The 124730-nt window shown below is 42.7% G+C and overlaps 6 protein-coding genes, 2 long non-coding RNA genes, 1 other non-coding gene and 9 pseudogenes across 10 annotated transcripts; 9 read left to right on the forward strand and 9 right to left on the reverse strand.

Moving 5' to 3' along the window:
* The first annotated feature begins 14195 nt into the window (after positions 1-14195).
* LOC115688022 (5.8S ribosomal RNA) lies at positions 14196-14351 on the forward strand. Its single transcript, XR_004006534.1, has one exon. It is a non-coding gene; the product is annotated as a 5.8S ribosomal RNA (ribosomal RNA).
* Positions 14352-22334: 7983 nt separating this feature from the next.
* On the reverse strand, positions 22335-27369 carry LOC115687991 (protein argonaute 2-like; annotated as a pseudogene).
* Positions 27370-28182: 813 nt separating this feature from the next.
* Positions 28183-30086, reverse strand: LOC130136621 (probable aspartyl protease At4g16563; annotated as a pseudogene).
* A 2013-nt stretch (positions 30087-32099) lies between these two features.
* On the forward strand, positions 32100-34336 carry LOC130136622 (protein NUCLEAR FUSION DEFECTIVE 4-like). The gene is made up of 2 exons (XM_056306725.1): positions 32100-32930; positions 33776-34336. The coding sequence occupies exons 1-2, from the start codon at positions 32379-32381 to the stop codon at positions 34334-34336; spliced, it is 1113 nt and encodes a 370-aa protein (XP_056162700.1). The 5' UTR covers positions 32100-32378.
* A 7856-nt stretch (positions 34337-42192) lies between these two features.
* LOC130136623 (probable aspartyl protease At4g16563) lies at positions 42193-44737 on the reverse strand (annotated as a pseudogene).
* A 2991-nt stretch (positions 44738-47728) lies between these two features.
* On the forward strand, positions 47729-48376 carry LOC130136624 (protein NUCLEAR FUSION DEFECTIVE 4-like). Its single transcript, XM_056306726.1, has one exon. The coding sequence runs from the start codon at positions 47735-47737 to the stop codon at positions 48374-48376; it is 642 nt and encodes a 213-aa protein (XP_056162701.1). The 5' UTR covers positions 47729-47734.
* Positions 48377-52944: 4568 nt separating this feature from the next.
* Positions 52945-53940, reverse strand: LOC130136664 (uncharacterized). Its single transcript, XR_008815451.1, has 2 exons — positions 53676-53940; positions 52945-53296 (listed from the first exon to the last, which is right to left on the reverse strand). It is a non-coding gene; the product is annotated as an uncharacterized LOC130136664 (long non-coding RNA).
* Positions 53941-57548: 3608 nt separating this feature from the next.
* On the reverse strand, positions 57549-60086 carry LOC130136625 (probable aspartyl protease At4g16563; annotated as a pseudogene).
* Positions 60087-62803: 2717 nt separating this feature from the next.
* On the forward strand, positions 62804-63741 carry LOC130136626 (protein NUCLEAR FUSION DEFECTIVE 4-like; annotated as a pseudogene).
* A 736-nt stretch (positions 63742-64477) lies between these two features.
* On the forward strand, positions 64478-65038 carry LOC130136627 (protein NUCLEAR FUSION DEFECTIVE 4-like). Its single transcript, XM_056306728.1, has one exon. The coding sequence runs from the start codon at positions 64508-64510 to the stop codon at positions 65036-65038; it is 531 nt and encodes a 176-aa protein (XP_056162703.1). The 5' UTR covers positions 64478-64507.
* Positions 65039-68656: 3618 nt separating this feature from the next.
* Positions 68657-72794, reverse strand: LOC130136628 (probable aspartyl protease At4g16563; annotated as a pseudogene).
* A 1281-nt stretch (positions 72795-74075) lies between these two features.
* Positions 74076-74626, forward strand: LOC130136669 (protein NUCLEAR FUSION DEFECTIVE 4-like). The gene has a single exon (XM_056306771.1). The coding sequence runs from the start codon at positions 74199-74201 to the stop codon at positions 74466-74468; it is 270 nt and encodes an 89-aa protein (XP_056162746.1). The 5' UTR covers positions 74076-74198; the 3' UTR covers positions 74469-74626.
* Positions 74627-78861: 4235 nt separating this feature from the next.
* Positions 78862-80921, reverse strand: LOC130136629 (probable aspartyl protease At4g16563; annotated as a pseudogene).
* A 2015-nt stretch (positions 80922-82936) lies between these two features.
* On the forward strand, positions 82937-85087 carry LOC115666627 (protein NUCLEAR FUSION DEFECTIVE 4-like). The gene is made up of 2 exons (XM_056306729.1): positions 82937-83763; positions 84527-85087. Exons 1-2 carry the CDS (start codon positions 83137-83139, stop codon positions 85085-85087), a joined length of 1188 nt encoding a protein of 395 aa, XP_056162704.1. The 5' UTR covers positions 82937-83136.
* Positions 85088-88338: 3251 nt separating this feature from the next.
* Positions 88339-90594, reverse strand: LOC130136661 (uncharacterized). Of its 2 annotated transcripts, XR_008815448.1 has the most exons (3): positions 90341-90594; positions 88954-89261; positions 88339-88694 (listed from the first exon to the last, which is right to left on the reverse strand). It is a non-coding gene; the product is annotated as an uncharacterized LOC130136661 (long non-coding RNA). The 2 variants fall into 2 exon arrangements; XR_008815447.1 differs by lacking the exon at positions 90341-90594 and having other exon boundaries at positions 88954-89333.
* A 2180-nt stretch (positions 90595-92774) lies between these two features.
* On the reverse strand, positions 92775-94127 carry LOC130136630 (probable aspartyl protease At4g16563; annotated as a pseudogene).
* Positions 94128-96710: 2583 nt separating this feature from the next.
* On the forward strand, positions 96711-98838 carry LOC130136631 (protein NUCLEAR FUSION DEFECTIVE 4-like; annotated as a pseudogene).
* Positions 98839-110667: 11829 nt separating this feature from the next.
* Positions 110668-116105, forward strand: LOC115666475 (disease resistance protein RPS2-like). The gene is made up of 4 exons (XM_030588193.2): positions 110668-110807; positions 112029-112125; positions 112635-115621; positions 115824-116105. Exon 3 carries the CDS (start codon positions 112636-112638, stop codon positions 115585-115587), a length of 2952 nt encoding a protein of 983 aa, XP_030444053.1. The 5' UTR covers positions 110668-110807; positions 112029-112125; position 112635; the 3' UTR covers positions 115588-115621; positions 115824-116105.
* Positions 116106-124730: the final 8625 nt, after the last annotated feature.

A 124730-nucleotide genomic window follows, 5' to 3' on the forward strand; every position in this document is an offset into this window, starting at 1 on the left:
CTCATCTCTGCATCTTGATAAAAGAGCGGTTCTTCCATCAGAATCCCCAAGTTTTTGCATGGTTGCTTTTGGATGAATGACTTACCGTTGGTCCGATGTGCTAAAATCGACAATGACCCATCTTTCGATCGGCTTCCTATCCATGACCTATTTCTCCAATAGACTCCAATTGCATTTGTCTTCATCAAATTCTATCTTGATCACCTTGCAATTTGGAGTTGCCAACTACTACTTGACACATCGGGCTTCTTGCCAACAACTTTCCTATCACCTTCAATCGCGAAACCATCATAAACAATTGCGATGTGGACATTAAGCCTAAGGCACTTGTGAGGTACCCGCCATCTCGTGAGGCTATCAAAATCCACTCTATTTCAGATTAAGGAAAGTTATGCTCTAACGATCACATGCAGTTTCTTCCATTCTTGATCACATATGGCGAGAAGAACATCTTTAGTGCGGTCCCGTTGCCTTGCGGGACGCACAACGTGAAGATATATTTCGGGAAAGATAGCGAGAACTCCTCCTTTGGATGCACCGTCATACTCGTGAATGAGCTCAAGCTCCATAAGTTGAAGGACTACTTGGCGTGGAACTTGTCGTTAGTCCCATTTGACGTTATTGCAAGGTATGGATTTGGTGATGAAGGAGAACCCCATGAGACACATGATCTTGGTCGGCTGACATTCTATCTTTTCGAGTATCCCAAGGCAAATGACCTAAAGTGCATGACGTTCAAGGGTTCCAACAAAACTTGAAGCTGCCCTCCTAGGATGTTGCGTTATCTTCGGATTACTTGGTTATGACCTTTTGGAAGAGGACGTTGATCATCGATTTCCTCAAGGAGCATATACATGGATTCAACATCAGCAAGTTTGCATAGTATAAGAGGGAAGTCGCATAGGGGTTAAAGGGGTAAAGGTCACAATGACCTACCTCAGGACCAAACTAAGTATATGGTTGTGAGGCTCACCGACGAGACTACTCACCCGATATCTTTCAGCTACAAGAGCTCCGATGGCAAGATGAAAAAGATCAACCTAGTGAATACTTCTAAGAGAAATACAAAATAAAGATAAAGTACAAGGACATTCCTTGCCTAATTTCTCCTTCCGGTACCTCTGCCCCTCGACCAACATGCAAAACTCCATCGGCATGTAATGCCTCTTGTTTGTTCTTGTTGAAATCCAAGTAAGGAATGTCATTGTACTTGATTTCGATTTTGTATTTTGTTCAAGTAGTTCACTCGTGGATCTTCTTCACCCGTTTTGAGAGGTACTTTCATTCGATCTGAGTTGGGTCATTATGACCTTCGCCCCCTTCAATGCCTGTTCGAATTCCTTCATGTTCCTCGCAAATTGGCTGATTCTGAATCCACGTATGTGCTCCTTGAGAAAATTGATGATTGACATCCTTTTCCGAAAGTCCATGATCGAGTAATTCGGAAATAGCACGAGGCCTTGGGTGGTTAGCTTCAAGCTGTGTTGGAACCCTTTCACTATCGCATAGTTCAAGTTGTCCACCTCATGATACTCAAAAGTATAGAATGTGACTGAGTGATATTATGTGCCTTGTGGGGTTCTCCTTCGTCACCAGATCCATGCCCCATGATATGTCGGGTGGGATTGATAGCAAGTTCCTCGCCAAGTAGTCCTTCAACTTACGGAGCTTGAGCTCGTTCATGAACGTGATGGTGCATTAGAATGAGGAGTCCTGCCATCTTCCTAAAAAATATCATCATGTTGTACATGTTGCAACTCAGCGGGATCGCACGAAAGATGTTCTTCTTGCCATATACGGTGATGGATAGAGGAAATTGCATGTGGTCATCAAAGAATAACTTCCCCTTGATCTGAGATAAAGTGACATTTCATAGCCTCACGGAATGACGAGTGTCTCACAGGTGCCTCGGGCTTGATGTCCACATAGCAATGCCTTTGATGGTTTCAAGATTGAAGGTGATGGGGAAGTTATTAACAAGAGGAAGCTTGACATGCTGAGTAGCAACTGGCGACTCCTAATGGCAAGTTGATCAAGATAGAAGTTGATGAAAACAAATATAATTGGAGTCTAATGGTGATCAGTCATGGATAAAAATTTGATTGAAAGTAGGTCATAGTCGATTTCAGCACGTTCGATTGGGATCGGCTCAATTGTAAACCGTTTATCCAAAAGTAGCAATGCTGAAAATTGGAGATTCGGATGGAAGAATCGCTCTTTTATCAAGATTTCACGATCAACATATGTTCTCTAATGTGGCTAGATTGATTGAGCTGCTAGAAGATGTAGCGATAGTCCTTATAGAGTCGAGAGATGGTGTACTCAATTTCTTCTTTGCATCATATCTAGGAGGGACATTGGTTACTAGCATCTCAAATGGATATGCGAGACTTAAGTCGAGTTAGTCACTCAATGTTGCCTTACCATGCATGTTAGCCAATGAAGTGAATGATCACCCTCATGATTAATGCCAAGCTTGGGGTAGCAATGTGGATCTATTCAATCGATTCTAGCACATCAATGGCGTGGGGCATGTGATGTTCCTTTGTACCGATGTCAACCATCCCGCATCCCGCACATGATCAGTTCGTCAATTGCTGTAGTTATTGGTACTATCAACTAACCTGCTGCTAATCGCTATGCTGCAAGGGTGTGACCTCAACTCCACTGGAAAGAGAAAATTGTCAATATCGAGGAGATGTGTTTGTAGCTCGTCGAGACATACGCCCATTCCAACATACACACCCAAGTCTCACCCGCCCAATTCAAGGCGAGGGGTTAGGGGCAACGCCATGTGTGATACCCAGGCAAACATGCCCTCGACCTAATGGCTTCGGGCGCAACTTGCATTCAAAACTAAAATTGGTTTCTAGTCGACCCCAATAGGCGAGTGGGGACAATCCTTGCACCATTGTGGTATGAGCTGATGTATATTCTCATACCTCACTTGGTTTATAGTCGATCCCAATAGATTAGTGGGGACTCCTCATTTAGAATTTTCATTGGGTTAATTGAAACTAAAATTGAATATCCTAATGTCACGCGAGGTAAGGTGTCATAGTAAGCACCTCAAATGGATCTGTGAGACTTGAGTCGAGTTAGTTACTCAGTGTTGCCTTTCCATCCAGGCCAATAAAGCGAACGATCAATATTCAGCAAATCTAGCCCTCAAGATCGATGCCAAGCTTGGGGGCAGCAATATGGAGCTATTAAATCCATTCCCGCACATCAACGACAGGGGCATGTGATATTCCTTGGTGTTGATGTCAACCGTCCGCATCCCGTAGCACAATTAGTTCATGATTTACTACCGTCATCAGTACCATCAACTAGCCTACTACCAATCGCTATGCTGCAAGGGTGCGACCTAAACTCCACCAACATGAGAAAATTATCAACATTAGGGAGATGTGTCTGGAGCTCATATGCCCATCTGAATCGAGTTAGGCCCTGGAAACTGGTATTGTTCCGCGATGGACAAAAGCCAATTTGATATGATTATGAATGAAGAATTGCAGGATTTGAAGAAGGTTTTTGTTGAGAAATATTACAAGCCAACCATCTGATCATCATGGCGCAAAAGCGCCACCAATCTCGTCTTTTACAAGCCCGGGACTTTGATACGTTCGTGCACAGGGACTTGATGCACGGGCCGGTGCATGGCACAGGGACTCGATGCATGGGCATGACGCAAGGAAGCATGGGGTGACTGAATGCACACGGGCATGACGCACGGCACGGAGGCCCGATGCACGGCACAGGGACTCGATGCACGAGCACGACGCAAGGCACAGGGACACAATTCAAGCACACGACCGGGCCATGTGACTCGTGGGCACTTGGTATTATAGTTACAAGTTCCTCTTATGCCTTGTTATAAGATGACTTTTTCTTATGTACACAAGTCATGGCATAATGTTGGAACTTAGAAGTTAGCATATCATGAGCTACCAAGAAGGGCAGGGATTTCCATAATTAGTACAAGGACTACGAAAATTTCCATTTACAACGGATACAGGGGTCGCTTATCAAAACAAGACTTTTTCTTACGCACTCAAGTCATGTTAAAGAGTTGGCATGTTGGCCGAAACAAGTTACTCAGAGCATTTCCGCTTTATCAAAAACAATTAACTTCTTAGGCACACAGTCCATTGACACGATCCACATTCGCTAGGCACACGATCCACATTCGCTAGGCACACGACCAAGTGCATGATCCACATTCCATAGGCACATTGCCGGTCAAACCAATCAAGTTCCTTGCCTCTTGTGTCTTGTTACAACATATTCACTAGGCACAACGGATACAAGGGGTTGCTTATCAAAATAAGACTTTTTCTTATGCATTCAAGTCATGTTAAAGAGTTGGCATGTTGGCCGAAACAAGTTACTCAGAGCATTTTCGCTTTGTAAAAAACAATTTATTTCTTAGGCACACAGTCCATGGACACGATCCACATTCACTAGGCTTACGGTCCACATTCACTAAGCACACAACCAAGTACATGATCTACATTCCATAGGCACATTGTTGGTCGAACCAACCAGGTTCCTCGCCTCTTGTGCCTTGTTACGACATATTCACTAGGCACATGGTCCATGGACATGATCCACATTCACCAGTCACACAAGCAAACGCACCATCTACATTCCATAGTCACATTGCATACCGAACCAACCAAGTTCCTCACCACTTATGCCTTGGTATACAACATATGACTTATGATGCACCCTCTTGAGTCATAGGCATGACGATGGCACGATCAATGCATATGCTCGAAACTTAGTAGTTAGTGTCACGTTATGGACGGTGACCCTTGATATTAGTTTGGGAAGAGAAATTGGTTGGTTTATTTGTGGAGTTAGGATTTGGGGGATGGACGAATCAAAGCGATAAGAGCTGAATCTCAGTGGATCGTGGCAGCAATGCTACTCTGCGACTTACAATACCCGTTGCGTATTTAAGTTGTCTGCGAAAGATTCTACTTGTCGCTCAATAGTAACCGTGCTTCAAGGCGGCTCACATGGTTCATCCATTGTGAGGGCGTCACCAACGACACGTGCCCTTGGGGGAACAACTCCCCTATTGCAAGTCGGCAATCGATCGACGAGCGCATGCATCACTTCTAGCCTGGATTCTGACTTAGAGGCGTTTAGTCATAATCTAACACACGGTAGTTTCGCGTCACTGGCTTTTCAACCAAGCGCGATGACCAATTGTGCAAATCAACGGTTTCTTTTCATACTAGGTTGAATTACTATTGTGATATTATCATCAGTAGAGTAAAACTGACATGTCCTACGACGGTCTAAACCTAGCTCACGCTCCATATTGGTGGGTAAACAATCCAACTCTTGGAGAATTCTGCTTCACAATGATAGGAAGAGTCGACATTGAAGGATAAAAAAGCAACGACGCTATGAACGCTTAGCTACCACATGCCAATTATCCCTGTGGTAACTTTTTGGACACCTCTAGCTTCAAATTTCGAAGATCTAAAGGATCGATAGGCCACACTTTCACGGTTCGTATTTGTACTTAAAATCATAATCAAACGAGCTTTTATCCTTTTGTTATCTTTGAGATTTCTGTTCTCATTGAGCTCATCTTAAGACACTTGTGTTAACTTTTAACAGATGTGCCGCCCCAACCAAACTCCCCACTTGACAATGTCTTCCGCCCGGATTGGCTGGCATGCGCGGACCTTAGTTCTAAAAGAAGGGGGCATTGCCCCGCCTCCGTTTTATGGAATGAGTAAAATAACGTTAAAAGTAGTGGTATTTTGGCTCCCACTTATCCTACATCTCTCAAGTCATTTCACAAAGTCGGACTAGAGTCAAGCTCAACATGGTCTTCTTTCCCCGCTGATTCTGCCAAGCTTGTTCCCTTTCTGTGGTTTCGCTGGATAGTAGACAGGGACAGTGGAATCTCGTTAATCTATTCATGCGCGTCACTAATTAGATGACGAGGCATTTGGCTACCTTAAGAGAGTCGTGCATTGAGTCCCTGTGCCATGCATCATGTCCCTGCGCCTTGCGTCGTGTCCATGCATCATGCCGAGTGCATGGGATGTGATCGATGATCGTGCCCGTGCATCGTGCCAAAGCTCATTAGTTCATGGCCGAGTGTTGCATTGTGCGCCTTGTGTTGTGCCTTCGCATCCTGTCCCCGTGCCTTGCCTCGTGCCCATGCATTGCGTGCCTAGTGCCTTGCATCGTGCCCGTGCATCGAGTCCCACTATCATGGCCGAGTGCATGGGACGTGGCCGATGATCGTGGCCGAGTGCATCGGTCCTAGTTGAGTGCATCAATCTTGCACAAGGCTCATGGCTGAGCGCTTGGTTCACATGGTCTGATCAATACTTTACCGATCATTTCTTGTCCAATTGAATTCATTATTCTTTCTAAATTTTGTTTGAGTCATGAAATAGCTCCCCCATTTGTTTTCCCACCACCCAACTATTTTTTCTAATTTTAAATTTATTTCAATTTTATAAATACCAAAAATAAAAATAATATTTTCCGACCGTCAAATTTTTTTTTTCTGATGTATCCATAATTTAGTTCACATTTTTCTAAGCATCCCTGTAAAAAATCTCATCAAAATTTAATTTCTACTTTTTTTTAAAGACGTCACATCTCAAGCATGTTGAATGTCTCCTCCTGCTGAGAGCAAAATTGCTCATAAGGATCTTTAGGGTGGTAGAGGTGCTCGAAGGCCATGACTGGCCTATGGGCAATTGTTGGGTGATGCATGAAATTGTGTTATGCGCACAAGATTGAGTCATAATATGGATCAATAACCGATGAAATAGACCATGACCAATCAAATAAAGTACATCTAGACAAAGATGGATGGACTGATGACCCATGCATCGCGTGGGTCCCCTCATGCAGGCATTATGGCCAAGTGCATGGGTCATCGACAAGCCAAGCAGCCATACAGGATGAATCGATGATCGAGTTCCTTGGGAATCGATGAATTCATGAGTCCTTTCGGTAAGAAGAGACTATGCCTCGCGGCATAATAAATGAGCTATGATGGTGCAATGATCGTCCTACAATCAGGTGAACGATCGAGTCCCGATTTGAGCCAAGATCAAACCATGATCGAGGCCTTAGTGGCCAAGGGGAGGCGAGATAGAGACGGAGATTAAAGCCATGATTAGGGACAAGATCTTGCTGTTGTCGCGTCTAGTGGTGCAGATGTGGCCTCATTTGATGAGTCTATGTACTCCTCGAGTTCTCATGCTCGAAGAGCTATAGATTAGTCGGCTTGGTTTACTTCCAGTGTATGCGATGGCATGTGGGAGATGACAAGAATGTGTGTGTTGGCAGACTCCGTGCTGGTGTATCGAACTGCTTCCCTCACTTTCGATCAATTGTTGCTCCACGAGTAAACGTTTGATGTAAAATGTGAGTTCCTATGTTGCATACCTATTGCGGCTGAAATTTTTGCCTTTCGTTGTCCCTTTCATCACAACATCCTTTTGGATGCTTGGTTGGACTCAATAGTAGGGCTTGCATTCTACGAACATCTCATATGATTGTTCGGATGGATCATGAGTGCTTATTTGTTCTCTCAGATGTGGAACTTTCTTCATGGGTAAAAGGGTTCATTGGCCCTTGTTTCCAAATCTCTAAGTATTTATCGCTTTACTGGAATGACGCTCTTGCCTCGTCTTTGACCATGTGGAGCTCTCGAGCTTCATGATGGATTATACTTGGGGGATGTCGTGAATGAATGCTACCTGGTTGATCCTGCCAGTAGTCATATGCTTGTGACACGGCCTAAGGGAACGAAGGGCTACGAGGCTGTCCATGAACGAGATATGGCCCATGCGTGCATGGGATGTGGCCCATCCGTGACTAGGCGTGAACACCGTCTGCGACCCTTCAGTTGCTTCTAACATACGACCCTGCAGCTTCCCTTGGCAAGCGTCCCTTGAGCTTCCCTACGCCCCTAGGGCCTCTGCAACTTCTTGAGTAGCTATGTAATGATGGTATCGGTTCAAACACCACCATTGGATCATGATGGGATCAACGGATCAGATTAGACCCTCACTTGTATATATAGGGGACCCTCTCCCTTCATTTGTACATGCTTATTCTTGCAAGAAATACAACTACGCAGTTTTCTCTCTATTCTTGTGAGTTCGAATGTGTGTGTGCAAGACTGACTTGGTAGAAATCCTAAGGCCGCACGGGTGTGGGATCGTCGTTAATCGATCGACCCATGACAAGTGGTATCAGAGCCTTCGTTAGCACAATGGCTGACCCACGTTCCAGTGCCGCGAATGTCCAAGGTGAGGATCGCGAGGATCATGGAAGGGCGACTGAGAGAGTCGGCGTCCAAACTAGGAGGAGTCGTGCTGCCTCTAACTCGAGGGATCAAACGGGCGACTTGGAACATCGAATGATGGTGTTAGAGGGAACCGTCACGGACGTCCGAGGGATGGTATATGACCTACAACAGACCGTCGAAGGAGTGGAAGCCGGAAGGGAGGAACTCTTGGCCGAGATGTAAGAGCTCAAAATCGGCATGGGAGAACTCCGCGACGAAGTGTTGGGGCCCGTGACCCACGAGTTGCAGCAGCGGGACGAAACCTGGAAGGCTACGATGGCAGCCATGCGCGCAGAGATGGCCGAGCTCAAGGGGAAGCTCGCGGAAGTAGAAGCAGTATGCGTGAATGTGGTGATCACCGTGCAACCACGTATGGACGCACCCAAGCCAAGAGAGTTCAAAGGCTCGCAAGTGGCCAAAGACGTAGATAACTTCCTGTGGTACATGGAGCGGTACTTCCAAGCCACGGGGATGAACGACGACACGGGCAAGATAAACACAGCAGCAATGTATTTAGCTGATAATGCTTTGTTGTGGTGGCGTTGCAGGTCGGATGATAGGAGTGGCGACCCTATCACGACTTGGGCTAAGTTCGTCGAAGAATTTCGACGAAACTACTATCCTACCTATGCAGAGGAGGAAGCTCGCGATGAGCTGAAGCGCTTTGAACAAAGAGGTACCGTCCGTGAATATGTGAAGCGGTTCTCGGAGTTACTACTCTAGATCCCGTTAATGAATGACACGGAGGCGTACCATCAGCTCATGAGTGGCCTTAAGCCGTGGGCCAAACAAGAGCTCAAGCGGTGCAATGTGAAAGATCTCACGATGGCTACTTCTGTGGCCGAGTCCCTAGAGGAACCTAAAGCTTCGTTCTCAGCCAAGCCCGACTTTCGTCTGAGGGACAGGGCCAATGGTGGGGGAGACCGGAACAAATACAAACGCTTGAATGGAGCCAAGCCAACACCGGCACCACCTAAGGCCCAACCGGAGTCGAGCGGTCGGAGGCAACGAAAGGTACGCACCTTTAAGTGCTTCTTTTGCGTTGGGCCACACATGGCTCGGGAATGTCCTAAGAGGGGCAAGTTGGCAGCCCTATGCAAAGAAGATGAGCCGCGAGAGGAGGCGCGGTTGGGTTCGCTGCGAATCCTTGGTTCCATTAAGGCCAAGAAGGCCAAGGAGTCAAAAAGGATGATGTTCAAAGATCGGGGATACCACGATGAGTACGGTTGTGGATATCGGTGCATCCGACCTCTTCATATCCCAAGAGGCCGCGAAGAAGCTAAATCTTCGGGTCGAGAAAGGAGGAGCCGGATGGCTCAAAATAGTGAACTCCAAAGAAGTCTCGACTAGCGGTGTGGCTAGGGACATGGAGCTTCACCTTGGCCCATGGACCAGCAAGGAAAACATTGAGGTAATCTCCTTTGATGATTACGATCTTGTGTTGGGTTTAGGATTACTTGATCGTATAAATGCGGGCGTAATGCTCTTTGCGGATTGTTTTTGTATTCTGGACACGCGATGCCAATGCATGGTCCCGATCCATCGCGAGTCAGGATGCGATCGGAAGATGCTCTCGGTTATGCAGCTCAAGAAAGGAGCAAGCAAGGGCGAGGTGACCTTCTTAGCAACCACTGAAGGTCGAGGATGAGGAAGGCGAGGGCAAGAAGAGTGAAGTGCCAACTGAAGTGGCCTACGTCCTCGATTCATTCCAAGATGTGATGCCACCTGAGCTGCCCAAAAAGCTGCCGCCTTGAAGAGAGGTGAATCATAGGATCGAGCTGGTGCCCGATGCTCAACCACCGGCCATGGCACCTTATCGCATGTCCCTACCTGAGTTGGAAGAACTACGGAAGCAACTCAAAGAATTACTCGATGTGGGATACATTCGGCCGTCCAAAGCTCCATTCGGTGCCCCGGTTCTATTTCAAAAGAAGCACGATGGGTCTCTCCGTATGTGCATAGATTACCGAGCATTGAACAAGCTGACCATAAAAAACAAGTACCCGATCCTCCTCATTGCAGACTTATTCGACCAGCTTGGGGAAGCCCGGTGGTTTACCAAGCTTGATCTTCAATCGAGTTACTACCAAGTACGAATTGCCAAAGGGGACAAGCTGAAAACCACATGGGTAACACGATACGGGTCTTATGAGTTCCTCGTCATGCCATTTGGCTTGACCAATGCGCCGACCACATTCTGCACCTTAATGAATAAGGTACTTCACCCGTTCCTTGATCGGTTTGTTGTGGTTTACCTTGACGACATTGTTGTCTATAGCCGGACGCTCGAGGAGCATGTCGAGCACCTGAGACGAGTTTTCCAGGTCTTGCGTGAGAACGACCTGTTCGTTAAACGCGAGAAGTGTGCCTTTGCCCAACGCGAGAAGTGTGCCTTTGTCCGACCGAGGAGGCAGCCAAGCCATTCGTCAAGCACGTCGTCAAATACTGGGGAGTCCTACGGACGATCGTGAGCGATCGTGATCCTCGGTTCACTGAGCGGTTTTGGACCGAGCTCTTCAAGTTGCTGGGGTCGAATCTCAACTTCTCCACGAGTTTGCATCTCCAAACTGATGGACAGACGGAGAGGGTGAATGCACTTCTCGAAATATACCTCCGGCACTATGTAAGCACAACACAGGTAAATTGGGCAAGACTGATCGACGTAGCTCAGTTCTCGTACAACTTACAGCGAAGCGAGTCCACAAACTAGAGCCCGTTCGAGATTGTGACGGGGCAACAACCGCTCACTCCGAGCATGGTTGCCTCGGGCTATCGAGGAAATAGCCCATCCACGTACAAGTTCGCCAAAGAATGGCATGAGCAAGCGGACTTGGTGCGGGCTACACAAGGCATCCAAACGCATGAAGAAATGGGTCGACAAGAAGCGACGGCACATGGAATTCCAGGTCGGGAACCTAGTGTTAGCCAAGCTAAACGCAGTCCTCCGATACAGAGACGTGCACAAAGGCTTGATCCGTAGCTACGAAGGGCCCTTCCAAGTTCTCAAACGGGTTGGAAAGGTTGCATACAAGCTGGACTTGCCACCGAAGCTAAAGCTACACCCGGTGTTCCATGTAAGTATGCTTAAGCCTTTCCGTGTAGATGAAGAAGACCTGGACCGAGGAGAATCGCAGCGGGCACCGCTTGGGGCAAAAACCTCGTATGACCGAGACGTCGAGTGCATTATGGCCGATCGGATCATACGGAAGAAGTACCGGGTGCCGAGGCGAGAATACTTGGTCCGCTGGAAAGGGCTTCCGGTGAGTGAAACAAGCTAGGAACCCTTCGAAGCTCTTTGGCAGTTTTGGAAGCGCATTGACGCATTCCATGCCGAAGACGTGACGAGGGCGTCGCCCGATTAGGTGGGGGAGAATGACACGGCCCAAGGGAACGAAGGGCTACGAGGTTATCCATGAACGAGATATGGCCCATGCGTGCATGCGATGTGGCCCATCCGTGACTAGGCGCGAACACCGTCTGCGACCCTTCAGTTGCTTTTGACACACGACCCTGCAGCTTCCGTTGGCAGGCGTCCCTTGAGCTTCCCCACGCCCCTAGGGCCTCTGCAACTTCTTGAGTAGCTATGTAATGATGGTATCGGTTCAAACACCACCATTGGATCATGATGGGATCAACGGATCAGATTAGACCCGCACTTGTATATATAGAGGACCCTCCCCCTTCATTTGTATATGCTTATTCTTGCAAGAAATACAACTACGCAGCTTTCTTTATATTCTTGTGAGTTCGAGTGTGTGTGTGCAAGGCTGACTTGGGAGAAATCCTAAGGCCGCACGGGTGTAGGATCGTCGTTAATCGATCGACCCGTGACACTTGTCTCAAAGATTAAGCCATGCATGCATAAGTATGAGCTAATTCAGACTGTGAAACTGTGAATGGCTCATTAAATCAGTCATAGTATGTTTGATGGTATTTGCTGCTCGGATAACTGTAATAATTCTAGAGCTAATATGTGCAACAAATCTCGACTCTTGGAAGGGATGCATTTATTAGATAAAATGTCAACGTGGGCTTTGCTCGTTGCTCTGATGATACATGATAACTTGACGGATCGCATGACCATCATGCCGACGACGCATCGTTCAAATTTCTGCCCTATCAACTTTCGATGGTAGGATAGTAGCCTACTATGGTGCTGATGGGTGACGGAGAATTAGGGATCAATTCCGAAGAGGGAGCCTAAGAAACGGCTACCATATCCAAGGAAGGTAGCAGGCGCACAAATTACCCAATCCTGACATGGGGAGGTAGCGATTATAAATAAGAATACCAGGCTCTTTGAGTCAGGTAATTAGAATGAGTACAATCTAAATCCCTTAACGATGATCCATTGGAGGGCAAGTCTGTTGCCAGCAACCATGGTAGTTCCAGCTCCAATAGTGTATATTTAAGTTGTTGCAGTAAAAAGCTTGTAATTGGACCTTAGGTTGGGTTGACTGGTCCGCCTCGCGGTGTGCACCGATTGGCTCGTCCCTTCTAATGGTGATACGTTCCTGGCCTTAATTAGCCAGATCGTGCCTCCGGTGCTGTTACTTTGAAGAAATTAGAGCGCTTAAAGCAAGTCTATTCTCTGTATACATTAGCGTGGGATAACATCATAGGATTCCGGTCCTATTGTGTTGGCCTTTGGGATCGGAGCAATGATTAACAGGGATAACCAGGGGCATTCGTATTTTGTAGTTAGATTTGAAATTCATGGATTTATGAAGGACGAACAACTGCGAAAGCATTTACCAATGATATTTTCATTAATCAAGAATGAAAGTTAAGGCTCGAAGACAATCAAATACCGTCCTAGTCTCAATCATAAATGATGCCGACTAAGGTTCGACGGATGTTGCTTTTAGGACTCCGCTGGTACCTTATGAGAAATCAAAATTTTTGGGTCCCGGGGGTAGTATGGTTACACGATTGAAACTTAAAAGAATTGATGGAAGAGCACCACCAGGATTGGAGCCTGCGGCTTAATTTGACTCAACACGGTGAAACTTACCAGATCCAGATATAGTAAGGATTGATAGACTGAGAGCTCTTTCTTGATTATATGGGTGGTGGTGCATGACCGTTCTTAGTTGGTGGAGCAATTTGTTTAGTTAATTCCGACAACGAATGAGACCTCAGCTTACTAACTAGCTATGTGGATGTACATCTCCAGGGCCAGCTTCTTAGAGGGACTATGGCCACTTAGGCCAAGAAAGTTTGAGGGAATAACAGGTTTGTGATGCCCTTAGATGTTCTGGGCTGCACGCGCGCTACACTGATGTATTTTATGAGTCTATAGCTTTAGCTGACAAGCCTGAATAATTTTTGAAATTTCATTGTGATGGGGATAGATCATTGCAATTGTTGGTCTTCAACGAGAAATTCCTTGTAAGCGCGAGTCATCAGCTCGCGTTAACTGCGTCCCTGCCCTTTGTACACACTACGCATCGCTCTTATCGATTGAATGGTCAGGTGAAGTGTTCAAATCGCGGCGACGTGGGCGATTTGCCTCCGATGACGTCGCGAGAAGTCCACTGAACGTTATCATTTAGAGGAAGGAGAAGTCGTAACAAGGTTTCCATAAGTGAACTTGCAAAAGGATCATTGTCGAATCTTATTTAGCAGAATGACCAGAGAACTAGTAACAAACTCAATAGGGACGGCGAGCTTTGCCCAACGTCACCAGACGCTTGGGTGGCACGGGTGCCTATGGCATATGGGCTTTTCTTGGTGGCACAATGAACCTCGACGCGAAATGCGCCAAGAAACTTGAACAAGAGAGTATGGTCCCATCACCCCATACATGGTGCGTGTGTGGGATGCCATGCAATCTTCTATTATTTATAACGACTCTTGGCAACGAATATCTCGGCTCTCGCATCGATGAAGAATGTAGCGAACTGCGATACTTGGTGTGAATTGCAGAATCCCATGAACCATTAAGTCTTTGAACGTAAGTTGCGCTCGAAGCCATTTGATCGAGAGCACGTTTTCCCGGGTGTCGCATATGGTGTTGCCCCTAACCCTTCGCCTTGAATTGGACGGGTGGGACTTGGGTGTGTATGTTGGCCACCCGAGATGACCTTGTCCCAGTTGGCCCAAAATTGAGCGTTAGAGCGATTAGCACCACAACATTTAGTGGTTGATGAGACCCCAATGATTAATGTCATGCGTGGCGCTTGTGCACACTTATGGATGACTACTCGAGAAAGACTTGGGTATTTGTGCTTTGGCACAAGTTTGATACTATTGTCAGTATCATGCAGTTGAGAGTTTTGATAAAAAAGGAGACTGGTAAAATGATCAAGCATGTGTGGATTGATAATAGTGTGGAGTTTTGTTCAGAGCAGTTAAACGGATTTTGCATGAAAGAAGGCATAGTGAGATACCGCACTAGTGCCAATGAATCACAACATGTTGCAAAGTTGATAAGTAGAACATCACTAGAGGCAGCCTATAAAATGCTCTCTAGTGTTGGTATGGCTAGGAGATTCTTAGCGAATGCGCTTAGTACAACGAGCTACCTAGTGAATAGATCCTTATCGACTGCGATCGGATGTTAAACTCCCAAAGAAGTGTGGTCAGGTAACGTTGCTAATTATTATGTTCGAGTTAGTGATGGTAAGCTCGATGGATGGGCAAAAAAGTGCATTTCCTTAGGTTATGCATAATGTGAGCGAGGCTATCGGTTGTGATGCTCGAAATTAAATTCACCTATTGTTAGCAGAAAAGTTATATTTGACGGGTCTCCAGTACTTCTGGTTAGGAATGTTATTAGCAGTGTTCATATGGATTTGGACGGTGTTCAGCTTAAGGTGGAGTTGCAACCAGAAACTCCTGAAGTAGCGGGTACTAGTAGAATAATTGACATAGATGGTGCTTGTAGCGAGGTAGAGCCCATAGAATCAACGGTTATTGTATCTGCTGATATTAATAAGGTACGTGTTCGATCTCTTGATAGATATGGATGCAACGTTGATTTTGCTTTATCTGCGATTGAGGAGGTTGTGTCTGTGGAGCAGTTAAAAGTATATGTGGAGTTGGTGTTTGATGAGATCCATGATAGTGGCGAAATTCAAGCGCGGCTTGGACTTGGACAATGTCTGTGGTGGTTGAGCCCATTGGGGCTATGGGAGAGTAGTAGAAAAGTTCCGACGAAGCGACTGTGACTTGGCTCAAACATCGAGCCAAAGTCAAGATTGTTAAAATTATGTCTCAATTTTGAGCCTGAATATGAAAGTTTCCTAATTCGAATAGATTTCCTATTTTGAATAGGTTTTCAAATTGAATAGTTTCCTAGTTGAAAAAATATTTTCGAATTGGAGAAAGTTTTCTAAAAAGAGGTTTCCATATTTTGGATCCAATTCTTGCCTATATATAAGAAGGGGATGTTATTTGTGAAGATCATCAAAGATAAGCTTCTGCTTGTGAATTACACCTTGAAGATATCCGAGTGTGTTTGAGCGATTAACTCTTTTGGTAAGATTTGTTAATTCCTTCGTGAGATTGAGAGATTATTTCGTGAGAAATTGTGGGCTAAATACTATTAGATTTATTGGGTGTAATTGGGGCTTGGAAAACACCGATAGTGTTTAAGTGACTCGAGTGTGGTTGTAATCTCCATTTGTATCGCTTGATCTATAGTGAAATTAGTTGCTCTCCCCGTGGACGTAGGTAACTACGACCAAACTAAGTAAATCTGGTGTCGGATTTGTTTCCTTGTTCTTTTTGTTTAATTGTTCGATCGCTTGCTTCTGCAATAAATGGTATCAGAGCCGATGATTGATTGGTGGCCTACTCCCAATTTGTTCCGATGTTTGGTGAATATCTCAAGAAAGAAATCTCATGATCAATGCTTATTTCGAGTGGAAATTGCCATCACGGTTGGTTTGGCGAGAAGAGACCATGAACAGTTAGTCTGGTGACGCGAGATAGAGATCACGGGTGATGCAATCCTAAGTTAGCAGTTGATGATAGTTGCTGTGCATAGTTACGGGTTCATTGCAATGACGTGGAGATTCAACTTGAGATATGTTGATGCTGAAGGATACTTGAATCAAGGGAGAGCATACCTAACACTGAGCTTATAAATGAGGAGGAGATTGTTGAAATAGACATGTGAGTTGTGTTATAAAAGTCCCACATCGAAGATTTGGTATGGTGTTGAGCAGTTTATATATTCAAATTGGCCCATAACTCATTGGCTTAAGCTTTTGAGTGAAGGTACGTCCAACTGGATATGTTGACGGGCTCGGACTTCGGCTCCCTATTGGGATCTCCCCCAGTGAAGGTATCGGGCTACTGTTACGTGCTCCTAACAAATGGTATCATTATTAAAATTACGTCTCGATTTTGAGCCCCAATAGGAAAGTTTCCTAATTCAAGTTTTAATAGATTTCCTAATTGAATGGTTTCTTAGTTGAAAAAGGTTTCCTAATTGGAGAAGGTTTCCTGAAAGGAGAGTTGCTGTTTTGGATCTAATTCTCGCCTATATATAAAAAGGGGATGTTATTTGTGAACATCATCAAAGATGAGTTTCTCACACCCTGAAGTTATCCGAGTGTGTTTGAGCGATTAAATCTTGTGGTAAGATTTGTTAATTCATTCGAGAGATTATTTCGTGAGGAATTGTGTACTAAACATTATTTGATTTATTTGGTGTAATTGGGGTTTGGGAGACACCAAGAGTGTTTGAGTGATTCGAATGTGGTTGTAATCTCCATTGTATCACTTGATTTATAGTGGAATTCGTTGCTTCTTTCCCCGTGGACGTAGGTAACTATGACTGAACCAAGTAAATTTGGTGTCGGATTTATTTTCTTGTTCTTTCTGTTTAATTGTTTGATCACTTGTTTCCGCAGCAAATGGTATCGGAGTCGATAGTTGATTGGTGGCTCACTACCAATCTGTTCCGGTGTTTGGTGAATATCTCAAGAAAAAAATCTCATGATCGACACTTGTTTTGAGTGGAAATTGCCATTGCGGTTGGTCTGGCGAGAAGAGATCATGGACAGTTGGTCTCGTGACGCAAGATAGAGACCACGGGTGATGCAACCCTAATTTAGCAGTTGATGATAGTTGCCATGCATAGTTAAGAGTGCATTGCAATGGCGTGGAGATTCAACATGAGATATGTTGGTGTAGAAGGATACTTGAATTAAGGAGGAGCATACCTAACACTAAACTTACAAGTGAGGGGGAGATTGTTGAAATAGACATGTGAGTTGTGTTAGAGAAGTTCCACATCGGAGATTTGGTGTGGTGTTGAGCAGTTAATATATTCAAGTTGGCCCATAACTCATTGATTTAAGCTTTTGAGAGAAGGTGGGTCCAACTGAATATGTTGACGGGCTCGAACTTGGGCTCTCCATTGGGGATCTCCCATGTTGAAGGTATCAGGCTACTACTATGTGCTCCTAACAAATGGTATAATTGTTAAAATTATCCGAATAGGAAAGTTTCCTAATTCAAATTTGAATAGGTTTCCTAATTAAATGGTTTCCTAGTTGAAAAATATTTCCTAATTGGAGAAGGTTTCCAAAAAAAAGGTTTGCTAATTTGGATCCAATTTCTGCCTATATATAAGATGGGGATGTTATTTGTGAATATCATCAAAGAGGAGCTTCTGCTTGTGAATTACACCCTAAAAATATCCGAGTGTGTTTGAGCGATTAAATCTTGTGGTAAGATTTGTTAATTCTTCCGTGAGATTGAGAGATTATTTGGTGAGGAATTGTGGGCTAAACACTGTTTGATTTGTTGGGTGTAATTGGGGCTTGGGAAACACCGAATGTGTTTGAGTGACTCAAATGTGGTTGTAATTTTCAATGTATCGCTTGATCTATAGTGGAATTCGTTGCTGCTCTCTTCGTAAACGTAGGTAACTACGACCGAAGCAAGTAAATCTAGTGTCAGATTTATTTTCTTGTTCTTTCTATTTAATTGTTCGATCACTTGCTTCCTCAATAAATGATATTAGAGTCGATGGTTGATTGGTGGCCCACTCCCAATCTGTTCTGGTGTTTGGTGAATATCTCAAGAAAGAAATCTCATGATCGACGCTTGTTTCGAGTGGAAATTGCCATCACGGTTGGTCTGGCGAAAATAGACCATGGACAGTTGGTCTGGTGACGCGAGATAAAAATCATGGGTGATGTAATTCCAAATTAGCAGTTGATGATAGTTGCTGTGCATAGTTAAAGGTGCATTGCAACGACATGGAGTTTCAACTTGAGATATGTTAGTGTAGAAGGATACTTGAATCAAAGGGGAGCATACTTAACACTGAGCTTACAAGTGATAGGGAGATTGTTGAAATAGACATGTGAGTTGTGTTAGGGAAGTCTCATATCGGAAATTTGGTGTTGTGTTGAGCAGTTAATATATCCAAGTTGGCCCATAACTCATTGTCTTAAGCTTTTGAGTGAAGGTGCGTCCAACTGGATATGTTGACGGGCTCGGACTTCGGCTCCCTATTGGAGATCTCCCCCGGTGAAAGTATTGGGCTACTGCTACGTGCTCCCAATAAATGGTATCATTGTTAAAATTATTCTCTTGTAACATCCGTGTGCAACCTCTATTTGTAACCTTCGTTGATAACCGTCAATTATAGGCTTTACATAGCCACATTGTACTCTTCGGAGACCCCCCGACAAATCAATCAAAATTTTATCTTTTCATTATCTTTAAGTTTTCTATATTGTACTTTCAATTTCCCTTAGTTGTAGATCCTTATGATTCAGGTAGATGTTAGTGCGCACCCATCTATCACGTCATCGATGAGACTCGGATGTGATATTTTGGCGTAAATTAGTACCGCCATTGACTAGTGTCTCGCAGAGTTGGTTCATATCAATTGTACTGCTTGGGTTTGTCGTTGATCAAATACCGGTATGGTTCAAGTTTGTAATATCTTTGTTGAAATATGTGGATTCCTTTTCTCGCCTAGATATCTCCTGTCCGGAATCATCACAGAACCTGATCTCCTCTCATTAAAAGTCAAAAACCGACTTTCGGTGAAAGGTATTTCGTCGTGGGAGCAATTCCGGCGAAACAAAAACCTATGACTTTTTTATTCTTATTTTTTATCGTAGGAGATCTCTCTATTTAACCAATAGAACAGGGCTAAAAATTAAATGTAGCAGTCGTGCACTTGCTCAGGAGAAAACATTCAAGTTATCATCGAATGTGTTGAAAGATTATCATTATATTTGTGAATTGAATGGAAAATTGACATGATTCACATGCAAAGATCTTCCGAGTAAAACCAAATTGAATAACAAATGGAAAAAGAAAGTGTTTCTAATATCACTCTAAAATTTGACAAAAAAAAAATTTCATTCCAAAAATGCAGTCGAAAGAACTGAGTGTCAGGCAATTTAGACTACTTTCTTATTGCAAAGCAAGTCGATCAATAATATCTCATCAATTATACCACCGTAGGGCAACGTCAATGAGACAAGCTTATACGTACCAGCTATAGGCTCAGGCTCGGGATACAGTGATGCATCATATCCAGGACGACAAGCATCAATCTCGGTACACGACCGACTCCCATCTCTCCGGTGAGATTCTCAAAAAGTGGTTCTCTCCTCTCCATGACCACCCCTTGCGCACCGGTGGCCTCGTTCATAGCCGTGGTGCTGACAATCCCTATTGTGGTATGTCGCATCCCTCTCGTGATACCTATCATGTTCACTCCAGCGGTTTCCACGTCTGTCCATGACGTCTCTCTTTAAGGACGAAATGCTTTCATGACCAGAGCCACACGACTGTATAAAGAGAGATGCAGAAAGGTGAGTGATGCACGACGAGAAAGGTTAAACCAGAGCGAAAGAGAGGGAGGTCTTGGATGCTAAGTATTGTTGAAAATTTTCAAAAGAAAACGGGGGTGGTTTTTTGATAAATTTAGTTTACCTTCTTTTGAGAAAACCGCCCACGTCTTACCCCCTCTCTCCCACGCCTCTTAGCCGTTCTCTTTTTCCATTTCTTTTGAAAAAATTACATTAAATCCCCTAAATACGAATCTACCCTTAACTTTTACCGATCGCTGGCCCTCCACTCTGTCAAAATGTGCAATAAACATGATTTTCAAGAGTAAGAAATGGACTGACCAAAAAAGAGAGAGTAAGAAATGGATATTTTATTCTGTTTTTTTCAGAAATAATTAATCACGAAGTCCTCTGAAATTTGGGAGTAGCACAAATTGGCTCGCTAATCTTTTTAATATGACGCATCTTCCTAAACTCTTTTTTTTTTCCAATTTTTGTAAAAGCAAGTAAAGAAAAACCAGAGTTAAAGAATAGGGTTATCTCTGCCACATGAGTTATAAATAATAGGATTAAAATTGGATTTCTAACCTGGGCATATAATTATAATTGATATTTCAAATTGTATGATGGGTCTGAAAATCATACTTCTTCTACAACCTACAATATCATTTGAGTACCTATCCGACTCATCTATGAATTAATGTATTTAGTAATTAAAACTAAACAGAAATATATGAACCCGATATGTTTTCGGCGGGTTGAAAAGGGTCAAACGGAAACATATAAATTCCTAACTATTTTTATTTAAGTAAGTATATTTAATATGTTCACAACTTTGACCTAGTTCGACTTTCATTCTGCACTAATTGAGTTTGAGTTTATGGCCATGTCAGCAATATCTTAAACTAGTTCCATTGCCATCCTTACTCCACCCATTCACCAATATCACCATTTTCTTAAAAGTAAATTTTTTGTACTCGAAATTCATAAACACACTCTTGTCATTGAAACCAACGAATCCAAGTATCAACTATGAAGAATTGAAGAAACATAAAATTGGGTAGATTAGTTTATAACACTTCTAAAGCGCAAAAGGATTTTGTGAAATTTATCATTTCCGATGAAAATAATGAAAAAAAATAGCTTTCCCTTTGACAAGTCATGGGCATCACACATGTCAATTGAGGTCCAAAGTGGACAAAGTGTGTTAAATAAGGGCATGAAGTACCTAATTAGTCTCAAATAGGGGCCCGAAGTGCCTAATTAGTCTCAAGTAAGGGCCTGGGTTCGCCGGCTGGTCAAATGCTCATCGGCCGGCAAGCACGTCACTGTTCCAATGATCGGAACAGGGGTAATTTCGTCTTTTACTCTTTTTTTTTTCTCTTTTCCTTTTCCTTTTCTTCTTCTTTTTTTTTCTCTTTTCCCTCCGCCTGCCATAACCGGGGTCGGCGGAGGTGGCCGGCCTCAGGCGGAGGCCGCCCTCGCCGGCGTCGGGCAAGGGAAACCCAGGGTCGGCTCTCGCTGTCGTCGGGCAAGGGCCGCCCTCGCCTAGGCTGGGCGAGCAAGGGTCGGCCCTCGCCTGGGCTGGGCAGGCGAAGGCGACCCTCGCCAAATCCGGCGAGGGTGAGGGTTGCCCTTGCCAGCGTCGGGCGACCCTCGCCGGCGTTGGGTGGCCTCCGCCTGAGGCTGGCCACCTCCGCCAGCCCCGGCTATGGTCAGCGGAGGGAAAAGAGAAAAAAAAAGAAGAAGAAGAAAAGGAAAAGGAAAAGAGAAAAAAAAAAAAGAAAAAAAAAGCAGAAATTGTCCATGTTCCGATCCCCGGAACAGTGACGTGCTTGTCGGCCGGTGAGCATTTGACCGGCCGGCGAATCCAGGCCCTTACTTGAGACTAATTGGGCACTTTGGACCCCTATTTAAGATTGATTGGGCATTTCAGGCCCTTATCTGACACTTTGTCCACTTTGGACCCCTTTTTGAGAAAATGATCCCACTTTGGGTACCAAATTGAAATTTTCCCATAGAAAAATGGACGAAGGGTAAATAACTGTAGGAAAATGAAAGTTGATCGAGAGAGCGTGGCGTAACAATTAAAAATTCAGAAGTAAGCATGCACTACCACTAAAGCTCATGGGAATTTTGTACAATTTGCACTGTTTTTTTCTTATTCCGTCAAAGCTAACAAAACAGCTTGACTTCTCTACATAAATTCCCGAGTATCATCCTCCAGAAAAGAAGCAAACCGATGAGAGTGATGTGGACGCCACTGAGGAGAATGAAGAGGCCATCGAATTGGGAGTATGCTCCATCACCGCTTCGTGATACAACCTTCCTCTTTAGGCGGCGAGATCGGCATGACCAGAGTTACTGATTTGGTGCATCGAGCAAAGGTAAAACCATAAGCTGTAAATCAACTTCTGCAAGTGGTTAGAGCTAAACCGGTGCTCATCCTAGAGGATATGGTAATGGGTTGGGTTGCTCGTCCCAGGGCCACCATAATGGATGCACAGATAGAAGTAGAATTCAAAAGGATGCACAACCGTTGTGCCCACGACCGTCCCTGGCGGCATGTTGCCTATTGGACCCCCATCGACATCTCTCTCCAAGAAAAGACGAGTTTGGCGGCGCAGATGCTGTTGGTGTTTGTTTGTAAAACAAACAAAAAAGGCTATTTTTTTGTCCCACGTAGGAAAGAAAGGAAAGTTTTAGTCTATTTATAAGTTAAATTATTATCCTTTATCGTAAATGGAGAAAAATGGATGAATGTGCTAGACATCACAATACCCGTGTACGGGTGCGCGATTTTAACATGCACTTAGCACATTGCTCGCTGCGGACCAAAATAAGCCTTAATCAATAATCTATTTTTATTTATTTATTTATTTTTAATGACTATTCGGACAAAACCGTCCATTTTAGGACACGAAAAGGTATATCCAAAATCGACAGTTTTCATGCTCGAAGAGTTGTGTCCGAATTGCAACTTTTCAGACATGAACGGTTGTGTCCAAATGGCGGTTTTCAGACACAAAGGGTTATGTCCGAATTGCAATTTTTCAGACATGAATGGGAATGTTCGTATTGGCAGTTAGACACGAAGAGGTGTGTTCTATTTGCTTATATATATTGGACAATTCTGTTCAATTGACAAAAGATTCAGAACTCCCTTCATTTTCGTCATCCTTAAAAGAAAAACAAGACATCAATTTTCTCAATTGTTTTGCAGAGAGTTTTAGGAGAAATACTAGAATTGATATCTAGTATTCTCACAGTGACTTCGTTGTACCTTGAAGGGAATTTGCCAGTAACCTATAGCAACTTCGTGGGGCAAGTTAATCCTAAAAAGAGTGATTACACTCCTCAAAGTCTAACTACATTCCGATTGTATTTCCTACAACACATTTTTTTTCCCAACAGATGCGCCACCGATGATCGTGATGGTTGGCTTGTAATCTTTCTCGGAGAAAGCCGGCTTGTAATCATTCTCAGAGAATGCCAGCCATCTTCAAATCATGCAATTCTTCATTAAGGACCATATTGAACTGGCTTTTGCTCACCCCATCACGGAATAATACGAGTTTCTTGGGCCTAACTCCATTCAGATGGGCATATGTCTTGACGAGCTCCAGACAGATCTTCCCGATGTTGACAATTTTCTCTTGCCGGTGGAGTTCAGGTCACACCCTTGCAGCATAGTGATTGTCAGCAGGCCAGTTGACGGTACCGACGACTGCAACAAATGACAGACCGATTGTGTTGTGCGATGCGGGATGGTTGACATCATCACCAACGAACATCACATGCCCCTTGTCGTTGATGTCCGGGAATGGATTGAATAGCTCCATAATGCTGCCCCCAAGCTTGGCATTGATCTTGAGGGCCAGAGTTGCTAGATACTGATTGTTCGCTTTAATGGCCTGCATGGAAAGGCAATACGTCTCAGAGCATGCATATGAAGAACAAATCAGCCACATTTGTTTCACACGATTGCATGGAACACAATAAATATCTCAGTATGACAAACATACAACAAACGTCCATCACTAATCAATTACAGGAAGTACGTGCAACATCCCCGGAACATTCCCATGGTGAACTCACCAGCATCTCGCCACATACATATATATATGTACATTCAATTTTCAGTCCCATATAAGAAGCATATACAGAGAACAATGTGCAAGGAACAATTCAATTTCAGGCAAGTGACTCTCGAATAATTTCTAAAATAGATCGAATCAGATTGATCTCTTATGAACACTAATCGCACATCTAAATCAAAACATTGAGAAGTGAAACCTAAGTGTATAATCACCGGACTCATACTCGATGAAAAAAAAACAAAACTCAAGTAAAGCTTTATACGACAGAGACGACAATCAATCAAACAAACACACTATTCTCAATCAAAATCTAACAGTAAATGCTCCCTGATCTATTTCAGGAAATATAATCAAACATTCGTTAAGCACTTCAGTCAAAGGATCTAGATGCAGCTAGGAACATCCGAACCATCACAACATCATCAGGGCAGGCTCAAGTCACCAGCAGATCCTCAATTGGAGGCTATTTTCAAATAAACCACAACAAAATTTCTCAGCCTCAGCTTTACCCAAAGACGATCCGAAGATAGAACATGAGTCGATGCTCATCATTACCTTAGAGTTTCAGCTTCGGAAGATGAAAACGATATATGAAATCAAAAAGATCGGTGAAATCTGAGTTCGATGCTCTTCTCTCGATTCTCTGTTTAGAATGGCCCCTCTTCGTACCCCCGAGTCTGCTCCTTCGATTACGGACTAATATGTGCCAGCCTTGCCCACGTGGGAGATCCTCCTCTACCATCGGTTCTGCTTCGTTGATTTTCTTCTCCACTCGCGCATTCCTCGTTGACCAATTCTGTAGACAACGTGAGAGAACTGAAATTCGCGTATTCCACGGGGGAGAGGGGACCGGGTCTTCCTTTTCATAACTCGTATGGGCTCCCCCCTTTTGGGCTCGTGCCAATTAAAATTCTTGAGCAATAATGGGCTTGGGATCCGAGTCAGCGATTGGTTAAGCTTTACTAAAAACTCGGGTCGGTTCCATTTTCTATGTTATTTATTATTCATTTCTACATTGGCCGCGAAAGAAGGGAAGGCTCTGAAGCATTGCGGCCAAAGGAAAAGTGGACGAGTCTTGTGTTGCAGCATCGGAATCGACGGCTACTTTTAATTGTGTCATATATGTATCGGCAATATCGGCATTCCTCCTTTATAAGTCAAGAATGCTTCACTATCTGGTCAAGTTATCAAGTTCTCGTCGGCCAGACGATTCACTGGCGAAGATTATCCGCGGTCATGTTCAAAACTGCCCCTTGGGACAATCATCTTTGACATCCCCATGCCTTGCATCTATTCCACGATAAGACCATCGTACAATACTTTCTTGATCACACTAAATATTGGCTATAGTCTATAAACTTGAAAAATAGATGGAAAATAGGCTATAACTTCCAAAGGTGTATTTGAGCGAAGATCAATTCAAACTAGCCAAGAATCGACACGACGCACTCCTTGGTCGAAAATTGATTGCGATAGAGTATCGTCAAACCAAAGTTGGTCCAGAAAGAATAACGTGGTCCGATCACTTGGTTCAAAAAAATCCCCATTCCAGATGTTTGAGGACTTGGGATAGTCATAAATGACGTTTACGACGATTCTTGGCTCTACGGAGATTATTTTGAATCATAAGATCGATTAATGAGAGAAATCTGGTCAGTTATTCAATTATAAGATTGATTAATGATTATCCTCACCAGCGGCACTGCAGGGCTCCTGATTCATTGTTCGCGCCGCTAATGCTTCCTCAAATCGAACCACCAAGGTCTCACCGGACATGCCAAAAAAGTCGGAAAATAAGGAGTGGCTTTGTTTCCACTAGGCAGCGGTAACTTGGTATCCGAAAATATTGAAGGAATGTAAAGCTTAATCCAGGCCTGAAGAATCCAGGAAGGGCCGTAAAAAATGCCAGAAGTATTCTCGTACATATGCAGAGAAGCATGGGTCAATCCCCCTATAAAGGACAGCCAAGAGTAGTCGTAGAGTAGATTTTTTTTTAATTTTTTTTCCTTTTTTTTTCATTTTCTCTATGGACGACGAGCGGTCCGAAAACATTTGTTAAGTATATTTAATAAAAAATCATGTCCTATGATGTTGAATGCATTAAAACTGAAAAAAAATTATATATATATATGGAACAATTTTTAGTAAAATCCTCTTATTTATATTCTCCAAGATTTAGAGGACCATGCTGAGCTGATCGAACTCCCCCCTTCAATAAACTCTTTTACATTAACATCATAAAAAAATGGAAAGAAGTACGTACCACTGAATGGATGCGTAAGAATTGGCAGAAGTTTTTCTTAATAGCCTTCATCATCTTGCAGACCGAATGCACAATCATGCAAAAATCGTGCATGACGACAAAGGAATTTTCTCGACCACCGAAAGAACTAAGAAATTATTCATTTTCTTTTCCTTTGATATGCATATAAGTGCTTCCAAAATTGAATTTTTTCTCAAATATTTTTGATTGATACGCAGGAAATTTGTAATTTCGAACAACCCACTTATCCAGATAAATCAAACGAAATGAATCCAACATAGAGCTTGTTCAATTGATTGCTCTGACCGGCCATGCATCCTCTTAGATGGTTGGGCAAGAAAAGAGGTGACAGAGTAATAATCATTCACGAAATACTTCAATCTTTCGCCAGCGAGTGCGTCGGCACATTTGTTAAACATATTTTAGTACAAAAAAACTTGACCATTCAAAGTATCGCCAGCAAAAAAGAGAAACAGCCAATGTGTTGGCATTTCTTGATTAGTTATTCAACGGGAAATATACAAAAAAAAATCTTAAGCTTATTGCAATAATGAAAATTCAGTCATAAACCTTTTGCTTTATGCCAATTCATTCCATCCTATCAATTTTGGCTTACCGAATCTGACGTGGATAATTTTTAATAATATTTTATTTTTGGAATTTTTATTTATTTATTTATTCTTTTTTTTTTCCTTTTCTTTTTTCTTTTCTTCCTTCTTTTTTTTTTTCCCATAGTAGGCAAGGGCCATGGGCGAAGGTGGCCTTGCCCACGGCTGGCCAGGCCATGTTCGCCTTTGCCCCTTGGCCGGCGAGGTTGGGTGAGATTGTCTTGCGCCCAAATCGCGAGGCGCGGCCATGGGGGAAGGCAGCCATGGCCTCGTTGGCCATTGTGGGGGAAAAAAAAAAGTAAAAGAAGGAAGGAAAGAAAAAATAAAAAATAAAAAAATTTGAAAAAATAAAATATTATTAAAAATGATTTCATTAGCATTGGCCGTGCACGTAGGACGGTTGGTGTTCACGTTAGTGTCCTCGGCCAAAATTGGCTGGATGACTGGACTGACACAAATGCAATAGATTTAGGACTGAATTAGCATAATTACAATAGGTTTAGGAATATTTTGGTAATTTTCCTGCTCCTCTATAGGAGTAAAGACAGGCCTTATAAAAGAACCTTGGCCTTCATTGTGTGGAAAATGTTAGAAAGTGCCTCTTAAGATCTTTTTAAGTGGTCACCCATTGTGCTATGAAAACATAACGATTTTTTTATCGAAGTAAGCGAAACATGCATTACTCAATTTTCAAGGTGTATTGATACGCGATATTATCGTGTTCAGTGATCATGACTATTGTCTTTAAGATATTCATGAATAACACCCTTATTATTATTTTTCTTTTTCTTTTTGCACCTCTGTGTTGCTCTTAGGTCCTATAATCAAAACTCTTCATCCGATCCGATTTATTTCACTTCTCCGATTGATTACAATATGAACACTATCAACAATACTTTCCCCTGAAAATATTCACTAATTTGATCAACTATTCCTTCACTGCTGTACCAAAAGGAAGGTGTACAGTAACAGGAACTTTACACCAACTTCACATTTCCCCTCCACCGGTTTGGAACGCTCAAAACGAGTAAATTATCTTATTCACCCGGGATCAAATGACCCTGACCAGTGACCGTCGACCGTCGACCGAACGTCAATGCAGCCGTGTGCCTAGTGTTGGTTGAGGCTGTTCCACAGGGACTCGCAGCGCCGTCGGGCAAACCCGACCCTTCGCTTCTCCAGGTCGTAAACCACCTCAAAACCACGTTGCCGATAATTCCCCATGGTTGCCACGGGCTCGCCTTCCGCCTTGGCCTCATCCCCTCCGTTCATCAGCATCAAGCGCCCAACTCGCGACCGCCTCCTGCTGCCATTGCCGCCGTCCATGAAGTCGTAGAAATAATTCCCCCTGGGAAGCACCACCACTGGACCCCTGCCCCACGAAATGCAATGTAACAGTAGGCACGCTCGTCATTGCGTCGTTGTGGTAGTAGCAGCACGGGCTCAGCCCGGTCTTGTCTTCTATTTCTCTCGCTTGCTTATGGACTCGGCCAAGCCGTCGCTCAAACTTGGCGACCACCAAGCCGTACAGGCCCGCAGGCAGCACGGTGAACGTCGTCCCCAAGTCGACCACCATTCTGCCATTCCCGTGGCCGTCCACAGCCCTCAATTTCTCTGCCGCCGGAATATGCTTCCGGTCCACGGATATCCCCTGCAGCCCGACGCAGTAGAAGTACGGATGCTTCGGGTTGTCGAGCATCTCAGCTGCACGAACTCCCCGCCTCGTCGTTGCTAAACGCTTTCTCCTTCCGCCCTAGGATGAGAGGGCTCGGCCGGCAAACTCGGTATGGAAATGGAGTGGCGATACAGGGTGGCAGTGAAGCTGCCGTCTCCGTCGGCATAGTAAAAGGATGGGCAAGAGAAGGAGGCAGAGTCTGGAGATTTTGTTGGACTCAAGGGGGCAGCAAGCAGCAGCGCAGAGGTCGAGGAGGAGAGAGAGGAGTGAGCGGCCGCGCATGCAGGTGGAGGAAAGGTTGAGGGTAACGACGGGGTTGTGGCGGTTGGGGTTGGGGTTGGGCTTGCCCTCGCAGAGGATGCAGTTGAAAGGAGCGCAAGGGAACCAGACGAGGTCGCTGCTAACTGTCCATGAAGATGTAGTTCAAAGCTACGTTGTCTTCTCGCTGTAGCCGAAAGCTTGAACGATTTGAATATTGATTGAAGCATTCATTGCCGCGGCTCCTCAGCGTTCCTCAGACGTGCATTTCTTGCTCTGCTTCTCTTTGTTCTCCGTCGGTGAGAACTGAAGATCTGAGATCTCGTCTAAAAATTTCCATCGCCAGTTGTGGTTCTGTTCGTAGACGGTGGTGAGGGTTCCCGTCACCAAATCGAGCGTCACTGATAAACCAGGTACTCCCGATTATACTCTGTTTTGATGAATGGAAAAGAACCGAATAATATACTCTGAATCAATCTGGAATCGACTCCATCTATTCGAGTGTATTTTTTTTAGCAATTACAGACATCGTTGGCTGATTTTGTTTTGGATTTGGACTCTAATCAAGGGTCATTGTGCTTTTCTGTCATTCCTTCACTGATTGCATATAACGTGCTTGATAAAATGCCTCTGAGAATATAAATCCAAATTGGTCCGATATTTTGCCTGACTTGAAAATGTGCTCAACATGTTGATATAGATAGCTTGTTAGTGATTGATTTGTTATCTTCCCAACTTATTCTCACTCATATTCATCATCACCGAAGACGAATCTGATCATTTCATTTTTGATCCTTTGGTGCTCGGTGTGCTCTCGCGGTGATTGAATGGCCGCCGTCGGAGAGGAGAACAAGCCAAAGTTATTAATGTGCACCATGGCCGATCTCTGATTGTTCCATATTATATTAGTCGGCTCGCCGCCGACGATGGCTATGGCGTCGGTCTGGTGGTCGAAGGTGATTGCTACTTGGACTTGCAAAGTCCATCCTCGATTGTGATACGCGGACCGGGCTCAAAGGCCTGGCCTGCGCCCTTATGGAATCCTTGTTAGGCATTATCCGCATTTCTGAATAAATAAAAATAAAAATAAATCCGAAAATAGAAGAAAAATTAGAAAATTGGTTAGAAAAATAAATCTTTTTAGGTTGTTAGATTTTAGCATTACAATTAATTTATTTTCATTTATATAATACGTACGAAAATTCATGACTTTCTCTAGTTTGTTTTTTGATCAGATACTTTCTCTAGTTTAGATATAAGAAATTTAGTTTCTTTAGAAAATTGAATTTGATTTGAACTAAGCTCATGGAGGTTGCTGTCCCGGGCTTAATAACGAGGCTGTGTCATATTATGTGCCCGACTCTTATTAGGTTACCTTACTGCACTTTACCTTTTTACTCGCTCTTCATTACTTTCTTATACCAATTGATTGTGATTCTTTTATATTGTTTTCCTATGTTGTGATTTGCTTTCTTTAGCCGAATGGTTAGGTTACCATTTCTAGGATCATAATAAACACCAATAAAAAACCTCATGGACACCTAGCAGGCGAGATCTTAGGATTCATAATTTTGTAAAAAGACTCCTTGGACTAACAAATAATCAAGTTTAGGTATTGAAGAGCATTGGTTAGATAACTAGCGTAATCAAGTCCTCGACCCTACATTTCTGGTCGTGTAGGAAGTGAGGTATGCTCCTATAACTCATTTGGTTTCTAGCCCACCCCACTAGGCTAGTAGCGACTCCTCATTTATAATTCTTGTAGGATTAATTGAAACTAAAATTGACTATTCAAATGTCGCGCAAGGTAAGGGTTTAGGAGAACGCGTGCCGATTGAGGACCGTTGGTCCACCTTTGGCATTACTTCTAAACCCGTCCTTTCACCGACGGAAAGAGGGTGATGACGATTAGGTCCTTTGCTCTTCTTTGCATAAATAGGATAGACCATCAAGCCATTGTTCAAGTGAGACCCATCATTAACTCAAATAAGCAAAAAATCGCAGCTTCACCGCCAAGTTACCACCAGTCCAATGCAATTTGTACATAGTGGAAAAAATCCGGATCCATCTACAGTTTGCTGCACGAGATATTGATAAAACAATGTTGACACCTAAATTTTGGCTTACTATTTGAAAATATTTGCACAAAAATTACGGATTAATTTTTAACTCCTAAATAAAAAATAATATATTTAGATGGCATAGCATATAGATAGTAGAAGCATTTTCATCGGCTCATATGGTTGCATTTAAATTGGACCGGCAACGAATGGATTCAAGTGAGGGAAATCCCGAGTTAATTTGGGCTAAGTCCACAAGAATGTGGAATTCAGCCAAGCCCGTTGAATATTCACCATAATCTCAAAAATTGCATGGGCGTTGCACCTGTCAAGCAAATTGAGAAATCTTTATTCTTTATGGAAGTTAATTGATCCATCAAAATTTTGATGAATAAAGAAAGCGAGCGAGAGACGAGATCAGCAAGATATTAAACACTGAGCTGGAGGTGGGTGCAAAAGGCAACGAGTGGAGATAATATCTTACGGAGAGTTTGGGAAGAATTTTCGCAAGCTGGACTCCATTGAATATTATTATTTGCACGATACGAAGAATATATTTTGATGATCAAGTGGAGCCCGGGATACTGGCTATTTAAGGAGCGTACACGGACATGAAGAGGAGGCCACAAAAATTGACATACACGGCCACCATTGAGAGAAAAAGAAAATCGTGAAGAGAAAAACAGGGAGAGAATTCACGGCCAGAAGAGAAAAATCGAGAAAAGTTGTTGAGAGCTGGGAGCATGAAGGCATGAGCGAGCCCCAATCGTCCAGGTAATTCTTGCAGGTTCCTCGGTCACGCATTGCAGCCTTCTCGACTCCCCCAGCCTTGTCACGCCCGGCACTGCTTCACAATAGCCGCGTCGGACACGAGCTGCATCTAAAGAATGTGTTCCCCTTTTTCCGCGATTTCTGGGAATCCGTTTCAGTCATGCCCCAACCGCACAGGACCCGAAGAGAGATCACTATATAAGCCCTTGTTGGACTTGGCACACACCCACCTCAGGGAACCATTAATGGGGGCTCAAAGGTGATGGCCTTCGCGTGATCACATTGTCTTCGGCAGAGCCATATGTCCATCGAAAAGACACATCGTCGATCTCTCGCTGCATCCCTCTCTGCTTGTCCCTCCCCAACCTCCATCTCCCACCTTAGAAACCTTGTACGGGATCCTCGCCGTCGTCCATCTTTCCTCTGTCCTTTTGTTTTGTCAGTCTGTTTCTGTTCTCGTCGCTGCCCGATGTTATAAAAGGAGGACCTGCGCGCAACACTTGGAGCAAATATTAACCGAGAACGATGCCTTCATCACTGGCCCAGTGGCTCTGCCTCGTGGCCGTGATCTGGCTCCAGACCATCGCTGGGACGAACACCAACTTCCCGGCATACTCCTCGCAGCTCAAGCAAGTCCTCTCCATCTCCCAGGTCCAGCTCAACAACCTCGCCTTCGCCTCCGACGCGGGCAAGCTGTTGGTGTGGTTCTCGGGGATCGCTGCGGTGTACCTCCCGCTCTGGCTCGTCCTCCTGGTGGGCGCGTTGCTTGGGCTTGCCGGGAACGGCATCCAGTACCTCTTCGTGGCTGGCAAGGTCGCCTCGGTCTCGTACCCCGGGATGTTTCTCCTTGCCGTCCTCGCCGGGAAAAGCATCTGCTGGATCAACACGGTGTGCTACGTGGTCGCGATCGACAACTTCCCACTTCACCGCCAGCTCGCTGTCGGGCTCACCACCATCTACCAAGGGCTGAGCACCAGTGTCTACACGGATATAGTTGACGCCGCACTCAACAAGCGCGGCGGGACTGGGGCTAGAGCTAAAGCATATCTGCTTCTCAACTCAGTCCTGCCAATGGCCGTGCGCATGCCACCGCGCCTTTAGTTCGGGTTGTCAATGCAGACGGTCCAGGGGCGGGCAAAAATGCGCACGTCCATTGGCAGGACTGAATTGAGAAGCAGATATGCTTTAGCTCTAGCCTCAGTCACGCCGCGCTTGTTGAGTGCGGCGTCAACTATATCCGTGTAGACACTGGCGCTCAAAATTTGGTAGATGGTGGTGAGCCCGACGGCGAGCTGGCGGTGGAGCGGGAAGTTGTCGATCGCGACCACGTAGCTCAGCCCTTGGTAGATGGTGGAGTTCATCAACTAGTCCATAGTTTGAAGTGGACGGACAACCATAGCATTTGCACGTAAATGTCTTGCTTGATCGGGTCTGGACTTTAAGTCTAGACTTCATGGCATTCAGCATTAATTGTCCTTATTTCCTAGCTAGTGAAAACACATGCGAGCCAGGCCGCTCGAAGGCGGGAGGGACCTGAAGCCCGATAAGAGAAGAGATTTCTACAAGAGATGTTAGGCACGTTCTCCATAAGAGATTTCTATGCATACGAAGATAAGATATTGTTCAGTGCATGTCGATTATAAGAAACTGTTTTCACGTATGTGCTTGCATCGGATGACATAATATTACATTACTCGAAGAAATTCGCCGTATGAATTATCGCTGTCTTGCATTTTTGTCCGTCCACTTATAGGTGAAAAGTTGGCTCTTTTGTTCCAATGTTGGAGCGAGGATCAATGTCTGTTACATTTGAACGGACACTAAAGCTTTTGGGACAACGTTCTTTAACGTCCTGAGACTTTAAGTCATGGTCCAAAAGCTAAATCATAAAGTGAACATTTTTCTTTTTCTTCCTGTTTCAGCAGAAAGTACGTGGTGTCGAGACCGGCATCAATGGCGGTACTGATGGCACCGATGGTCGGTGCCTACTTCCTGCTCCTCAGCCCTGCCATGGCGGCGCTCTACGTGAGCACCGCCGTCATCGGCATCTGCACTGGGCCATCACGTCCATCTCCGTGGCGACCACCACCGAGCTCTTCGGGACCAAGAACTTCGGCGTGAACCACAACATCCTTGTCACCAACATCCCGATTGGGTCCTTCGTCTTTGGATACGCCGCGGCGTTGCTCTACCGCAGCCAGCGAGGCGGCGACGGGAAGTGCATGGGGATGGAGTGTTATAGCACGACGTTTGTCATCTTGGTTCACGCCGAAGTTCTTGGTCCCGAAGAGCTCGGTGGTGGTTGCCACGGAGATGGACGTGATGGCCCCAGTGCAGATGCCGATGATGGCGGTGCTCTAGTACCACAACATCCTTGTCACCAACATCCCGATTGGGTCCTTTGTCTTCGGATACGCCGCGACGTTGCTCTACCGCAGCCGGCGAGGCGGCGACGGGAAGTGCATGGGGATGGAGTGTTATAGCACGACGTTTGTCATCTGGGGATGTCTGTGCTTACTTGGGACTGTCCTAGCTTTAGTCATGTACGCACGTACGCGCAAGTTTTATTCAAGAAGTATAGAGAAGTAGTAGCTCACTAAACGAATGCACTCTTCAATACGAGTTAGGATATACACCTTTTCTTTTATTTTGCCAAATATCTTCGCTCAAGGAAAAAAAAATTCCTGGACATGTATGTATGTGTTATTGATCGAGAAATCGGCATTATATAATTCACCTAATCTAAGATACAAGTGTTTTTTTTGGTCGGAATCTAAAGTGCAAGTTCAATGTGTGGTTTTTGAACATTGGGGTATTAATCAGACTGTTACCATGTCACTAAAAGAAAAACGTATTGCATTGACACGACTTATGATACTCGACTCGATAATTCGATACGATGGCCAAATAATCTTACGGGCCCACATGATAATGCACATGACTACTAAGATACTTTAGCGTGGACGCAATTTCTCTTTAAATCTTACGTAATGAATTATGAGTAATATGATATATTATTCATTGCTTTTCAACCATACTAATTTGTCGAGTGATAATTCTTTGTGTTCGTACCTCACAGCATTATCCTAAAAAAAACTGATCTTTTGACTCATTGACTATTGTTTTTATGCTTGCTCGCTTGAACAGGACAATAAAACGTGCCGCGATTCCAACCACAACATACAATCCCAACTAGAAAATCGAATTAGCACTAACAAATACCATATATAAGTCTCGATGAGATGCATTCGCCACAATTTTATTTCTCCCTAGTAAGCTCGAAATGATTCATGAGAAAGTAATAATGATAGCAAAACTCATCTAACCTTACGAGACATTATGCGTGCTCGATTTGGATGTACTAGGTTTTGAGATTCAAATCACGGGATATCTTCCGGCTATAATCGAGTCGGGGATCATGTTCCTTAAATGTGCATGCATATCCACGAGATCAATCGAGACGAAGAGCTCGGTTATCATTTGATCGCGATCTTGAGAGAGAGAGAGAGAGTGAGAGTGAGAATTTTTGGACTCTGACTTATGTGCATGAGGCTGAGATTGAACCGTGGACCCGTCGGATATCTCCGACCCCAGCTCACGGGACCGCAAGCAGCCCCCCTCTCGTCCAAAGCATCTCATCCGTGACATCTCACTCCTGACGTCATAATTGATGTGATCTCCTTCTTGTCCCATCCCTTTTTTCTTAATTTAATTAATCTATTTATTGTTGCTTTTGGGAGTGCGTGTGTACAGGCCGGAACACAAATTGTATTCAGTAAGTGAATTTGGTTCACTGTCATAAACTCTCACTCACTTAAAATCAAAAAACGACTTTACTCGACAATTAAAGAATCGCTCTCTCTCTCGAGACTACAATAGGTTCATTTAATCTGTGGTAAAGAGATATGTGCCTTTACGTAATATGTTTCGCTCGATCGGTGAATCAAGTATAGAATAGACACGTTTTCCGCGTTTTGTAATGTGCTTTCACTACAAAAAAACAAGGGTTTTTCAACGAATTTTCCCACGAAAAATTTGACAAAATTCGTTGGAAAACGAATTTCCAACGAAAAAAAATTCGTTGGTAATTCGTCGTCGCAAATTTTTGCGACAGAAAATTTAAATTTTCGTTGGTAATTTGTGACGAAATTTTTTCGTCGCAAAATTCGTGGCAAAATTTGTTGGAAAGTTCGTTGCTAATTATTCGTTGCAAAAATCGTGGTAAACTTCGTCGGTAATTATTCGTGGTAAAATTCGTGGCAAAACGAATTTCCGACGAAAAAAATTCGTCGCTAATTCGTCGTCGGAAATTTTTGCGACAAAAAATTTTATTTTTTCGTTGGTAAATTCCGACGCAAAAAAATTCGTTGCAAAATTCGTAGATAAATTCGTGGCTAAATTTGTTGGAAAATTCGTTGCCAAATTCGTTGCTAATTATTCGTTGGAAACATCGTGGCAACATTTGTCGCCAATTATTCGTGGCAAATGAATTTCCCACGAAATTAGCGACGAACAAAAAAATTTCCCACGAAATTAGCAAAAAAAAATTTGAATTTTCGTTGGTAATTTGTGACGAAAATCAATTCGTGGCAAAGTTCGTTGCAAAATTTCGTGGCAAAATTCGTCGCTAATAATTCGTTGGAAAAATCGTGGATAAATTCGTCGCTAATTATTCGTGGCAAAATTCGTGGCACGATGAATTTCCCACGAAATTAGGGCCGAAAAAAAATTCGTCGCAAATCGAATTTTTGCGACAAAAAATTTCAATTTTCGTTAGTAATTTGCAACGAAAACAAATTTCGTGACTGAATTTGTGGGAAAATTCGTTGCAAAATTTGTCACTAATTAGTCGTCGCAAAAATCGTGGGAAATCGCGAATTTTTCCGACAAAAAATTTCAATTTTCGTGGGTAATTTGCGACGAAAAAAAAATTGTTGGCTAAATTCGTGGGAAAATTCGTTGCAAAATTTGTCGCTAATTATTCGTTGCAAAAATCGTGGGAAATCGCGAATTTTTTCGACAAAAAATTTCAATTTTCGTTGGTAATTTCCGACGAAAACAAAATTCGTGGGAAATCGCGAATTTTTTTCGAAAAAAAACAAGGGTTTTACCACGAATTTTGCCACGAAAAATTTAACAAAATTCGTTAGAAAACGAATTTCCAACGAAATTAGCGACGAACAAAAAATCGTCGTCGCAAATTTTTACGACAAAAAATTTCAATTTTCGTGGTAAAATTTCGTGGCAAAAACGAATTTCCGACGAAATTAGCAACGAAAAAAAATTAGTCGCTAATTCGGCGACGAAAATTTTTGCCACAAAAAATTTTAATTTTTCGTTTGTAATATTTGCGACAAAAACAAATTCGTGGCAAAATTTGTAGATAAATTCGTGACTAAATTCGTTACAAAATTCTTCGCTAATTATTAGTTGCAAAAATCGTAACAACATTCGTCGCTAATTATTCGTGACAAAATGAATTTCCCACGAAATTAGCAACGAACAAAAAAATTCGTCGCAAATTTTTTTCAAAAATTTTGGCAGCCAAAAATTTGAATTTTCGTTAGTAATTTGCGACGAAAACCAATTCGTGGCAAAGTTCATTACAAAATTCATGGCAAAATCCGAATTTTGCCATGAATTTAAACATAATCTAATATTTTATTTTTTGATTTTTAACCTAATTAAAAGAAAATTTAATTTCTAGAATTTATATTTAACATTGAGTGCTTAATGTCAAAATATTATAATAATATGAAAATGAAATACATTTATCAACGTTTTCCACAAGAATGACATAAATTTTTTTTTTTTATAGTACACATAATGAGAGAATAAATAATCTTGCATAATAAATAATGACACAAAATGAATCAAAAAAAGAATATCATGCTTTTTAGCGACAATCCCAAAGATATAAATACTAAACAAAACTACTAAAGATACGGTCCATGTGTGATGCTCACTTCCTGCTCCAGTTTTAACAGATGCCAGTTGAAATGTCGTTGCAACCTCTCATTTGCATAACTTATGCAGAAATTGCCACGACTGACCTCTCTCTGTATATGCTTTGTACTTCCGAGGTTCTACCCGCACCAAAGTGTTATCTCGCCATAATTTTCTGGAATAGATAACCAAAAAATAAGAGTAGGCTTCATTAAATCTGCAAATTCACACTGCATCTTCAAATTCCAATACCAAGTTAATCACCATAAAATTTCGTTATACTCACCGAGGCATATCTTACGGATGCAACTCAAAAAATGGGCAAGAAGAGAAGTTACAAATATCAAATTCAAAATCCAATAAAATCCCAAAAACTACAAAATGAATATTCAAGAAAGTATACTAGTAGATCAAAGTGCAGCATAAGTATGGCAACCGAAGGTTTTTCATCATCTAGAGCGCTTCGTAGATACAAAAGCAGAACATGCATTGCATTGACCATCTCTTCATTGGCCAACTTACCCAAAAAAGATACAACATCCTTCCCTTCATTGGCCAACTTACCCAAGAAAGATACAACATCCTTCCTCCTGTTATTTCAAACAAGAATACTAAGTATCATGCCAAAACAATGTAGAATAGCTTAGGTTCAATCTACTACTACAAGTTCTCGATATGTTTAAGTTACTTCCTCAAAACCAAAACCACACTCTCCAACATAATCAGGGGAGACCAAGGTACTAAAGATACATAGATATATATTATAAAAGGACATCCAGGTATTTCATACCTTGTAATCCCAATCCCTTTACTGTGAACCCATAACTTAGAGAGTCCTCAAGAGGCTATCACCATAATATAACCATACACAAGAAAATGAGACGACAAAGTCCTCAAAGGGGAAAAGAAGCATCTACAGCCTCACCTTCCACATCACCAAGAAACATGTATGACAGTTCACACAAAGAACATGATATAAAGCATCTTTTTTTTTAAAATGCAGCTCAACTTCTCTAGTCACCCTAGGTAGTACTTAACATTGTGGCAATCTCTGCATGACACCGTGTCGTACTAGAGTTGATCTATTCAAGCCACGCATGGATATTTATTATTCAATATGTTTCAATACACAAATAATTATTTAACTTTCTAGATGTGGGAACTAAGGCCATTTTAAGGACAGTGAAAATAGTTTCATTCTTGGACATTTTTCTTTATGGATCTCTCTCAACAATAAAGACTAACAAAGCGAAGAGATGATGATTGAAGGAACCAGTCATTCTTTTGACAATAAATACAGGAATTTAGATGCAAAATACTAAATAATACACTTCACATAAGCAGCCCAAACAAATTTGTTTCATATCTGCTCCATTTTATTTCTGCCCAAACCCAATGGCTTCAAGTTGTTGTACCTAATTCAAAATCCAAACTTGGTGAAAAGATTGCAGAATGGCTGTTTTTACTAGAATAAGCTAGCGCCATTAAATTTATGTTGGCATCTCTTAATTGCTTGATTAACTGGCTGCCTAGCTGAGTTGGGACGTAAGGCACCCAGAATCACAATACTGACCTCAACAGATCCTTTGAGTATGCCGCATATGCAATAACAATCTTCAGCAAGTGCAAGCAAAAAGAAAGTACCTCTCATTGCGGTTAAGTCGAGCACCAAAGTAGAAGGCCACAGAGAGCAACCAATAGTCATTATGCATAGCCACCAAAGACAGCCAGTCCTTGCATTTCATTCCATCTCTAGAAAATGAGCTTTAACATTTGGAGTCCGTAATCACAACTGAAATACCCATTAAGATATCAAAGCAAAAAATAAAGAATTTCCTTTCGGATCATGAATAAAAAGAACCAACAATAACCTAAAGCACACTTATCCCCTTTCTTATCAACCCACCACAGCCACTTCCCCAATCAAATTGACCACAGTTTCATAGAAAAATCACCTAACAGCAGTTACCCATTTTCCACATACCTCATCCCGCTTCCCCAAAATTGCAGCACAAGCTAAAGTCAAAACCTTTTTTTCTAAAAGGCGCAATCTGCCACGAATTTTCCCACGAATTTAAAAAAAATGCATTTATTCTAATATGTTCTATTTTCCCACGAATTTTAAAAAAAACGCATTTATTCTAATATGTTCTATTTTCCCACGAATTTAAAAAAAAACGCATTTATTCTAATATGTTCTATTTTCGTTGAAAAATTCGTGGCAAATTAGCGACGAAAAATGCATTTACTCTAATGTTGAAGGGGGAATGCTTCACTATCTGGTCAAGTTATCAAGTTCTCGTCGGCCAGACGATTCACTGGCGAAGATTATCCCCGGTCATGTTCAAAACTGCCCCTTGGGACAATCATCTTTGACATCCCCATGCCTTGCATCTATTCCATGATAAGACCATCGTACAATACTTTCTTGAGCACACTAATTATTGGCGATAGTCTATTAACTTGAAAAATAAATGGAAAATAGGCTATAACTTCCAAGGTATATTTGAGTGAAGATCAATTCAAACTAGCCAAGAATCGATACAATGCACTCCTTGGTCAAAAATTGATTGCGATAGAGTATCGTCAAACCAAAGTTGGTCCGAAAGAATAACGTGGTCCAATCGCCTGGTTCAAAAAAATCCCCATTCCAGATGTTTGAGGACTCAGGATAGTCATAAATGACGTTCTGACGATTCTTGGCTCTACGGAGATTATTTTGAATTATAAGATCGATTAATGAGAGAAATCTGGTCAGTTATTCAATTATAAGATTGATTAATGATTATCCTCACCAGCGGCACTGCAGGGCTCCTGATTCATTGTTCGCGCCACTAACGCTTCCTCAAATCGAACCACAAAGGTCTCACCGGACATGCCAAAAAAGTTGGAAAATATGGAGTGGCTTTGTTTCCACTAGGCAGCGGTAACTTGGTATCCGAAAATATTGAAGGAATGTAAAGCTTAATCCAGGCCTGAAGAATCCAGGAAGGGCCGTAAAAAATGCCAGAAGTATTCTCGTACATATGCAGAGCAACATGGGTCAATCCCCCTATAAAGGACAGCCAAGAGTCCAAGACTAGACGTAGAGTAGATTTTTTTAAAAAAAATTTCCTTTTTTTTTTCATTTTCTCTATGGACGACGAGCGGTCCGAAAACATTTGTTAAGTATATTTAATAAAAAATCATGTCCTATGACGTTGAATGCATTAAAACTGAAAAAAAAAGAAGATATGGAACAATTTTTAGTAAAATCCTCTTATTTATATTCTCCAAGATTTAGAGGACCATGCTGAGCGGATTGAACTCCCCCCTTCAATAAACTCTTTTACATTAACATCATAAAAATGGAAAGAAGTATGTACCACTGAATAGATGCGTAAGAATTGGCAGAAGTTTTTCTTAATAAAAGAAAAGAAAAAATCAAACTTCGAGCCTTCATCATCTTGCCGACTGAATGCACAATCATGCAAAAAACGTGCATGACGACAAAGGAATTTTCTCGACCACCGAAAGAACTAATAAATTATTCATTTCCTTTTCCTTTGATATGCATATAAGTGCTTCCAAAATTGAATTTTTCTCAAATATTTGTGATTGATACGCGGGAAATTTGTAATTTCGAACAACCCACTTATCGAGATAAATCAAACGAAATGAATCCAACATAGAGCTTGTTCAATTGATTGCTCTGACCGGCCATGCATCCTCTTAGATGGTTGGGCAAGAAAAGAGGTGACAGAGTAATAATCATTCACGAAATACTTCAATCTTTCGCCAGCGAGTGTGTCGGCACATTTTTTTTTTTTTTGATAACCCAGGGAACCCCCGCACGGGTGTCGGCACATTTGTTAAACATACTTTAGTACAAAAAACTTGACCATTCAAAGTATCGCCAGCTAAAAAGAGAAATAGCCATTGTGCTATGAAAACATAACGATTTTTTATCGAAGTAAGCGAAACATGCATTCCTCAATTTTCAAAGTGTATTGATATGCGATATTATCGCGTTCAGTGATCATGACTATCGTCTTTAAGATATTCATGAATAACACCCTTGTTATTATTATTTTTTTTTCACCTATGTGTTGCTCTTAGGTCCTATAATCAAAACTCCTCATTCGATCCGATTTATTGCACTTCTCCGATTGATTCCAATATGAACACTATCAACAATACTTTCCCCTGAAAATATTCACTAATTTGATCAACTATTCCTTCACTGCTGTACCAAAAGGAAGCTGTACAGTAACAGGAAATTTACACCAACTTCACATTTCCCCTCCACCGGTTTGGAACTCTCAAAACGAGTAAATTATCTTATTCACCTGGGATCAAATGACCCTTACCGGTGACCGTCGACCATAGACCGAACGTCAATGCAGCCGTGTGCCTAGCGTTGGTTGAGGCTGTTCCACGGGGACCCGCGTAGCCGTCGAGGCAAAGCGACCCTTTGCTTCTCCAGGTCGTAAACCACCTCAAAACCACATTGCGATAATTCCCCATGGTTGCCTCGGGCCTGTCTTCCGCCTCGGCCTCATCCCCACCGTTCATCAGCATCAAGCACCCAACTCGCGACCGCCTCCTGCTGCCGTTGCCGCCATCCATGAAGTCGTAGAGATAATTCCTCCTGGGAAGCACCACCTCTGGACCCCTGCCCCACGAAATGCAATGTAACAGGAGGCGCGCTCGTCATTGCGTCATTTGTCGAAGTAGCGGCACGGGCTCGGCCCGGTCTCGTCTTCTATTTCTCTCGCTTGCTTATGGACTCGGGTGAGCCGTCGCTCAAACTTGGCGACCAACGAGCCGTACGGGCCCGCGAGCGGCATGGTGAACGTCGTCCCGAGTCGACCACCATTCCGCCATTCCCGTGGCCGTCCACTGCCCTCAATTTCTCCGCTGCCGGAATATGCTTCCGGTCCACGGATATCCCTGCAGCCCGATGCAGTAGAAGTACGGATGCTTCGGGTTGTCGAGCATCTCGGCTGCACGAACCTATGTTGCACCGACACGCGACACGCGACACGACACGCGACACGTCAATTCTCAAAAATACCATTTTCCGACAAGTTGGGACACGTATATTAAATATATATTTTTAATAATTAAATATACCATAATGACCAAAAACAATTGGTTTATTATAACCCATAAAACCATTAAGTTCCAATAAAAAGAAGTGCTACCCTTATTTGAGGTCATTCTACAAAAAATACCGTCACAATACCAATATCTATATATTATATTCACCCAAATCAATAAGCAGTAAGGGCAAGGGCATCATCAACAAATATAGAATGACCTACCACAACTATGGAATGACATATCTAATAATAATCAGGCCATCACAATTATAAAATGACCTACCACAGCTCTTAATAAGGAAAAAGACGCAGTCCACCACAATTTCTTTTCCTCATCCATTTGACCTCCCCATCTGACCTCCCTATAAAAAAAAAGGCAGCCCAACCATCTGACCTAGCCCACCACTTTTTACTTTTCCCCAAACCCACCCACACACGCCCCCTTCCCCGACTTCTCTTCTTCCCAGTTCCCAGCCTCCACAATTTCTTTCGAAACAGAGAGGTGTACCTGCAGCGACCGGCGAGCGGGAGAGGGAGCGGCGAGCGGCTAGCGCGACGGCGAGCACGATTGGGAGCGGGAGAGGGAGAGGGAGCGGCGAGCACGAGCCGCGACCACGACCGGCGAACGCGAGCCGCGAGCACGTCCGGCTAGCGCGACGGCGAGCACGATCGGGAGCGCGAGCGGGAGAGGGAGCGGCGAGCGGCGAGCGGCGAGCAGCGAGCGCGACGGCGAGCACGATCGGGAGCGGGAGCGGGAGAGGGAGAGGGAGCGGCGAGCGCGAGCGGCGCGCACGAGCGGCGAGCGGCGCGGAGGACGGGAGTTCGTCGGTCGAACAGAGGCAATCGTGTTTTAGCCCTAATTTGGAGGTGGACGCCTTTTATTGTTCTCTGTTTTCATTTTTTTACAAATTTACTCTTCGGACACGCCGGACTCGCGTGTCGGAGGCGTGTCCGGAGAGTTGACTTCGTGTCGGAAATCCGACACCGTGTTGACCGCGTGTCGGAGGCGTGTCCACGCGTGTCGACGTGTCCGACGCGTGTCGACGTGTCCGACACCGACACGTTGGCCATTTTCACGTGTCGGTGCAACATTGGTCCACGAACTCCCCGCCTCATCGTTGCTAAACGCTTTCTCCTTCGGCCTTAGGATGAGAGGGCTCGGCCGGCAAACTCGGTCCAGGTCAAAAGAGTGAGACACCAAACAAAAAGAAAACCGGTTGCTCAACAGGGGCGACAAGCGAGCGAGCTGAGCTGAGCTGGCAAAGAGAGGGAGCCTCGGCCGAACCTGGCGACTCCGACCGGCTCTCCAAGGGCCGAGTGGGCACACCCGAAGGTGAAATTACGAAGGACTAAAGCAGGAGGAGACGTCGGGATGGAAATGGAGAGGCGATACAGGGTGGCAATGAAGCTGCCGTCTCCGTCGGCATAGTAAAAGGATGGGCAAGAGAAGGAGGCGCAGTCTGGAGATTTCGCTGGACTCAAGGGGGCAGCGAGCAGCAGCGCAGAGGTCGGAGGAGGAGAGAGAGGAGTGAGCGGCCGCGCATGCAGGTGGAGGAAAGGTTGAGGGCAACGACAGGGTTGTGGCGGTTGGGGTTGGGCTTGCCCTCGCAGAGGATGCAGTTGAAAGGAGCGCAAGGGAACCAGACGAGGTCGCTGCTAACTGTCCATGAAGATGTAGTTCAAAGCTACGTTGTCTTCTCGCTGTAGCCGAAAGCTTGAACGATTTGAATATTGATTGAAGCATTCATTGCCGCGGCTCCTCAGCGTTCCTGAGACGCGCATTTCTTGCTCTGCTTCTCTTTGTTCTCCGGCGGTGAGAACTGAAGATCTGAGATCTCGTCTAAAAATTTCCATCGCCAGTTGTGGTTCTGTTCGTAGACGGTGGTGAGGTCTCCGGTCACCAAATCGAGCGTCGCCGATAAACCAGGTACTCCCGATTATACTCTGTTTTGATGAATGGAAAAGAACCGAAATGATATACTCTGAATCAATCCGGAATCGACTCCATCCATTCGAGTGTAATTTTTTTAGCAATTACAGACATCGTTGGCTGATTTTTTTTTAGGATTTGGTCTCTAATCCAGGGTCATTGTGCTTTGCTGTCATTCCATCACTGATTGCATATAACGTGCTTGATAAAATGCCTCTGAGAATATGAATCCAAATTGGTCCGAGATTTTACCTGACTTGAAAATTTGCTCAACATGTTGATATAGATAGCTTAGTAGCGATTGATTTGTTATAATCCCAACTTAATCTCACTCATATTCATCATCACTGAAGACGAATCTGATCATTTCATTTTTTATCCTTTGGTGCTCGGTGTGCTCTCGCGGTGATTGAATGGCCGCCGTCGGAGAGGAGAACAAGCCAAAGTTATTAATGTGCACCATGGCCGATCTCTGATTGTTCCATATTATATTAGTCGGCTCGCCGCCGACGATGGCTATGGCGTCGGTCTGGTGGTCGAAGGTGATTGCTACTTGGACTTGCAAAGTCCATCCTCGATTGTGATACGCGGACCGGGCTCAAAGGCCTGGCCTGCGTCCTTATGGAATCCTTGTTAGGCATTATCCGCATTTCTGAATAAATAAAAATAAAAATAAATCCGAAAATAGAAGAAAAATTAGAAAATTGGTTAGAAAAATAAATCTTTTTAGGTTGTTAGATTTTAGCATTACAATTAATTTAGTTTCATTTATATAATACTTACGAAAATTCATGACTTTCTCTGGTTTTTTTTTTGGTCAGATACTTTCTCTAGTTTAGACATAAGAAATTTAGTTTCTTTAGAAAATTGAATTTGATTTGAACTAAGCTCATGGAGGTTGCTGTCCCGGGCTTAATAACGAGGCCGTGTCATATTATTTGCCCGACTCTTATCAGGTTACCTTACTGCGCTTTACCCTTTTAGTCGCTCTTCATTACTTTCTTATAACAATTGATTGTGATTCTTTTATATTGTTTTCCTATGTTGTGATTTGCTTTCTTTAGCCGAATGGTTAGGTTACCGTTTCTAGGATCATAATAAACACCAATAAAAAATCTCATGGACACCTAACAGGCGAGATCTTATGATTCATAATTTTGTAAAAAGACTGCTTGGACTAACAAATAATCAAGTTTAGGTATCGAAGATCATTAGTTAGATAACTAGCGTAATCAAGTCCCCGACCCTACATTTCTGGTTGTGTAGGAAGTGAGGTATGCTCCTATAACTCATTTGGTTTCTAGCCCACCCCACTAGGCTAGTAGCGACACCTCATTTATAATTCTTGTAGGATTAATTGAAACTAAAATTGACTATTCAAATGTCGCGCAAGGTAAGGGTTTAGGAGAACCCGTGTCGAGTGAGGACCGTTGGTCCACCTTTGGCATTACTTCTAAGCCCGTCCTTTCACCGACGGAAAGAGGGTGATGATGATTAGGTCCTTTGTTCTTCTTTGCATAAATAGGATAGACCATCAAGCCATTAACTCAAATAAGCAAACAATCACAGCTTCACCGCCAAGTTACCACCAGTCCAATGCAATTTGTACATAGTGGAAAAAATCCGGATCCATCTACAGTTTGCTGCACGAGATATTGATAAAACAATGTTGACACCTAAATTTTGGCTTACTATTTGAAAATATTTGCACAAAAATTACGGATTAATTTTTAACTCCTAAATAAAAAATAATATATTTAGATGGCATAGCATATAGATAGTAGAAGCATTTTCATCGGCTCATATGGTTGCATTTAAATTGGACCGGCAACGAATGGATTCAAGTGAGGGAAATCCCGAGTTAATTTGGGCTAAGTCCACAAGAATGTGGAATTCAGCCAAGCCCGTTGAATATTCACCATAATCTCAAAAATTGCATGGGCGTTGCACCTGTCAAGCAAATTGAGAAATCTTTATTCTTTATGGAAGTTAATTGATCCATCAAAATTTTGATGAATAAAGAAAGCGAGCGAGAGACGAGATCAGCAAGATATTAAACACTGAGCTGGAGGTGGGTGCAAAAGGCAACGAGTGGAGATAATATCTTACGGAGAGTTTGGGAAGAATTTTCGCAAGCTGGACTCCATTGAATATTATTATTTGCACGATACGAAGAATATATTTTGATGATCAAGTGGAGCCCGGGATACTGGCTATTTAAGGAGCGTACACGGACATGAAGAGGAGGCCACAAAAATTGACATACACGGCCACCATTGAGAGAAAAAGAAAATCGTGAAGAGAAAAACAGGGAGAGAATTCACGGCCAGAAGAGAAAAATCGAGAAAAGTTGTTGAGAGCTGGGAGCATGAAGGCATGAGCGAGCCCCAATCGTCCAGGTAATTCTTGCAGGTTCCTCGGTCACGCATTGCAGCCTTCTCGACTCCCCCAGCCTTGTCACGCCCGGCACTGCTTCACAATAGCCGCGTCGGACACGAGCTGCATCTAAAGAATGTGTTCCCCTTTTTCCGCGATTTCTGGGAATCCGTTTCAGTCATGCCCCAACCGCACAGGACCCGAAGAGAGATCACTATATAAGCCCTTGTTGGACTTGGCACACACCCACCTCAGGGAACCATTAATGGGGGCTCAAAGGTGATGGCCTTCGCGTGATCACATTGTCTTCGGCAGAGCCACATGTCCATCGAAAAGACACATCGTCGATCTCTCGCTGCATCCCTCTCTGCTTGTCCCTCCCCAACCTCCATCTCCCACCTTAGAAACCTTGTACGGGATCCTCGCCGTCGTCCATCTTTCCTCTGTCCTTTTGTTTTGTCAGTCTGTTTCTGTTCTCGTCGCTGCCCGATGTTATAAAAGGAGGACCTGCGCGCAACACTTGGAGCAAATATTAACCGAGAACGATGCCTTCATCATTGGCCCAGTGGCTCTGCCTCGTGGCCGTGATCTGGCTCCAGACCATCGCTGGGACGAACACCAACTTCCCGGCATACTCCTCGCAGCTCAAGCAAGTCCTCTCCATCTCCCAGGTCCAGCTCAACAACCTCGCCTTCGCCTCCGACGCGGGCAAGCTGTTGGTGTGGTTCTCGGGGATCGCTGCGGTGTACCTCCCGCTCTGGCTCGTCCTCCTGGTGGGCGCGTTGCTTGGGCTTGCCGGGAACGGCATCCAGTACCTCTTCGTGGCTGGCAAGGTCGCCTCGGTCTCGTACCCCGGGATGTTTCTCCTTGCCGTCCTCGCCGGGAAAAGCATCTGCTGGATCAACACGGTGTGCTACGTGGTCGCGATCGACAACTTCCCACTTCACCGCCAGCTCGCTGTCGGGCTCACCACCATCTACCAAGGGCTGAGCACCAGTGTCTACACGGATATAGTTGACGCCGCACTCAACAAGCGCGGCGGGACTGGGGCTAGAGCTAAAGCATATCTGCTTCTCAACTCAGTCCTGCCAATGGCCGTGTCGCTAGCCACCGCGCCTTTAGTTCGGGTTGTCAATGCAGACGGTCCAGGGGCGGGCAAAAATGCGCACGTCCATTGGCAGGACTGAATTGAGAAGCAGATATGCTTTAGCTCTAGCCTCAGTCACGCCGCGCTTGTTGAGTGCGGCGTCAACTATATCCGTGTAGACACCGGCGCTCAAAATTTGGTAGATGGTGGTGAGCCCGACGGCGAGGCGGCGGTGGAGCGGGAAGTTGTCGATCGCGACCACGTAGCTCAGCCCTTGGTAGATGGTGGAGTTCATCAACTAGTCCATAGTTTGAAGTGGACGGACAACCATAGCATTTGCACGTAAATGTCTTGCTTGATCGGGTCTGGACTTTAAGTCTAGACTTCATGGCATTCAGCATTAATTGTCCTTATGTCCTAGCTAGTGAAAACACATGCGAGCCAGGCCGCTCTGAAGGCAGGAGGGACTGAAGCCTGATAAGAGAAGAGATTTCTACAAGAGATGTTAGGCACGTTCTCCATAAGAGATTTCTATGCATACGAAGATAAGATATTGTTCAGTGCATGTCGATTATAAGAAACTGTTTTCACGTATGTGCTTGCATCGGATGACATAATATTACATTACTCGAAGAAATTCGCCGTATGAATTATCGCTGTCTTGCATTTTTGTCCGTCCACTTATAGGTGAAAAGTTGGCTCTTTTGTTCCAATGTTGGAGCGAGGATCAATGTCTGTTACATTTGAACGGACACTAAAGCTTTTGGGACAACGTTCTTTAACGTCCTGAGACTTTAAGTCATGGTCCAAAAGCTAAATCATAAAGTGAACATTTTTCTTTTTCTTCCTGTTTCAGCAGAAAGTACGTGGTGTCGAGACCGGCATCAATGGCGGTACTGATGGCACCGATGGTCGGTGCCTACTTCCTGCTCCTCGGCCACTGCCATGGCGGCGCTCTACGTGAGCACCGCCGTCATCGGCATCTCCTGCTGGGCCATCACGTCCATCTCCGTGGCGACCACCACCGAGCTCTTCGGGACCAAGAACTTCGGCGTGAACCACAACATCCTTGTCACCAACATCCCGATTGGGTCCTTCGTCTTTGGATACGCCGCGGCGTTGCTCTACCGCAGCCAGCGAGGCGGCGACGGGAAGTGCATGGGGATGGAGTGTTATAGCACGACGTTTGTCATCTTGGTTCACGCCGAAGTTCTTGGTCCCGAAGAGCTCGGTGGTGGTTGCCACGGAGATGGACGTGATGGCCCCAGTGCAGATGCCGATGATGGCGGTGCTCTAGTACCACAACATCCTTGTCACCAACATCCCGATTGGGTCCTTTGTCTTCGGATACGCCGCGACGTTGCTCTACCGCAGCCGGCGAGGCGGCGACGGGAAGTGCATGGGGATGGAGTGTTATAGCACGACGTTTGTCATCTGGGGATGTCTGTGCTTACTTGGGACCTGTCCTAGCTTTAGTCATGTACGCACGTACGCGCAAGTTTTATTCAAGAAGTATAGAGAAGTAGTAGCTCACTAAACGAATGCACTCTTCAATACGAGTTAGGATATACACCTTTTCTTTTATTTTGCCAAATATCTTCGCTCAAGGAAAAAAAAATTCCTGGACATGTATGTATGTGTTATTGATCGAGAAATCGGCATTATATAATTCACCTAATCTAAGATACAAGTGTTTTTTTTTGGTCGGAATCTAAAGTGCAAGTTCAATGTGTGGTTTTTGAACATTGGGGTATTAATCAGACTGTTACCATGTCACTAAAAGAAAAACGTATTGCATTGACACGACTTATGATACTCGACTCGATAATTCGATACGATGGCCAAATAATCTTACGGGCCCACATGATAATGCACATGACTACTAAGATACTTTAGCGTGGACGCAATTTCTCTTTAAATCTTACGTAATGAATTATGAGTAATATGATATATTATTCATTGCTTTTCAACCATACTAATTTGTCGAGTGATAATTCTTTGTGTTCGTACCTCACAGCATTATCCTAAAAAAAACTGATCTTTTGACTCATTGACTATTGTTTTTATGCTGCTCGCTTGAACAGGACAATAAAACGTGCCGCGATTCCAACCACAACATACAATCCCAACTAGAAAATCGAATTAGCACTAACAAATACCATATATAAGTCTCGATGAGATGCATTCGCCACAATTTTATTTCTCCCTAGTAAGCTCGAAATGATTCATGAGAAAGTAATAATGATAGCAAAACTCATCTAACCTTACGAGACATTATGCGTGCTCGATTTGGATGTACTAGGTTTTGAGATTCAAATCACGGGATATCTTCCGGCTATAATCGAGTCGGGGATCATGTTCCTTAAATGTGCATGCATATCCACGAGATCAATCGAGACGAAGAGCTCGGTTATCATTTGATCGCGATCTTGAGAGAGAGAGAGAGAGTGAGAGTGAGAATTTTTGGACTCTGACTTATGTGCATGAGGCTGAGATTGAACCGTGGACCCGTCGGATATCTCCGACCCCAGCTCACGGGACCGCAAGCAGCCCCCCTCTCGTCCAAAGCATCTCATCCGTGACATCTCACTCCTGACGTCATAATTGATGTGATCTCCTTCTTGTCCCATCCCTTTTTTCTTAATTTAATTAATCTATTTATTGTTGCTTTTGGGAGTGCGTGTGTACAGGCCGGAACACAAATTGTATTCAGTAAGTGAATTTGGTTCACTGTCATAAACTCTCACTCACTTAAAATCAAAAAACGACTTTACTCGACAATTAAAGAATCGCTCTCTCTCTCGAGACTACAATAGGTTCATTTAATCTCGTGGTAAAGAGATATGTGCCTTTACGTAATATGTTTCGCTCGATCGGTGAATCAAGTATAGAATAGACACGTTTTCCGCGTTTTGTAATGTGCTTTCACTACAAAAAAACAAGGGTTTTTCAACGAATTTTCCCACGAAAAATTTGACAAAATTCGTTGGAAAACGAATTTCCAACGAAAAAAAATTCGTTGGTAATTCGTCGTCGCAAATTTTTGCGACAGAAAATTTAAATTTTCGTTGGTAATTTGTGACGAAATTTTTTCGTCGCAAAATTCGTGGCAAAATTTGTTGGAAAGTTCGTTGCTAATTATTCGTTGCAAAAATCGTGGTAAACTTCGTCGGTAATTATTCGTGGTAAAATTCGTGGCAAAACGAATTTCCGACGAAAAAAATTCGTCGCTAATTCGTCGTCGGAAATTTTTGCGACAAAAAATTTTATTTTTTCGTTGGTAAATTCCGACGCAAAAAAATTCGTTGCAAAATTCGTAGATAAATTCGTGGCTAAATTTGTTGGAAAATTCGTTGCCAAATTCGTTGCTAATTATTCGTTGGAAACATCGTGGCAACATTTGTCGCCAATTATTCGTGGCAAATGAATTTCCCACGAAATTAGCGACGAACAAAAAAATTTCCCACGAAATTAGCAAAAAAAAATTTGAATTTTCGTTGGTAATTTGTGACGAAAATCAATTCGTGGCAAAGTTCGTTGCAAAATTTCGTGGCAAAATTCGTCGCTAATAATTCGTTGGAAAAATCGTGGATAAATTCGTCGCTAATTATTCGTGGCAAAATTCGTGGCACGATGAATTTCCCACGAAATTAGGGCCGAAAAAAAATTCGTCGCAAATCGAATTTTTGCGACAAAAAATTTCAATTTTCGTTAGTAATTTGCAACGAAAACAAATTTCGTGACTGAATTTGTGGGAAAATTCGTTGCAAAATTTGTCACTAATTAGTCGTCGCAAAAATCGTGGGAAATCGCGAATTTTTCCGACAAAAAATTTCAATTTTCGTGGGTAATTTGCGACGAAAAAAAAATTGTTGGCTAAATTCGTGGGAAAATTCGTTGCAAAATTTGTCGCTAATTATTCGTTGCAAAAATCGTGGGAAATCGCGAATTTTTTCGACAAAAAATTTCAATTTTCGTTGGTAATTTCCGACGAAAACAAAATTCGTGGGAAATCGCGAATTTTTTTCGAAAAAAAACAAGGGTTTTACCACGAATTTTGCCACGAAAAATTTAACAAAATTCGTTAGAAAACGAATTTCCAACGAAATTAGCGACGAACAAAAAATCGTCGTCGCAAATTTTTACGACAAAAAATTTCAATTTTCGTGGTAAAATTTCGTGGCAAAAACGAATTTCCGACGAAATTAGCAACGAAAAAAAATTAGTCGCTAATTCGGCGACGAAAATTTTTGCCACAAAAAATTTTAATTTTTCGTTTGTAATATTTGCGACAAAAACAAATTCGTGGCAAAATTTGTAGATAAATTCGTGACTAAATTCGTTACAAAATTCTTCGCTAATTATTAGTTGCAAAAATCGTAACAACATTCGTCGCTAATTATTCGTGACAAAATGAATTTCCCACGAAATTAGCAACGAACAAAAAAATTCGTCGCAAATTTTTTTCAAAAATTTTGGCAGCCAAAAATTTGAATTTTCGTTAGTAATTTGCGACGAAAACCAATTCGTGGCAAAGTTCATTACAAAATTCATGGCAAAATCCGAATTTTGCCATGAATTTAAACATAATCTAATATTTTATTTTTTGATTTTTAACCTAATTAAAAGAAAATTTAATTTCTAGAATTTATATTTAACATTGAGTGCTTAATGTCAAAATATTATAATAATATGAAAATGAAATACATTTATCAACGTTTTCCACAAGAATGACATAAATATTTTTTTTTATAGTACACATAATGAGAGAATAAATAATCTTGCATAATAAATAATGACGACAAAAATGAATCAAAAAAGAATATCATGCTTTTAGCGACAATCCCCAGCATATAAATACTAAACAAAACTACTAAAGATACGGTCCATGTGTGATGCTCACTTCCTGCTCCAGTTTTAACAGATGCCAGTTGAAATGTCGTTGCAACCTCTCATTTGCATAACTTATGCAGAAATTGCCACGACAGCCTCTCTCTGTATATGCTGTACTTCCGAGGTTCTACCTGCACCAAAGTGTTATCTCAGCCATAATTTTCTGGAATAGATAACCAAAAAATAAGAGTAGGCTTCATTAAATCTGCAAATTCACACTGCATCTTCAAATTCCAATACCAAGTTAATCACCATAAAATTTCGTTATACTCACCGAGGCATATCTTACGGATGCAACTCAAAAAATGGGCAAGAAGAGAAGTTACAAATATCAAATTCAAAATCCAATAAAATCCCAAAAACTACAAAATGAATATTCAAGAAAGTATACTAGTAGATCAAAGTGCAGCATAAGTATGGCAACCGAAGGTTTTTCATCATCTAGAGCGCTTCGTAGATACAAAAGCAGAACATGCATTGCATTGACCATCTCTTCATTGGCCAACTTACCCAAAAAAGATACAACATCCTTCCCTTCATTGGCCAACTTACCCAAGAAAGATACAACATCCTTCCTCCTGTTATTTCAAACAAGAATACTAAGTATCATGCCAAAACAATGTAGAATAGCTTAGGTTCAATCTACTACTACAAGTTCTCGATATGTTTAAGTTACTTCCTCAAAACCAAAACCACACTCTCCAACATAATCAGGGGAGACCAAGGTACTAAAGATACATAGATATATATTATAAAAGGACATCCAGGTATTTCATACCTTGTAATCCCAATCCCTTTACTGTGAACCCATAACTTAGAGAGTCCTCAAGAGGCTATCACCATAATATAACCATACACAAGAAAATGAGACGACAAAGTCCTCAAAGGGGAAAAGAAGCATCTACAGCCTCACCTTCCACATCACCAAGAAACATGTATGACAGTTCACACAAAGAACATGATATAAAGCATCTTTTTTTAAAATGCAGCTCAACTTCTCTAGTCACCCTAGGTAGTACTTAACATTGTGGCAATCTCTGCATGACACCGTGTCGTACTAGAGTTGATCTATTCAAGCCACGCATGGATATTTATTATTCAATATGTTTCAATACACAAATAATTATTTAACTTTCTAGATGTGGGAACTAAGGCCATTTTCCGGGACAGTGAAAATAGTTTCATTACTGGACATTTTTCTTTATGGATCTCTCAGCAATAAAGACTAACAAAGCGAAGAGATGATGATTGAAGGAACCAGTCATTCTTTTGACAATAAATACAGGAATTTAGATGCAAAATACTAAATAATACACTTCACATAAGCAGCCCAAACAAATTTGTTTCATATCTGCTCCATTTTATTTCTGCCCAAACCCAATGGCTTCAAGTTGTTGTACCTAATTCAAAATCCAAACTTGGTGAAAAGATTGCAGAATGGCTGTTTTTACTAGAATAAGCTAGCGCCATTAAATTTATGTTGGCATCTCTTAATTGCTTGATTAACTGGCTGCCTAGCTGAGTTGGGACGTAAGGCACCCAGAATCACAATACTGACCTCAACAGATCCTTTGAGTATGCCGCATATGCAATAACAATCTTCAGCAAGTGCAAGCAAAAAGAAAGTACCTCTCATTGCGGTTAAGTCGAGCACCAAAGTAGAAGGCCACAGAGAGCAACCAATAGTCATTATGCATAGCCACCAAAGACAGCCAGTCCTTGCATTTCATTCCATCTCTAGAAAATGAGCTTTAACATTTGGAGTCCGTAATCACAACTGAAATACCCATTAAGATATCAAAGCAAAAAATAAAGAATTTCCTTTCGGATCATGAATAAAAAGAACCAACAATAACCTAAAGCACACTTATCCCCTTTCTTATCAACCCACCACAGCCACTTCCCCAATCAAATTGACCACAGTTTCATAGAAAAATCACCTAACAGCAGTTACCCATTTTCCACATACCTCATCCCGCTTCCCCAAAATTGCAGCACAAGCTAAAGTCAAAACCTTTTTTTCTAAAAGGCGCAATCTGCCACGAATTTTCCCACGAATTTAAAAAAAATGCATTTATTCTAATATGTTCTATTTTCCCACGAATTTTAAAAAAAACGCATTTATTCTAATATGTTCTATTTTCCCACGAATTTAAAAAAAAACGCATTTATTCTAATATGTTCTATTTTCGTTGAAAAATTCGTGGCAAATTAGCGACGAAAAATGCATTTACTCTAATGTTGAAGGGGGAATGCTTCACTATCTGGTCAAGTTATCAAGTTCTCGTCGGCCAGACGATTCACTGGCGAAGATTATCCCCGGTCATGTTCAAAACTGCCCCTTGGGACAATCATCTTTGACATCCCCATGCCTTGCATCTATTCCATGATAAGACCATCGTACAATACTTTCTTGAGCACACTAATTATTGGCGATAGTCTATTAACTTGAAAAATAAATGGAAAATAGGCTATAACTTCCAAGGTATATTTGAGTGAAGATCAATTCAAACTAGCCAAGAATCGATACAATGCACTCCTTGGTCAAAAATTGATTGCGATAGAGTATCGTCAAACCAAAGTTGGTCCAGAAAGAATAACGTGGTCCAATCGCCTGGTTCAAAAAAATCCCCATTCCAGATGTTTGAGGACTCAGGATAGTCATAAATGACGTTTACGACGATTCTTGGCTCTACGGAGATTATTTTGAATTATAAGATCGATTAATGAGAGAAATCTGGTCAGTTATTCAATTATAAGATTGATTAATGATTATCCTCACCAGCGGCACTGCAGGGCTCCTGATTCATTGTTCGCGCCACTAACGCTTCCTCAAATCGAACCACAAAGGTCTCACCGGACATGCCAAAAAAGTTGGAAAATATGGAGTGGCTTTGTTTCCACTAGGCAGCGGTAACTTGGTATCCGAAAATATTGAAGGAATGTAAAGCTTAATCCAGGCCTGAAGAATCCAGGAAGGGCCGTAAAAAATGCCAGAAGTATTCTCGTACATATGCAGAGCAACATGGGTCAATCCCCCTATAAAGGACAGCCAAGAGTCCAAGACTAGACGTAGAGTAGATTTTTTTAAAAAAAATTTCCTTTTTTTTTTCATTTTCTCTATGGACGACGAGCGGTCCGAAAACATTTGTTAAGTATATTTAATAAAAAATCATGTCCTATGACGTTGAATGCATTAAAACTGAAAAAAAAAGAAGATATGGAACAATTTTTAGTAAAATCCTCTTATTTATATTCTCCAAGATTTAGAGGACCATGCTGAGCGGATTGAACTCCCCCCTTCAATAAACTCTTTTACATTAACATCATAAAAATGGAAAGAAGTATGTACCACTGAATAGATGCGTAAGAATTGGCAGAAGTTTTTCTTAATAAAAGAAAAGAAAAAATCAAACTTCGAGCCTTCATCATCTTGCCGACTGAATGCACAATCATGCAAAAAACGTGCATGACGACAAAGGAATTTTCTCGACCACCGAAAGAACTAATAAATTATTCATTTCCTTTTCCTTTGATATGCATATAAGTGCTTCCAAAATTGAATTTTTCTCAAATATTTGTGATTGATACGCGGGAAATTTGTAATTTCGAACAACCCACTTATCGAGATAAATCAAACGAAATGAATCCAACATAGAGCTTGTTCAATTGATTGCTCTGACCGGCCATGCATCCTCTTAGATGGTTGGGCAAGAAAAGAGGTGACAGAGTAATAATCATTCACGAAATACTTCAATCTTTCGCCAGCGAGTGTGTCGGCACATTTTTTTTTTTTTGATAACCCAGGGAACCCCCGCACGGGTGTCGGCACATTTGTTAAACATACTTTAGTACAAAAAACTTGACCATTCAAAGTATCGCCAGCTAAAAAGAGAAATAGCCATTGTGCTATGAAAACATAACGATTTTTTATCGAAGTAAGCGAAACATGCATTCCTCAATTTTCAAAGTGTATTGATATGCGATATTATCGCGTTCAGTGATCATGACTATCGTCTTTAAGATATTCATGAATAACACCCTTGTTATTATTATTTTTTTTTCACCTATGTGTTGCTCTTAGGTCCTATAATCAAAACTCCTCATTCGATCCGATTTATTGCACTTCTCCGATTGATTCCAATATGAACACTATCAACAATACTTTCCCCTGAAAATATTCACTAATTTGATCAACTATTCCTTCACTGCTGTACCAAAAGGAAGCTGTACAGTAACAGGAAATTTACACCAACTTCACATTTCCCCTCCACCGGTTTGGAACTCTCAAAACGAGTAAATTATCTTATTCACCTGGGATCAAATGACCCTTACCGGTGACCGTCGACCATAGACCGAACGTCAATGCAGCCGTGTGCCTAGCGTTGGTTGAGGCTGTTCCACAGGGACCCGCAGCGCCGTCAGGCAAACCTGACCCTTTGCTTCTCCAGGTCGTAAACCACCTCAAAACCCTGTTGCTGATAATTCCCCATGGTTGCCTCGGGCCTGTCTTCCGCCTCGGCCTCATCCCCACCGTTCATCAGCATCAAGCACCCAACTCGCGACCGCCTCCTGCTGCCGTTGCCGCCATCCATGAAGTCGTAGAGATAATTCCTCCTGGGAAGCACCACCTCTGGACCCCCGCCCCACGAAATGCAATGTAACAGGAGGCGCGCTCGTCATTGCGTCGTTGTCGGAGTAGCGACACGGGCTCGGCCCGGTCTCGTCTTCTATTTCTCTCGCTTGCTTATGGACTCGGGTGAGCCGTCGCTCAAACTTGGCGACCAACGAGCCGTACGAGGCCGCGAGCGACATGGTGAACGTCGTCCCGAGTCGACCACCATTCCGCCATTCCGTGGCCGTCCACGCCCTCAATTTCTCCATTTGCCGGAATATGCTTCCGGTCCACGGATATCCCCTGCAGCCCGATGCGTAGAAGTACGGATGCTTCGGGTTGTCGAGCATCTCTGGCTGCACGAACCTATGTTGCACCGACACGCGACACGCGACACGACACGCGACACGTCAATTCTCAAAAATACCATTTTCCGACAAGTTGGGACACGTATATTAAATATATATTTTTAATAATTAAATATACCATAATGACCAAAAACAATTGGTTTATTATAACCCATAAAACCATTAAGTTCCAATAAAAAGAAGTGCTACCCTTATTTGAGGTCATTCTACAAAAAATACCGTCACAATACCAATATCTATATATTATATTCACCCAAATCAATAAGCAGTAAGGGCAAGGGCATCATCAACAAATATAGAATGACCTACCACAATTATAGAATGACATATCTAATAATAATCAGGCCATCACAATTATAAAATGACCTACCACGGCTCTTAATAAGAAAAAAGACGCAGTCCACCACAATTTCTTTTCCTCATCCATTTGACCTCCCCATCTGACCTCCCTATAAGAAAAAAAAAAACGCAGCCCACCCATCTGACCTAGCCCACCACTTTTTACTTTTCCCCAAACCCACCCACACACGCCCCCTTCCCCGACTTCTCTTCTTCCCAGTTCCCAGCCTCCACAATTTCTTTCGAAACAGAGAGGTGTACCTGCAGCGACCGGCGAGCGGGAGAGGGAGCGGCGAGCGGCTAGCGCGACGGCGAGCACGATTGGGAGCGGGAGCGGCGAGCACGAGCCGCGAGCACGACCGGCGAGCGCGAGCCGCGAGCACGTCCGGCTAGCGCGACGGCGAGCACGATCGGGAGCGCGAGCGGGAGAGGGAGCGGCGAGCGGCGAGCGGCGAGCAGCGAGCGCGACGGCGAGCACGATCGGGAGCGGGAGCGGGAGAGGGAGAGGGAGCGGCGAGCGCGAGCGGCGCGCACGAGCGGCGAGCGGCGCGGAGGACGGGAGTTCGTCGGTCGAACAGAGGCAATCGTGTTTTAGCCCTAATTTGGAGGTGGACGCCTTTTATTGTTCTCTGTTTTCATTTTTTTACAAATTTACTCTTCGGACACGCCGGACTCGCGTGTCGGAGGCGTGTCCGGAGAGTTGACTTCGTGTCGGAAATCCGACACCGTGTTGACCGCGTGTCGGAGGCGTGTCCACGCGTGTCGACGTGTCCGACGCGTGTCGACGTGTCCGACACCGACACGTTGGCCATTTTCACGTGTCGGTGCAACATTGGTCCACGAACTCCCCGCCTCATCGTTGCTAAACGCTTTCTCCTTCGGCCTTAGGATGAGAGGGCTCGGCCGGCAAACTCGGTCCAGGTCAAAAGAGTGAGACACCAAACAAAAAGAAAACCGGTTGCTCAACAGGGGCGACAAGCGAGCGAGCTGAGCTGAGCTGGCAAAGAGAGGGAGCCTCGGCCGAACCTGGCGACTCCGACCGGCTCTCCAAGGGCCGAGTGGGCACACCCGAAGGTGAAATTACGAAGGACTAAAGCAGGAGGAGACGTCGGGATGGAAATGGAGAGGCGATACAGGGTGGCAATGAAGCTGCCGTCTCCGTCGGCATAGTAAAAGGATGGGCAAGAGAAGGAGGCGCAGTCTGGAGATTTCGCTGGACTCAAGGGGGCAGCGAGCAGCAGCGCAGAGGTCGGAGGAGGAGAGAGAGGAGTGAGCGGCCGCGCATGCAGGTGGAGGAAAGGTTGAGGGCAACGACAGGGTTGTGGCGGTTGGGGTTGGGCTTGCCCTCGCAGAGGATGCAGTTGAAAGGAGCGCAAGGGAACCAGACGAGGTCGCTGCTAACTGTCCATGAAGATGTAGTTCAAAGCTACGTTGTCTTCTCGCTGTAGCCGAAAGCTTGAACGATTTGAATATTGATTGAAGCATTCATTGCCGCGGCTCCTCAGCGTTCCTGAGACGCGCATTTCTTGCTCTGCTTCTCTTTGTTCTCCGGCGGTGAGAACTGAAGATCTGAGATCTCGTCTAAAAATTTCCATCGCCAGTTGTGGTTCTGTTCGTAGACGGTGGTGAGGTCTCCGGTCACCAAATCGAGCGTCGCCGATAAACCAGGTACTCCCGATTATACTCTGTTTTGATGAATGGAAAAGAACCGAAATGATATACTCTGAATCAATCCGGAATCGACTCCATCCATTCGAGTGTAATTTTTTTAGCAATTACAGACATCGTTGGCTGATTTTTTTTTAGGATTTGGTCTCTAATCCAGGGTCATTGTGCTTTGCTGTCATTCCATCACTGATTGCATATAACGTGCTTGATAAAATGCCTCTGAGAATATGAATCCAAATTGGTCCGAGATTTTACCTGACTTGAAAATTTGCTCAACATGTTGATATAGATAGCTTAGTAGCGATTGATTTGTTATAATCCCAACTTAATCTCACTCATATTCATCATCACTGAAGACGAATCTGATCATTTCATTTTTATCCTTTGGTGCTCGGTGTGCTCTCGCGGTGATTGAATGGCCGCCGTCGGAGAGGAGAACAAGCCAAAGTTATTAATGTGCACCATGGCCGATCTCTGATTGTTCCATATTATATTAGTCGGCTCGCCGCCGACGATGGCTATGGCGTCGGTCTGGTGGTCGAAGGTGATTGCTACTTGGACTTGCAAAGTCCATCCTCGATTGTGATACGCGGACCGGGCTCAAAGGCCTGGCCTGCGCCCTTATGGAATCCTTGTTAGGCATTATCCGCATTTCTGAATAAATAAAAATAAAAATAAATCCGAAAATAGAAGAAAAATTAGAAAATTGGTTAGAAAAATAAATCTTTTTAGGTTGTTAGATTTTAGCATTACAATTAATTTAGTTTCATTTATATAATACTTACGAAAATTCATGACTTTCTCTGGTTTTTTTTTTGGTCAGATACTTTCTCTAGTTTAGACATAAGAAATTTAGTTTCTTTAGAAAATTGAATTTGATTTGAACTAAGCTCATGGAGGTTGCTGTCCCGGGCTTAATAACGAGGCCGTGTCATATTATTTGCCCGACTCTTATCAGGTTACCTTACTGCGCTTTACCCTTTTAGTCGCTCTTCATTACTTTCTTATAACAATTGATTGTGATTCTTTTATATTGTTTTCCTATGTTGTGATTTGCTTTCTTTAGCCGAATGGTTAGGTTACCGTTTCTAGGATCATAATAAACACCAATAAAAAATCTCATGGACACCTAACAGGCGAGATCTTATGATTCATAATTTTGTAAAAAGACTGCTTGGACTAACAAATAATCAAGTTTAGGTATCGAAGATCATTAGTTAGATAACTAGCGTAATCAAGTCCCCGACCCTACATTTCTGGTTGTGTAGGAAGTGAGGTATGCTCCTATAACTCATTTGGTTTCTAGCCCACCCCACTAGGCTAGTAGCGACACCTCATTTATAATTCTTGTAGGATTAATTGAAACTAAAATTGACTATTCAAATGTCGCGCAAGGTAAGGGTTTAGGAGAACCCGTGTCGAGTGAGGACCGTTGGTCCACCTTTGGCATTACTTCTAAGCCCGTCCTTTCACCGACGGAAAGAGGGTGATGATGATTAGGTCCTTTGTTCTTCTTTGCATAAATAGGATAGACCATCAAGCCATTAACTCAAATAAGCAAACAATCACAGCTTCACCGCCAAGTTACCACCTGTCCAATGCAATTTGTACATAGTGGAAAAATTCCAGATCCATCTACAGTTTGCTGCACAAGATACTGATAAAACAATGTTGACACCTAAATTTTGGCTCACCATTTGAAAATATTTGCACAAAAATTACAGATTAATTTTTAACCCCTAAATAAAAAATAATATATTTAGATGGCATAGCATATAGATAGTAGAAGCATTTTCATCGGATCATATGGTTGCATTTAAATTGGACCGGCGACGAATGGATTCAAGTGAGGGAAATTCCAAGTTAATTTGGGCTGCGTCCACAAGAATGTGGAATTCAGCCAAGCCCGTTGAATATTCACCGTAATCTCAAAAATTGCATTGGCGTTGCACCTGTCATGCAAATTGAGAAATCTTTATTCTTTATGGAAGTTAATTGATCCATCAAAATTTTGATGAATAAAGAAAGCGAGCGAGAGACGAGATCAGCAAGATATTAAACACTGAGCTGGAGGAGGGTGCAAAAGGCAACGAGTGGAGATAATATCTTACGGAGAGTTTGGGAAGAATTTTCGCAAGCTGGACTCCATTGAATATTATTATTTGCACGATACGAAGAATATATTTTGATGGTCAAGTAAGTGGAGCCCGGGATACTGGCTATTCAAGGAGCGTACACGGACATGAAGAGGAGGCCACAAAAATTGACATACACGGCCACCATTGAGAGAAAAAGAAAATCGTGAAGAGAAAAACAGGGAGAGAATTCACGGCCAGAAGAGAAAAATCGAGAAAAGTTGTTGAGAGCTGGGAGCATGAAGGCATGAGCGAGCCCCAATCGTCCAGGTAATTCTTGCAGGTTCCTCGGTCACGCATTGCAGCCTTCTCGACTCCCCCAGCCTTGTCACGCCCGGCACTGCTTCACAATAGCCGCGTCGGACACGAGCTGCATCTAAAGAATGTGTTCCCCTTTTTTCGCGATTTCTGGGAATCCGTTTCAGTCATGCCCCAACCGTACAGGACCCGAAGAGAGATCACTATATAAGCCCTTCTTGGACTTGGCACACACCCACCTCAGGGAACCATTAACGGGGGCTCAAAGGTGATGGCCTTCGCGTGATCACATTGTCTTCGGCAGAGCCACATGTCCATTGAAAAGACACATCGTCGATCTCTCGCTGCATCCCTCTCTGCTTGTCCCTCCCCAACCTCCATCTCCCTCCTTAGAAACCTTGTACGGGATCCTCGCCGTCGTCCATCTTTCCTCTGTCCTTTTGTTTTGTCAGTCTGTTTCTGTTCTCGTCGCTGCCCGATGTTATAAAAGGAGGACCTGCGCGCAACACTTGGAGCAAATATTAACCGAGAACGATGCCTCCATCACTGGCCCAGTGGCTCTGCCTCGTGGCCGTGATCTGGCTCCAGACCATCGCTGGGACGAACACCAACTTCCCGGCATACTCCTCGCAGTCGCAGCTCAAGCAAGTCCTCTACATCTCCCAGGTCCAGCTCAACAACCTCGCCTTCGCCTCCGACGCGGGCAAGCTGTTGGGGTGGTTCTCGGGATCGCTGCGGTGTACCTCCCGCTCGGCTCGTCCTCTGGTGGGCGCGTTGCTTGGGCTTGCCGGGAACGGCATCCAGTACCTCTTCGTGTCTGGCAAGGTCACCTCGGTCTCGTACCCCGGGATGTTTCTCCTTGCCGTCCTCGCCGGGAAAAGCATCTGCTGGATCAACACGGTGTGCTACGTGGTCGCGATCGACAACTTCCCGCTCCACCGCCGCCTTTTGTCGGGCTCACCACCATCTACCAAGGGGCGAGCGCGGTGTCTGCACGGATATAGTTGACGCCGCACTCAACAAGCGCGGCGGGACTGGGGCTAGAGCTAAAGCATATCTGCTTCTCAATTGAGTCCTGCCAATGGCCGTGTCGCTAGCCACCGCGCCTTTAGTTCGGGTTGTCAATGCGAGACGGTCCAGGGCGGGCAAAAATGCGCACGGCCATTGGCGGGACCGAATTGAGAAGTGATATGCTTTAGCTCTAGCCCCGCCTACGCCGCGCTTGTTGAGTGCGGCGTCCACTATATCCGTGTAGACACCGGCGCTCAAAATTTGGAGATGGTGGTGAGCCCGACGGCGAGCCGGTGGAGCGGAAGTTGTCGATCGCACCACGTAGCCTCACCTGGTAGATGGTGGAGTTCATCAACTAGTCCATAGTTTGAAGTGGACGGACAACCATGGCATTTGCACATAAATGTCTTGCTTGATCGGGTGTGGACTTTAAGTCTAGACTTCATGGCATTCAGCATTAATTGTCCTTATTTCCTAGCTAGTGAAAACACATGCGAGCCAGGCCGCTCGAAGGCAGGGAGGGATCGAAGCCTGATAAGAGAAGAGATTTCTACAAGAGATGTTAGGCACGTTCTCCATAAGAGATTTCTATGCATACGAAGATAAGATATTGTTCAGTGCATGTCGATTATAAGAAACTGTTTTCACGTATGTGCTTGCATCGGATGACATAATATTACATTACTCGAAGAAATTCGCCGTATGAATTATCGCTGTCTTGCATTTTTGTCCGTCCACTTTTAGGTGAAAAGTTGGCTCTTTTGTTCCAATGTTGGAGCGAGGATCAATGTCTGTTACATTTGAACGGACACTAAAGCTTTTGGGACAACGTTCTTTAACGTCCTGACACTTTAAGTCATGGTCCAAAAGCTAAACCATAAAGTGAATATTTTTCTTTTTCTTCCTGTTTCAGCAGAAAGTACGTGGTGTCGAGACCGGCATCAATGGCGGTACTGATGGCACCGATGGTCGGTGCCTACTTGCTGCTACTCAGCCCTGCCACGGCGGCTCTCTACGTGAGCACCGCCATCATCGGCATCTGCACTGGGGCCATCACGTCCATCTCCGTGGCGACCACCACTGAGCTCTTCGGGACCAAGAACTTCGGTGTGAACCACAACATCCTTGTCACCAACATCCCGATTGGGTCCTTCGTCTTCGGATACGCCGCGGCGTTGCTCTACCGCAGCCGGCGAGGCGGCGACGGGAAGTGCATGGGGATGGAGTGTTATAGCACGACGTTTGTCATCTTGGTTCACGCCGAAGTTCTTGGTCCCGAAGAGCTCGGTGGTGGTCACCACAGAGATGGACGTGATGGCCCCAGTGCAGATGCCGATGATGGCGGTGCTCACGTACAACAACATCCTTGTCACCAACATCCCGATTGGGTCCTTCGTCTTTGGATATGCCGCGGCGTTGCTCTACCGCAGCCAGCGAGGCGGCGACGGGAAGTGCATGGGGATGGAGTGTTATAGCACGACGTTTGTCATCTGGGGATGTCTGTGCTTACTCGGGGCTGTCCTAGCTTTAGTCTTGTACGCACGTACGCGCAAGTTTTATTCAAGAAGTATAGAGAAGTAGTAGCTAACTAAACGAATGCACTCTTCAATACGAGTTAGGATACACACCTTTTCTTTTATTTTGCCAAATATCTTCGCTCAAGGAAAAAAAAATTCCTGGACATGTATGTATGTGTTATTGATCGAGAAATCGGCATTATATAATTCACCTAATCTAAGATACAAGTGTTTTTTTGGTCGGAATCTAAAGTGCAAGTTCAATGTGCGGTTTTTGAACATTGGGGTATTAATCGGACTGTTACCATGTCACTAAAAGAAAAACACAAGTATTGCATTGACACTATTTATGATACTCGACTCGATAACTCGATACAATGGCCATATAGTCTTACGGGCCCACATGATAATGCACATGACTACTAAGATACTTTAGCGTGGACGCAACTTCTCTTTAAATCTCACGTAATGAATTATGAGTAATATGATATATTATTTATTGCTTTTCAACCATACTAATTTGTCGAGTGATAATTCTTTGTGTTCGTACCTCACAGCATTATCCTAAAAAAAACTGATCTTTTGACTCATTGACTATTGTTTTTATGCTGCTCGCTTGAACAGGACAATAAAACGTGCCACGATTCCAACCACAACATACAATCCCAACTAGAAAATCGAATTTGCACTAACAAATACCATACATATGTCTCGATGAGATGCATTCGTCACAATTTTATTTCTCCCTAATAAGCTCGAAATGATTCATAAGAAAGTAATAATGATAGCAAAACTCATCTAACCTTACGAGGCATTACGCGTGCTCGATTTGGATATACTAGGTTTTGAGATTCAAATCACGAAATATCTTCCGGCTATAATCGAGTCGGGGATCACGTTCCTTAAACGTGCGTGCATATCCATGAGATCAATCGAGACGAAGAGCTCGGTTATCATTTGATCGCGATATTGAGAGAGTGAGAATTTTTGGACTCTGACTTATGTGCATGAGGCTGAGATTGAACCGTGGACTCGTCGGATATCTCCGACCCCAGCTCACGGGACCGCAAGCAGCCCCTCTCTTGTCCAAAGCATCTCATCCGTGACATCTCACTCCTGACGTCATAATTGATGTGATCTCCTCCTTGTCCCATCCCTTTTTTTCTTAATTTAATTAATCTATTTATTGTTGCTTTTGGGAGTGCGTGTGTACAGGCCGGAACACAAATTGATATTTCACTAGGATTTAATTAAGCTACGTTGTTACGAGGCTTTATGTAGTTGCATGTCGTGTTATAGCAACATTTTGTTCACCCGGCGGACCGTATTATATAATGCGGAGCGAAAGGGACGGGATGATCGGATGTTTTATTTACATCATCTACGAAAATATTCGGACATAAATCGTTGTCGACCGTTAAATCATTTCCATTGGCTAATTATTTCGGGCGATATGAACGATTATTTTAGGGAAATATTTTTGCAGATCATTCATTTTTCGCGAAAATAAACGCATCTGTAAGTTATAATTTCACACTAAAATTCGAGAAAACTTGGTAATTTGAAGCCCATCATTCTATTGCCACGCTACCTAAATTCAGGTGGGCAGTTGGCAAGAGTGAATATCTTGAAAATAAAAGTGTACCTAATGTATGTGATTGCGACACCGAAGTGTCTCGATGACCATAGAAAACCGAGGCACACTTTGTCATTCACTTTTATCTTTGTAAGGCGTGTAATTACTTGCTTTTAAAGTGGAAACTGTCCTCTCATCGAGCATGCTTTCACTTGTAAAATGTAAAACGATTCTGCTTTTAAAGTGTACAGGGTTCTTGATTTCGGCAAGAGAGGTCGTTTCGTTACGCCGATGGACGCGAGAGTTTCCGTTTCATGATCGCCCCGCGTAGAACGAAATTTCACGACGACACGGTGGCGACTCGTTTCTCCGAAGGATGAAAAAGCACGTCGCGCAGAATCCTGTGAAACTTCTCCTTTTCCCCCTTTTTGCACAAAAGCTTTTATATGTGAGTGCACGACTAATAAAGAGACTTTAGGCAAAAAGAAAAGGGTTTAGCGGGAACAAAAATTGGCCTCGCATTCCTAATTCTCTAGGTATATTTTTATTTCCCATGAAGAGGGAATATCCTTCAGAAGTTTTTCATTTTAGTGACCCTGAGGTTCGGATAATAACCGAAATGAAATCTTTCAAGAACATGCTTAGATCCACATTACTAATAAAGAGAATTTAGGTAAATGAAAAGGGTTTATTGGGACAAAAATTGGCCTCGTACATTCAATTCTCCGGTATCTTTTTCTTTCCCATCGAGAGGGAATACCCTATGTAAATTTTTTATCCCCAATGATCTCAAAATTCGGACGAGGACCAAGAGAGAATATTTTAAGGATGTACTTAGGTCCACATGACTAATGAAAAAACTTTAGGGGAAAAAGAAAAAGGGTTGAAGTGGGAACAAAGATTTATGTACCGTGGGGAGATGCGCTCCCGAAGAGGTAAATATATTTCCGGAAACCTAGATCGTTTTTAGTCTTGTGTGCTGCCTAGATTATTGTTTTCGCTGGAACGGCTTGGGAAAACATGTTGTTTTCACTCCAAACAGGCAATGTAATTGCACGAATACTTTGACAAGCACAAGCTATCGAGTCGAGATTTCATTTCCTCAATAGAGATTTGCACAAACTCTCTCGTCAGAACGAGTTTGCTTCCTTGCAGGAACCCGAGCCCCCCGCCCGCATAGAACGCACGCGAACCCTACTTCCTTCGTTCACACACGAACCCAACTCGACGCTTCGATGGACCCTGATGGGTTTTGTAAATAAATGGGCCGCCCATGATGGGCTAACCCAGCCCATTAACCTTGAAAGAGCCCATGAAAGAAAACAACCGCAAATAACAATTATTTCGTGAGAACAAAAGTGAGAAGAAGAAGAAAAACTTACCTGTATTTCTGTAAGTGAATTTGGTTCACTATTACAAACTCTCACTCACTTGAAATCAAAAAGCGACTTTACTCGACAATTAAAGTAGGCAAAGGCCATGGGCGAAGGTGGCCTTGCCCACGGCTGGCCAGGCCATGTCCGCCTTTGCCCCTTGGCCGGTGAGGTTGGGTGAGATTGTCTTGTGCCCAAATCGCGAGGCGCGGCCATGGGGGAAGGCAGCCATGGCCTCGTCGGCCATTGTGGGGAAAAAAAAAAGGAAAAGAAGGAAGAAAAGAAAAAAGAAAAAATAAAAAAATTTGAAAAAAAAAAATTATTAAAAATTATTACATTAGCATTGGCCGTGCACGTAGGACGATTTATTGCACTTCTCCAATTGATTCCAATATGAACACTATCAACAATACTTTCCCCTGAAAATATTCACTAATTTGATCAACTATTCCTTCACTGCTGTACCAAAAGGAAGCTGTACAGTAACAGGAACTTTACACCGACTTCACATTTCCCCTCCACCGGCTTGGAACGCTCGAAAGGAGTAAATTATCTTATTCACCTGGGATCAAATGATCCTGACCGGTGACCGTCGACCGTAGACCGAATGTCAATGCAGCCGTGTGCCTAGTGTTGGTTGATGCCGTTCCACAGGGACCCGCAGCGCCGTCAGGCAAACCTGACCCTTTGCTTCTCCAGGTCGTAAACCACCTCAAAACCCTGTTGCTGATAATTCCCCATGGTTGCCTCGGGCCTGTCTTCCGCCTCGGCCTCATCCCCACCGTTCATCACCATCAAGCACCCAACTCGCGACCGCCTCCTGCTGCCGTTGCCACCGTCCATGAAGTCGTAGAGATAATTCCTCCTGGGAAGCACCACCTCTGGACCCCTGCCCCACGAAATGCAATGTAACAGGAGGCGCGCTCGTCATTGCGTCGCTGTCGAAGTAGCAGCACGGGCTCAGCCCGGTCTCGTCTTCTATTTCTCTCGCTTGCTTATGGACTCGGCTGAGCCGTCGCTCAAACTTGGCGACCAACGAGCCGTACAGGCCCGCAGGCAGCATGGTGAACGTCGTCCCCGAGTCGACCACCATTCTGCCATTCCCGTGGCCGTCCACTGCCCTCAATTTCTCCGCCGCCGGAATATGCTTCCGGTCCACGGATATCCCCTGCAGCCTGATGCAGTAGAAGTACCGATGCTTCGGGTTGTCGAGCATCTCGGCTACACGAACTCCGCCTCGTCGTTGCTAAACGCTTTCTCCTTCCGCCCTAGGATGAGAGGGCTCGGCCGGCAAACTCGGTCCAGCTCGAAAGAGTGAGACACCAAACAATAAGAAAACCGGTTGCCCAACAAGGGTTAACAAGCGAGCGAGCTGGCAAAGAAAGGGAGCCTCGGCCGAACCCGGCGACTCCGACCGGCTCTCCAAGGGCCGGGTGGGCACACCCGAAGGTGAAATTACGAAGGACTAAGGCAGGAGGAGACGTCGGTATGGAAATGGAGTGGCGATACAGGGTGGCAGTGAAGCTGCCGTCTCCGTCGGCATAGTAAAAGGATGGGCAAGAGAAGGAGGCACAGTCTGGAGATTTTGTTGGACTCAAGGGGGCAGCAAGCAGCAGCGCAGAGGTCGGAGGAGGAGAGAGAGGAGTGAGCGGCCGCGCATGCAGGTGGAGGAAAGGTTGAGGGTAACGACGGGGTTGTGGCGGTTGGGGTTGGGGTTGGGCTTGCCCTCGCAGAGGATGCAGTTGAAAGGAGCGCAAGGGAACCAGACGAGGTCGCTGCTAACTGTCCATGAAGATTTAGTTCAAAGCTACGTTGTCTTCTCGCTGTAGGCTGTAGCCGAAAGCTTGAACGATTTGAATATTGATTGAAGCATTCATTGCCGCGGCTCCTCAGCGCTCCTAAGACGTGCATTTCTTGCTCTGCTTCTCTTTATTCTCCGTCGGTGAGAAATGAAGATCTGAGATCTCGTCTAAAAATTTCCATCGCCAGTTGTGGTTCTGTTCGAAGACGGTGGTGAGGGCTGCGGTCACCAAAGCGAGCGTTACTGATAAACCAGGTACTCCCGATTATACTCTGTTTTGATGAATGGAACAGAAGCGAAATGATATACTCTGAATCAATCTGGAATCGACTCCATCCATTCGAGTGTATTTTTTTTAGCAATTACAGACATCGTTGGCTGATTTTGTTTTGGATTTGGACTCTAATCAAGGGTCATTGTGCTTTTCTGTCATTCCTTCACTGATTGCATATAACGTGCTTGATAAAATGCCTCTCAGAATATGAATCCAAATTAGTCCGAGATTTTGCCTGACTTGAAAATGTGCTCAACATGTTGATATAGATAGCTTGTGAGTGATTGATTTGTTATCGTCCCAACTTAATCTCACTCATATTCATCATCACCGAAGATGAATCTGATCATTTCATTTTTTATCCTTTGGTGCTCGGTGTGCTCTCGCGGTGATTGAATTGCCGCCGTCGAAGAGGAGAACAAGCCAAAGTTATTAATGTGCACCATGGCCGATCTCTGTTTGTTCCATATTAGTCGGCTCGCCGGTGACGATGGCTATGGCGTCGGTCTGGTGGTCGAAGGTGATTGCTACTTGGACTTGCAAAGTTCATCCTCGATTGTGATACGCGGACCGAGCTCAAAGGCCTGGCCTGCGTCCTTGTGAAATCCTTGTTAGGCATTATCCGCATTTCTAAATAAATAAAAATAAATCCAAAAAATAGAAGAAAAATTAGAAAATTGATTAGAAAAATAAATCTTTATTAGGCTGTTAGATTTTAGCATTAGAATTAATTTAGCTTCATTTATATAATACGTACGAAAATTCATGACTTTCTCTCGTTTGTTTTTTTTTTGTCAGATACTTTCTCTAGTTTAGATATAAGAAATTTAGTTTCTTTAGAAAATTGAATTTGATTTAAACTAAGCTCATGGAGGTTGCTGTCTCGGGCTTAATAACGAGGCCGTGTCATATTATTTGGCCAACCCTTATCGGGTTACCTTACTGCACTTTACCTTTTTTCTCACTCTTCATTACTTTCTTATACCAATTGATTGTGATTCTTTTATATTTTTTTCCTATGTTGTGATTTGCTTTCTTTAGCCGAATGGTTAGGTTACCGTTTCTAGGATCATAATAAACACCAATAAAAAATCTCATGGACACCTAGCAGGCGAGATCTTAGGATTCATAATTTTGTAAAAAGACTGCTTGGACTAACAAATAATCAAGTTTAGGTATCGAAGAGCATTAGTTAGAATTGGCGTAATCAAGTCCCCGACCCTACATTTCTGGTTGTGTACGAAGTGAGGTATACTCCTATAACTCATTTGGTTTTTAGCTCACCCCACTAGGCTAGTAGCGACTCCTCATTTATAATTCTTGTAGGATTAATTGAAACTAAAATTGACTATTCAAATGTCGCGCAAGGTAAGGATTTAGGAGAACCCATGCCGATTGAGGACCGTTGGTCCATCTTTGACATTACTTCTAAACCCGTCCTTTCACCGACGGAAAGTGGGTGATGATGATTAGGTCCTTTGCTCTTCTTTGCATAAATAGGATAGACCATCAAGCCATTGTTCAAGTGAGACCCATCATTAACTCAAATCAGCAAACAATCGCAGCTTCACCGCCAAGTTACCACCTGTCCAATGCAATTTGTACAGAGTGGAAAAATTCCAGATCCATCTACAGTTTGCTGCACAAGATACTGATAAAACAATGTTGACACCTAAATTTTGGCTTACCATTTGAAAATATTTGCACAAAAATTACAGATTAATTTTTAACCCCTAAATAAAAAATAATATATTTAGATGGCATAGCATATAGATAGTAGAAGCATTTTCATCGGCTCATATGGTTGCATTTAAATTGGACCGGCGACGAATGGATTCAAGTGAGGGAAATTCCGAGTTAATTTGTGCTAAGTCCACAAGAATGTGGAATTCAGCCAAGCCCGTTGAATATTCACCATAATCTCAAAAATTGCATGGGCGTTGCACCTGTCAAGCAAATTGAGAAATCTTTACTCTTTATGGAAGTTAATTGATCCATCAAAATTTTGATGAATAAAGAAAGCGAGCGAGAGACGAGATCAGCAAGATATTAAACACTGAGCTGGAGGAGGGTGCAAAAGGCAATGAGTGGAGATAATATCTTACGGAGAGTTTGGGAAGAATTTTCGCAAGCTGGACTCCATTGAATATTATTATTTGCACGATACGAAGAATATATTTTGATGATCAAGTGGAGCCCGGGATACTGGCTATTTAAGGAGCGTACACGGACATGAAGAGGAGGCCACAAAAATTGACATACACGGCCACCATTGAGAGAAAAAGAAAATCGTGAAGAGAAAAACAGGGAGAGAATTCACGGCCAGAAGAGAAAAATCGAGAAAAGTTGTTGAGAGCTGGGAGCATGAAGGCATGAGCGAGCCCCAATCGTCCAGGTAATTCTTGCAGGTTCCTCGGCCACACATTGCAACCTTCTCGACGCCCCCAGTCCAGATCACCGTCCTGGCTTGGCGTCCCCAGCCTTGTCACGCCCAGCACTGCTTCACAATCGCCGCGTCGGACACGAGCTGCATCCTTGCGAGCCACGTCACACCGCTCCTTGCTGCCTCTGCATGATTGGTCCTGTTTTGCACTCACCCCACCTGATCCGACGAATCTCCGACGCTCCAAGCAGCCACGTTCAGTTCTTCTCCCTTGCAGGTTTTGACCTTCCAGCCCGGCGATCTGCATATTCCTGCCTTATCTCACCGTGAACACCTTGGCATCGTTTATACATCTCGTTCAAGCATTGTGCCGGTGACCCTTGGTGGGAATCTTAACCGAGCATCAAAGCGGTGGTCACGTGGTCAGAATTCTTGAGCATGCAACGTGGGTTCTAAGGGAATAAGAAGAAGACAAATCGCCGGGAAAGTCTAGCATTCGCCCACTGAGATTGTTCAGTCAATCTCATTCGTGGGAACAAATCCCTTCGTATTAGGATGATCGGTTGCGATCCGGTCCGGCTCCAAAGGTGAAACTGGGGAACCGGAAATGGAACGGATCACTTTTTTTATTTTTTTCCCACCACAACGAAAGAGAGTGACAAATTTTCAAAACGACGATGAGTGGAGATTTATTGTGGTGCTGGGAAAGTTTAGTTCACATTTTACAAACTTTTTTGAAGAAATTAAAAATAAAAAAAATATATGTAGTCGGTCTGGTCCGGACCGCCACGACACCGGTTTCACTTTTAGACGGTTTCACTTTTAGGAACCGGGAACCGGACCGACACTCTCATGAACCGATCAAACTGGTTGGTCCAGTCCGGTCTAGGCGGTTCCCAGTTTGGGTAGTCCGTTTTGCACACCGCTACTTCGCATCCGTTGTCATCGTGCCAGCCACTTGCCCTTCGACTCCACGAGCCCGTGAGTCACCGCTACGTTCACCACCGATATGCACTCCCCGGCCAGACACCATCATTAGCCAAGTTGCGAGCAAATGCGAGGCAATCTTCCTTGGCTAAACCACCACCGCCGGCCACTATCGTCCCGTGTCGTCCATCGAGTTCGAATTTGAAAACATTATCTGCGAAATAGGTAATAATATTTTTCCAATTTGTTATTCTTTATTTATTGCCTAATTTGCATCATCGATATCTAACCGGATTCCTTTGAGTGATGAGGCATTATCAATTAGGATTTATTTCCTAATCCGCAACGTGATAAAAGTTTTTGATTCTATCTGTAAGCATTTAGATATAATTATTGGATTATACGATTCAAAAATCGATATCTTGGATGTTTTCTGTTGATTGAATACATACTTTGATTGATTGGATGTCATCTAGAGAATGTGTTTCCCTTTTTCCGCGATTTCTGGGAATCCGTTTCAGTCATGCCCCAACCGCACAGGGCCCGAAGTTGTTGGACTTGGTACCATGCTTTTCCCGTTTTTCCGTGATTTCTGGGAATCCCTCTCTGCTTGTCCCTCCCCAGCCTCCATCTCCCACCTTAGAAACCTTGTACGGGATCCTCGCCGTCGTCGATCTTTCCTCTGTCCTTTTGTTTTGTTAGTCTGTATCTGTTCTCGTCGCTGCCCGATGTTATAAAAGGAGGACCTGTGCGCAACACTTGGAGCAAATATTAACCGAGAACGATGCCTCCATCACTGGCCCAGTGGCTCTGCCTCGTGGCCGTGATCTGGCTCCAGACCATCGCTGGGACGAACACCAACTTCCCGGCATACTCCTCGCAGCTCAAGCAAGTCCTCTCCATCTCCCAGGTCCAGCTCAACAACCTCGCCTTCGCCTCCGACGCGGGCAAGCTGTTGGGGTGGTTCTCGGGGATCGCTGCGGTGTACCTCCCGCTCTGGCTCGTCCTCCTGGTGGGCGCGTTGCTTGGGCTTGTCGGGAACGGCATCCAGTAACTCTTCGTGGCTGGCAAGGTCACCTCGGTCTCGTACCCCGGGATGTTTCTCCTCGCCGTCCTCGCCGGGAACAGCATCTGCTGGATCAACACGGTGTGCTACGTGGTCGCGATCGACAACTTCCCGCTCCACCGCCATCTCGCCGTCGGGCTCACCACCATCTAAAGCTTTTGGGACAACGTTCTTTAACGTCCTGAGACTTTAAGTCATGGTCCAAAAGCTAAATCATAAAGTGAACATTTTTCTTTTTCTTCCTGTTTCAGCAGAAAGTACGTGGTGTCGAGACCGGCATCAATGGCGGTACTGAGGGCACCGATGGTCGGTGCCTACTTCCTGCTCCTCAGCCCTGCCACGGCGGCACCATAATCGGCATCTGCACTTGGCCATCACGTCCATCTCCGTGGCAATCACCACCGAGCTCTTCGGGACCAAGAACTTCGGCGTGAACCAAGATGAAAAACGTCGTGCTATAACGACGGGAAGTGCATGGGGATGGAGTGTTATAGCACGACGTTTGTCATCTTGGTTCACGCCGAAGTTCTTGGTCCCGAAGAGCTCGGTGGTGGTCGCCACGGAGATGGACGTGATGGCCCCAGTGCAGATGCCGATGATGGCGGTGCTCACGTACCACAACATCCTTGTCACCAACATCCCGATTGGGTCCTTCGTCTTCGGATATGCCGCGGCGTTGCTCTACCGCAGCCGGCGAGGCGGCGACGGAAAGTGCATGGGGATGGAGCGTTATAGCACGACGTTTGTCATCTGGGGATGTCTGTGCTTACTCGGGACTGTCCTAGCTTTAGTCTTGTACGCACGTACGCGCAAGTTTTATTCAAGAAGTATAGAGAAGTAGTAGCTAACTAAACGAATGCACTCTTCAATACGAGTTAGGATATACACCTTTTCTTTTATTTTGCCAAATATCTTCGCTCAAGGAAAAAAATATTCCTGGACATATATGTATGTGTTATTGATCGAGAAATCGGCATTATATAATTCACCTAATCTAAGATACAAGTGTTTTTTTTGGTCGGAATCTAAAGTGCAAGTTCAATGTGCGGTTTTTGAACATTGGGGTATTAATCGGACTGTTACCATGTCACTAAAAGAAAAACACAAGTATTGCATTGACACTACTTATGATACTCGACTCGATAACTCGATACGATGGCCAGATAGTCTTACGGGCCCACATGATAATGCACATGACTACTAAGATACTTTAGCGTGGACGCAACTTCTCTTTAAATCTTACGTAATGAATTATGAGTAATATGATATATTATTCATTGCTTTTCAACCATACTAATTTGTCGAGTGATAATTCTCTGTGTTCGTACCTCACAGCATTATCCTAAAAAAAACTGATCTTTTGACTCATTGACTATTGTTTTTATGCTGCTCGCTTGAACAGGACAATAAAACGTGCCACGATTCCAACCACAACATACAATCCCAACTAGAAAATCGAATTTGCACTAACAAATACCATATATATGTCTCGATGAGATGCACTCGCCACAATTTTATTTCTCCCTAGTAAGCTCGAAATGATTCATGAGAAAGTAATAACGATAGCAAAACTCATCTAACCTTACGAGGCATTATGCGTGCTCGATTTGGATGTACTAGGTTTTGAGATTCAAATCACGGGATATCTTCCGGCTATAATCGAGTCGGGGATCACGTTCCTTAAACGTGCGTGCATATCCACGAGATCAATCGAGACGAAGAGCTCGGTTATCATTTGATCGCGATCTTGAGAGAGAGAGAGAGAGTGAGAGTGAGAATTTTTGGACTCTGACTTATGTGCATGAGGCTGAGATTGAACCGTGGACCCGTCGGATATCTCCGACCCCAGCTCACGGGACCGCAAGCAGCCCCCCTCTCGTCCAAAGCATCTCATCCGTGACATCTCACTCCTGACGTCATAATTGATGTGATCTCCTCCTTGTCCCATCCCTTTTTTCTTAATTTAATTAATCTATTTATTGTTGCCTTTGGGAGTGCGTGTGTACAGGCCGGAACACAATTTGACATTTCACTAGGATTTAATTAAGCTACGTTGTTACGAGGCTTTATGTAGTTGCATGTCGTGTTATAGCAACATTTTGTTCACCCGGCGGACCGTATTATATAATGCGGAGCGAAAGGGATGGGATGATCGGATGTTTTATTTACATCATCTACGAAAATATTCGGACATAAATCGTTGTCGACCGTTAAATCATTTCCATTGGCTAATTATTTCGGGCGATATGAACGATTATTTTAGGGAAATATTTTTGCAAATCATTCATTTTCCGCGAAAATAAACGCATCTGTAAGTTATAATTTCACACTAAAATTCGGGAAAACTTGGTAATTTGAAGCCCATCATTCTATTGCCGCGCTACCTAAATTCAGGTGGGCAGTTGGCAAGAGTGAATATCTTGAAAATAAAAGTGTACCTAATGTATGTGATTGCGACGCCAAAGTGTCTCGATGACCATAGAAAACCGAGGCACACTTTATCATTCACTTTTATCTTTGTAAGGCGTGTAATTACTTGCTTTTAAAGTGGAAACTGTCCTCTCATCGAGCATGCTTTCACTCGTAAAATGTAAAAGGATTCTGCTTTTAAAGTGTACATGGTTCTTGATTTCGGCAAGTGAGGTCGTTTCGTTACGCCGATGGACGCGAGAGTTTCCGTTTCATGATCGCCCCGCGTAGAACGAAATTTCACGACGACGCGGTGGCGACTCGTTTCTCCGAAGGATGAAAAAGCACGTCGCGCGGAATCCTGCGAAACTTCTCCTTTGCCCCCTTTTTGCACAAAAGCTTTTATATGTGAGTGCACGACTAATAAAGAGACTTCAGGGAAAAAGAAAAGGGTTTAGCGGGAACAAAAATTGGCCTCGCATTCCTAATTCTCTAGGTATATTTTTATTTCCCATGAAAAGGGAATATCCTTCAAAAATTTTTCATTTTAGTGACCCTGAGGTCCGGATAATAACCGAAATGAAATCTTTTAAGAACATGCTTAGATCCACATTACTAATAAAGAGAATTTAGGTAAATGAAAAGGGTTTATTGGGACAAAAATTGGCCTCGTACCTTCAATTCTCTTGTATCTTTTTCTTCCCATCGAGAGGGAATACCCTATGTAAATTTTTTATCCCCAATGATCTCGAGATTCGGACGAGGACCGAGATAGAACATTTTAAGGATGTACTTAGGTCCGCATGACTAATGAAAAGACTTTAGGGGAAAAAGAAAAAGGGTTGAAGTGGGAACAAAGATTTATGTACCGTGGGGAGATGCGCTCCCGAAGAGGTAAATATATTTCCGGAAACCTAGATCGTTTTTAGTCTTGTGTGCTGCCTAGATTATTGTTTTCGCTGGAACGGCTTGGGAAAACATGTTGTTTTCGCTCCGAACAGGCAATATAATTGCACGAATACTTTGACAAGCACAAGCTATCGAGTCGAGATTTCATTTCCTCAATAGAGATTTGCACAAACTCTCTCGTCAGAACGAGTTTGCTTCCTTGCAGGAACCCGAGCGCCCCCCCCCCCCCCCGGCCCGCATAGGACGCACGCGAACCCTACTTCCTCCGTTCACACACGAACCCAACTCGACGCTTCGATGGACCCTGATGGGTTTTGTGAATAAATGGGCCGCCCATGATGGGCTAACCCAGCCCATTAACCTAGAAAGAGCCCATGAAAGAAAATAACCGTAAATGACAATTATTTCGTGGGAACAAAAGTGAGAAGAAGAAGAAAAACTTACCTGTATTCTGTAAGTGAATTTGGTTCACTATTACAAACTCTCACTCACTTGAAATCAAAAAGCGACTTTACTCGACAATTAAAGTAGGCAAAGGCCATAGGCGAAGGTGGCCTTGCCCACGGCTGGCCAGGCCATGTCCGCCTTTTCCCCTTGGCCGACGAGGTTGGGTGAGATTGTCTTGCGCCCAAATCGCGAGGCGCGGCCATGGGGGAAGGCAGCCATGGCCTCGTCGGCCATTGTGGGGGAAAAAACAAGGAAAAGAAGGAAGAAAAGAAAAAATAAAAAATAAAAAAATTTGAAAAAATAAAATATTATTAAAAATTATTACATTAGCATTGGCCGTGCACGTAGGACGATTTATTGCACTTCTCCAATTGATTCCAATATGAACACTATCAACAATACTTTCCCCTGAAAATATTCACTAATTTGATCAACTAGTCCTTCACTGCTGTACCAAAAGGAAGCTGTACACTAACAGGAACTTTACACCAACTTCACATTTCCCCTCCACCGGTTTGGAACGCTCAAAACAAGTAAATTATCTTATTCACCTGGGATCAAATGACCCTGACCAGTGGCCGTCGACCGTAGACCGAACGTCAATGCAGCCGTGTGCCTAGCGTTGGTTGAGGCTGTTCCACAGGGACTCGCAGCGCCGTCGGGCAAACCCGACTCTTTGCTTCTCTAGGTCGTCAACCACCTCAAAACCCTGTTGCTGATAATTCCCCATGGTTGCCTCGGGCCTGCCTTCCGCCTCGGCCTCATCCCCACCGTTCATCACCATCAAGCGCCCAACTCGCGACCGCCTCCCGCTGCCGTTGCTGCCGTCCATGAAGTCGTAGAAATAATTCCTCCTGGGAAGCACCACACTGGACCTCTGCCCCACGAAATGCAATGTAACAGTAGGCACGCCCGTCATTGCGTCGTTGTCGAAGTAGTAGCACGGGCTCAGCCCGGTCTTGTCTTCTATTTCTCTCGCTTGCTTATGGACTTGGCTGAGCCGTCGCTCAAACTTGGCGACCACCGAGCTGTACAGGCCCGCAGGCAGCATGATGAACGTCGTCCCCGAGTCGACCACCATTCTGCCATTCCCGTGGCCGTCCACTGCCCTCAATTTCTCCGCCGCCGGAATATGCTTCCGGTCCATGGATATCCCCTGCAGCCCGACGCAGTAGAAGTACCGAGTATCTCGGCTGCACGAACTCCCCGCCTCGTCGTTGCTAAACGCTTTCTCCTTCCGCCCTAGGATGAGAGGGCTCGGCCGGCAAACTCGGTCCAGCTCGAAAGAGTGAGACACCAAACAATAAGAAAACCGGTTGCCCAACAAGGGTTAACAAGCGAGCGAGCTGGCAAAGAGAGGGAGCCTCGGCTGAACCTGGCGACTCCGACCGGCTCTCCAAGGGCCGAGTGGGCACACCCGAAGGTGAAATTACGAAGGACTAAGGCAGGAGGAGATGTCGGGATGGAAATGGAGTGGCGATACAGGGTGGCAGTGAAGCTGCCGTCTCCGTCGGCATAGTGAAAGGATGGGCAAGAGAAGGAGGCACAGTCTGGAGATTTTGTTGGACTCAAGGGGGCAGCAAGCAGCAGCGCAGAGGTCGGTGGAGGAGAGAGAGGAGTGAGCGGCCGCGCATGCAGGTGGAGGAAAGGTTGAGGGTAGCGACGGGGTTGTGGCGGTTGGGGTTGGGGTTGGGCTTGCCCTCGCAGAGGATGCAGTTGAAAGGAGCGCAAGGGAACCAGACGAGGTCGCTGCTAACTGTCCATGAAGATGTAGTTCAAAGCTACGTTGTCTTCTCGCTGTAGCCGAAAGCTTGAACGATTTGAATATTGATTGAAGCATTCATTGCCGCGGCTCCTCAGCGTTCCTGAGACGTGCATTTCTTGCTCTGCTTCTCTTTATTCTCCGTCGGTGAGAACTGAAGATCTGAGATCTCGTCTAAAAATTTCCATCGCCAGTTGTGGTTCTGTTCGTAGACGGTGGTGAGGGCTCCGGTCACCAAATCGAGCGTCACTGATAAACCAGGTACTCCCGATTATACTCTGTTTTGATGAATGGAAAAGAACCGAAATGATATACTCTGAATCAATCTGGAATCGACTCCATCCATTCGAGTGTATATTTTTTAGCAATTGCAGACATCATAGGCTGATTTTTTTTTAGGATTTGGTCTCTAATCAAGGGTCATTGTGCTTTTCTGTCATTCCTTCACTGATTGCATATAACGCGCTTGATAAAATGCCTCTCAGAATATGAATCCAAATTGGTCCGAGATTTTGCCTGACTTGAAAATGTGCTCAACATGTTGATATAGATAGCTTGTGAGTGATTGATTTGTTATCGTCCCAACTTAATCTCACTCATATTCATCATCACCGAACACGAATCTGATCATTTCATTTTTGATCCTTTGGTGCTCGGTGTGCTCTCGCGGTGATTGAATGGCCGCCGTCGGAGAGGAGAACAAGCCAAAGTTATTAATGTGCACCATGGCCGATCTCTGATTGTTCCATATTATATTAGTCGGCTCGCCGGCGACGATGGCTATGGCGTCGGTCTGGTGGTCGAAGGTGATTGCTACTTGGACTTGCAAAGTCCATCCTCGATTGTGATACGCGGACCGGGTTCAAAGGCCTGGCCTGCGTCCTTATGAAATCCTTGTTAGGCATTATCCGCATTTCTGAATTAATAAAAATAAAAATAAATCCGAAAAATAGAAGAAAAATTAGAAAATTGGTTAGAAAAATAAATCTTTTTAGGTTGTTAGATTTTAGCATTACAATTAATTTAGCTTCATTTATATAATACGTACGAAAATTCATGACTTTCTCTAGTTTGTTTTTTGGTCAGATACTTTCTCTAGTTTAGATATAAGAATTTAGTTTCTTTAGAAAATTGAATTTGATTTGAACTAAGCTCATGGAGGTTGCTGTCCCGGGCTTAATAATGAGGCCGTGTCATATTATTTGCCCGACTCTTATCGGGTTACCTTACTGCACTTTACCTTTTTACTCACTCTTCATTACTTTCTTATACCAATTGATTGTGATTCTTTTATATTGTTTTCCTATGTTGTGATTTGCTTTCTTTAGCCGAATGGTTAGGTTACCATTTCTAGTATCATAATAAACACCAATAAAAAACCTCATGGACACCTAGTAGGCAAGATCTTAGGATTCATAATTTTGTAAAAAGACTGCTTGGACTAACAAATAATCAAGTTTAGGTATTGAAGAGCATTGGTTAGATAACTAGTGTAATCAAGTCCTCGACCCTACATTTCTGGTCGTGTAGGAAGTGAGGTATGCTCCTATAACTCATTTGGTTTCTAGCCCACCCCACTAGGCTAGTAGCGACTCCTCATTTATAATTCTTGTAGGATTAATTGAAACTAAAATTGACTATTCAAATGTCGCGCAAGGTAAGGGTTTAGGAGAACCCGTGCCGATGGAAGACCGTTGGTCCACCTTTGGCATTACTTCTAAACCCGTCCTTTCACCGATGGAAAGAGGGTGATGACGATTAGGTCCTTTGCTCTTCTTTGCATAAATAGGATAGACCATCAAGCCATTGTTCAAGTGAGACCCATCATTAACTCAAATCAGCAAAAAATCGCAGCTTCACCGCCAAGTTACCACCAATCCAATGCAATTTGTACATAGTGGAAAAATTCCGGATCCATCTACAGTTTGCTGCACGAGATACTGATAAAACAATGTTCACACCTAAATTTTGGCTTACCATTTGAAAATATTTGCACAAAAATTACGGATTAATTTTTAACCCCTAAATAAAAAATAATATATTTAGATGGCATAGCATATAGATAGTAGAAGCATTTTCATCGGCTCATATGGTTGCATTTAAATTGGACTGGCAACGAATGGATTCAAGTGAGGGAAATCCCGAGTTAATTTGTGCTAAGTCCACAAGAATGTGGAATTCAGCCAAGCCCGTTGAATATTCACCATAATCTCAAAAATTGCATGGGCGTTGCACCTGTCATGCAAATTGAGAAATCTTTACTCTTTATGGAAGTTAATTGATCCATCAAAATTTTGATGAATAAAGAAAGCGAGCGAGAGACGAGATCAGCAAGATATTAAACGCTGAGCTGGAGGTGGGTGCAAAAGGCAACGAGTGGAGATAATATCTTACGGAGAGTTTGGGAAGAATTTTCGCAAGCTGGACTCCATTGAATATTATTATTTGCACGATACGAAGAATATATTTTGATGATCAAGTAAGTGGAGCCCGGGATACTGGCTATTTAAGGAGCGTACACGGACATGAAGAGGAGGCCACAAAAATTGACATACACGGCCACCATTGAGAGAAAAAGAAAATCGTGAAGAGAAAAACAGGGAGAGAATTCACGGCCAGAAGAGAAAAATCGAGAAAAGGAGTTGAGAGCTGGGAGCATGAAGGCATGAGCGAGCCCCAATCGTCCAGGTAATTCTTGCAGGTTCCTCGGCCACGCATTGCAGCCCTTCTTGGACTTGGTACAATGCTTTTCCCGTTTTTCCGCGATTTCTGGGAATCCGTTTCAGAACCCAACCGCACAAGGCTCCAAGAGAGATCACTATATAAGCCCTTGTTGGACTTGGCACACACCCACCTCAGGGAACCATTAATGGGGGCTCAAAGGTGATGGCCTTCGCGTGATCACATGTCCATTGAAAAGACACATCGTCGATCTCTCGCTGCATCCCTCTCTGCTTGTCCCTCCCCAACCTCCATCTCCCACCTTAGAAACCTTGTACGGGATCCTCGCCGTCGTCCATCTTTCCTCTGTCCTTTTGTTTTGTCAGTCTGTTTCTGTTCTCGTCGCTGCCCGATGTTATAAAAGGAGGACCTGCGCGCAACACTTGGAGCAAATATTAACCGAGAACGATGCCTCCATCACTGGCCCAGTGGCTCTGCCTCGTGGCCGTGATCTGGCTCCAGATCATCGCTGGGACGAACACCAACTTCCCGGCATACTCCTCGCAGCTCAAGCAAGTCCTCTCCATCTCCCAGGTCCAGCTCAACAACCTCGCCTTCGCCTCCGACGCGGGCAAGCTGTTGGGGTGGTTCTCGGGGATCGCTGCGGTGTACCTCCCGCTCTGGCTCGTCCTCCTGGTGGGCGCGTTGCTTGGGCTTGCCGGGAACGGCATCCAGTACCTCTTCGTGGCTGGCAAGGTCACCTCGGTCTCGTACCCCGGGATGTTTCTCCTTGCCGTCCTCGCCGGGAAAAGCATCTGCTGGATCAACACGGTGTGCTACGTGGTCGCGATCGACAACTTCCCGCTCCACCGCCAGCTCGCTGTCGGGCTCACCACCATCTACCAAGGGCTGAGCGCCAGTGTCTATATAGTTGACGCCGCACTCAACAAGCGCGGCGGGACTGGGGCTAGAGCTAAAAGCATATCTGCTTCTCAATTGAGTCCTGCCAATGGCCGTGTCGCTAGCCACCGCGCCTTTAGTTCGGGTTGTCAATGCAGACGGTCCAGGGGCGGGCAAAAATGCGCACAGCCATTGGCAGGACTGAATTGAGAAGCAGATATGCTTTAGCTCTAGCCCCAGTCACGCCGCGCTTGTTGAGTGCGGCGTCAACTATATCCGTGTAGACACTGGCGCTCAAAATTTGGTAGATGGTGGTGAGCCCGACGGCGAGCTGGCGGTGGAGCGGGAAGTTGTCGATCGCGACCACGTAGCTCAGCTGGTAGATGGTGGAGTTCATCAACTAGTCCATAGTTTGAAGTGGACGGACAACCATGGCATTTGCACGTAAATGTCTTGCTTGATCGGGTGTGGACTTTAAGTCTAGACTTCATGGCATTCAGCATTAATTGTCCTTATTTCCTAGCTAGTGAAAACACATGCGAGCCAGGCCGCTCTGAAGGCAGGAGGGACTGAAGCCTGATAAGAGAAGAGATTTCTACAAGAGATGTTAGGCACGTTCTCCATAAGAGATTTCCATGCATACGAAGATAAGATATTGTTCAGTGCATGTCGATTATAAGAAACTGTTTTCACGTATGTGCTTGCATCGGATGACATAATATTACATTACTCGAAGAAATTCGCCGTATGAATTATCGCTGTCTTGCATTTTTGTCCGTCCACTTTTAGGTGAAAAGTTGGCTCTTTTGTTCCAATGTTGGAGCGAGGATCAATGTCTGTTACATTTGAACGGACACTAAAGCTTTTGGGACAACGTTCTTTAACGTCCTGAGACTTTAAGTCATGGTCCAAAAGCTAAATCATAAAGTGAACATTTTTCTTTTTCTTCCTGTTTCAGCAGAAAGTACGTGGTGTCGAGACCGGCATCAATGGCGGTACTGATGGCACCGATGGTCGGTGCCTACTTCCTGATCCTCAGCCCTGCCACGGCGGCGCTCTACGTGAGCACCGCCATCATCGCCATCTGCACTGGGCCATCACGTCCATCTCCGTGGCGACCACCACCGAGCTCTTCGGGACCAAGAACTTCGGCGTGAACCACAACATCCTTGTCACCAACATCCCGATTGGGTCCTTCGTCTTCGGATACGCCGCGGCGTTGCTCTACCGCAACCGGCGAGGCGGCGACGGGAAGTGCATGGGGATGGAGTGTTATAGCACGACGTTTGTCATCTTGGTTCACGCCGAAGTTCTTGGTCCCGAAGAGCTCGGTAGTGGTCGCCACGGAGATGGACGTGATGGCCCCAGTGCAGATGCCGATGATGGCGGTGCTCACGTACCACAACATCCTTGTCACCAACATCCCGATTGGGTCCTTCGTCTTCGGATACGCCGCGGCGTTGCTCTACCGCAGCCGGCGAGGCGGCGACGGGAAGTGCATGGGGATGGAGTGTTATAGCACGATGTTTGTCATCTGGGGATGTCTGTGCTTACTCGGGACTGTCCTAGCTTTAGTCTTGTACGCACGTACGCGCAAGTTTTATTCAAGAAGTATAGAGAAGTAGTAGCTAACTAAACGAATGCACTCTTCAATACGAGTTAGGATATACACCTTTTCTTTTATTTTGCCAAATATCTTCGCTCAAGGAAAAAAATATTCCTGGACATGTATGTATGTGTTATTGATCGAGAAATCGGCATTATATAATTCACCTAATCTAAGATACAAGTGTTTTTTTTGGTCGGAATCTAAAGTGCAAGTTCAATGTGTGGTTTTTGAACATTGAGGTATTAATCAGACTGTTACCATGTCACTAAAAGAAAAACGTATTGCATTGACACGACTTATGATACTCGACTCGATAATTCGATACGATGGCCAAATAGTCTTACGGGCCCACATGATAATGCACATGACTACTAAGATACTTTAGCGTGGACGCAATTTCTCTTTAAATCTTAGGTAATGAATTATGAGTAATATGATATATTATTCATTGCTTTTCAACCGTACTAATTTGTCGAGTGATAATTCTTTGTGTTCGTACCTCACAGCATTATCCTAAAAAAAACTGATCTTTTGACTCATTGACTATTGTTTTTATGCTGCTCGCTTGAACAGGACAATAAAACGTGCCGCGATTCCAACCACAACATACAATCCCAACTAGAAAATCGAATTTGCACTAACAAATACCATATATATGTCTCGATGAGATGCACTCGCCACAATTTTATTTCTCCCTAGTAAGCTCGAAATGATTCATGAGAAAGTAATAATGATAGCAAAACTCATCTAACCTTACGAGACATTATGCGTGCTCGATTTGGATGTACTAGGTTTTGAGATTCAAATCACGGGATATCTTCCGGCTATAATCGAGTCGGGGATCACGTTCCTTAAACGTGCGTGCATATCCACGAGATCAATCGAGACGAAGAGCTCGGTTATCATTTGATCGCGATCTTGAGAGAGAGAGAGAGAGAGAGAATTTTTGGACTCTGACTTATGTGCATGAGGCTGAGATTGAACCGTGGACCCGTCGGATATCTCCGACCCCAGCTCACGGGACCGCAAGCAGCCCCCCTCTCGTCCAAAGCATCTCATCCGTGACATCTCACTCCTGACGTCGTAATTGATGTGATCTCCTTCTTGTCCCATCCCTTTTTTCTTAATTTAATTAATCTATTTATTGTTGCTTTTGGGAGTGCGTGTGTACAGGCCGGAACACAAATTGTATTCAGTAAGTGAATTTGGTTCACTATCATAAACTCTCATTCACTTAAAATCAAAAAGCGACTTTACTCGACAATTAAAGAATCGCTCTCTCTCTCGAGACTACAATAGGTTCATTTAATCCGTGGTAAAGAGGTATGTGCCTTTACATAATATGTTTCTCTCGATCGGTGAATCAAGTATAGAATAGACACGTTTTCCGCGTTTTGTAATGTGCTTTCACTACAAAAAAACAAGGGTTTTTCAACGAATTTTCCCACGAAAAATTTGACAAAATTCGTTGGAAAACGAATTTCCAACGAAATTAGCAACGAAAAAAAATTCTTTGGTAATTCGTCGTCGCAAATTTTTGCGACAGAAAATTTAAATTTTCGTTGGTAATTTGTGACGAAATTTTTTCGTCGCAAAATTCGTGGCAAAATTTGTTGGAAAGTTCGTTGCTAATTATTCGTTGCAAAAATCGTGGTAAACTTCGTCGGTAATTATTCGTGGTAAAATTCGTGGCAAAACGAATTTCCGACGAAAAAAATTCGTCGCTAATTCGTCGTCGGAAATTTTTGCGACAAAAAATTTTATTTTTTCATTGGTAAATTCCGACGCAAAAAAATTCGTTGCAAAATTCGTAGATAAATTCGTGGCTAAATTTGTTGGAAAATTCGTTGCCAAATTCGTTGCTAATTATTCGTTGGAAACATCGTGGCAACATTTGTCGCCAATTATTCGTGGCAAATGAATTTCCCACGAAATTAGCGACGAACAAAAAAATTTCCCACGAAATTAGCAAAAAAAAATTTGAATTTTCGTTGGTAATTTGTGACGAAAATCAATTCGTGGCAAAGTTCGTTGCAAAATTTCGTGGCAAAATTCGTCGCTAATAATTCGTTGGAAAAATCGTGGATAAATTCGTCGCTAATTATTCGTGGCAAAATTCGTGGCACGATGAATTTCCCACGAAATTAGGGCCGAAAAAAAATTCGTCGCAAATCGAATTTTTGCGACAAAAAATTTCAATTTTCGTTAGTAATTTGCAACGAAAACAAATTTCGTGACTGAATTTGTGGGAAAATTCGTTGCAAAATTTGTCACTAATTAGTCGTCGCAAAAATCGTGGGAAATCGCGAATTTTTCCGACAAAAAATTTCAATTTTCGTGGGTAATTTGCGACGAAAAAAAAATTGTTGGCTAAATTCGTGGGAAAATTCGTTGCAAAATTTGTCGCTAATTATTCGTTGCAAAAATCGTGGGAAATCGCGAATTTTTTCGACAAAAAATTTCAATTTTCGTTGGTAATTTCCGACAAAAACAAAATTCGTGGGAAATCGCGAATTTTTTTCGAAAAAAAACAAGGGTTTTACCATGAATTTTGCCACGAAAAATTTAACAAAATTCGTTAGAAAACGAATTTCCAACGAAATTAGCGACGAACAAAAAATCGTCGTTGCAAATTTTTGCGACAAAAAATTTCAATTTTCGTGGTAAAATTTCGTGGCAAAAACGAATTTCCGACGAAATTAGCAACGAAAAAAATTAGTCGCTAATTCGGCGACGAAAATTTTTGCCACAAAAAATTTTAATTTTTCGTTTGTAATATTTGCGACAAAAACAAATTCGTGGCAAAATTTGTAGATAAATTCGTGACTAAATTCGTTACAAAATTCTTCGCTAATTATTAGTTGCAAAAATCGTGACAACATTCGTCGCTAATTATTCGTGACAAAATGAATTTCCCACGAAATTAGCAACGAACAAAAAAATTCGTCGCAAATTTTTTTCAAAAATTTTGGCAGCCAAAAATTTGAATTTTCGTTAGTAATTTGCGACGAAAACCAATTCGTGGCAAAGTTTATTACAAAATTCATGGCAAAATCCGAATTTTTCCATGAATTTAAACATAATCTAATATTTTATTTTTTGATTTTTAACCTAATTAAAAGAAAAATTAATTTCTAGAATTTATATTTAACATTGAGCGCTTAATGTCAAAATATTATAATAATATGAAAATGAAATACATTTATCAACGTTTTCCACAAGAATGACATAAATATTTTTTTTTATAGTACACATAATGAGAGAATAAATAATCTTGCATAATAAATAATGACGACAAAAATGAATCAAAAAAGAATATCATGCTTTTAGCGACAATCCCCAGCATATAAATACTAAACAAAACTACTAAAGATACGGTCCATGTGTGATGCTCACTTCCTGCTCCAGTTTTAACAGATGCCAGTTGAAATGTCGTTGCAACCTCTCATTTGCATAACTTATGCAGAAATTGCCACGACAGCCTCTCTCTGTATATGCTGTACTTCCGAGGTTCTACCTACACCAAAGTGTTATCTTAGCCATAATTTTCTGGAATAGATAGCCAAAAAATAAGAGTAGGCTTCATTAAATCTGCAAATTCACACTGCATCTTCAAATTCCAATACCAAGTTAATCACCATAAAATTTCGTCATACTCATCGAGGCATATCTTACGGATGCAACTCAAAAATGGGCAAGAAGAGAAGTTACAAATATCAAATTCAAAATCCAATAAAATCCCAAAAACTACAAAATGAATATTCAAGAAAGTATACTAGTAGATCAAAGTGCAGCATAAGTATGGCAACCAAAGGTTTTTCATCATCTGGAGCACTTCGTAGATACAAAAGCAGAACATGCATTGCATTGACCATCTCTTCATTGGCCAACTTACCCAAAAAAGATACAACATCCTTCCCTTCATTGGCCAACTTACCCAAGAAAGATACAACATCCTTCCTCCTGTTATTTCAAACAAGAATACTAAGTATCATGCCAAAACAATGTAGAATAGCTTAGGTTCAATCTACTACTACAAGTTCTCGATATGTTTAAGTTACTTCCTCAAAACCAAAACCACACTCTCCAACATAATCAGGGGAGACCAAGGTACTAAAGATACATAGATATATATTATAAAAGGACATCCAGGTATTTCATACCTTGTAATCCCAATCCCTTTACTGTGAACCCATAACTTAGAGAGTCCTCAAGAGGCTATCACCATAATATAACCATACACAAGAAAATGAGACGACAAAGTCCTCAAAGGGGAAAAGAAGCATCTACAGCCTCACCTTCCACATCACCAAGAAACATGTATGACAGTTCACATAAAGAACATGATATAAAGCATCTTTTTTTAAAATGCAGCTCAACTTCTCTAGTCACCCTAGGTAGTACTTAACATTGTGGCAATCTTTGCATGACACCGTGTCGTACTAGAGTTGATCTATTCAAGCCACACATGGATATTTATTATTCAATATGTTTCAATACACAAATAATTATTTAACTTTCTAGATGTGGGAACTAAGGCCATTTTCCGGGACAGTGAAAATAGTTTCATTACTGGACATTTTTCTTTATGGATCTCTCAGCAATAAAGACTAACAAAGCGAAGAGATGATGATTGAAGGAACCAGTCATTCTTTTGACAATAAATACAGGAATTTAGATGCAAAATACTAAATAATACACTTCACATAAGCAGCCCAAACAAATTTGTTTCATATCTGCTCCATTTTATTTCTGCCCAAACCCAATGGCTTCAAGTTGTTGTACCTAATTCAAAATCCAAACTTGGTGAAAAGATTGCAGAATGGTTGTTTTTACTAGAATAAGCTAGCGCCATTAAATTTATGTTGGCATCTCTTAATTGCTTGATTAACTGGCTGCCTAGCTGAGTTGGGACGTAAGGCACCCAGAATCACAATACTGACCTCAACAGATCCTTTGAGTATGCCGCATATGCAATAACAATCTTCAGCAAGTGCAAGCAAAAAGAAAGTACCTCTCATTGCGGTTAAGTTGAGCACCAAAGTAGAAGGCCACAGAGAGCAACCAACAGTCATTATGCACAGCCACCAAAGACAGCCAGTCCTTGCATTTCATTCCATCTCTAGAAAAGGAGCTTTAACATTTGGAGTCCGTAATCAAAACTGAAATACCCATTAAGATATCAAAGCAAAAAATAAAGAATTTCCTTTCAGATCATGAATAAAAAGAACCAACAATAACCTAAAGCACACTTAGCCCCTTTCTTATCAACCCACCACAGCCACTTCCCCAATCAAATTGACCACAGTTTCATAGAAAAATCACCTAACAGCAGTTACCCATTTCCCACATACCTCATCCCACTTCTCCAAAATTGCAGCACAAGCTAAAGTCAAAACCTTTTTCTCTAAAAGGCGCAATCTACCACGAATTTTCCCACGAATTTCAAAAAAATGCATTTATTCTAATATGTTCTATTTTTCCACGAATTTAAAAAAAAACGCATTTATTCTAATATGTTCTATTTTCGTTGAAAAATTAGTGGCAAATTAGCGACGAAAAATGCATTTACTCTAATGTTGAAGGGGGAATGCTTCACTATCTGGTCAAGTTATCAAGTTCTCGTCGGCCAGACGATTCACTGGCGAAGATTATCCCCGGTCATGTTCAAAACTGCCCCTTGGGACAATCATCTTTGACATCCCGATGCCTTGCATCTATTCCATGATAAGACTATCGTACAATACTTTCTTGAGCACACTAATTATTGGCGATAGTCTATTAACTTGAAAAATAAATGGAAAATAGGCTATAACTTCCAAGGTATATTTGAGTGAAGATCAATTCAAACTAGCCAAGAATCGATACAACGCACTCCTTGGTCAAAAATTGATTGCGATAGAGTATCGTCAAACCAAAGTTGGTCCAGAAAGAATAACGTGGTCCAATCGCCTGGTTCAAAAAAATCCCCATTCCAGATGTTTGAGGACTCAGGATAGTCATAAATGACGTTTACGACGATTCTTGGCTCTGCGGAGATTATTTTGAATTATAAGATCGATTAATGAGAGAAATCTGGTCAGTTATTCAATTATAAGATTGATTAATGATTATCCTCACCAGCGGCACTGCAGGGCTCCTGATTCATTGTTCGCGCCACTAACGCTTCCTCAAATCGAACCACAAAGGTCTCACCGGACATGCCAAAAAAGTTGGAAAATATGGAGTGGCTTTGTTTCCACTAGGCAGCGGTAACTTGGTATCCGAAAATATTGAAGGAATGTAAAGCTTAATCCAGGCCTGAAGAATCCAGGAAGGGCCGTAAAAAATGCCAGAAGTATTCTCGTACATATGCAGAGAAGCACGGGTCAATCCCCCTATAAAGGACAGCCAAGACTAGTCGTAGAGTAGATTTTTTAAAAAAAAAATTTCCTTTTTTTTTCATTTTCTCTGTGGATGCTGAGCGGTCCGAAAACATTTGTTAAGTATATTTAATAAAAAATCATGTCCTATGACGTTGAATGCATTAAAACTGAAAAAGAAGAAGATATGGAACAATTTTTAGTAAAATCCTCTTATTTATATTCTCCAAGATTTAGAGGACCATGCTGAGCGGATTGAACTCCCCCCTTCAATAAACTCTTTTACATTAACATCATAAAAATGGAAAGAAGTATGTACCACTGAATAGATGCGTAAGAATTGGCAGAAGTTTTTCTTAATAAAAGAAAAGAAAAAATCAAACTTCAAGCCTTCATCATCTTGCAGACCGAATGCACAATCATGCAAAAATCGTGCATGACGACAAAGGAATTTTCTCGACTACCGATAGAACTAAGAAATTATTCATTTCCTTTTCCTTTGATATGCATATAAGTGCTTCCAAAATTGATTTTTTCTCAAATATTTTTGATGGATACGCAGGAAATTTGTAATTTCGAACAACCCACTTATCGAGATAAATCGAACGAAATGAATCCAACATAGAGCTTGTTCAATTGATTGCTCTGACCGGCCATGCATCCTCTTAGATGGTTGGGCAAGAAAAGAGGTGACAGAGTAATAATCATTCACGAAACACTTCAATCTTTCGCCAGCGAGCTGAGTGTGTCGGCACATTTGTTAAACCTATTTTAGTACAAAAAACTTAACCATTCAAAGTATCGCCAGCTAAAAAGAGAAACAGCCATTGTGCTATGAAAACATAACGAATTTTTTTATTGAAGTAAGCGAAACATGCATTCCTCAATTTTCAAAGTGTATTGATATGCGGTATTATCGCGTTCAGTGATCATGACTATTGTCTTTAAGATATTCATGAATAACACCCTTATTATTATTATTATTATTATTTTCACCTATGTGTTGCTCTTAGGTCCTATAATCAAAACTCTTCATACGATCCGATTTATTGCACTTCTCCGATTGATTCCAATATGAACACTATCAACAATACTTTCCCCTGAAAATATTCACTAATTTGATCAACTATTCCTTCACTGCTGTACCAAAAGGAAGCTGTACACTAACAGGAACTTTACACCAACTTCACATTTCCCCTCCACCGGTTTGGAACGCTCAAAACGAGTAAATTATCTTATTCACCTGGGATCAAATGACCCTGACCAGTGACCGTCGACCGTAGACCGAACGTCAATGCAGCCCCGCAGCGCCGTCGGGCAAACCCCACCCTTCGCTTCTCCAGGTCGTAAACCACCTCAAAACCCCGTTGCCGATAATTCCCCATGGTTGCCTCGGGCCTGCCTTCCGCCTCGGCCTCATCCCCACCGTTCATCAGCATCAAGCACCCAACTCGCGACCGCCTCCTGCTGCCGTTGCCGCCGTCCATGAAGTCGTAGAGATAATTCCTCCTGGGAAGCACCACCTCTGGACCCCTGCCCCACGAAATGCAATGTAACAGGAGGCGCGCTCGTCATTGCGTCGCTGTCGAAGTAGCAGCACGGGCTCAGCCCGGTCTTGTCTTCTATTTCTCTCGCTTGCTTATGGACTCGGCTGAGCCGTCGCTCAAACTTGGCGACCAACGAGCCGTACAGGCCCGCAGGCAGCATGGTGAACGTCGTCCCCGAGTCGACCACCATTCTGCCATTCCCGTGGCCGTCCACTGCCCTCAATTTCTCCGCGGCCGGAATATGCTTCCGGTCCACGGATATCCCCTGCAGCCTGATGCAGTAGAAGTACCGATGCTTCGGGTTGTCGAGCATCTCGGCTACACGAACTCCGCCTCGTCATTGCTAAACGCTTTCTCCTTCCGCCCTAGGATGAGAGGGCTCGGCCGGCAAACTCGGTATGGAAATGGAGTGGCGATACAGGGTGGCAGTGAAGCTGCCGTCTCCGTCGGCATAGTAAAAGGATGGGCAAGAGAAGGAGGCAGAGTCTGGAGATTTTGTTGGACTCAAGGGCGCAGCAAGCAGCAGCGCAGAGGTCGGAGGAGGAGAGAGAGGAGTGAGCGGCCGCGCATGCAGGTGGAGGAAAGGTTGAGGGTAACGACGGGGTTGTGGCGGTTGGGGTTGGGGTTGGGCTTGCCCTCGCAGAGGATGCAGTTGAAAGGAGAAGGGAACCAGACGAGGTCGCTGCTAACTGTCCATGAAGATGTAGTTCAAAGCTACGTTGTCTTCTCGCTGTAGCCGAAAGCTTGAACGATTTGAATATTGATTTAAGCATTCATTGCCGCGGCTCCTCAGCGTTCCTGAGACGTGCATTTCTTGCTCTGCTTCTCTTTATTCTGCGGCGGTGAGAACTGAAGATCTGAGATCTCGTCTAAAAATTTCCATCGCCAGTTGTGGTTCTGTTCCTAGACGGTGGTGAGGGCTCCGGTCACCAAATCGAGCGTCGCTGATAAACCAGGTACTCCCGATTATACTCTGTTTTGATGAATCGAAAAGAACCGAAATGATATACTCTGAATCAATCTGGAATCGACTCCATCCATTCGCGTGTATTTTTTTAGCAATTACAGACATCGTTGGCTGATTTTGTTTTGGATTTGGACTCTAATCCAGGGTCATTGTGCTTTTCTGTCATTCCTTCACTGATTGCATATAACTTGCTTGATAAAATGCCTCTGAGAATATGAATCCAAATTGGTCCGAGATTTTGCCTGACTAGAAAATGTGCTCAACATGTTGATGTAGATAGCTTAGCAGTGATTGATTTGTTATAGTCCCAACTTAATCTCACTCATATTCATCATCACTGAAGACGAATCTGATCATTTCATTTTTGATCCTTTGGTGCTCGGTGTGCTCTCGCGGTGATTGAATGGCCGCCGTCGGAGAGGAGAACAAGCCAAAGTTATTAATGTGCACCGTGGCCGATCTCGGATTGTTCCATATTAGTCAGCTCGCCGGCGACGATGGCTATGGCGTCGGTCTGGTGGTCGAAGGTGATTGCTACTTGGACTTGCAAAGTCCATCCTCGATTGTGATACGCGGACCGGGCTCAAAGGCCTGGCCTGCGTCCTTGTGAAATCCTTGTTAGGCATTATCCGCATTTCTGAATTAATAAAAATAAAAATAAATCCGAAAAATAGAAGAAAAATTAGAAAATTGGTTAGAAAAATAAATCTTTATTAGGTTGTTAGATTTCAGCATTACAATTAATTTAGTTTCATTTATATAATACTTACGAAAATTCATGACTTTCTCTGGTTTTTTTTTGGGTCAGATACTTTCTCTAGTTTAGACATAAGAAATTTAGTTTCTTTAGAAAATTGAATTTGATTTGAACTAAGCTCATGGAGGTTGCTGTCCCGGGCTTAATAACGAGGCCGTGTCATATTATTTGCCCGACTCTTATCGGGTTACCTTACTGCACTTTACCCTTTTAGTCGCTCTTCATTACTTTCTTATACCAATTGATTGTGATTCTTTTATATTGTTTTCCTATGTTGTGATTTGCTTTCTTTAGCCGAATGGTTAGGTTACCGTTTCTAGGATCATAATAAACACCAATAAAAAATCTCATGGACACCTAACAGGCGAGATCTTATGATTCATAATTTTGTAAAAAGACTACTTGGACTAACAAATAATCAAGTTTAGGTATCGAAGATCATTAGTTAGATAACTAGCGAAATCAAGTCCCCGACCCTACATTTCTAGTTGTGTAGGAAGTGAGGTATGCTCCTATAACTCATTTGGTTTCTAGCCCACCCCACTAGGCTAGTAGCGACACCTCATTTATAATTCTTGTAGGATTAATTGAAACTAAAATTGACTATTCAAATGTCGCGCAAGGTAAGGGTTTAGGAGAACCCGTGCCGAGTGAGGACCGTTGGTCCACCTTTGGCATTACTTCTAAGCCCGTCCTTTCACCGACGGAAAGAAGGTGATGACGATTAGGTCCTTTGTTCTTCTTTGCATAAATAGGATAGACCATCAAGCCATTAACTCAAATAAGCAAACAATCACAGCTTCACCGCCAAGTTACCACCTGTCCAATGCAATTTGTACATAGTGGAAAAATTCCAAATCCATCTACAGTTTGCTGCACAAGATACTGATAAAACAATGTTGACACCTAAATTTTGGCTTAGCATTTGAAAATATTTGCACAAAAATTACGGATTAATTTTTAACCCCTAAATAAAAAATAATATATTTAGATGGCATAGCATATAGATAGTAGAAGCATTTTCATCGGCTCATATGGTTGCATTTAAATTGGACCGGCGACGAATGGATTCAAGTGAGGGAAATTCCGAGTTAATTTGTGCTAAGTCCACAAGAATGTGGAATTCAGCCAAGCCCGTTGAATATTCACCATAATCTCAAAAATTGCATGGGCGTTGCACCTGTCATGCAAATTGAGAAATCTTTACTCTTTATGGAAGTTAATTGATCCATCAAAATTTTGATGAATAAAGAAAGCGAGCGAGAGACGAGATCAGCAAGATATTAAACACTGAGCTGGAGGAGGGTGCAAAAGGCAATGAGTGGAGATAATATCTTACGGAGAGTTTGGGAAGAATTTTCGCAAGCTGGACTCCATTGAATATTATTATTTGCACGATACGAAGAATATATTTTGATGATCAAGTGGAGCCCGGGATACTGGCTATTTAAGGAGCGTACACGGACATGAAGAGGAGGCCACAAAAATTGACATACACGGCCACCATTGAGAGAAAAAGAAAATCGTGAAGAGAAAAACAGGGAGAGAATTCACGGCCAGAAGAGAAAAATCGAGAAAAGTTGTTGAGAGCTGGGAGCATGAAGGCATGAGCGAGCCCCAATCGTCCAGGTAATTCTTGCAGGTTCCTCGGTCACGCATTGCAGCCTTCTCGACTCCCCCAGCCTTGTCACGCCCGGCACTGCTTCACAATAGCCGCGTCGGACACGAGCTGCATCTAAAGAATGTGTTCCCCTTTTTCCGCGATTTCTGGGAATCCGTTTCAGTCATGCCCCAACCGCACAGGACCCGAAGAGAGATCACTATATAAGACCTTCTTGGACTTGGCACACACCCACCTCAGGGAACCATTAATGGGGGCTCAAAGGCGATGGCTGCATCCCTCTCTGCTTGTCCCTCCCCAACCTCCATCTCCCACCTTAGAAACCTTGTACGGGATCCTCGCCGTCGTCCATCTTTCCTCTGTCCTTTTGTTTTGTCAGTCTGTTTCTGTTCTCGTCGCTGCCCGATGTTATAAAAGGAGGACCTGCGCGCAACACTTGGAGCAAATATTAACCGAGAACGATGCCTCCATCACTGGCCCAGTGGCTCTGCCTCGTGGCCGTGATCTGGCTCCAGACCATCGCTGGGACGAACACCAACTTCCCGGCATACTCCTCGCAGCTCAAGCAAGTCCTCTCCATCTCCCAGGTCCAGCTCAACAACCTCGCCTTCGCCTCCGACGCGGGCAAGCTGTTGGGGTGGTTCTCGGGGATCGCTGCGGTGTACCTCCCGCTCTGGCTCGTCCTCCTGGTGGGCGCGTTGCTTGGGCTTGCCGGGAACGGCATCCAGTACCTCTTCGTGGCTGGCAAGGTCACCTCGGTCTCGTACCCCGGGATGTTTCTCCTTGCCGTCCTCGCCGGGAAAAGCATCTGCTGGATCAACACGGTGTGCTACGTGGTCGCGATCGACAACTTCCCGCTCCACTGCCAGCTCGCTGTCGGGCTCACCACCATCTACCAAGGGCTGAGCGCCAGTGTCTACACGGATATAGTTGACGCCGCACTCAACAAGCGCGGCGGGACTGGGGCTAGAGCTAAAGCATATCTGCTTCTCAATTGAGTCCTGCCAATGGCCGTGTCGCTAGCCACCGTGCCTTTAGTTCGGGTTGTCAATGCAGACGGTCCAGGGGCGGGCAAAAATGCGCACGGCCATTGGCAGGACTGAATTGAGAAGCAGATATGCTTTAGCTCTAGCCCCAGTCACGCCGCGCTTGTTGAGTGCGGCGTCAACTATATCCGTGTAGACACTGGCGCTCAAAATTTGGTAGATGGTGGTGAGCCCGACGGCGAGCTGGCGGTGGAGCGGGAAGTTGTCGATCGCGACCACGTAGCTCAGCTGGTAGATGGTGGAGTTCATCAACTAGTCCATAGTTTGAAGTGGACGGACAACCATGGCATTTGCACGTAAATGTCTTGCTTGATCGGGTGTGGACTTTAAGTCTAGACTTCATGGCATTCAGCATTAATTGTCCTTATTTCCTAGCTAGTGAAAACACATGCGAGCCAGGCCGCTCTGAAGGCAGGAGGGACTGAAGCCTGATAAGAGAAGAGATTTCTACAAGAGATGTTAGGCACGTTCTCCATAAGAGATTTCTATGCATACGAAGATAAGATATTGTTCAGTGCATGTCGATTATAAGAAGCTGTTTTCACGTATGTGCTTGCATCGGATGACATAATATTACATTACTCGAAGAAATTCGCCGTATGAATTATCGCTGTCTTGCATTTTTGTCCGTCCACTTATAGGTGAAAAGTTGGCTTTTGGGACAACGTTCTTTAACGTCCTGAGACTTTTAGTCATGGTCCAAAAGCTAAATCATAAAGTGAACATTTTTCTTTTTCTTCCTGTTTCAGCAGAAAGTACGTGGTGTCGAGACCGGCATCAATGGCGGTACTGATGGCACCAATGGTCGGTGCCTACTTCCTGCTCCTCAGCCCTGCCACGGCGGCGCTCTACGTGAGGACCGCCGTCATCGGCATCTGCACTGGGCCATCACGTCCATCTCCGTGGCGACCACCACCGAGCTCTTCGGGACCAAGAACTTCGGCGTGAACCACAACATCCTTGTCACCAACATCCCGATTGGGTCCTTCGTCTTCGCATACGCCGCGGCGTTGCTCTACCGCAGCCGGCGAGGCGGCGACGGGAAGTGCATGGGGATGGAGTGTTATAGCACAACGTTTGTCATCTTGGTTCACGCCGAGGTTCTTGGTCCCAAAGAGCTCGGTGGTGGTCGCCACGGAGATGGACGTGATGGCCCCAGTGCAGATGCCGATGATGGCGGTGCTCACGTACCACAACATCCTTGTCACCAACATCCCGATTGGGTCCTTCGTCTTCGGATACGCCGCAGCGTTGCTCTACCGCAGCCGGCGAGGCGGCGACGGGAAATGCAAGGGGGATGGAGTGTTATAGCACGACATTTGTCATCTGGGGATGTCTGTGCTTACTCGGGACCGTCCTAGCTTTAGTCTTTGTACGCACGTACGCGCAAGTTTTATTCAAGAAGTATAGAGAAGTAGTAGCTAACTAAACGAATGCACTCTTCAATACGAGTTAGGATATACACCTTTTCTTTTATTTTGCCAAATATCTTCGCTCAAGGAAAAAAATATTCCTGGACATATATGTATGTGTTATTGATCGAGAAATCGGCATTATATAATTCACCTAATCGAAGATACAAGTGTTTTTTTTGGTCGGAATCTAAAGTACAAGTTCAATGTGCGGTTTTTGAACATTGGGGTATTAATCGGACCGTTACCATGTCACTAAAAGAAAAACACAAGTATTGCATTGACACTACTTATGATACTCGACTCAATAACTCGATACGATGGCCATATAGTCTTACGGGCCCACATGATAATGCACATGACTACTAAGATACTTTAGTGTGGACGCAACTTCTCTTTAAATCTCACGTAATGAATTATGAATAATATGATATATTATTCATTGCTTTTCAACTATACTAATTTGTCGAGTGATAATTCTTTGTGTTCGTACCTCACAGCATTATCCTAAAAAAAACTGATCTTTTGACTCATTGACTATTGTTTTTATGCTGCTCACTTGAACAGAACAATAAAACGTGCCACGATTCCAACCACAACATACAATCCCAACTAGAAAATCGAATTTGCACTAACAAATACCATATATAAGTCTCGATGAGATACATTCGTCACAATTTTATTTCTCCTTAGCTAGGTCGAAATGATTCATAAGAAAATAATAACGATAGCAAAACTCATCTAACCTTACGAGGCATTACGCGTGCTCGATTTGGATGTATTAGGTTTTGAGATTCAAATCACGGGATATCTTCCGGCTATAATCGAGTCGGGGATCACGTTCCTTAAACATGCACGCATATCCACGAGATCAATCGAGACGAAGAGCTCGGTTATCATTTGATCGCGATCTCGAGAGAGAGAGAGAGTGTGAGAATTTTTGGACTCTGACTTATGTGCATGAGGCTGAGATTGAGCCGTGGACCCGTCGGATATCTCCGACCCCAGCTCACGGGACCGCAAGCAGGCCCCCTCTGACCCCATACTGCTCACCACGTGGGAGACCATATGAGCCGAATGAAAATGCCGCAAGCATTTTCATTCGGCTCATATTGGACGTCAGGAGTGGGTTCTAAGGGAATAAGAAGAAGACCAACCGGCGGGAAAGTCTAGCATTCGCCCACTGAGATTGTTCAGTCAATCTCATTCGTGGGAACAAATCCCTTCGTATTAGGATGATCAGTTCTGATCCGGTCCGGCTCCAAGGTGAAACCGGGGAACCGGAAATGAAACATATCACTTTTTTATTTTTTTCCCATCACAACGAAAGAGAGTGACAAATTTTCAACCGTATTGACGGAAACGACGATGAGTGAAGATTTATTGTGGTGCTGGGAAAGTTTAGTTCACATTTTACAAACTTTTTTGAAGAAATTAAATATATATATGTAGTCGGTCTGGTCCTGACCGCCACGACACCAGTTTCACTTTAGACGGTTTCACTTTTAGGAATCGGGAACCGGACTGACACTCTCATGAACCGATCAAACTGGCCGGTCCAATCCGGTCTAGGCGGTTCCCAGTTCGGGCAGTCCGTTTTGCACACTGCTACTTCGCATCCGTTGTCATCGTGCCAGCCACTTGCCTTTCGACTCCATGAGCCCGTGAGTCACCGCGACGTTCACCACTGATATGCACTCCCCGGCCAAACACCATCATTAGCCAAGTTGCGAGCAACCGCGAGGCAATCTTCCTTGGCTAAACCACCACCGCCGGCCACCATCGTCCTGTGCCGTCCATCGAGTTCGAATTTGGAAACGTTATTTGCGAAATAGGTAATAATATTTATCCGATTTGTTATTCTTTATTTATTGCCTAATTTGCATCATCGATATCTAACCGGATTCCTTTGAGTGATTAGGCATTATCAATTAGGATTTATTTCCTAATCCGCAACATGATAAAATCTTTTGATTCTACTTGTAAGTACTGAGATAGAATAATTAGATTATGCAGTTCAAAAATCGACATCTTGGATGTTATCTGTCGATTGAATACATATTTTGATTGATTGTTTTCCTTATCTATAAAAAATACAAAAAGTTTCATTGTTAGGTTTAATAAGATTGTTAGATAGCATTGCATGTTCGATATTTGTAGTTTAATTAGGGTATTTAATAAATTCGAATTTTAATAAAAATACTAAAAATATCACAAGCACGTCATATAGTTTGCATGTTAGGATTTGCCAGTCATATAGGTTAGTCTTCAAATTTGAGATAATAGAAAATCCCAAAAATAATTGCTTTTCTTTCTTGCAATTTGTTTTTTTTTTTATTTATTGATTGTTATTTTTAATGGTTGCGTACCCGTATAATCCCTCATTGTATGTTAGTATCTTAGTTTAAAATCAATCCAAGCTACTTTCATAAATGTTTTCAAAATAAATGAAATGATACCTAAAGGGCGTTAGATTAATATAGTTTAATCAAGTCCCCAAATCAATTTAATAATCTCTATATTTTACTTGGGTTTCTAATCGATCCACCAAAAAGATAGATTAGTAGCGACTCTTAACAACTTGAAGTTGTGAATTGCTATGAGCTTGGGGGAGCCCGAGTTAGGTTTAAAACTTAATAATCTATTAGCCAACCCTCGAGGTAAGGTAGCGACAAACAACAAACTACAGACTTCACCAGGCGTACACCAAACTAGCAGACATTTTTACTGACATATAAACAGATTTTAATCCCATTGAGTGGCATTCAGGTCCATAATTACAATGAGATTCTGCATACTGTTCTTAAACTAGAGCAGCGAACTGATACCTACGAACACCTCAGCTACGAAACCGATTCCTATTTAGAAGTGACAGCGTCAAACTAACCTCACAAACATTTTCTGGTGTGGTTTCCAAGCCCAAAATCAACCGAAAGAGAAAAGGGAATATAAAGGGCACAGGGTCATTGGTCCATTCTCACTTTCAGACCCTTGCTCATAGGCGGCTATTGATGAAATCATAAAGATTGGTTGTACACTGGACAGCAACTCATTACTTAGTCATGATAAGTCCTGGGACTTGCAACAATTACAAATATCACCTTAAACTTTCCCTTACCAACAATTTGCACCTCTAGTTTCAAAATCCCGCATTTTGCACCCTGAAGACCTACAATTCGTATGTTGGAGTCTAACACCAATGGGGAAAAGGTTAGAAAATCTACACAAACTAGCGGGTGCAAAGTAGAAATTCCTTGAAATCTTAAGGTGCAAATTCTGGGGTTTAAAAATAGAGGGTGTAATGTGTAACTAAGGATAAAGTTGTGGACGGCTTTTCTAAATTTATGCAATGTAAATTATTTGTGGTACGCAAACGTTGGCCGAGTCATTATCTGCATACGAATCGATTCAAAGCAAACAACTCGGTTTCTTTCCCGAACCTCTAAGATAAATGCACCAACTGCTGCCCCACTAAAGACGTCCTTACTTTGGTTGCATTGGCGATAATCACGGAAACTACAACAGTTTTTTGACATTCAGTTAAACACAAGAATAACAAAGATAACCAAACACCCAAAAAACGCAAATACGGCCATATCAATTCTGCCGGGCTAATTCCAAAAAAAGCACAAATTTTAGGTCCAGTGACAATTATGGCCCTAACTTTTTTTTGTCTCGTAAAAACGTACAAACTTTAGGTCGAGCGACAATTTTGGCCCCAACTTTTTTTAATCTCATAAAAAATCTCCAGCTTTCACTTAAATCCCAAATCTGGCCCCCATTAACTTAGAACTTTTGATTATCCAACTTGACTATTCCACCTCTGCAATAAATCAACATAGCTTGTTGACTGGATTTAAAGCACTATTCATTATCTTTTTTTCTGAGCCACAACTTGAAAAATAACGGTAAAACTATTCATCTCCCGCACATCACTGGCAAGTCAAAATAATCTCCAAATTGAATCTCTCTAGTTAGATTTTGTTGTTTTGTCGTAATTTAAAATTGTAGACCACTGCCCGTTGATAGACACCATGGATGAGATTCACCAAGCTCACGATCATAACCTTTTTTTTTTTTTTCAAATAAGGGTGATTTCAGATAGAAAGTCAACGAAAGGCCAGATTTCGGATAAGGGTGGAAGTTGGTGATTTTTTACGAGATAAAAAAAAGTTGGGGTCAGAATTGTCACTCAACCTAAAGTTAGTGCTTTTTTACAAGATAAAAAAAAAGTTGGGGCCATAATTGTCACTCGATCTAAAGTTTGTGTTTTTTTTTTTGGAATTAGCCCTAATTCTGCCTTATTCCTGAATATTATAGGGCAAGCATGGAAGGGTTAGGAAAAAAGATTATAGGAGGCCTTGCCAAAAATATACTCATTCATCCGAAATATCAACTATAATATTTACTTCTAAAAGTTTGGAACAACACTTAAAGGAAACCATTTTATTCTTTTATAAGCACATCGTATCATGTTATGTCGTGTCGTGTCATTATATTATTTACTCATTGCAATTCATATTTTATTTTGCAATTAATTATATAAAGCTCAAATGATCTTAATACTAATTTCTTTTTCAAAATATTGTCGAATGCCTCAATTAAAAATGTACTTAATTTTTGATGAATTTCAACTTTCAAATATGAATCTTTTCTATTCCACTTTCTTAAAAAGAATTGCAAATCTGGCGATATTTTTCTCTTACCTTATATATTTAAATAATAACTTTGTAGACTCTTATGAATCCATCATTGGATAATTTAATTTTTTTTAATAAAGTGGTTTATTTAATATTTAAAAGGTTTTTTTTTTTTTGGGAAGCATGCGACAAGTGGTCACATTTACTTAGTATCATATAAACGCTTCGATGCTATCAAAGAGTCATCTTTGTTTTTGTAATATGAAGCCCAAACAAAGCGTGTAAGTCTATTAAACTCACTGATATAAGATTCCTGAAGTTACTTAGCAGACATGGTTAAGTAAATTTGTTCTTTTAGTACAAGACGGCTATTTTCCTTCTTCTATATCATATTTTATCTTACGATGAGTTCATAAGAGGACATGGTACATGCAGACCTTGAACTGCTAGCCTATCATCAAAAGAAAATCATATTGTTCACAATTACAAACCCAAAGAATGGTTTTGCAGCACATTAAGCTCTGTCTCATGGTACATTTTCACAAACATGTATCCAAATCACAAACAGTGAGCGTGAAGGGTGAAGGCAGAACCGAATTCCTCGGTTCATCAGCTAATTCACATCGCGATATACATCAAGCTCCAGAGAAGTCAGTTCAAGGGACTTATTCCGTCTTGTGGTGTGCTCACTTTTGCCAGAAGCATCAATCTTCAGAGCCACGCATTTTTCAGGAAGTATTTCCCGGATTGTGCTTGAGATAAGAAAGTAATGGAATTCGTACAATTAAAACAGAATAATCTGACATTGGATCAGTATGAAGCAATGTTTAATTATTTTGTCGAGGTTTGCTCCCAGGTTGATTGAGGACAAGGAGGGCAAAGCTACGAAATCATGGGACAGTTTGAGGCTGGCTATCAAGACTAGACTAGTGCCTTTGAATCAGGGATTATAATGACCTTTGCGAGCGTGCTCAACTCGAAAAGAGATATTTGGCGGAGCTAGCAATGATGACGACTTTTCAGGCGAGGCCAAATCATCAAGCCTTTCGACCTAATTTTCGTTGTAATAAGAGACCTATGCAAATTGAAAAGCGACCAATTTTTGGTACTTTTCCCAATCAATATACAAATGACATAAAATGAAGAGACAACACTATAAAGAAAGAGATGCAAATCGAAATTGAAATGAGGAAATGAGAAGAGAAACAAAATTAACAAAGGTGATTCTTATTCCACTTAATCGCAAAATTTTGTTCACCACATCATCTTTATCCATCATACATTCCCCGTAACTGTGAAGGAGGATTCCAAGGATAACATTTCGTGAACTCTCCGGTCAATCCATCGAGCAGACAAGGACCATTTTCTGAGACGTGATAAATACACGTGAAGCAAAGACCCTCGTCCCTACCTTGGTCATATATATCGAAATAATGAAATTGACCAGGCCATTCAAAGCGGCAAAAGAACAACGTTCTCCCCAAGAAATGAGGTACGAATCTGAATCCCCAGGGCCTGCCCTTCACAATATCGTGGATTCCGAGATCGTCCTCCTTCGATTTGCAATGAACCGTTAGAGGAGTTCCACCCGTCATATTGTTATTGATCTCGACATAGGCCTATCTGTAAATACTTCCTACGCAATTAGTTACTAATAAAGAACAAATAAGAACAAGCGTAGCTGATATCTTCATCCTCGTGGAATGCATTGCTCCGATATCAACATCATTCAGCTATTTAAGATGGAGAATGGAGCATATTCTTTTCCTTTTTTCCTTTTTAACTTTTATCGAAGTTTTCTTTTTTGCGGACGCCACTATGGGAAAAGAAGTGCTACGCTATCCTTTTTCTTTTCCTTCTTTGTGGTCCAGGATAAGAATTCCCATATTACCTTTTATGTTCTTTCCTTTAATTTTCAATCTATCCCCGAATACAATTGTATTATGATTATCAAAAAGTTTCTTTCGAAATGACAATGCTCTCTCTCTCTCCTTTTAAATAAAAGCAAAAGAGGACATGCATATGCGAGTGATAAACATTCAAATATGCATGAAGAGAGATAAACGTTTAAAAAATACAAAGTAGTTGAGAAAAGAAGTATAAATGATCATAAGTTAATCAAGATTTACGTTCAATTTTGAAATATAAGATAGTTATGGAATCACTTAACAATAAAGTAATATTTTGTCTATTTTATTACACCTCATGTTAGTATGGACAATACATCTTTTTTCTTTCCTTCTTTTATAGTCTGAGATAAGAATTCCCATATTACCTTTTGTATTCTTTCCTTTTTTACTCTGGTATAAGAATTGCCATTTCTTCTTTTTTTACCTTTAGATAAGAATGCCCACATAAGATATCAACATCATTCAGCTATTTAAGGATGGAGAATGGAGCATATCGGATCTCGCCAGCTTGCCACTACGATCTTTTACCTTCTATTTTTCTTCTTTTTCACTTCGGGATGAGAATTGCGATATTACTTTTATTGTTTTTCCTTTTTTCCTTTTATGGAAGTTTCCTTTTTTACAGACTCCATTATGGGAAAAGAATTGCTATATTACCTCTTTTTTCTTTCCTTCTTTTAAAATCTGGGATAAGAATTCCCATATTACCTTTTGTATTCTTTCCTTCTTACTCCGGTATAAGAATTGCCATTTCTTCCATTTTACTTTTAGATAAGAATCGCCATATAAGATCGGCTACAAATCAAGTATAATATCTCATGCACAGCTTAATTAAAGGAGAGAAAACGAAAACAAATTTGTGATAGCTATTGTTTAATGTTTTTCTCTCGTTAACATCTTTGGGTTTATTTGGAACAATGTTTACTTTTGAACTTTTTACAATTTTTCTTTTCAAATTTTACGCCTCGCGCAATTTATATTTTATTTAACTCAGAAAAAAACTTTTAAAACATACAATGCAATGTAAATTAACAAAAAATTCCTTTCGTAAACTTTTAAAGGAAAGGGCATAATTATTTATTTACAATACTTGAAAAGCCTTTTGTTTCTTGCGAAACTTACTTACATCCTCAGGCTTTAATTTGATCCACTTATGTTTCTATCTCCAACTTGATTTGTATCTGTTATGTTTGGAAGTCTTTTGACCTATATAGGTGTGGAGATATGATTTTTCAAATATCAAGCTTGAACGCCATTTGTGATACATCATCTATCAAAAGGGCTGATTATGCCATTTTCAGTTTATCATGACCTCAAATTGTTATAGATCTGTTTAAACTAGAACAAAAGAAGTTCCTCTCTTTTGCATTCATGAGCTTCTTCGGTGGTTGCAATTCTCTATTCTGTTTTCCTAGCACTGAGGCTACATTTTCCAGTTCATCTTACATAAGGACTATGTTCTCATTCTCATGTAGTGAATATCGTTGATAAAGGAGCTCGAAAGCATCTGCCTAGAGATGATATCTTGATAAATGCGATTTTCAGTTTCTGCCATTAATACTTTGTGTTTACTCTTATCGCTTAATTAATTGGGTGGAATGATGGAGTGAGAGTCACCCATTGGGATGGCAATGGGGTGGGGCGGCAGCGGGGTTTGCATTCCCCATCTCCATCTCGCGATAATTGAAGAGGTCCCATATCTTTCCCCCGTGGTAGGCCTCGTCCCCACCCCCGGGAGCATTCAGGTTTGCCGCCCTCTTTGTAATATCGCTCCACATCTATCCTAAACTAAACTTTAACTTGAACATTTATGTAGATTTAACTATCGTACAATTAATCTAATCCTTCAAAAGGTAACAAAAAAATTTGATTGTCAAGTAGTATTCGAATAAAAAACTTTAGGGGCGGACATATGCCGGCTAGGTTAAATTGCCATCCCTAGTCACCCAAAGGCCTCTGGTAGTTTGGGGCTTCTTCCCAGGGGTTGCGCGAGTCTCCTGTTTTTTTGGGTTTGAAGTACTCTCGTGTGCCTCCTACTTAGGACTTAAAGTTCATGAGACGATCTCAAATGTTTGATAAACTGTATATTAATGGCAATGCACGAAGAAAGTGGTGATCTCATTGCATGTGGCCTTATTCCAGAGTTTGCTGGAAGGTTTCCTATTTTGGTTAGCTTGTCAGCTTTGAGTGAAGACCAATTAATTTAGGTGCATGGTCACCGATAGAGTAACACATTATTGACATCTATATTTTAATTACCCATTTAGTGATTAATTGTGCAAAATTTAGGAATTAAAATTTTAAATCCTAAAACAAATTTTTTTTTATTCAATTACACAGCATATAAACATTAGGCTCATATGCATTAATTGCACTAATTAGAATATTTTTCCTAATAAGGAAAAAAAAATTTCAAAAAAATCGGATCGGGCCGGTTTGGGGCCAAATCAACCCGGCCCTCTCCTTTCTTTCCTTGGCCCGGCCTCCCTTCTTTTCTTTTTCTCCCTTTCTCCCCGCTGGGCCTGGCCCTGCCCGCTTTCTCCTTTCCCCCGACCCGACCTCCTTCCCTTTTCTCTCTTCCTTCTTTTCCTCCTTGCCACACACCGCCGCTTCTCTGTTTTCTCTTCCTCCTTCCCACGCAAAATAGCCTCCTCTCTCCCTTCTTTTCCTCCTTCCCTATGCAAGTTGACTGAAGCCTGGACAGTTGAGGAAGCGCAGAGTAGAAGAGACGTGGAGCACAAGGGGAGCAGGCGGCTGGCGACCAATATAAAAGAGGAGGAGGGGTAGAGAGAGGTAAAAAACAGAGGGCCGTTCTAGAGATATCCAAAGAGATTGAGTGAGCTGGGGAGGGACGTTGAAGGAGACAAGGTCTCGAGCGGCCACCGCATTGGAACCGTGACCGGCAAGCCGCCACCGTGCCGCTTTCCCGGCATCGAAGCCATGCGTGCTAGGTGTTTGTGAAAATGCCCAAGTGAGAATAGAGGGGGTTCGATTTGATGAGAGAGCGAGATAGAGAGCAAACCGCGCAAGAGTGAGTGAATATGGAGCGAGAGGAAGCCCTGGCCAGCCCGCCGTCGCCCGAAAGCAGGCCGACGATTCCCTAGCTAGAGTCGAATCAGTAAGCTCCTCGAGCCCCTGTTTTGTACTGTTTTGCCCTGTTTTCTGGACACGCTGGCTGAAGTCCGCGGCCGTCCGTTTTGCACGAACTTTGGCCCATGCCGTCCTTGCTGTGGGTCCTAATGTTCTCGTAGGTTGCGCGTTGAGGTTGCCGGAGCAAGTTTGAACTCTGATTTGGGTTGGGAACCACTCGTTCTGGTCAAGTACCCCATATGTTCGACGATATGCCTCAATGTGATCCGAAATTTTTGGTCTTCGGTCGGCGGCTTAGGGGCCGGTCGGAGGACAGTGGCCTCGGCGGTGGCTATGTGGTGGTCGGTCGAGGCTAAATCGTGGCTAAAAGTGGTTGAGTGCCACCGGCCAAGCCTTAGTCGAAGCTTAAGCGCGAAAGGCCCGGGCTAAAGCTTGGCCGGCAGTCGCTGCGGCCTGCCAGCTGGTAGTTGGCCAGGTTGGGCCCTCCTCGGCTTGAAACGCCGAGGAAGGTCTCGGCCAGTGGCTGGGTGAGAAGCCGGCCAGACGTCTGCTCTCAGCCCAGGCCATGCAAGCGTGCGAGAGTCGGATTGGTTAGGTCTGCGGAGTCGGGTCGAACACGATCTGCAGGTTCTAGCCTACCCGGGCTGTTCCCTTTTCGGGGCCGGACTTGATTCAGATCCAAAACTCCGACCCGGGTCCGATTATTATAATAATATAATATAATATTATTATTTTAATATTAAAAATTATTTTTTAAAATAAAAATAGAAAAAAAAAGTTGTATTTTTACTAAAATCAAAAATTGAAAAGGTGAAAATAAAAGGTGAAAAATTGATTCGACAAAAATTGATCGGATGGACTTTGATTCGACAAAAATTGATCGGATGGACTTAATTAATAAAAGGTGAAAATATTTAGGAATGAATTGGCAAAATTGAAAAGTTTATGACTGAATTGACAAAAGTGCAATAAATTTATGACTTTTTGGATAATTTTTCCCCCAACTTTGGAGGGTTACACTCGCAGTGAAATTGACTAAGTGTGAAAGATGATTTTGATACGAGATCCAGCTTGTTTCAAATCGCAAATAGATGCTCCGGTATCTGCGCAATCGTGGGCCTGAGCTTTCCGCAATTGGCACTTCCGGTCATCAAGTTGCGACATGTGGGTCGTCGGCGGATGGAAATCTCCCCGGATGCAACTCAGGAACACGAATGCCTACACTTCAAACGTCAACTCTGTAATCGTCATACACGCGACGAAAGAGATCGGTGTTGATCCTCTCGGGGCTCATGTATCACGGCTGATCATGATATTGGATGGTCTTATGCCGCGGTGAGCTAACTTTCTTCGATGGAAGTCGTCGAGACCTTTGAGAACGTGTTGCGTTTTATGAAGGCGAGCTCGCCGCCCTTCAACGACCTCTCCGTCCGTGAACTCCATCGGGATTCACACTTCGCTGCCGTCCACATCCAAAACGTCTGTAATTGAACGATGTTGGGGTTGTTCAAGCCTGGAGTGCATGTGGTATTTTGGCTTCTTGTTGAATGTGGCATTTATGTCCTGAATTGATTGGTCGAGGCTATTCCGAGTTGATGAAAATAAGCTCAAGAGAACTAGTTAATCAAAATCACAAACGAGAAAAAATGTGAAAGTTGCTATTTATTGAGAAGGCAAAAAACTACGCATTATCATGAAATTATAAGACTGGCTGTATCAATCAAAACAATGATATGTTCTTTGACTATCATCTATTTTTCTCCATTCGTTTTTACATGAACTTTATTTCCCTGAACTTGAATTAATATAAAGAAAATATAAAATATTTTCATATAGCTCATGAGCTAAATTGAATACGTAAAAAAAATTCATATACCATATTGAACAAATTAAAAGTTTAAGGATTATATTGCACATTGATATAAAGCTTATAGATAACATTAAAAATTTATGAATTACATTACATATTAAATCAAAATTCGAAGCTATTTTAAAATTCGATGGATTGAGTGCATGCAATTAGGATCCATTGACAACGTTGGGTGGGGGCTCTTCGCTCCATGGACCCCGGCCACCAAAACACACGGGGAGCGACTCATTACGCGCGCGTGTTGCCACGCGCGAAGAGGTGCAAAGACCTCTCCAGCTCGGAGATCATTGACTTCCACGGTTGACTCGATGCTTCTCTTCGGAGCCCACTGCTCAACCATCTGCTCATCCCTCTCTTTCTTTCCATGGAGCTTTGGAGCTGATCAATTGATGCTTCGTTGAGTCGCATGTAAGCAAAGCGTCTTCCTCTGAACTCTCTTTCTCTTTACAATAGTTGACCATGTTGTTCATCCGTTCCGAGGGTTTAATTTGATCGTATGGTTCTGATCAGCGCTGCTTGTTGTACGGGTAATGACTCGAACGTATGTTGGTTCGTTCTTCTTTTGATCGACTGATTTTGCCTAGAATTCTGGGTTTGACCGAATTGGGTTGAAAGAAAAGGAATAAAAAACCGATGGAAATGTTTCTCTCGTTTGGTTAGAAAGAGATAGGCAGTATGTATTCGTATATTGGACTGATCTAACGTATGAACTGCTTTTATGCTTCTTCTAAGATGCCGAGAGTCCACATCTCACTTTGAAGATGAGCTGTTGAGCTGATACGGAAGTTGAGTTTCAATGTGGTGTTCTTTACAGACATTTTTTATGGATTACTTTTGTTGAATTTCATGTGAACGGGGGGAATCTTGCGACCATCGAGCTAAGAAGTTCATATTCTTTCGCTTGTAGCATGTATTCTTCTTATAATCTTCTCCTCTGTTCTGTCTTTCTGCCATCACCTTCTTACGTTTTTCTGTTTTCGCGACGTCTTTTTGTCGGTTCAAGCTCTATGTCACGAACAGAACCAGCCTCTGCCTCTCCTCTATTTTTCCATTGGAAAGTAGTTTACCAATAGCTGATTTGAGGTGCATCGGCTTTGCTTGCTGAAAATGTCCAACTATTTGAAGTTGTGTTTTGGGGTCCATGCATGTGCGATTGGCGCTTGTGCTAGAAAGATGAATTCATGATGCTTCTAAGATTGCACATAAAAGTGAAGTTGCCTTATAAAATCGCGAAATTTCAGACAACATGCTAAAAACCTTAATCAGTGTTATAATGGCATCGCAATTTCATCTTGATGACATTGAAATTCATAATCTTCTTTGTATCTGTAGTTTTTTCAATTTTATTGTGAATGTTCAATGTTCGCCAGTTTTTCCGCAATCCTATCTTTGAGTTGATAGGAGAATGAAAATCAATGCAGACAAGCTAGGTGGTCAGTGCATGTTCACCACTCACAATAAGATCTGACCTGTTGGTCTATGTGTTATTTCTATATTTCTTTTGCCGAGACTCTTTTTGTTAAGTTGGTATTTATTGTGTAGATTCATAGTTCTTATAACTTGAATACGTATTTTTTTTACCTCTTGCACCTACTCAAATGTCTAACTATGCCCTTCAAATTGTGGCAGTTATTCAGTTGCAGGTCATACAAACATCTCGAGTAGTCGTGCCATCCTCAACCTGAGCTGTTTGTTGAGTATCTGACCCGGCGTCTTCAAAATCAGAGTTAGTCAATGCCTAAACCTTATTCTTCTTTAGCAACTTTTCGTCTTTTCCTTTCATATGTTGAATACGAAACTACTCTTATAAATCGTTAGAGGAACAATGAACAGTAGTGATGCTACAATTAGAGGAGTCTATAATTTATTTGTCTCCTTGAAATGAAATAAATTTAATTTGCTGGCGATAATTTTTATCAGGATTCTATGCTTCTTGGCAAACAATTGTTAAGTAAAAGACTTTCGAGTAAACATGTGTGTCAATCAGCTCCTTCCACTTCTCACAATTGTATGGAACAGATTTAGCAAAATAAAGAACGGATGAAGATTTTGGGTCAACTTTGGCACCCTCTTTATTTGGCTCTAAATTTTGGCATCATTTTATTGTGCATAATAAATTTTGTCCTTTTTTTCTGTAGAGACTAGACTCTTGTTCTTCAAACTACTACTTTTAGTGAGTTTTTCCATTATGATTTAAGTTAAGGTTATAAACTCTAGCTTGTTGCTTGCGCACAGTATGGTTGAGGCGGCAGCTACGGCAGCAGCTGTTGAGGCATACAGGGATGGGAAAAGCTTAGTAGCTTATCTTGGTCACAAAATCAATTATGCGAATGATCTTGAAAAGAATTTCAGGAGGCTCACAGAGGAAGCAGAGAAACTCTTTGCTAGGAGGGATGACGTGGAAGCTGAAGCAAGCAAAGACAAGACAAAGAAAAAAACTAAAGAGTGTGAAGCCTGGATTGGCAGGGTTAAGAATGTTGAGAATGAGGTTCAAGAACTAAAAAATGAATTTAGAAAAGGAAGAAAACGTTCACTAAAACAGCGTCGCATTTGGTCAGCTTCCAATTTCAGTAAACGTTTGGCTGAGAAGTGCAAGGAATTGCATAGTCTGTGGGCAGAAGGAAGGCTTGAAACAGAAGCAGTTGTTGAGAGACCACCTGAGCCTGTCAGAATAATGCATGCTCCGAAAACAGAAAACAAGCCATCTATCCACTGTGCTGTTGAAGAGATCCTTGGTCACTTGAGGGACTCCAGTGTGAAAAGAATTGGGCTCTGGGGGACAGTGGGAATAGGGAAGACCACAGTCATGCATAATTTGAATGATGATGAAGAGATCAGCAAAATGTTTGACATTGTAATTTCAGCATCAGTTTCCAAAGAAAGTAGCATAGAGAAGTTGCAAAAGGCAATTGCGCAGAGGCTTAAATTGAATACTGAAGGGATCAGTGATCCACACGAAATATCGTGGAGAATATCGAAAGAATTGGAGAACAAAAGATACTTGCTTCTTCTGGATGAAGTTTGGAATGTTTTTGATTTACAGGCAGTAGGATTACATGATAACAACCAGGATAGTAAGGTTGTGTTAGCAAGTAGATACCAACATGTTTGTTCGGATATGGAAGTTGATGAGTTGGTCAATGTGAAAAGGCTGTCTGAAGCAGATGCATGGAAAATGTTCCGGGAGAAAGTGGGTAGGAATATTAATCTGCCTGGTGTTGAACCACTTGGCCATCTAGTGGTAACTGAATGTGCTGGTTTACCACTTCTGATTGACAGAGTTGCAAGATATTTCAGAAAGAAGGATAACATTAATCTCTGGAGGGATGGATTAAGAAGCTTGCGAAAATGGCCTAGTGTAAAAGTCCAAGGCATGGACGAAGTACTTGAATTTTTGAAATTCTGTTACGACGAGTTGGATGATGAAGGACAAAAGATTTGTTTCCTATATGGCGCACTCTTTCCGGAGGATTCTGATGTCTACATAGATTATTTATTGGAGTGCTGGAGAGCAGAAGGCTTTCTGAGTGATGAAGTTGATTTTACCGAAGCTCGTGATCGGGGGCATGGCATATTGCATGATCTCATTGATGTTTCCTTGCTCGAAAAAAGTGAAAAAGTAAAGCACGTTAGAATGAACAAAGTGCTCCGGAACATGGCACTCAAAATTTCGTCAGAAGGCAAGAATTCGAAATTCTTGGTAAAAGCTTGTGAAGGGCTGAAAGAGGCCCCTAATGAAGAAGATTGGAAAATGGCAAACCGCATATCTCTGATGGATAACCAACTGTGCACATTACCAGGAACAGTAGATTGCACTTCTCTCCTAACCCTGATGCTGCAAAGAAATTATGAGCTGGCATTAATTCCAGACTCATTTTTTGGATCTATGGAAAAGCTCCAAGTTCTAGATTTGCATGGCACTCGGATCACATCCTTGCCATTATCAATGTTGTCCTTGACAGCTCTAAGAGCACTTTATCTAAATTCTTGCAGCTTTTTAACTGAACTTCCTATTGACATGAAGGCACTGGCACATCTTGAGGTTCTTGATATCCGGGGCACTGGAATTGACTATTTACCGGTTCAGATTGGGGACTTGCTTAATTTGAGATGCTTGCGGATTTCCTTATCCAATTCGTGTATGAGACGGGTGATCGAGGGACGGTCAAGAGTCACGGACATTGGTCACAATGTCATCTCAAGGCTTTCTTTGTTGGAAGAGCTTAGCATCGATGTGCATCCTAACAACCAATGGTGGGATGTGGTTGTAAAGGCTATTACACAAGAAGTGGCCACCTTGACGCGCTTGACTTCTCTATCATTTTGTTTTCCTTCCGTTGAGTATCTGAAAATTTTTGTCACTGGCAGCTCACTCTTGAAGAATATCTGCTTCACCTTCCGATTTTCCGTTGGTTACCATGAGTCTACCAGATACCGAATCCTCGATCATTTTGAGTATGAAATCTGCAGGTGTTTAAAATATGCAAATGGGGTCGGTGTGGATCATGCAATTTCTGCTGTACTTGCTGAAACAGATGCATTTGAACTTTTATGCCACAAGGGAATTTCAAGCATATCAGACTTTGGCAATGCCAATATCAACAAGGTGCGGGGTTGCCTGATTGAAGGGTGCTCCGACATTGAAGCCATGGTTGATGGCAACCATTCCACAGCAGGTGCATTGGAATGCATGGAGAAGATAGTTATAAACAATGCCCCAAAATTGACATGCCTTTGGAATGGTCCCGTCCAACCTGGAAGCCTAGCCCAACTAACTTCTCTAAGTATATATAAATGTCCAAAACTGACGAAAATATTCTCCGATGGCATGATTCAACAACTTTCTAAGCTTCAATATTTGAGAGTTGAAGAGTGTCATGAGATTACAGAGATCATCATGAAAGCTGAAAACAACAATTTAGACCCTAGTGCACTTCCAGGTCTAAAGACTCTGATACTTATTGATCTGCCTAAGTTGAGAAGCATTTGGACTGATAACTCATTGGTGTGGCCGTCGTTAGAGGGCATTACCATACATACGTGCCAATCACTAAAGAGATTGCCCTTCGGCAACCATAATGCAGCCAAACTGAGACATATTGAAACTCAAAGAGTGTGGTGGAGGCGGCTGTTTTGGCAGGAAGAAGAAGTTGAACAAAGATTACGACCTATATGCATATTCAGCTAGTAATTGGCCCGTTTTATGCTGAGAAATTCTTCAGGTAAGAAGTTTAATTTCTAGTAGTGTGATGTTGCACTTTAATGCTGGGACCATAGTACCTTGCTGTCTCAAGTGTTTGATTATATAATAGTATCATGCTTTATTGTCTTAAGATCTGTACTTTGTGATTGTTAGTTCTTCTCAATAGTAAATTGAGCTTTATTAACCTGAAGTCTTTGGGTATATTTTTGTTCAATGAACAGCATCGGTTACTGGAAGGGTCTCAGAGAACCTGAGTTTGCCTTTGCTCACATATCTATCCTTGAAGGAGCTTTTAAGATGATTGTGAGGCTTGGTTTGCTGAGAACTAAGGTCAGTTTACATAATTTGTCTTCCATCTTTGTATCGTGTATTATCAAACAATTGTATGTTGTAATACCGAGACTTGAGAACTGAGTCAGCTGTTTTCTAGCTTTTATAACCAATTGTTAGATGAATCATTTGCTCATAAGCTTAATGTGTAAATCGAGCCTTTTTCACGGAAACATGCTGTGGATGTGGATCTAATTACATCAAATAGACAACTACAGGGAGGAGCACAAAAAATAAGAATATAGAATAAAAAAAAATTAACGGTAAATTTTCAGGGCCTGCTTGTTTAATTGTTATCAGTCAACTTTTAAAATACAATTCAAATTTCAAAAAATTTTGGAAAATTTTTTTGTGAATCTATCTACCAAGATCTATATCTTGTGAATGTTTTAAGTGTTTCGGATTACAAAAATGTGAGTGAGCCGCAAGAATTAAATTAAGCTAAATGTAAAAAATAAAAGTCAATTCAAACAGATTTGAACCTTTGACATATGCTCTCGTACTATACTAAATGAACTGTTCGTCCTATCTACAATATATATATATATATATATATATATGTATATATATATATGCACATCCACGCCATGATTACTTGGCATGACATTAATCATAGAAAATTAAAGAACTAATGATTGAGCAATTTCCCGGATAAGTTCCTATAAAAAGATAATGTCTGCTCTAAATATTTGAAGTGAAATCTATAGTTTTGGCATCTTTGGGGCCACTTTTCGAATTTAGTCCTTGTTCTCAGCCCTTTACTGATTATTTGCTAGGTTAGCTTGGTTTATGACTAGGGCTTTTAGAATAATATGCCAATTTCTCATTTAAATCTTATTACATATGTCTTTCTTGTTCTTAAAGATGACTCTAGGTTAATTCACACTTTTTAGGCTTTTTAGGCCTTTTAGCCTCGGTCCATGCCCAGAAAGAAGAATTATCTTGAGCCCGAGAAATTTGTCAAACCAGACTTTCAAGTCAACAAGCTTTTCCCTTCACAGCTTTGACTAGGATGTTGTCTAGAAACAAACCCCCAAAAGCATATCAGGCATCCTTATTAACACTATCCATCCAAGAGTAGAGGTGTAGTTTGACTGGGTCCAAACTATTTCAGCTCAAGAATTTTGAAACCAAACCAACAGTTGGAACCAAACTGAGTCTAATCAACATTTGCTTATCTCTTGTAGTTACTAGAGTTGAACCAAAAAATTGCTCGTTTTGCACTTGGCACAATGTGCCATATAATTTGGTCGGTGAGAAACAACATCCTATTCAGGGACCATTCCCTCTTAATGCCAGCTCTCCGCAATCACCTCACCAAATTGGTAAGGGACAAAGGCTTTTCCATGAAGCCTGTTGTAGATAATGACCACAACAGAAGAATTCAGCAAAAATGGGGCATCTCCTCTTCCATTTTTGATTAATCCTCTGATTACTGTGTCTGTAGTCTGTTGGGCCATGATTCGGTTGGCCTTTTCAGTGGGATTACTTTGTATGTAGTCTGTTGGCCCCCGCTTCGGTTGGCCTTTTCTGTGGCTTTTCTGTTGCTTGTAGCCCTTGTTTGAGTCGTTACACATTTGCACCTGTCGGGACACTTGTTGTGCCGCCTCAAGTGCAAGGTTTTTTGTGTACGACTAGTTTCCTTGTATGTTTTGCTGTGAAAAGTTTATATATTATCTTACTTTACCAAAAAAAAAAAAACATTGCATCTTAGGCTCCGTTCGTTTGGCGGAAAATATTCTCCTTTTGGAAAATATTTTCTCGGAAGTCATTTACTTGGAAAATGTTTTCCCAGAACATAATTTTCCTAGGTGTTCGGCGACCAATATGAAAAAGTTTCGGAAAATATTTTCGCCGGCGGCGACCGGCGGCGGCGGCGGCGGCGGCGGCGGGGCGGCGGCGGTGGCCGGCGACCAGTGGCGGCGGCGGCGGCGACGGCCGGCGACCGGCACGCGGCGGCGGCCGCGGTCGGCGGCCGGAGTCGACGGTGGCCGGCGACCTTAGTGAAGAAGAAGCTCCGGAAAATGATTTCCGCTTTTGAAGAAGCAGAAATCATTTTCCATAGACTTAGGCTATTTTGTGAGGGGGGAAGGAAAATATTTTCCCACGAAAAACGTTTTCCCCCCCCCCCCCGAACACTGGAAACCCGGAAAATATTCTCCGAGAGAATATTTTCCGCCAAACGAACGGAGCCTTATATTCATCCACTTTTCCCTGCACATCATATCTCACATGTCATTCAGTCAACGGTCAACACAAAGTTCCTACAAAGGTAAAAGTCGCGATGTTATATCAAATTTTCTACAGGAAAAGAAATGAACATCTCCTTTCAGAAACTAATGCATTGGGACACATACCTGAGTTGAAAATTATAAGAGAGCAGCACATACATAGCTAAGACAAAACCATCGAGATATTGAAGCATTCAGAGTTTAGACTCGTGGGCAGACGATTGCCAATTTTTTAGATGTTGGTTGCTGCAGCAGAGACTCAAGATTTACCTCTACTTGATACTTCTCTTTATGAGTTCAGTTGGTCAATTAATCCAAAACCAATACACGCCCTTTCTTTGATACAGAAAGTCCTTGGCCACCCATCACACCGCAGAAATTTTATTTTTGGTTCTAATAGTCATGTCTAGGCCAATTGATAAATATCTCGACTAATCTGCCTGTCCTAGCAGGTGAAAGGCTAAAATATATGCAATAAGAGTTTTCTACTGTAATTTTATTTTGACTGATGTTGGAGACGAGAACAGACCATGAGATCAATTTTTAAATGAGGTTGAACTATATACGAATATTAGTCTAAACGAATCTTCTTGTTATTCATTCAGTTATTGATGATTCTATGTATTCATAGACTGTTTAGTGTAGTAAGTGGGTACAAATGTCTACACTACCAAGCGAAATAGAAAAAGAAACATGGTTATGTCATAACATCGATTTGGTGTTCCTCAAACTATGCAAAATTCAGTTGCAAGAAGAGGATCATGTCCTCCATAACCTCCCTGTAACTAGATTTCACTTTATTCTAAGTACATCATATTACAAAACAAAAACCAAATACCGTTGGATTTGGTTTTGGTTTGGTCTCAACCGATTTGTGTGGTCGTTCAACTGCCTCTTTGAAACAGGTCGTGTGAAAGGAATCCAAGCGATAATTTGTGTTTGTTTTGGTTTGGTTTAGTTCAGTTCAATGACTTAAATCCGTTTTTGTTAGTATTCCCACCTAAAAACCGGTCCTTCATATGAAATGCAAGATGTGGCGATAGATAACATCACAACGACAGTAGCTTGTGTAGTGGCTAATTGATTTGTTTTCCTCCGCTTCATGGTTGATGTCAGCTTCATCTATGAGAACTTCAAGCTCATTACACTCCCAAAGAACACAACATGTGAGTTGCTTTATGCTTTCCAAGCTGAACTCAGAGAACATCTTAAGATCTGCATGTCTGTCCATATAATTCGCATCTGACTATTTTAGTATGACCTTGATTTCACGGGAACACCACCATTTATTTTCCTCAAGTATCTGTCCCGTTGATCTAATTCAAATTCAACATCATATGGTAGTCGATTTATCATGCGGTTAGCCTGATTGCCAACAAGTCTAGACTGATTTAAGGATGGATACTCTAATTGATTGTTGGAGCTGCTTGAACTTCCTAAGGAGTTCCAAGTTTGGAAAGTATAATTTCAGGTATTTAAGTTTCGTAAGCCGCAGACTTTGGAGAAAATACCCTAGGCACACTTGTTCCCCCATTCAGCATCAGGATCCACATTGAAATTAAGTTCTTCTAGATAGCCGATATAACTCCGCAAGGAATCACTGGGTTCAAAACTTGAGCATTTGCTTTCCGAGATGCACTTCCTGATATCAACACTTCCAGACAAGTGAGATTAGTTTTTTCTTTCTACTGCTTTTGGTAGATCCATGGTCTTTGTTCCCCCAAGATAAAGCACCTCCAGGCGAACGAGCCCGCCAATTGCTGCAGTTATTGTCCTCAATAGAACACAATGGTTTAAGAAGAATCTTTTGAGGCTGACTAATTGAGATATTGGCTCTGACAAAGACCTAATGCGAGTCCTTGATAAGTTCAGAACTTCTAGGGCAGGCATGCAATTGAAGATGAAGTAGGTATCAATCTCAGCTTGTAATTCCTTTGAGGAAAAAATGCTGTGAGTGAAAAGCACCTTGGTTGCTCTCGTAGTCCAATCTTGTTATGCATTAAGGGAATCTCTTCAGCGCTCTCCCATTCCTCAGCCCTTGGTGGCTCCGTCAGCTTGACGGCGTCAAGTCCAAACAACCTCAAATCAGAAACAAGCGACTTTCCTCTAGTTGAGCTAGTAAGTTCGCCAACACATGCTGATTCAGAGTTTGAAACTTGACAAATCTTTCATTCTCATCATTTTGAGCTAAGTTAGCATTGACAAACTGTTTGGGCTTTCTGGCCGTCATTTTGGGTGTCCACCATACCATCCCTTATCCATCTGCCTATGAGACACTCGGTTTCTGTCTCTTGGTATTTGCTATGAAGGAAGAGATCTCTCGAACATTTTTTACTTCTCTTGTTATCTGGACATTCAGTGCTGAACCTCAACACAGTAACCATTAGGGCTTCAATATCTTTTCCATAAATTGCGTTGCAGCCTCAGTGTTTCAATGGCATGTTTCCATATGGAAGAATCATGCACATCCTGAAGTGTTCGTGCCATTAGAACAATCGCTCTGGATTCATGAGTGCACTTTCTAGCTGTTTCTCTGGCTATAGCTTGAATTTCTGCAGAGTGAACTATTCCACCTTCACAGTTGCCCAACAAAGATGATCATCCAAACTTAGCATCCTCTCCACTGCCATTGCACTGCAAACTTGTTCTGATTTAGCCACCAAGATTACGTTGCTACCGTTCTGTGGCGTTAAATCAGGAATTCCTGTTGACTCCAGATTTAGGAGTTGAGGAATGTCATTGAGAACAAGTAAGAATTTATCGTGCTCCAGCACTCTTTTCACCAAGTCTGAGATGTCAGCTTTCAAAGGCTTTAACTAAATCAGATGACATTTGCTCCGCAATCTCCTCAGGTGCCTCTTTCATGTTGTGTTCTCAGGAAGAGTAATATAAGTAGTCAAAATCGTACAATCGTTCAATTGTTTGATCATAGTAGGCTTCTCCATCCTGTCTTAACCACAAATTCCAATTTTTCCAATTTCTGAACATCTAATGTGCTCCATAACAATTATTATGTCATGATATTATGAACATCACGGCCCTGTGATGGTTGCTCATTTTGTTTGTCAGCACCAAATGACTGTCTTAATTGACGTCCCCGTCTCATGCGAAGCAGTGCATGGGTCACTTTCCTCGTGTCCTAGTGGGATGGAGATAAGCTCTATGCTGCTATTACCTTCTCAGTCTGTAAGTCCTACTGGTCTGGAGGTTCTCCCATTGTTTAGATTATCCTCTTATTGTTTCTCAATCCATATCACATTCGTGGGATCCCGATCTGTGTCCAACTTGCTTTCGACACCTTTTTGCTAAAAACTTGCGTTTCGTATGAAAAATCAGTGAAGATTCACTTATATATTCATGGGGAAGGGTAAACAAAAGATTGAGAATGAAGAGGATCCTCTTGATGCTGAGCTCAATTGGGGCTTATAATCAAGTGAGACATTCGGACGATTGGATGTTGTCGACAGAGTGAGCCCCTCGGATGGACCAAGAGCCCGACCATCACGGTTGGATTAGTAAACTGTTCTTCATCCTGATTACTCTTGCCAGATCAATGTGCAGTACAGATTTTCATTCTCCCCCTTCCAGAAGATTTATGTAATCAATATGCAGCAGACTAATCCTGCGTATGACGATATTGTTCCAATTGCCGTTTGTTGTTTCTCATTCTTTTTTTTTTTTGGTAAGGGTAAGGTATATATTACTTTCAAATCACCAAATACAAAGGAAAGCAAGAGACTAACCAAGTTCCAAAGGGACTATACAAATCCAAGGGAACACGGAAAGCTCAACCACAAAAAGATAAAGGAAGCAAGGAAAAGCTATACAAAGGAAGGCCAAACCAGCCCAATTAAGAAAAAATGGAAGGTGATAGTCCCCAACTCCTTTGTAATCTCCTATTCAATGGCGTGTCTGCAATTCTTCCAAGGGTTGAAGCTTTATCCTTCACCACTTTGATCATATGATTGCGCATACCAGGGATGAAAATACTCTTGTTTCGGAAGATAGAGTTGTTTCTTTCAGTCCATATTATATGACAAATGGCTCCAAGTGAGAACCTGGAGAGACGATGAGCAAATGATAGAGTTGTTTCTCATTCTTGTTGCCTTTTTAATTGAAAAAAGAAGAGGAAGTCAAACTAAAACCACAAATTACGAGCATGTCAAGCGCACGACAAACGAGCACAGAGAGTACAGAGATAGAAAGACGTTCTGTCGAATGACATGGACCCTTTAGTCTCCTTGATTATGGACATTCGCAAAAACGAGGTCACCTTTGTGAACCCTAGTTATTACCTTCTCAGTTCGTTCATCGACATGGTGAATGATTTGATGTTCTTTGTTTCTTTTACCACATTGCTTGAGTGTAGATTCCTCTGAGCTGTGTGTTCGAATTGTTAAGCACTTCAAGGTTTTTTCCTGAATTATCTAAGATAATCCGAGTCAATTGAACAAAGTGATCTTCTTGTAAATTTTCAGCGATGGATTGGGTGATGGTCTTCCATCCTGAGGACCATCCTTAGGCTCGGAGGCTCTTGATGGGTTGGGACTTCTTGGAGTCATTAGCTTCAGAATTCTACATCGGTCTCTAGAAATTCAATAGTTTTAATGACTAAAGTCTAATAGCAATTGAATGATGAAAAATTAAAAGTATCAAATCCAACTTCAAATTAAAAGTTAACGGATTCTGATATGCCTTGAAATTTCAAGAACTGTGTAAGATTCGAATTACTAAAAAAAAATAGTGGACAAATAATTGAAAACAAATGAGGAATTTGCAAGGGACTTCTATTGAATTAGAACAGACGGCTTAAAATTTTGGGTGCATGCTTGCTTGATGATTGGATTTGAACAATAAACTTCTCAATGGAAATCATGAAGTGCATAGAGAACGAAAAAAGATTACGGGACTCGACTAAAAGATTTTATAATCAAAGACCAGTAACTGAACCAGTGAGAGCCCAAGCCCATAATGTCCTTCCTCTAAATTGGGTCTCCAGTCCCTCCGAGGCCTTTAGGAATTTACTATGCTCTGAAGCCCACTTAGCGTATCTTTCATCTTCTTCGATATGAATGAAATGTGCTTGTTTTCCGACCAAAAAAAACTCTAGGAAATATAATCCTACTTTGAATTTGAAATTCAAAACTAAAGCAAAATCTAATCCAAATGATCTTCAAAAAATCTGATGGGCTTCTTGATTGATGACGTACGATTCTTGTTCGAAGTGTATTCTCTGTGTTGAATGTCTTGAGAGATATAATCTTTGATTCTTCCTATATCTTTAATGAGTCATTCCATTATGCATCACAATCTTCCTCCGTAAGTTTCTCTAACTATCTTTTGACTTGTGCACTACTTCATGGATGATTTGTAACCGCTCCAAATCCTTTCGATACAATTCTTCCTTAGTTGATGGGTCCTTCTTGACTTGTACTTCAACTTCCTTTCATGTTTCAAGTTAATCCATCTTTGACAAGTGTCATGAACTCCACTTAAATTTTGTTCATTGGAAACTCGCGATCGATGAACTCTTTAGACATTCCATCGATGGGTTTCGTGGGTCATATGTGATGTTATGACTTTTAGGGTCGACAAGCTTGTTTAGGCATTTTATTGACTAGGCTTCACGTGTTAACTATATTGTTATGGCCTAGTTTGGGCATTTAGATGATATATTTAGGCCCAAATTTGAGCCTGGTGTTAATGAACTAACAAGTTATCAGCTGGCTCTTTAAAGTAATATTTGCTTTGACGGCGTATTACAATATCGTGAAAGCTGAATACAACTGAAGATTTCTAGCTGATGACCATCTTACAAATTGTAAATTGTTGCTCCATCGGCTTTTTCATCAAGAATGTTACTAATCACATAGGAGGGCACAATTCTGACCCAAAAAAAAAAGAAAAAAAAGAAACATAGGATGGGATAGGTCTGTTGGTTGGTGGGTTGGGCCTCATTATGTATTTGGGCCAAGTCAGGCCCATGGGCCTTAATGGACCGGCCCAGGCTTGACAAATTACTTTTATATGGATTCAGCCTGGGAAGCCCAATCAATTGGTTGAGGCCCATGTTATTCTAATTTTGGGTCACTTGATCAAGCCGGTCAACCTCACACATAGGAATTACTAAAGCTCGGAAGTACTTTTTTTTTTTTATCAGAACATGCTAAATACATGGATATATATTACTGATAGTTGAAACTTGCCGTTCTGATATAGAAAGATACCAGTCACTATAGAAGAGCTCTCATCATCAAATGCACTCATCATATTATTTGATTTACCGATGAGGACAATCATCCACTTGTATAGATAAATTAACCATTAAAAGTAAGTTGAAAGTAATTCTGTCTTGTGGAATGCAAATAGCTGACCGCATGTAGAAATTACTAGTTGTACAATGATACTTATGTTTTTTCCTATGAAAGGGGCACTAGTCACGTACAAGCGTTGCGTATTTTCTTAGAGAAAGTCACTAATCACATGTCTAATAGCCAACGAGGTTATGGATTGCCAATGAGAAAAATTCTTCTGTGGCTGTTGCCTACCAAGATCAGTGATGGTTAT

The sequence above is a fragment of the Syzygium oleosum genome, unplaced genomic scaffold, assembly GCF_021117445.2.
Source record: "Syzygium oleosum isolate NSW1041296 unplaced genomic scaffold, Sole_v2.1 Sole_v2.47, whole genome shotgun sequence".
Classification (NCBI taxonomy): Eukaryota; Viridiplantae; Streptophyta; class Magnoliopsida; order Myrtales; family Myrtaceae; genus Syzygium; species Syzygium oleosum.

Excerpts from the sequence above, each read along its gene's own strand:
- LOC115666627 (XM_056306729.1), top strand. The coding sequence starts at position 83,137 with ATGCCTCCATCACTGGCCCAGTGGCTCTGCCTCGTGGCCGTGATCTGG. Across the intron at positions 83,764-84,526 it reads AAAAATGCGCACAGCCATTG|CAGAAAGTACGTGGTGTCGA; the intron begins GCAGGACTGAAT and ends TTCCTGTTTCAG.
- LOC130136627 (XM_056306728.1), top strand. The coding sequence starts at position 64,508 with ATGGCGGTACTGATGGCACCGATGGTCGGTGCCTACTTGCTGCTACTC.
- LOC130136669 (XM_056306771.1), top strand. The coding sequence starts at position 74,199 with ATGCCTCCATCACTGGCCCAGTGGCTCTGCCTCGTGGCCGTGATCTGG.
- LOC130136624 (XM_056306726.1), top strand. The coding sequence starts at position 47,735 with ATGCCTTCATCATTGGCCCAGTGGCTCTGCCTCGTGGCCGTGATCTGG.
- LOC130136622 (XM_056306725.1), top strand. The coding sequence starts at position 32,379 with ATGCCTTCATCACTGGCCCAGTGGCTCTGCCTCGTGGCCGTGATCTGG. Across the intron at positions 32,931-33,775 it reads ACTCAGTCCTGCCAATGGCC|CAGAAAGTACGTGGTGTCGA; the intron begins GTGCGCATGCCA and ends TTCCTGTTTCAG.
- LOC115666475 (XM_030588193.2), top strand. The coding sequence starts at position 112,636 with ATGGTTGAGGCGGCAGCTACGGCAGCAGCTGTTGAGGCATACAGGGAT.